The sequence below is a fragment of the Struthio camelus genome, chromosome 10 (assembly GCF_040807025.1).
Source record: "Struthio camelus isolate bStrCam1 chromosome 10, bStrCam1.hap1, whole genome shotgun sequence".
NCBI lineage: Eukaryota > Metazoa > Chordata > Aves > Struthioniformes > Struthionidae > Struthio > Struthio camelus.
In genome coordinates, this window is record NC_090951.1 from 18,581,107 (window position 1) to 18,703,002 (window position 121,896).

The 121,896-nt window shown below is 37.8% G+C and overlaps 1 protein-coding gene across 20 annotated transcripts; it reads left to right on the forward strand.

Annotated features, from left to right (window-relative positions):
* Positions 1-17,676: 17,676 nt before the first annotated feature.
* Positions 17,677-121,649, forward strand: CHD9 (chromodomain helicase DNA binding protein 9). Of its 20 annotated transcripts, none has more exons than XM_068956391.1 (44): positions 17,677-17,914; positions 25,801-25,855; positions 26,825-26,913; positions 33,663-33,779; positions 34,351-34,394; positions 34,547-34,649; positions 35,846-37,342; positions 61,835-62,172; positions 72,134-72,245; positions 75,832-75,978; positions 77,453-77,521; positions 77,610-77,665; positions 79,124-79,241; positions 79,869-79,955; positions 81,357-81,494; positions 83,138-83,259; positions 85,080-85,323; positions 86,497-86,673; positions 87,617-87,760; positions 88,386-88,641; positions 90,283-90,493; positions 92,718-92,913; positions 94,512-94,679; positions 95,286-95,465; positions 96,992-97,102; positions 97,849-98,045; positions 98,883-99,082; positions 99,570-99,729; positions 100,732-100,821; positions 101,459-101,562; positions 101,688-101,805; positions 102,500-102,557; positions 102,893-102,935; positions 103,075-103,294; positions 103,448-103,650; positions 103,899-104,807; positions 106,922-107,085; positions 108,691-108,963; positions 109,740-109,908; positions 110,983-111,122; positions 111,641-111,862; positions 113,270-113,398; positions 115,776-115,880; positions 118,192-121,649. In XM_068956391.1, exons 7-44 carry the CDS (start codon positions 35,903-35,905, stop codon positions 119,053-119,055), a joined length of 8,682 nt encoding a protein of 2,893 aa, XP_068812492.1. In that variant the 5' UTR covers positions 17,677-17,914; positions 25,801-25,855; positions 26,825-26,913; positions 33,663-33,779; positions 34,351-34,394; positions 34,547-34,649; positions 35,846-35,902; the 3' UTR covers positions 119,056-121,649. The 20 variants fall into 20 exon arrangements, 19 of the variants coding, with proteins under 19 accessions (XP_068812492.1, XP_068812485.1, XP_068812489.1 ...); XM_068956384.1 differs by having other exon boundaries at positions 34,598-34,649; positions 35,745-37,342; XM_068956388.1 differs by having other exon boundaries at positions 34,598-34,649.
* Positions 121,650-121,896: the final 247 nt, after the last annotated feature.

Sequence of the window (121,896 nt, forward strand, 5' to 3'; positions counted from 1 at the left end):
GATAGACAAGTTTCCTCAGAACAGCAAATCGCTCAGTCAAAGTACTAACTAATGCCCTGCTTGTATTAGTAGCCCGAGATTCAGACAGCAAGTGTAATACATAAGAACTGGACAATAAATACAGATACAATTTATATAAGTGTTCAAAAAAGGCTGAAATGAGTTATTGATTACACTTCTAACTCCATCTCAAAGCCTCAGGCCTCCCTCTCCAGTCTGGCTGCACATTATTTTAGCATCCGGGCAGCAATGTCAGTGTACTGATGTGCCACTTGAACAGCAACAAGTAGCTTGACTGCAGCAAATTCTTGTTCCTATAGCAACAGTGCTAGTTTTCCATCCCACATTTCCTTTTCAAAACTGGAAAGGCATAATAGCCAGACAAATGAGAATGTCTATTGCACAGCAGGTTTAGAATAACATTTCATCTTTATTTGAATAATGAACCAAAATAAATCTTTCTTCCCCTTGTCTACTTATTAGACATGTACTTACCAACTATACTTCACAAAAACACCCTGAAAGCAAAGAGCTTCACATTGCAACATGCTAATGTGCATACTTGCTGTTATAATCAGGAGCACATATTCGCACTGTGCTCTTCCCATGACACTAAAGGGAAATCTAGTAACTAAACCACCATCTCCAAGGTTTAGAGACAGCCTAGTAGAGCTTGTTTACAAAGCAGTCTTGGTTTCATGGTGCTTCTTTTAAGACTTGATTTCAGAGAAGTTTCCCTTTACCTCCCCTACAAACAGAAGGAAACCTTTCAGTTTTGTATGCAGCCACATCCCCAAGACGACTGTCAGCATCTAATTCCAAGCAATACAGGCCACAGGAATGCCAAACAGATCTGTTGGGGGAAGAAGGGGAAGGGAGGAGAGAACCACACACACCGCAAACAAGGCTAGGAAGCAGCTAACTGACTTTTAGAAGCAGAATGCTTCAAACCACTTGAAATGCAGATTTTTAGAGATACGCTCTTTAGTCAGTTTGAGCTTTTCTGAACTCCAGTGTTAGAACTGCAACATTTTCAGAAGTCTAGGAATAGTGAGCAGTAAGCTAGTTAACTATGAAGACCATCAGCTATGTGAGTTAGACATACAACCCAGTAATGGAAGAAACATTCTAAGCTCTTAAGGGGCAGTTTGAAAAAAATTTCACCAAAGCCTTTGAGACGTCTCCATCTGAACAAGTGACAATTTCACAACCAACGCCCTGAGTCTAGCCGAACAGCTATTACCAAGATAAAGACTAAAACAGATTTTTGGGTCCAAATTTAATTAGGATAAACTGAGAAAGTTACAAGAAATGAGAGCCCAAGCTAAGAGGCCTGCATCACATGGAAAGACATAAGAGAAACAAAGCACTGAACTGTTAAATCAACAATGGTAGCCACAAGGCAGTCAGTAACAGGTTAGTACACACCTGTACACTAGTATCAGGAGTACTGCTAGTTGCTTTCCTATGAAGTCTTCCATTCCAGTACTTACAAGAATCACCTATTAAAATGATAAAGTGAGAGAATCAAAATGCATCAAAACAGGGTGAGAGTTCTCTCTCGAGTATATATTCAGAGTTCATCACAATACAGTCATACTTCTAATGCAATTCAAACTCAGTGATGCAATAACAACTTTTTACTTAGGATGGCACCCTAAACTATGCTCTCTACCAAAAGGCCATGAGTACATTGTCATTAAAGTAGATATTTCTTATTCTTGCATCCCAGTCCTATCTATGCCCTGGCTTTCTCTACATGTAGCCCCCTTTTTAAGAGGGGAAGAGGGAGAGGAGAGGGGAGGGGAGAGAGAGGGAAGAAGTCAGGCAGGACACAGCAACAGTTTAGTTTATACATAGTTTAAAAAAAGCTTTATTGCCTCTGGTTAAAGACAAGAATGAAAAACAAGGAAAAAAGAACAAGCAGCCTTTAGGTGGACATAGTAAAGAGGACTGTAGCCTGCACAAGGTAGTTTTCTCCCTTCCCTTCTTCAAGTTCCTGACCCAGGATGCCCAGGGCTTACAACACAGTTATTACCTGCCTGCTTATGAGGCTTTCCCATTCATTTCACACCTCTTCTGCAGCTCCTAACAGCTTTAGCTGGATTCTATTTCTTAAAGACCCTGTTGCTGTTGCAGCCAACACATCTCCCCTGGCCTTCCTTCCATTGAGGGGAAGGAAAGAAAAAATCTGCTGTTATCTTCCTCCCAACTTTCTCCAAATAGAATTTGTCCCAGGTAGTCATTCCCCGGATCAGGGAATTTTCTATAAGCCTCTAACAGAAGGTGGGGGCAGGGGAGAAGGGGAAACCACAGACACTCAAGCCTGAAAACTTAAGGATTTACTCATTAAGTGCTTGTGGATTTCCTAGCAGCGTAACAGCATCCCCACAAAGTCTTTATTAAGAAGTAGGGAGTTTACTCACATGACAACACAGGATCATTAATCTAGTATCCAGTATTGTACCTATGCTCTGAGCTACTTCGGCAGCTACAGCGACCGTGAGGGGCCAAGCAATATTTGTTAAGAAACAAATTAACACAGAAGACAAATCAGATAAGTTGAGGTAAGTCACTATCCAATCAAGCAGGTAAACTGAGTCTTTGAACCTGTGCAGGTGTTCAAAGTTTAAGTTTTTTGCAGACCCAAAATACAGGTCTGCTGAAAAGCAACATCCGATATGAAAATATCGCAGGCTAGTGAAACTGATATACTACAGATTTTGCAGGGATGTGTTATGGACTTCAGCTACTATTTCATATTGCAACTACAGTAAGGTATTTGGCCTACACCTGGTTTTGGGCAGCAGATTCACAACTTCTTATGGGAAGTCAGCAGTCTTCAAAGGTACTTTGAATCCCTGTAAGCACAACTCAAGAATCTTAGGTAATTATTCTGCCTCAGAAACAGCTGCATCTTTCCAGGGCAAGCAGAATCATTACAGTATTTCCACAGCATGCTTGAAAAATGCTTCCATAACACGGAACGTAGCTGTACAGTGCTCCAGCAATAGTTTACTCAGCATCACACTGACAGAGTACAAGGCCCATTGACATGTTCAGGAGAATAGTCTTCTCATGCATTTAACTAGAACTGGTATGCTCCTCCTACTATTGACTAGCAATTATCACCAGCAGCCAAATCCACATGGTCTAGCACCTTCAAGCTAAAAGAATGAAATACAAGTACTTTGCAAACACAAATGTTTTAATTCTGTGGGTACTACAATACGACTTCCTTCCCTGCTACCGAGTTCTGCATTTCCTTCAAAAACTAAGCATTTGAACAGGCACGTGGAATACATACCATCATCCCCCACCCCTTGTTTACCAGGGCACCTGAACTTGAATGGCTAAGTTAGTACAGTGACATTCTATGTTTATATTAATCAAGGTTCTTTATGAAGTTTTCCGGGTACCTCAGGTAAGTAGCTTTGATGGGAGCTTAAACAAGATTGAGTTGAAAGACAAGAATTTTCATAGCAAAACCTAACAGCTATATGAAAAGAGACTTTCTCCTAATTAAAGTTGTGTACATATACACGCAGGATTAATTTAGCCATACACTCAAAGGAATGCCTACTTGCTATTTACTCATCTAAAAGAATACAGTGGTAAATATCTGAAAACAAAACATTCATCTGCCTACGCTTATCTTTGTCTCTCTATCCTAACGTGCTATTCTGTTGCTGTCAAATATGCCTGTGTTTCTGTACACTAAGGAAGAGGAACCATGACAATCTGTTCTCTTTAGAAACACAAGCTGTGTTTGGCTGGCTGAAAATAAAAAACTGTCAAATTAGTAAATATGTTATAGTAATTGAAAAATTTGCTGAACTGAGATATGTTTAAGAATTTCACTTTTAGATTTGCCAGTGATCTATGTAATTTTTAAGCTTTGTGCCTATGATTTTTCTTGAACACCAGTAAGAAAAATATCTATTTCAATGAACTGTTGAATGTCAAGTCTCCCCCATCGGTAAGGGGAGGGAGAAAGACATGGTAAAACAGTATGTCCACAATATCCCAGGATAAAGTTAAGAACCTTGAGATTCTAAGCTTTTGATGGCTTCTCCACAAGACAAGGTTAGATTTCTGCACAAAAACAAGCACTACAAATTTTTTCATAGTACCTTATCTAGCTAAGGTTATTTGCAGTTCCAATTGCTCCATTATCTGAAATTACTATATAGGTTATTGAACTTAAGTCATTACCATAAGCAGCTATATCAAGACCATGAATATTAATTATTTGTACTTACAGTTTAGAAGCAGCATTCCTGAACAGTCAGAAACTCACATTTGAAAAACTAAGTAATAACACAACTACAAATTAACACCATCTACTGCAAATTGAAGCCATAAAATTTAATATCAGCTGAGATGTTACACCTATTGCAAAACGGTGAACCAATGTTTGACATATGATTGACAGCTTTGCTGTTTCATACCACTAAATTACCCAGGGTATATAAATATAATTCTTCATGATCCATTGAGGATCAGAATTTAAGCTACTCCACATCAGCCACCCTTAACATCACATCTCTTCAGCTACCTGGACTCTTAACATTTTTCTCAGCCCATTTAGATTCTTTTATTTTGAGTCACTACAATCTACTACCTAAGTGCTCGTGCTTGCCTTGATGCAAAGGGTTTGTAGACATCTGTATTACAAGTCTCAGCTTAGAACCAGAATCATATTCATTCACTTAACTAAGGTGCTGAATTCCTGCATAACAGTTTAAATCCTAAGCAATTTTAGTGAGATCAGAAGACTTGCACTGACCTTGCTGGAGTCATGTTTTTACTACACTTCAACAACGAAACAGCAAAGCCAGATGTCTGGCATGTTTAAGGAGCTGGATGCTACTCTGCCTCATCTGGTGGAATCTTAATTCAGCTTCAACGGTCTTCCTGTTGACATGAGACAGACTAATTGAAGTTGCAGTTGTCAGCTGCTATTTTAAGCCAGTCAACAAGCAGCAGTCAACCTCTTGTAAAGCAGAACTTAAAGCTAGAAGATGAAGCATATGATTAGCCCCTTGCCCTTACCTCATGATGAGGGACATTAAAGATGAACATCAGGATGACAAATATTCACAAATTAGTTTTAAGATAAATGAACACCTTGAAATCCAGGAGATTTAGGTACATGATTTTGTTTTCACAGAAAAGCTAGAACAGTGGTATTCAATCCAGTTTATTCTAAGAGGAGCAGCTTTTGTATTACAAAACAATCTAGAAGGGGTCAGCATAGGCTGCTGAAAAAAATGCAAGTTCAAATTTGACACAGACCATTAAAAAAGGAAAGATACTTTGTGGCTCTGTCCCCAGAGTGACAGTTACTTCAGAGTTCATAGTCATAAAACAACAGATCATAAAACAATTTATGTGGAAAGAAACCTATAAACTTCAGAAACAGTAAATTCACAGAACTACCAGAGAGTTACAGGGAGTTTAGCTTTACCCAAAGTGGATGCACAGAATTGATTTTATCTTTATTATTCTGTCTCTCAAAGCAAGTCTATTAGAGTCCAATAGTCAGATCAGAGTGTTGATACTGTACTGACAATAGCTGTTTGAGGCTCGTGTACTGTTACATTAATGCTGTTAAAGCAAGACATTCTGATATTTAAGTAATTCTTGTAGTTTGATCTTCTGGGATATATGGTCTTACGGGAGAAGTGTTTTATGTTCCATTCATATCTTCCTAATATTCTGATTAACAAGAATATTGGATACATGAAATATTCAAAATTATGCTTTGAACTTTAAAGACTACTTCTCATACAAGTGTGGAAAGAGGATACACATCAGCTCCAGCTATGATATAAATACTTTAGCTAACAAGGTTCAGAGACTCTTGCTCTAAATTGAAGGGTTCAATAGCAAGAAGTACAAAGAAAAGGGCTTCTGAGTTTACTTGTTTAACTAAAGGTTCTTTTTAAGCTTCATTTTCAAGCACTCCATTTCAACGTAAACCTCAAACAATGGCAGAATAAGTTTAAAAGTACCATTGGATAAGTAGCTGAAGTCAAGCTTTTGGATTTAAAGCATGAGCCTCTATTCCCAAGTTTGTGTAGCAGGTCAATCAGATGAGATTAGGATTCAGGTCCTTACACAATCTACTTGTTAATCACAATTTAGTAGCTTTTCACGAGGAGTCCTCTATTCAGGCTAGCTGGCATTTTCAAATCAAATCATACCATATCACAGCATAGATTCACAGGTTTAATGTAATACACTGATGTAGTTTACTCCTCCCAACACATTACTAAGTTTAATGCGGTCCTACAGTAAGTGACATTTGTTTCCCCAGACAAGTTACACAACATTAAAAAAATGCCTCAACTCTGCATTCTTGTGAATCTTTCTTTGGAAAAGCACAGTCCAAATATCTGTTCTTGATGCCACACTTCTTAGACATTCTTGTTTAAGACAGACCACTCCCTGTCCTTCAAAACTGCACTGTAATAAGTCCATCCCCACAGCTCAGTCATCTTAGTTGTCAAAACTAAAAATAATTGCATCTGCTTTTCACTGATATCAAGTTCTTACTCTTAATGGAATACTGTATTCCTTTTTGACAGCTTACCTTCAGAGCACTAAATAAAACACACACTTGAAATTCTTCAGTTAACTCCTATTCTTGAGACATTAATTCCTTTTGCTACCTCAGTCAAAAGGCTTTCCTAAGTCTATTGGAAGACCTTCCACCACTACTTCTTCACTTCTTAAAGTGATCCTTTTCTCATATATGACATATGGATGTCTTGATTAGCTTACACTTCTATCTAGCCTGAGTCATAGTCTTTATTCCCTTTTGAATAGCATATATACTACAACAGAACATATTTAGTAGTTTTCCTCAGTAGCTTTTTATAACCACTTTAACTATTCTCATGGCTTGATTATGAATCAACCTTGTCTATTTAGTGATGCATGCTTTTCCATAACCTACCCCTAGTTCATGGGTTTCCACATCAATGAATGGGAAGTAATTTCAGAAGTGAAAGAATCTCCAAGAAAAATTGTAAAAGCACCTTGTTATAATGAATTGCTACAGCAGACACTGAAAGCCCAACTATTTCTATGTTGCCAGCCTTCCCTATTTCCATTGAGAAAAAGGATTATATATATATACAAAAGACATTTCAAACTCTTTAATGGATATATATGGATGTATAAATGGATAAAGGTAACAATACAGGAAAAAGCCTCTGCTTCAGAGTTCAGATGCCATTAAAAAAAGTTACTTACAACTTCAGTATCAGCTCCTGTGCTTGCATTTCTTTTAACACATAGGATCAAATACACCCCAAAAGACAGTTTGCAGAATTCAGAACAAGTCACCCACAACATTCAATTATTCCTTCTGAGTCAGACCTTGAGGCAAGAGAGTGCTACCAAGTGTAAAGACAAACACGTTCCTCATGTTCTTCCAGCTGTTTGCCATACTTATTGGACGTAATAAACTTGGTATGCTGGAGGCTATAATTAATCTTTACTAAGTGAACGCTCCTATGATGACTTGCCTACTGAGCTGTCTAATGACACTTAAGCCTTTGATGAGTAAATAAATTGGGTTTATGGTCAGTGTTTCAACTCTTTTTAAAGGAGATCCTACATTTCATTATATAGCTTCTCTTGCTCTCAGTCAGCATGAGCTACACTACTTTGACCTAAGTTGACTAAAAGACAAAGTTCTTCATTCCACTTCCTGTACTACTTCCAATAATTTATGCTTTAGTTTGTGTTTATTACAAAAAAAGAAGTTGGCAACCTTGACTAAGAGTTTGGTTTTAAAATGAATGCAGCTGGACAACATTATTTGCTTTTCTGTTGCTAGATCTCACTGCAAGGCTTATGTCTCAATTACATACATAAAAGCAAAATTGCAGTGCCCTCTTGCGAGCAGTGAAATCTTATTTTTGCAGAAGTAGTTTCAGGTGTAATGTTACAAGGGTGGGGCAGCATTTACTCTACAAACATCATTTTTCCTGTAAAAGCATGACAGCTTGTTAAAGGGTTACTCCCATGCACATACACCCTCTTCTATCCATTCTGAAGCTGATAAGGACGCTCATAAAAATGAAAGACTACTAAAAAGTCATAAAGCTTAGCAGAAAAGGAAATAAGTTCCTTTATTCCTCCATAACTTCTAAACAAGAGAAACCAACCTCCAGTTTCCTGGAACCATTATCATGGGCCACAACCTGTTTTAGTAAGTACAGAAAAACCCCTACCACACACAGCAAGAAGCCTGTCTTACAATTTACATATTAAATTATTCTACTGCTGAGAACTGGAGGAAAAGGCAAACAAATCAGTTACATACAGCATCAACTAGTATAGTGGCTCATGCATCAGAAGCTTCACTACCAGCAAGCTTCTCTGCAATACCTGCATAAAACTTTGAGGCTAGAGATTCAAATTTTTCAGGAAGCTCTACCTCAAACCTCTCAGGACCTTTATGTTCTTATTTAAGATAAGGGTAGAGGCTAGTGTCATGAATTAGTGGAAAATAGCATTCAACATTAACAGCAAGTGCTAAAGGATAAACAGTCAAAGGCCTTTAATATTTTATTCTGAGGTAACAGAGAACAAGCATAAAAACACCAAAAGAACCCATCATGACAGATATCACTTTCCATTTCAAAAAGAGTGAGGCAACTGGCTGAGATAACGGTGGGAAATATAAAGTTTTGGTGTTGGAGTCTAATAGAGAGGCTACTTAACACACAGGTCCACAATACCTAACAGCTCAACACTGCTGAGAAGGGGAGGTCATACTATCTCCATATCCTTCTGCTCAGCCACAAGTCCCTCAAATAAGAGGTAAGAAAGCATTCTCTGGACCCATCATAAACCAGTTCAGCAGCAAGTTAATATAGAGACCCTGTTTCCCCTCCCCACAAAAAAAGGAAAAAAGATAACTTCCCCCCCCCCCCCCGCCCATACACACACAAATACAAATCATTCCACTGGACTAGCAAATCAACTGACAGAAGAATCTAATAGGTATCAGATTGAAGAGGATGGGATTGCCCAGACTAAAATATGAAAGAGAAGAAAAAGTGAAAGCAAGCTGAGCCAACTATTTAAACTTTTTAAATAAAGACCCTTAGGTACACACTAGACGGACTTCTGTTTATGTCACTGCAAGTAGAATCAAGATCATAAACAACTGATAGGCACAACTGCAATGTTCTCATGATTGGAAGTTTAAAAAAAGGAAGGAAGAGTTTGTAGTAAGGAGAAAACAGAATAAAGTCATTGAGAATCAAGTCTAGTATAGCCAGAACAATTTTAACTACTAGATGTCTATTGAGGAAGCATTAGAAGACCGATAAAAGTCTGTGCAGCCAAGGTAGGCTTAGTCAGACAGAAAAAATATTTAAGATCTCATTTTCAGTGGACATCAGCAGTTTTTACTCCCCATCATCCCATGGGGAAATTTTTCTTCAGCATTACAAAGTACAAAAACAGTTACAAATATCTGAAAATTTAGTAAAGTTGTATGGCACTAATAACAAAAAACTAGACAACTGACACATAGTCAGAAACAGTACCATACAATTGATGCTGCTAACCTAGGAAGTACATTTTAAAAGCAATATACTGTTACTTTTCAGAAAAATATTTGCCAATATTTTGCTATCAGATTCAAACTTACTTCCTTTATGTAAGTTCGGTTTATCACATCCACAAGTTGTCATGTACTAAGCAAAGAATTTTCACTAGGTTAACCCACATACTGTTTCAGTACTGTTTCCACAACTAACATTCAAATTAAATATAAAAGACTCTTAGCTTATCTTCACAGTTTTTAAGTACAGGAATACGGCAAAGGAGTTTCGCAGAAATAAAGCTCAACATGACTAATGCAAGACAGGAGATGCATATTTTTAAAGTTCCTTACCACATTAACACCACACCTGTAAGCAGTTGTTAAATACTGGACATGGACTCTCCTGGCTGAGGTCAAAAGAAACTTCACTTGTTTAGGCACAGACCCAAAGAAGTATTTTAATCAATTTCAGGCACATGGGTTCAAATCACTTCAAAACTCCAACAAGAGAAAGTCACTTGAGAGCGGCTAAAACCACCAGCAGACAACCATATCTCTGCTCAGCCTTTAGCTACCTCTTGGACAATTTTAATGCTGCAGAGGGGCAGAACTGCTGCAGTCTGCATACACTGCTCTTGTTGGACGCTAGCTGCACAAGGAATTGTCTCACTCACTTTGGCTGAAGGACAGGATCCCACATAGTTCACCCTGAATCAGTCCTCAAGAGAAGATTTTTTTTAGGCACACAGATGTAAAAATTCGTCTCCCAAGCAATCATTCTAACCAGTCGGTATACACAGAACAGTCCTATCAGGGTCACCAATCTCTGTTAAAGGATAACAAGAATGGTTCACAGCTTTGGAAGATCAGTTTTAAGGGCCTCCCCCCAATTGCTAGGCTATGGACCAGGCTGCCACTGGCACCTGCCTGAAGGACTCCAAAGCCCTCATGAAGGGGGGCACATTTTTGTGCTATTCCAGTCAACCCCTTAATCATTTAATTGATTCTCCCCCCGCCACTAGCCATTCTTCAAGTGTATAGACTTCTTCCTTAAAAATAACGTTCATTGGCCCATGGGATTTTCAGCAGGGTACAAGTAACCGCCTGTGAAGATGTACCATACAGACCAATAGACAGATGACTGAGGCAATTATTGCAGTGCATATATTAAGTGTCCAGCTACACTTAACAGTTCAGTTAGCAGTTAATCCATGTTACCTTAAGAGTTGACAAGACAGTGATTTGCATCACTTGCATAATCTATATATATAGAGTACTGATGAAGCTTAAACAGTACCAAACTTATTTCTCAGATGTCTTAAGCTGTAGATCTTGCTTCCACATACAAAGGGTTGAGTTAAAAGCAAAAGGAAGATGGCTCAATTTAAAGATACAATGCATGACTTAGACACCAAAAAATAAGGTATTAGAAGATGGCTAAAACAAGTTTTAGCCTAATGTTAACAACGGAATTAAACAGAACACATACTCACCTTTAATCACCTGACTACTTAGCCATTACTTTAGCTGCCTCAGTGCAAGTTTGAAGTTGACCTACTGAAGTCACCACTGACAAGAGACTTCCTAATTTATAGGTTTACTGGTGAAATTCCTAATTAGGAATCCACATCTGCATGTTCAGACACCTCATTGAATAGTTGGTTTAACATGTTACATCACTTCAGTTTAGAAAGTAAGTTTCTGAACATACTGAGGACTAGCTTAGGAGACTTCCAAAGGGATTTGCTATTAAGGAGAAAGTTTCAGGAAAGCAAGTTCCCACCAGTCCTCCAGCCTATGATCCTGAATGGCAGCCCTGCAATTGTGTGCATCAGCTGGTCGCCCCCCAGTCTGCAGTCATCTGCAAAGTTCGCTGTACCGTCCTCCAAACAGCCAATAAAAACGTTAAAACAGGACTAGTTCCACTATAGATTCCTGTGGCATTGTCACCGCATCCATGTTCAGTATAACTCATTAACCACTCTGAGACCACTCATCCAACCAGTTTTTCACTTATCTAGTTCTCCATCCATCCAAACCATACCATCTAACATAAATACAGGACTATCAAAGGAGATGGTATCAAAAGCCTTACTGAAGTTAATGTAAATAACATTCACTGCTCTCCTGTCATTCATAGATCTAGTCATTTTATCATAGAAGAATAATTCACATACTGCAACATGAGATATTCTTGGCTACCAGAATAAGGACATCTTTAACCCTACTGGCAGCTGAAAACATAGCTTTAAAGGAAAGTTAATGTTAGAATAGCTTTAGAGCAAAGACTTATCTATTTAAACACCACGAGGGGGCAGCAGAAGCTTTCCACACTTGATAATGAAAGTTAAGTCTCACACAACTGAAGTTTTGAGCACCAATTTATACTGCTCAGACACACTCTACTATATCAGCTCACATTAGATAAATGATTTCATCTCACATAGGCACACGATATCGAGTCGAAACTCTCCAAACATCCTTCTTCGCCATCATCGTGAGGCAGCACTGAAGCACGCTGCATTGAAATATGGCACTGTAGACAAAAGTAATTTCCAGACGTATTATTTCACTCTTAGTATTACAGAAAGAAAGAGAATTAAGAGTAGTGTTGTATGCTGAGTACTAGTAGCTTGTTGCTTGTTTTGTGGCAGCACCCCTCCTATAAAGATAAGAAATAAAGTGTTTTAACCCAAGGACCACATTAAAATTTGACATTTTAGGATTTACTCAATATGATGCTTACAGTCGACGACAGTACACATTAATGTGAATGCCCATTTTTATGGGCAATATTCGAGGCCGAGTTTTCAGAGGTTCCTATGGGAACCCACTACCTAGATCCTACCAGTACTCATGAGTTACTACATTTCATGACAACTTTTTCTAGGAGCCATAAGAAAATCATTTGTTTTTACAACCACACCTGGACTGCAAGGAACAGTCCAGAAGGGCTAGAACCCTAACAAGCTTAGTGGAGCTGTACAAGTGATTAACTACAGACTTATGATTACCTTTTAGTACTATTTATAGGTTAACAAAGCTAGTTATAGTCAAGAGGAACAGGCTTCCCTCCCTACTACACTCCAAAAGATAGCAGCTGACAAGTCAGTAACATCAAGCAGAAGCCTGAATTACTCTTGCACCTTATTTTGTGCATTCAAACTGTCTAGAGAGTTTCTAACTTTCTTTTTAACTAGGCTGAACTGTTTCCCTTCTTAGTGCTAAGTCTTACTTAAAGCTGCACTTTAGTACTGCCCTTTCTTCCTCCTTCTTCCCAAGCTTTTACCAGAGGTTTGGGATCCTTAAGGTGTATCTGACCTCCCTATCTACAGTAAACACTTACCACTTTCACATGAGTAAGGCAGCCAAAGAACCTCACCAGGCACTAGAAGTTACTGTCACTTTATCCATTTTTAGAGATAAAAATCTTGTAGCTGTTACTACTCAAATCTCTCTTCTAGCAGGCTTTCTTTTCTAAGAGCACCCAAAAGCAGCTCTCTGCTAATTTTATCAAACTGAGAAGCACAGGAAAACAAAAGTAAATAACATAACATGGTTCTGTATGAAGCTTGTTGTCACCTTACAGTCAGGAGCTAGCCACCTGCAGGAAGAAAGAAAAAAAACACCTTAAGATGCCTCATATATCGTTCCCCTCCTTCCTCCTCCTAGGAAGGAAGGCTGAGGAGGCTTTAACCTTTGTTAAGAATACCCTGGAATTCACTCAAGGATGAGGAACAGTTATCAACTCCTTTCTCAACTCCAACTGCTTTTAAAACCAGCCTAGAGACAAGAACTATAAATACTTAGTCTTGTAAGTCAATTACAGGAAAAAGTTTTCAACAGCACAAGGCTTCCTTCCAGCAGCACACTGGATTTACTTTAAGTTCTCTATTCAAATTTAAATAATACCATAACCATCATTTTCTCTTGACAGAAAGATAAAAAAAAATTAAAACAGTAAAGAAAAATACTGTGAAAACCAGCTCTAATTACTCCATGCACTTTCAGCATCTAGTCTCATAACATGATGCAAAACACTCACCCTTACATTCAGACTATTTAAGACTGCTAATCTTTAAAAACAGCTCAAAACCTCTAACATTCTCCTACTTTAATAAGAAACCTCTTACCTGTTTTTTCTACAGTTCTTATCAGCTTTACTTCTGGCTCAAAAGCTCCTCCATGCTGAGCTGCTCAACCAAAAACCACAGCTCAGCTCCAGGACATTTTCTAACATGAGGGAGAGAGTCAGATGTCCTTTTAGGCCCAAAGAGAGGCACCTGACCTTCACACCTGTGCTCCACCTGACCATCAAAGCCTCCAACTCTGGGCCAGAGCCCAGGTTCACAAACTGGCTCCAGCCTACCAAGATATGAAAAATATCCTGCTCTCTCAAAAGACAACATAGCAACCCTTTATCAAAAACCACAGTCAGTTACTACCAGCAATCTCCCAAAATATAGGCTTTAAAAACTTCTTAATGAAAAATATGATTCAGTCAAAAATAATATTTAACTAAATTCAGATTTAAAACGTTTCATTTCATACACTTTCATGACAGACTTTCAATTTACTACTACCATTATGGCTTCATCAATTAACAGTGTACTTGTGGCTGTCAATGTGGCAAGCAGACAGTCAGACTACATGTGCAGGTGTTTGAGGAGATTGCAACAGAAGCAATTTTGGAAACCAGCATTTTGATACTCTAACTGCAGGTTTACTCAATTTACATCAGGAGTTTCCACCTGCCAGGTAAACTCTTAAGACACATTGCTCTGAGAGCATAATGTTCTAGCTGCCAAGAGAGTTCTGTCTTGCGCAATGGACTGCTTGCAAATATACTTAGCAATCAGACTTTTATTTGTGGCTATATATGACAATATAGGGTTATACTCCATTTTGCATCTTCTCTTTCCGATACAGAGCATTGGAGCCAGCCATTCCCACATACAGAGTCAAAGGAATTAAATTCCATCCTACTCTAAAACGATTTATGACCAGACCCTGGTTCACATCTGCCTCTGCAAGGCCATGAGAGAAACCATCTGCTTCCATGCACTTATTTCACATCTGCACTGTTTCACATTTGCAGGTGTACAGCATAGCTGCTCCTTGCAGGAGCTCCAGGGTACATTCCAGATCTAACAGACCTACAGACTGCTAGCCTGTTGCACAATGCAACAAAACAGAGCTCCCCAATTTGAACTGAGTAGGAACCAAGGACTGTAAATATGTTCAGAGAGAAAATGACGTGAGCTCACCCTCACCTAGCACATTTGTTAATGGCTCCCAAAATAACCTAGAGAAAGTGTTTTGTCCATGTTCGTCCAGCAGGTTGTAGAGGCAAGCAGCCAAAACTCTTAAACATCGGCAAACTGGGCCATCTTCGCCCGCACCACAGATCCCCATCAGGCTTCTAGAGAGTGTCTACAAAGAGTTGCTCTCATAGCAGCAACCTCTGCAGACAGCCGCTCTTTGCTTTGCTAAGTCACACAGAGTGGCAACTGAGAGGGATCAAAGCAGTCACTGTGGCAACAACAGAATCTCAGCAGCTGATTCAGTGCCTGCGAACTCCATTCCAGCCCTGACCTCCATACCCCTGCAGCAACTTCCATGGATAATCAAAGTACAGGAAACCAGGCAAGAGAAGCAACTGTTTTTCCTGGGGAAATTTTATCCTACACCCACAGCAGGATAAAGGATGAGCGTCCAGAATAAATTGTTAACAGTTCTGTGGGAGTCAAGAACATAAAAAACGCGTGTGTTCTAACTCTGTCCCCGACTAAGAGATCGAAAGGGAAACACTGATAGAAAAAAGGGGAGGGACACAGTATTCTTCCACCCTTACCAAACTTAACATTTTAGAAGTCATCTACATATGTTACGATAAATTAAAGCAGCATAGTTACATCGTGCAGGACTAGTGGTGCTGAGAAAAAAAAAAAAAGATCTCCAAATCTACAAAACCCACTAAGAGTATGACCGTTTGAAATACTAGTAGGATTTCTGGATGATGAGACAAAGCTGTTTAGACAGATAGAAGGAAAATTTAACATTGTATAAAAGCTTTACAAGTGTTCTCTGAAACTGATGAGATGTTGACATTTTTAAGAAGAGTAAACCCAAAACAAAAGTCCAGATTTAATTATGTATGCTTGAACAATTTGTTTTCTTCTAAATTCTGACAGCATCCATCCAGACACTAAGTGTTCATAAGAATCAGTGCTCCTTTGAGCAAGGAAATAAACGGTCCCATGATCCTGTTTTCGGTCATTCCAGTGATTTATCATTTTAAGGCTGTACTTTCAACCTATGACACTACCATTCACACTATCTACAGCTGAGAGCACTTCACAGCAATTATAATAGTGTTGATAGCTTTATTAAGGAAGAACCAGCATTGGCTGGCTAAGGCCAACATGAAATTGTAATAAAAGGATAAAGTCTGCCTTTCTCCTATGGAACTGCTTTCTTATTTTTGTATGTAGGTTAGCTCAGTAGAGATATAAACCTTTTGGTTTTAGAAACTTCTAAGAAGAAAACAACGGGTATGTTCATTTTCTGAAGCTGTTCTCCATCAGTAGTGGCAGAAAAGGCAATGGGGAGGAATCTAAAGGACTAGCTAAAAGAGAGTTTGTTAGTATAGGAACTTTAATGAAACCATTAATGGTAGTCTTTCTAGACTGTCAGTGAGATCAAGATTAAAGTTTTAGCTATGAAGTATTTGCATGTGTGTATAAAGTGAGAACATTGAAGTATCTCGTTTAAAGGCTTGTCTTTGCACTAATAGAGAACATAACACATTTTACACCTGCACAGGCAGAAGCTTAACTGACTACTTAGAAACCCTAAAGTCAATTAAATAACATATTGCAGTACTTAATCCAGCATATGAGATGGACCTGAAGTCTGATACTGGCTATAACAATAAATCCTCATCTTATAATACACGCTAAATAAAGAAGCAGGAGGCTGGAGAGAACCGAAGGTGTGACCCTCCTTCTCCTCCGGCTGACTACGCCAGAAGCCTTAGGCTACGATGTCTCACAGCTCTAGGGATATAATCATCCCAGGTGTGATATGCAGGTGCAGGTATGTCTGAGCAGGAATTACCTTGTGCTCTTACACTGCTGAACTTAGTCCTTAGGCCAGCTGGTCTTTCTTGTGGAGGTCTCCTCTGCAGAAATTACATAGCTGCTCACCTGAAAAGTGTTTTTCTATTTATATGCCTCTGTAGATAAAATAGCAAGCAAGCTTTCTTAGTTATTCCACCCCTGCCCCAAGCTTTTAGCTGTGCTAGAAGCTCACTTCTCCAGCTTTCCGCCGTAGCCTTCCGCTACAGGGAAGCGGCCTGAATTAGGAAAGGGTCCTGGGACAGAAACGTGTAGCTCAAGAATTAAAAAGTGTTTTTTTTTTTTCCGTAAAATGAACATAGCGGTTTTTTTTTTTTAATCAACTGCTACTTCTAAATTTCGGTCTTGGGCTCAATAGGCGGCATTGGAGACACTTTTGTGTCTGATCTTTTTTTAAAAAAAAGCGAGGTGAAAAACGTAAGGCGGCGCGGGGCGGGCTGTGTCAGCGCCCCGGCTGGGCCGTCCCCCCTCGTTCACCTGGGGCAGCCCGGCTTCCTGCCGGCCGCAAACGGCGGCTGCCATCAACAGGTCCGAGGCACCGCCGGCCTGGGGAGGGAGGGAGGGAGGGGAGGCGCCCTGAGGCGAGCGGCGCCCTGAGGCGAGCGCCCCCTCGCAGGGGGAACCCCGCTCCCCGCCGCCGCCCCGGCCCGGCCCCGGCCGCCGCCTGCAGAGTAAGCGCGCCCGGGATTGGTTTCTGCCAGCCGAGGGGCCATATTGGATCGCCTCGGCCCTCCCCTCGCGCACCATTTTATCCGCTCCGCGGCGGCCCGCCCAGGGCTGCCCCCTCCGCCGGGGGCTGCGGCGCCAGCTGAAGGCGGCTGGGGGAGGGCACTCGCACGCTCGCGCTCCGCCGCGCGCACCCCGCCCCCGCGCACGCCCCTGCCCCCGCTGGCGGGCTCTGTCCGCCCCGGCCCCGCCGCCGCCGCCGCCGCGCGCACGCCCCTGCCCCTGCCCCCCTCGCGCGCGCGCGCGCGCCCGCCCTCCAGAAGCGCCTTGTCAGCCAGCAGCGGCGGCGGCGGCCCCCGCGCCGGCGGCCAATCAGCGAGGGGGTGACAAATATGCAAATGCGCCCCCCGGCCCGTCCCCGCGGGCGCGCTGGGGTCGCGGCGCGGCGCGAGTGAAACTTCGCCCCGCAGCCCGGCCGCCTCCCGCTGCGGTGGGCGGCGGGGAGCAGCCATAGCCGGCCTGGCCCGCCCGCCCGGTAAGTGCCGCCCGCGGCCAGCGCCTGCCGGGGGGGCGGGGGAATCCCCGAGGGGGGAGGGGAAGCCGCTGCCGCCGCCGCCGCGCCTGCCCGAGGCCGCCGCGGCGCGGAGCTGTCAGGCGCGGGGGCATCGCCTGCCTCCTGCCGGGCAGCGTAATGGCGAAGCCGGCGGTGAGTACGCGCGAGGGGCCGGGCCGCAGCAGGCCGCGCTCCGGGTGCCGGCTGGCCCGCGGCCCTGCCGCCGCCCGGGCACGGCGCGGCCTGCTTCCGCCCGCCGCCGGCCGCGGGGGCTCCTCGGCGCTGCCTCGCACCTCGGCGGGGGCGGCGGGAGGAGGTGGGGCGGGGCGGGGTGGGCTGGAGGCGGCCGGGTTCCCCCCCCACCACACACCCCGTCCGGGGTGCGGGTGGTGGCGGCGAGGCCGGAGCTGCCCCTCGGCCGCCCGGCGCGGGGGCCGCGCTGCCCCGGGGATGGGGCGGGGGGGGTGGGGGAAGTTTGGAGAGGCAGCGATGGGGCCTCGGCTGGGTGGCGGCGGCGGGGAGGGGCTGCGCGTCGCGCCCCCGGCCTCCCCCGGCCGGGAAGATGGCAGGCGGAGGGCAGCCGGGCTGGCTGCGCCCTGGGGAGCAGGCCGGCCGTCCCTCTCGCCGCCGGGGGGAGGCGGCGGCGGGGGCCGGAGGGGCTGGGGGCCGGCTGGGACGTGCCAGGCTGCCCCCAGCCCTGTGGGAAGGGGGCGAGCGGCGCGGCGGGGACGTGGCACCCTCCCAGGCAGGCGGGCGGTGATGTTAGACCCGGTTTCTCCCCATGCGCGAAGATGGAGGTGGGCAGGCAGAGGAATTGAAATAATTCCCCAGGACGAGCGAAGCGGTGGAAAAAAAGAGGAGCCGAGGCTGGCAGGCGGCTGGCTTGGATCCCTGACAGCAGAGGATGTGGGCGCTGGGGAAAGGGACGGCGCTGGGCGAGGCGCGCTCGTGGAAGACGGCGACGGCCACGCGGTCTGCTGCTCCTCGGGGCTGGAAGACGCTGGGAGGCAGGAGAACCAGTAGCGCATGGCAGCAGGTTCCCGCTTGCACGAGCGGAGCCTTAGAAAGGGGCCTGGGTGTGAAAGTACAAGGCAGGGATTTGTCGACTGGCATGTTGCAGGTAGAGACCGCAAGCTGGCTGGCTTCTGGGATGACGAGGAGAGGGCTTTTTAAGGCTGGCTTAGCGCTCTGTGTATGCTGCATTGGGTGGGTAGATGGCATGCATCTTTATTCTGTTGAAGGGGAGAGATTATGCTATTTCCTACTGAGGCAGAATGACCTGCTTAAAACAGTGAGATGTGATAACCTCTTCATTCCCTTTGCACGCAGATTTTTACAGGCAGGGAGAAAAAGTACGTGAAGAGAGTCCAGAAGTCTCTCATTCAGTTGTATAGCTTGGACGCTGAGGCTGGTGTATGCACTTTCAGTTTTAAAGAAACTATTTGCAGCTTAAAAACTTTTTTTTGGTGTGTGAAAGTTATTTAACTTCAGCAGCACGAAGGAATACAGCTCTGATTGTCACTCTTACGTAGAAGAGATCTGAGCATGCTATCATGCATGTTCATAGGGGACAAAATAGAAATCCATGTAAAGAGACAAAGCTTCCAGTTCTCCTCTTAGGTCTGTTTTGGGGACTTTGCGAGAAGTAGTGGTAAATAATAATCGTTCTCTCTCAAGCGAAATAGGCTCATCAGTCGTAGGAGCTTTGTGCATCCCTTTTTAAAGGCGTCATTCAACGCGGTCAAGCTCGCATTTGGTGGGTGAGAGGCAAAATCATCATTTCACCTTAATTTACTTATTATCAGTTGTATGCAAATAGAAATATGTTAAGCATTCTAGGCAGAATATTAACATTCAGTCCTCTTTGAGCAATGTCTGGATTTTTGCCCGAGTCCTGACTTTTTTTTGTGCATAATGATCTTTTTGCCAGTTGCTTTCACGTGGTAAATATTTTAAATCTAATGATTTCTAACTTACCGTTTGTGAGCAGTTAAAGAATGAATAGTAATTGGTGTTTTTTGATCTTTAGATACTCACAAAATTTCTGTCAAGCACCAGGCACTAATATATTTCTTCTTTCAGGCATAATGATGACTTTTTGATTGTTCCTGCATCTAGCACATGGGGCTTGAAAAGCACCAAAGACTTAAATATCCAATTTTGGCCAAGCAAAGAGCAAAAATTAATATATATATTGTGAAAGTTAACTAATCCAGGGAGCTGTGTGCCCTGCCCTCTGTTTGAATCAAGGACACAAGCAGTGGGGGCTAAGGTAGGATGCCAACTTCGTATATCAGCAACTCCATGGTTCCTGCCCACTGTGAACTCTCTAACAAAGTAAACGTGAGGTAGTTTTCTCTTTTTTTCATTGACGGGCAGGCTGCATCAACTTACTTTGCATTTATTCTGTGATAAGGGCAGCACATAGGTAGTTACATTGTGTCAGCTATTCTACCTTGAGTTGCTAGCCTAGTTTACTTTGTGCTAACTTACTCACGTGGTCATCTTTAGTGTTTAAGCAAGGAGTTCAGTTTATAAGAATTTACGCTGCTCTTCATGGTGAATATGCGTTAACTTATCTCCCCCAGAAGAAAGCGGCCGCTTTTACTGGCAAAAGAAGTAGAATCTTAAAAGTCTTGTAATTTTTCAAGACTGGTGGAGAAATCCCAGCATCTATTCATTTCACAGGAGCCGCTAGTGCGGAGCGCTCCTGAAGATTAGTCCAAGAATTCAGTTGTGGAGAAATGTTGATGAAAGCACAGTGTGTTTTTCAAAACGTATTTTTAGCGATGCTATCCGAAAGATGTGCTATTTGCAAAACTACTATACTAAGTAGTTTTTCTAAGAGACTATAACTGCTAAGAGACTATAGAAGCCCTAAAACTGACATTGTTCGTTTGTTTCCTTTTATGAGAGACAAGTTAGTGATGGAGGGAGATTAAAACCAAAAGACTGACGTGATTGTTCAAAATTGCCTTCTTCGTGCAATAGAAGTAAATAGTTACACTGTTATTCTTACTTGCTTTATAGAGCCAGCTGTAAGGTTCTGCATACGTAACAGTTTTACAGAGCATGTTTTCACAAAAATTGTATTTGTCTTTTGCATACTTCAAAACTGAAGGTAATCTGGACAATTTTACATATATTTTGTTAGGATGCATAACAGTACATTTTTTCGTCCTGTATTTCAATCTTGTAGAAGTAAGTGTCTAAGCACTGGACTGTTATCTTACTTCGATATTGATTTGATGTCACACGGTTTGGGATAAGAAGTTGGTTCTGACACAGTTAGTCGAAAGATGTGGTCCTGCTCAGCTCTGGGTTGCGGTATTATACTTCTTCTCAGTACAGTATATAAACTAAATCCTCAGGAAATTTCACAACTAATGCTCATAAATCATCCAGTTCCAATATCTTTCTGAGTTTTACTGAAATTGGGTAACTGTTAACACTCAATTTCTTTTCTAACTGAATGAGTTTTTTGGATGCTTTCTGTTCTTCCACTGACCTGTCTTTATTTGTTCTTGTTAGGGTCTCCGTCCTAGCAAACTAAGGAGCCGTGTGCTTGATGGACACTTTAAAATCTCGCGTTCTGTCGGGCTCACACAGTGTGCTCTCGTTCCGTTTTCTACTGATCTTCCTCTAGTCAGAAGAAGCGCTTCAGGAACGCAGTGCATCTACATACGCATGAATGTGTGATGGAGAAACCGTCTGTTTGTTAAGCCAGATGTTTAAGAATTGATAGTTTACAACTCAGCATTATTGGGACTATTTTAGAGTATTGCTAAAATATTCTCCCTCGCCTTTAGCAAAAGAAAGCCTTGATGCCAAGATATAATTCTTTTGCAGATGCAGCTATCCCTTAAGGGTTTGTAGCTCTTTCTTCGGGTGTAGGAGTAGCAGGAGTCTCAGATTTTGTCTGGCTAGTCAATTCATAAATGCAAGAGAGCTGGCCAAAAGTCAAACAGGCTGAACATGGGACTGACTTATTCACAGTAGTGTGAGGAGGAGAGGTCGTTTTAAAGCAGTATTTCTTAAATATTGTATACACAGTATATGTTGTTTACAGTGTTTTGCAGGAACTGCAGGGTTGAAAACTTGCAGAAGACCAGCTGTAAATCACTTTCTAACTTTCTAACAATGATGTGACTAGTGAAGCTATAGTTTTACCTCACAAATGTTAACATCTTGGTGATAATACATACTACATGCGTGCGTGTGTGTGTATAAATATTTAGATGATTACACAGCTTTAGTAACCAAGTAAAACGTTACTTCTGGAAGGACCTTAGACTGAGTTCCCCTTTCAGTGCTGCCTTTTTATTGTGTTCATTATTAAACTGCAAGAAACAAATTTGAGCTTAGGAGGCAGGTTTTTTGTTTGCTTGCTTGCATTTTTTTTAACTCAGAATTTAGCCAAAATATATTGGCATGATGTAGCATCTGTCAGTGAGCAAATGCATTGAGATCTTAAGCTTTATTCACACAGATTACCAAAGAGATGTCAAGTATTAATGTCTATAGGCCACTAGTGTACACTCCTGTTTCTTTTTTTGAAGAACTATTTTGTTTTTTTAAAGATACGTATTTTTGTTTTAATCTTAAATCAGCAGTTAAAACTTGCCACAAGATGAAAAAACAATCCCTTCCTTTTTCTGAAGTAAAATAACAATTTTGACTTTGTTCTTTATCTGAGTCATATTAGAAAATTTAGTAACTCTGGTTACCAAATGATTTCCTTCTGCAATGTGTTCTTGGGCACTTTTCCTTGTGTTGCATGAGGAGTGTTTAAAAACTTCAGTCTTTTCCATTAGTCACTGAAATTCAGGAGTTCTCCCAAAATCTAGCCTGAAAATGGCTTTTGAGCAGTAAACAATGTTGTTGTTTTTATGTTGTTAACACCCTCATAAAGAAGACTGTAAGCTTCAGGAAGATTTCATCTGTGTAATAATGACGTAAAAATCTACACTTCTAGCGCTCCATATGTCAGGAGGAATCTGAGAACGACATCAGATATGTTTTTGTTTTCCGCTGTCTTGTAGTAAAGCCAATGTAGTTAATGGCTTCCATCAACGTTAAAAAGTGTTAGATAAGAGAATGGGCCTGAGTCCATAACGTACATGCGTTGATGATTTCAGCAAATATTTTTCCAAAGTATTTTTTGTTGTTTTTTAGATGCTAAACTAAAGCTTACGTTCAGAAGCTGAGGGAAGTTGAGGGAAGTTTTTAAGAATTAATTCTTAGGTACCCTTGAAAGATAGATGAGTATTGCCCCCCTGTAACTAGGGAAAGGTTTTTAAAAGTCTGCTGTGTCAGACTTGTGACAAGAGTATTGATGTTAAAGTGGAAGTCTGGAGTCTTTGACTCCCTGTTGCAGGTGAGCTCGGGAACGCATGCCCAGTTTGCTGAAGCAGTGAAGTAATATGATGAATTTTCTTTTCCTGGAGATCTGTCAGTTTTAAATGATTTCTTAATTTAGGCAAAGAAGAAGTATATTAAACAAGTCACACACTTGGAATGTCTTGCGTTCCCTGTGTTTGGGAGATGCTATTTTGAGAAACTTCATCTCAAATTTCCTTAGAAATGGTCCTTTACAAGTTAGAAAAGTTGTGTGTGGCCTTCTCTCCAGAAGGCGTAGACTTTTGTACATGAAACGCTTTATGCCAGCTAATGTAGCGTGGAACAGGAAGTCTGAACATGCTCTGTTCAGTAGAGTAGTATTGTGGTATCCTAATCTGGTTGTATTAAGGCTTGAAATTGTACCCCCCCCCCCCCAGATTTTCTCGGGAGAGAATTCTCTCCGAGTGTCCGCTCCTCTCCTCAGTGCTGTTGATCTGTACCCGTAGCCTGTGTGGTCCATAGCCGTCTGTAAAATGCAAATGATCCTTTGCGTTGTTCTAGTTGGTACTTCCAGGTCATAAAACTAAGGGTGCTCAGAACGCTATCGCGCCGCTTGCAGTAGTTTACCAAGTTGCTTGTCAGACTAGAACATGAGAATTGCTGGAAATTAGTGTATTATCAGATTGTGAGTTGAAAGAGGGCTAGGCTGTGTTTCCTCTCTGAAGGTTTATAATGAAATCTTGTTTTAGGCCACATGTGAAAATGAGAAGGCTTTTTTCTGGTTTTCAGAGTGAATGTTTGTCTACGTCTGAACTGCGTTGTAATTGCTCAGTAAAGGTATTGGATTTCAGGGCAGGTTTTGTAGGCCTAACATAAGGTGTATTGCTCAAGTTTATGACAGAACTAATGACCAAAAGTAAACTATAAATTATAAAACATACCTAAAACGCTAAATATGCTGTTTTCACTGTGAGAGAAGTAAAGAGCTATGCTAAGATTTGTGGGCAGATCTCTTAAAGAAAAAAGTAGTTCTTCACAGTGACTTTTAAACCTCCCTCAAAGATGAGGAAAACCTTCCTGTAAGATTTCACAGGTACACTTTGGAGGAGCAAAATGACAATCAAGTTGAAAAAGCAGAACCAGTTACTTGTATAGCTTCCTTCAGCAGTCTTGCAGCAAAATCTTTGGATTTACTTACGGTTTTTGAAAACTTAAATTAACACCTTACATATCTACTCTTGAATAAATTAGATTTATTTAACTCGTTTGTTAACTGGCCTTTTTACATGGAAATAAACATCTCTAGGAAGAGATTTAGTGGTTAAAAGGAAGTGTTCAATCTAACAAAATGCTTATGCGTACGTTGTTTTCACTGAAATTGAGTCAGGAATAAGCCTTGCGTTCTTTACAAGAAGATTGTCCAAACTTTGTCTTTCTAGTTCACAAACAGCTGTAGCGAATTAAGATGTTGTCATTGTCCCTAGCTGCTTTCTTATTATTATTCCCTTATTGGAATTTATCGCCAACAAAACAGAAATGAGAAAATGGAATGTGTGCATACACCTCAGCCATTCCAGTGTGAAGTCTGATGGGCTAGTTTAAACTCCCAAGGAGATGGGTTGAAACTAAAATCGAGAGACTACGCACTGAAGCAGCTGAGGCACATATACGTGGTGTGTTTTGCATACAGTGCTTTCGGGGCAGTAACCTTTGGCAGAAGTGAACAAGGTAGTTGAAAATAGTAGCTTCCTAACTGCTGCTAAATTTCCTGAGATGTATTTGCCTAAGACATAAATGCACACAAAAACCTTGTATAAAGCTAAATAAACTGTGTGGTTAAATTTAAGATCATATTTTAAGAAATACGAAGTGAGGTAGAGTGGTTGTCCCAGACTGGATGAAATGAATAGCATATTTCCTGTTACACTAATGTGAAGTAAAGTTTGCATTTCAATGTACAAAATGAGAAAAATTGTTTTTGTTCAAAACTAAGGGAATCAGTGTGCAGTTAAGGAAATGCATCTTTTTCTTTCAGTATTGTATGAGGAGACCACATTAGTTGGCCAGTGGAAGATTATTCTTAAAAAGGTTCGGAGATAGCTTAGTATGTATTTTTTCAGACATGTTTGCAACAAATTTAATTCTGCTTCCACCTGCTAAATACAAATGTTCTTGTTTATCAGTGAATTTTCCCAATTCTAAATTTAAAAGCAAACATTAAGGCGATGTGTCAACCAGAGAGGCTTTGCAGAATTTTATTCACCATACCACATTTAATGCATATGTGTATATGTAATTAAAAGGCAACCTATAATAAAACTTGTCTGAGAAGCTATGAATAAAGACTTGATTTTTCATCTTAAAAAGGTTTTAGTTGCTTTTGTGTGTATTTTTCTTTGGCACTTGATATAATCAGCAGTGGTGGTTCTGTGTATGAAATAGCTCCTATATTTTACTATTAAATATATATAGTAGAACTGGTCGATATGTTTTTAGTTACGTATGTTTTTTTCTTCTTTTCAACACAGGCTTTTTCAAACTTATAAGTTCTCCACAATTGTCTCCATATTGGAAGCTGTTCAAGTAAGTGGACTCTGTTGACCTGAAGAGTAGGAATCATGTTTTTCCTGATTCTTTTGATGTATTGACAGAATCCATTTCAGGAAGGACAGCTAAGTTTCGGAGAGCAAAGAGTGTAAGATAGTGTTTGTATTGTATGGTAGGCATAAGTGAATTGCATTTCTTTTTTTTTTTTTTTAATGCTGAAATATTGCATTTGGGGGGAGAATACTTGATTGCAAGTTGCAAGTTTTCCTCCCAAAAAATTTTAATTAAATTCTTGAATATGCCTATCCTGTTAATTGGTACACTGTAAAACCTTGATACCATAACTTTATTCAACAAATAGCTATGAATTAAAGAGAAGTTTAGGAATTATAAAATATATAGAAACGCTACATAATTCTTGACAGTTAAATAATTTAAAACTTGACCCTAACTTCTGGATGGGAAGAGGATGTAATGGGAGGGGAGCTCTGACCTCTTCCCCCTCCCCCCCCCCCCCAAAGGTCCTCAAAGGGTTTACTCCCCATCTCCCCTCTTCTCCATTTTCCCTTAAACTGTGTAAAGTTTTGGAGCTTCTTTTAGATTAAGAGAGTAGTTGAGCTCCTCTACCTACTGTGGCAAGGGGAAGAGTAGGGTAAAACTCTTTTTAAGTGCACTCGCCTAAAAAGAGTCTGCTAGAGCCTTAAAGTTGTCCTAAAACTTTAAGTACTCTGGCACAGATTCTGTCTTTCAATCTTGCAGAGGTTTGCAGAAGCTTTTTGTTTTGGTTTGTTTTTCTTGCTTGCTTCTTTTTTCAGTGGTCCTGCAAAACTTTAGTTGCTCCTTTATCTGCCATTTGTAAAATCATTGCTACTGGTGATAATGCATTCATTCTGTTGTTCTTTTTACGATATTTGCCAAATGCTTGAGTTTGAAGTAATCAAACATCTGAATGTACGATCTTGAAATTGGTTATTGTGTGACTTGTTTATCATATTTTATTTCCAGCTCTCTAATGATGAGGTATCCATGTGGAGATAAAGCACATCCCTGAACAACTTAATTCTTCATTAAAGAGATGTGTTCTATATTCATGGGTAAGGATGTTTTTGATCTTGACTTTTGCCTTTTCTTAAATATTATACTGGATATTTTACTTAAGAAGATTTCAGCAATCTATTTTTATTTCCTGTGGTTTAAATAGATACTTACAGCGGTATAGGGTTCTTCAAGTGCCTGTGAATTTTGACTCCAGCTAATCATGAAACTTTGACACACATATATCTAAGCATCAACGCTCTAACTAAATTGCCCTATAATTCTCAGTGTTACAGGTAGAGAAACAGAATGGTAATATGTATAGGTACAAATTTAAAATCTCGTCTGAGATTTGAGATTACTTTTCTGATATATACAATTTTACAGTCTTTATTAGATATATCACCATTCATCTTTTGAATTTTGACCTCTAGGAAGAAAGGAACTCTGTGCTGGAAAGCAACAAAAGGAAAGGATGTAAATTGTACGCAATTAAAAATTTTTTTCCCCAAAAATATAAATTTTATTTCTTCTGAAGGAATGCGTATTTTATTCACTAATAGTGTGGTATTACACCCCTACTTCCAAAAAGTGGAAACAAAACAACAACAAAAACCTCCCTAGAAAATGAGATTTTTTTTTTAATGCTGGTAGTATTTTAAGCGCTATAGACTTCTAAATAAAACAGCTAAGATTACTTCATACATTACAGAATTTGGCATTGTATTCTCTCCAGATGTAAAGTACTGCCTGATTAAATGTTATTTTGAGACTTTTTAAATTCATCCTGAGTTAAAGCTAAAAGGGATCTCTTAGAGAAGATAATAAATGGCCCAAACATTTTGCTCTGTGACTTTCTGATATGGAATTTCCATATAGAAAATTGCTGATGTGCTTTCTGTTTTGTATGCTTTTGCTCTGTTGAGCTTAAGCGTAGCTATTTTCAATGAAGAAGCTGTCCCATACTCTGAAGGCCGCTGTCTTTGTTAATGGTAGAAATTTGTCTTTACTTGCCTGGAAAGATGGATTTCCTTTTCAAGTGAAATATCATTTGTCATGTTGGCTGACTTAAACTTTATGAATGACCGTAACAATTGACAGTTACTGATTTATTATTATATTTTCCTCTAAACATTTAATATTTATTTCCCAGAGAATACCCGCTTGAAGAGAAAGGAGGATAGGGGTTAGAAGGGAGTTTATAAGTATGTGAAGAATAGAAGGGTGAACTGTGACATGAGGTGTTTGGTTCAAGAATAACATAGATATGTGGTCAGACCGCTGTGTATTGTGATGACAAGTGCCAAACCACTGTGCTCCAGTTTTGTGCTCCTTCTCAGAGATATGAAACAGTAGCCACAATTTGAATCTAGTCCTGAGAATGCGGAATAATCGATTCTGAATCTTCCTCTTGCTGATCTTCAGATTAAAATACCAGATGTTTGTGTTATCTTTTAGATGGTTAGGATAGCGTTTGTGGACTCTTTAGTAAAGAGAAATTCTGAACAAAACTGTTAAATTGTGGGTATGAGTATACTACACGGATGGCCTATTACTCTAAAGTAGTTATAAATGCATACAAATGCGCAGCATTTTTAAAATAAAAAATGCCTATTTAAATAGGTAATTGCATATATACTTTTTAAAAAAGCAATGCACCTAAACTTTCTCTTAATTTTAAGTGGTACCAGTAAGAGAAAATGAATCTTTTCAATCCATATTTAGCAGTAGATACTAAGGCGATCTTGTACAAAGATTTACTTATTTCTTTATGTTAGAGAATCAAAGAGATTTCTTCTGTTAAATTTTTTTTTATCTTCTGAATTTCTTGGACTTTGAGGAAATTGTACTGTCCCTTTAATGTACATTTTAAATTAAAATATACATTGATCTTTAAATCTGTGTTAGAATATCGTTTAGGCTGGAGCATTTGTGGGAAATAATTTCTGCATTATCTAATTTACCACGGCTTTTTACACTCAGCACAAGCTTTAGTAATAATTAAATGTGACAAAATAATATAATATAATTGTCTTTTGTTTTTAAAATTGAGGAGGTAATAGTTACATCATTTCTGAATATTATGCAGAAGTTACCAGTTTCTCCAGTATCTGTTCTTTCAACGTGGTATACCGTATGCCTCTCGTAGCACTGTGTGGTCCATTTACCAGTAGATGGATGAGTGATACAAAGCCACAAACCTGTAATGGTCTTGTATACTCTATAGAATTTGGCAAATAAAACTATTTTTGGGGTCTCTTTGGTAGATGTCTTATTTGGAAGCGAGTCTGTTAAGCCTTGTTACGTTGCTTTCCAGAAAAAAAACAAATTACTTACATGCATATAAAATAAAGCTCTTCCCTTGTTAGGACTGTGTTTCTCTCTTCTATTTCCTTTACCTGTAGTCTGAATTTCTGTCATGCCATCCTTTTATGACTTTCATCTCATCTCTACTAAACTGTCTATAATTTCTTTCTTGGATAACTTCTGTCAAGTGTCTGGATAGTCATTGCTTCAACTTTTCTTGTGAAAAATGGCCATCAAGGTCATTCATTTCCTCATCTGTGGTTCTCTCGCACATCATTCATGTGAAGCAATGATACCTAGTCAATCAGACATAAAAGGGAGGATGTCATGATAATGTGCTGAATCTTTACCTGATTTACTTGCTCATAACTAAACCAGCTGGTTCTCATGAAAAATCTTCCTGTTGTCATTTCATCAAAAGTAGTCAGCAATGCAGTTAATGAAATAAAACACATCAGTAGTTTTTATTATCCTGTATTTTACTGCTACTTCCACTTCCTTTTGTAAGGAAAATTTGGTGTCATTGTTACTGTACCCTTTTCCACTCTGTTTTTGTATGTGTTCTTTCTTTTTTGGTGTATTCATTAACATAAATCTTTCTTCTTTTGTTTTTTTTTAATCCTTGTACTTCTCCTATCATTCCTTCTCTCACTTATTTCTGTAACTGTGGTGTATCATTTTGCTGCTGAGATCTTTTGAAGGCTGATTACTATAAAGAGATCATGTCTTCAAAACTTTCAGCCTCTCCTTATTTCTTGATCTTTCTGACTAGTATGAAGGGTTATTAACTTGAAACCTCGTATTTCTAACCTAGCTCTGGTACTGATTCCCTCCTGCAGACAGACTTTTACGGAAATAAATGAAACTGGACGTGAATGTAAATGAAACTGGACGTGAATGTAGCCAGTTTCATTTCATCCAAGTGATTTTGAATATAATAGGTAACTTAGACCTTGAAGTTTAAGAAAGTTAGAGTTACAGAAGAAGTACGAGAGAGTTACCTGGACACATTAAGAGGAGCAATAAGGCATTGATTTATATTCTGCTTGTAATTGAAAAGAGCGTTTTACAACCATACAGGGTATAGAAGTGTTCATTTTTTAATGAAATGCATGGGCTTTGCAGAAATTAGTAGTATTATCTTAGAGAATTTTTTTTAGTCACTTAGATTTAAACCATCTATTTGGAAAGCTTTTCTCCTGTTCTCAAACTGTGGATTAAATCTTTACATTAAAATAGATCTTTCATGATGAGAACTAGCGGAATTAAAGTATAGGTGTTCTGTTGAATGAACAATGCCGAGACTAAAGAGAGAAACTGGGAGAAGTTTCTGTTTTGATTCAGGTATGTTTGCAGAATAACTTGATACTTCCCAGAGACATAATATGTATGTTTTGTGCGAGGCAGCGAATGAAATAGTTTGCAGTCTTAAAAAAGTACTGTTTAAATTCTACATGTTTTAGTACGACTGAAGATGACAAACATTGAAATGTGTTTCAGCTTAAGTCTGGGGAATAATGTTGATGTTTCCCGGTAATTAATTTTAGACAATGTAGTGTTATTTTTTTGAGGAAAAAGATCATTTATTTCAGAATAGCACGTCCAACTGAAGGTTTGTTTTCTACAGCCATTCGTAGCACTCTACCTTGAATAGTTCTGTTGATCAGTTTTCTTGTGTAAATCAGCTAGTTTGATACAGAATTAAGAGGTTAAAATACCAAGGGAGAAATTAAATGCTAGTAAGAAACATTGCGGAATGTCTTTGGATTATATTTTATTTGTAATGTTAAGGATGCTGTATGTAATTGAAATCGAATATTTAGTAAAAAGAGTGCAACAGGGGAAAATCATAAATTAACCTAATGTCCCATTGCTGGTAAATATTGTTGAAGCAATTCTAGTGGGTAGGGGGCAGTAAGCTCTTAAACTCCAATGAAAAAAACATAGTCTTCTGATTGTTTCATCAGCTTGTACTTGTGGTTTGTTGTTTGTTTCCTAGAATTGGTCCAAGCAGTTCTTAGACGTCTGCATTTGTAGAAGGATCTCAACAACTTTAAGCTGGATAAAGGTTAATATTAAATCAAAATACAATATTCGTAGGGAATTTAGACCTACAAAATGTTAAATTCTCTTACTTTTTTTTACAGTAACCTGTATTCTCTATGTAAGAGTACACAAAGATGTCAAGATATTTGCTATGAGAAATCAAACTTTATACTGCCTTTAAATGCAGTTATCTACCGTAGCAGTGATTATTTGCAGTGAAACAAACATTTATCTTTGACGAAACGAAGGTTTTCCTTTTTAAGGAAGAAGGAAGACCTCATTTTCCTCTCCTATGTTTTTTTACGTTCTGCCCCTTTTACTGTAGTTTACATCATTGAGTAGGGATTCAAAACCAGTTCCCTCATTCGGTTAAAATGGGGGTACAATAGGAGATCATCTTCAGTGAGTATTTTGGAACAGGTACTGTAAGTCATTAGCTACAGTTGCTTAGTTAAACTTGCAGTTGTCAAGTCCAATGGATAAGTCTTTAAAATTTTTTTTTTCCTGAATTGTTTTCTGATTTTTGAATGTAAAAGCATGTCCAAATTAGATTTGGTGCCCCCTATGTGTTTAGGAAAGGAGAGGGCTGCATGAAAGTATGCTAAAACACAAATGTAGCTGCTATCATTTGCTATACATATAAGAAAGAGGGAGCAAGGACACGGAGAAAAGAAGCACTTAAAGCAAGCATTTAGAAGGAGTTTTCCTGTCAGAACATTTTTATTTCATTAGCTTGGATCTGAGAATGTAGGAGTTGGAGGGGACAGAAAAATAGCACTTACATACCAGTTATAATCAGAAATGCACCATTGTGCCTTCACAGTTTGCAGGCTGAGACTTTGCAGGCTGAGACTTTAATGTTTTCATATTCAAGTGTAGCAAAGAAACAAAAAAGTTAATTGCCAAAAAAAAAAGAATTTGGAAGATAACTTAGCAAAAAAGGCCAATTTCCCCAAATCAAATATCTTTCAACTTCCTGATTATGCTTTTTTGGGGTTGAAGAAACATGGGGATGCTGTAGATGCAGAAAAAGCTAAGTATAAAAATACTACTCTGGTCAAAAAATATTAAAAAAAATAGGATGTCTTTGCAACACAATTGTTTTTTTGACTGTTTACAGTGGCATTCTGTCAAAAGCAAAGTTTTTTTTTTTTTTCTCCACTTGACAATCTCCTTATTACACAAACATTTTCTTCATAAGAAATCTACATGGGACTAATTCTTGTGTCTAGTGTTTAGATAGCTGAGATTGCAAGTTCATCTGTGATATCCATTTTGCTTGGATCCATGAAGCTGACATCTTCAAGTTACTTTTTCTTTTCAGTCCTCTTTTATAGGACTGTTATATAGTTAGTCTTTTATAAAACCATTGCTTCTTAAAGGAGAGTTTGTAGTAGAGAAGTTTTGTAGGTTTTTTTCTTTCTTTTTTTTTTCCTTATACCAGAAGAAAGTAGGAAAAACTGAGATGGAAACTGTTCTGTGGGTTTTGAGCAAGGAAACAAATTGCTGTGAGACAAGCTTGGAGTTAGTGTTGCGACTGTGCTGAGCTGCTATTTTGCATGCTTTTTATCTTTTTTTTTTTTTTCCTGCAAAGTTATGTAGCCATCAGTAAACTAGAAGGATAACTGGTGCGTGCTTTTATGTATTTTTGTTTTAATACAAGATAGTTTTACTCATATTTGATAGTTCTAAACTACTATGTATTTAACTCGAGAGTAGGTATAACAGTTAACTGCTATGGAATAGCTGGTCTGTATATTTCTAGTCAATTACTGTATGTAAATTATTCTGCATCCCATTGTACCTATATCATTAAAGAGGGAAAAAAATCTCTCCCTCTCCCCCCAACACACACACACACATTAGCGCAAACTGGGTAGCCTTGCTTACAAAGCATAATGAGGTGCAGTTTGTCGTGCCATAACCAAGGAGCTGTATGTTGTCTTTGCTTCTGGGCTGTGTAGCGGTCAACTCTTCAGCCTATTAAGCTGTTGTGTGTAGTCAGCCTGTTGATAACAGTGGAGGATTGCAGAAGTTGCTCGGGTTGCAGGTGACTTTCTGTGGAGTTCCGTTATGTGAACTTACACTGATGCAGACTTTAAATCTCAGTTTTTAACAGTGGAGCCCTTGATAACCTGAAACATGACATCTTATGCGTGTCTACCATAATTTCAATCTTTCTGTTCCCAGATGGGGATCTCTTAGGTCATTTGTACTGTGACAACAATACTGGTTCCTTCTGCTTGATCTGACTTAGTTGTCTTTTCTTTTTTTAAAATAGCGCTCTCGCCACTGACCTTTTGGGTTAGAATATCTTAAGATGAGTGCTGATTATATTATTAGAAGTGTTATAAAAACTGAAAACCACGCTGATCTTTTGAGGCTTTGATTTAGAGGAATCAGGATGCATTTATTTCATCTTAGTTCTTCTCTGAAAAATATCTGCCTTTTGTAGGCCCGTTTTCTTGCATATCTCTTACTGACTGGGAAATGCAGAACTCATTTGATTCATGTTGGCCTAGCCTAAAGGAGTTGCCCAGCTGGAATAGTAAAATAATTCAGACATGTAAGGGTAAGTAACTGAAGACAGGTCTCTTTTGTTAAAAGTACTGAAAAGTATGTGAAGTTAAAATAACAAGAGGACACATTCAAGTTCCATTAAATATAAATAGCTACCTTTCTCGATTGCTTTCTATTGTGCAAAATTACTGACTTGCTTAAAACAAAAGTATTATAAAATACGTCTTTTACCTGGGTAATGATGTTGGTTTATCGTCTGTTAGAAGGTGGTATTTGATACTGGGAAAGTATAATTTTCTTGCTTTTAGTCATAAGTAAACAGCTTAATCAGCATTAGAATACAGTAGAGTCTAATTTATGGCAATACTGCTTTCAACTTGAGACTTTAGGAAGCACTAACTTTAAGTAGTAAGCTGTACATGTATAATTTGGAATGGATGGCTACATTACTAAGCTAAACTGTCAGCTTAGCCTATGTGGCTTTTTTATAGCAAACTTTTTTTAATTCCTCATAGTGTATTCCTCATAGTACTTAATACTCATAACGGTTCATCCTTTGTTAGATATGCCTACTGTGTACCTTTCAGTATGATACAAGATCTATCTGTCCTTTTTGTTTGTAGACCGGAAGTTTTATATACCCTATCCCTCAGCAAGGCTTATTAATGTAAGTTGGGCTTTATTCTAACTATGGTCACAATACTTGAGTGGGCTGGGAGTTCTGCTATGAGCAGAGCAGATTTTCATCTCCCTGTCAAAAGCTGGGTGGATGTACTTAATAGGTTCAACAGGAACCTTGTCCGTAAGAGAATATTTCAGATTTCCAGGGTGTCCATTTCTGGAAGGCTTCTATACTGACTATCTTTCTAGGAGAATCCATTAATGAAGGATTGCAGTAGAAGTGGAGGAGGAAAACATCGAGGTGAGTTCTAGGAATTAAAGGTGTGGCTCTTTTCTTCTTTGTGAAGATTAGATATATGCATGGACAGGAGAAAGGAATGACTATTCCATGAGGGTGCTCATTTAAATGACTGCTCGTCTATTCTAGAGGTTTTCTAGTATGAAGGTAAATTATCAAAGATGCATTTTCATTCAGACCTTTCCTGTTCTGTTTGACCACGATACAAATGTGCTAGATGTCGGATTAAAGTTAAATCATCCTCCTCGGCTCCCCTTGGCCGAAATCTTTGATTGCAAACTGATTCATTGGTGATCACTCAGTGATGTTATAGTAAATGAATAAATAAAAAAGCAAAATGACTTGTGTTGCGAAACTAGGTAATGACACGTGGATAAACTCTATTGCTGAGCCAAAGGTATTTAATTCTTTTCTTGTGTTTATTTTTTATTTTTTTAACTATGACACTGCATTCATCCTTGCCCCTTTCCTTTGAACAGGAGTTTTACTATCGCTTAGTTGTGTGGGATTAAATGAATTTTTTTGAAACTTTGTTTAATGCAGCTTAACTGGAAGAAACAGTATCTCAGCTTTTCCTGCTGAAGTCTTGTTGTTGTTGTCAAATGTAGTTTATATCCTCTCGAGTTTCTTCCTTAAGTATACAAAATTATTGTGTACGTTATATGTATTATATTTGATTTTTTTTTACAGCTGTTTAAGAATGATATATTGTAAAAGGAATGCCTTTTACTTCTGGAGCACAAGTCTGTTACAGTTTGGGTAGTTTTAATGAAAATGGCAAAGGAGAATCTGAAATTGTGCTTAGATAATTGAGTGAACTGAATGAAATAATTGAAACCGTTTCATTTAAAACATCAAATATTTAATTACATAGTGTACAAAAATTACAAAGGCTACACAGGACATCGAATATAAGCAGAAATAACTCTTAAGTGGTTTGCGGTTTAGCTGAACTGCATCATTATGAAAAAAGAATTAAAAAGCCATAAAAGTATTGGGGAGAGGAAGGAGGTTGTGAGGGAAAGTTTTAAAAAAAAAAAAAAAAAAAAAAAAAAAAGAATTAAGTGTAATCATTCTGTTTTTCTTTTTCTCCCATAGAATGCTTTAAGATTTGCATTTCATCGGAAGCGCTAGTGGATGTTGGCATGCCTTGGATAAGGTGGTAACTACTGGATGTAATCTGTTTTTGTTCACTGCAGAGGGCCAAAATTGACTCCGTTTGGAGTTGAAAGAGAAAGTAGTACAGACGTATCAAGATGACTGATCCTATGATGGATTTTTTTGATGATGCCAATCTGTTTAGTGAGACCTTAGAAGGTTTGTCAGATGATGCCTTTGTTCAACCTGGACCTGTTTCACTTGTTGATGAATTGAATTTGGGTGCAGAATTTGAACCTTTGCACATAGACTCATTGAACCATGTGCAAGATGCTCAAAGTCAACAAAAGATGAGTGAGTTTGAGCAGCTGAACCAGTATGATTCACTGAAACTTCACCAAGTAAATCAGTCTTTTAATAGCTCAGCTGACAGTGTCTTATCACCACACTCTCAATTTAATTGTTCACCAATTCATCCGCAGAACCAGTCTAATGGGATGTTTCCAGATGTGGCTGATGGTAGCCCTATGTGGGGTCATCAAACTGCCACAACTGTTTCAAATCAAAATGGGTCCCCCTTTCACCAAGGACATTCTCAGTCTATGCAGCAAAACAAAAGCTTTGTAGCACACCATGACTTTGCCTTATTTCAGGCTAACGAACCGCAGCATCAGTGTGCCTCACTACGGTCACAACAAAGCAGAAACAACATTAACACAGGGCAAGATGCTCTGAGTCCGCCAAAAGACTTCATGGAAGTTAATGTATCTACTTCTCACAGAGTCAGTGTTAACCACCCACCTCCGGTTTCCAATCCATCAGCTTCACAGCAGCCTCTGTCCGTACAACAGTTTTCTCAAACTGCAAGTGCTTCAATACATTTTTGTGGGAATCAAGAGGGAAATTTTGATGGACAGTCCTCAACCATTACTCCGTGCTCTGTCAATAATACCCAACAATTTTCTTCTCCTTATTCTTACTCTAATAACCACATTTCTCCTACGAGCCTTCTTCAGTCTACAACGGCTCTTTCTAGCCAGCAGACACACGCTATCTCTGACTTCACTGGAAGTGATGCCTTTACATCTCAAACAGGGACCAAGCAAGAAACAACTGAGCACATGTTGAATCCTAACACACCTTTGAATTCAAATAGTTTTCAAATGTTGCATTCTGCACATCCTCAGGGCAACTTTAGTAGTTCAAAACTCTCTCCTGTGAATATTAATTTTCCAGCTTCTGCTGGTTCTGCTTCTCAGATAAGCCATTTCAGTGACCCAATTGAAAGCAATGGTTTTACGTCTTTGGATGAGAACTTACTTCATCAAGTTGAGACTCAAAGTGAACCATTTACAGGACTTGACCCAGATGACCTCCTTCAGGAAGACCTTCTTCCACAGTTTGATGATTCTGCGTTTGTTCAGGATAGCACAAGCCATGTTTTAGAGCATGACCTAGAACAGCATATAACGTCACCACAAGTAACACGGTCATCTGAAATTGCTCGGGCGCAGTCGCAAAGTCAGATCCATCCCTGGCATTCTTCAATTTCCAGTCAGCATCTGCAAGACAGAAGTCGTGTAACCTTACCAGGACAGGTATGTAGTGGTTTGTCTTATTTTTGAGCTGTCTGATTTGGCTGTTCTGGTGAAATGAGTAACAGTGGCTGGTACCTTTGCCAAACCACGGTAACTTAACTCGTAGCTTTTGCTGGTATTTGGCACGGAAGTGTGCACACAGTAACTGCTGATTTAGGAGAAAACTGCTGATGCAAACCTTGCTTTCTCTCTCCTGTTGATTTTTACCTTGTAGAAAACAAGATTTATGTGACCTGAAATATTTATTTAGGCAAAAGGGTGCCTGCCCTTCCACTGCTTATGTTTTCTAAATGTAACAGAGAAAACTGGTTCTTTTATGCTTTAAGTGCAAATATAATGGATAATTGTCTTTTGAAGTACTGATAACTGTGTATTTTTGAGAGTTGTAATAAGACTTATTTGCATATTTCTAAGAGGTATAGTATGACTGACTTGTATGGCTCATTTCCTGCAAGAATAGCACTGGTTTTGTTGTTACGTTGGTCACTTGCTTGGTAACATGATGCTCATGCTCATCGACCAGAAATACACGGGTTTTTTTGTTTGTTTTTAATGTGGTATTAATAATATGAAATGTATAAAAAGCTGTGCCGAACTTTCTTCTTTCTATGTTTGACTTTGTTACTTCTGGCTAAAACTATCCTGTACGTTTTCAGTGGTATACAAGGGAAACAAACCAAAACTTTGCAGACAAAACATTACCTAGTTTGAAGATTCTAGTGAATTTTCAAAGAGCTTTGTTTGAGAACTTAAGTCCCTGTCATGAGGTGTTTTTTTATTTGGTTTTTGGTTTTTTAATACAGACCTTTATCTTCATCTGTATCGCATTCTAGTATTTTTATAGTGACGTCTACGAGTAGCAATAAATTGAGATATCAACCGATGATTGCTTTGATCTTGTATGAAAGTAGGTAAGCTTCTCAAAAACAAAACAAAAAAGAAAAGGGTAAGGAAAGCTCTCTTTTTCACAACACTGTAACTAGCAAATTCGTTTGGTTTTATTACAGCCATTGGAAACTTCAGCGTATGTGAGATTCTTGAGAATTTTTTTGGCTTAAAAGATTCTAAATCAAAAGAAAATACTTCCTGAACGTAGGAGGAGTGACTTACTAACCAGAGGCACAAATAATTGTTCTGTCAGCTTCTAGAATTCATAAATCTTTCAAGCCGATGCTATAGTTTTGGAGAATAGATTAGCTGCTTTCCTTGTCAACACTTTAAGCATGGCTCCAGTGACTGCATGACCTGTAAATTAATACCTAATAGTACCATGTTTTGGCACTGCTTGGTAGCTTCAAGCCCAGATTTGATTTAACAGGAGCGACTGAAACCCCTTCTTCATTTAGAGGGTTTGGCAGAAGGAGCTGTAGCTGCTCTGTAATAAATGCACATACTCAGCTGCCGTTGCTGGTTATATAGGTCTTCCAAAATTGTGAGGACATTTGTTTAATGCATATACATGTGAATAGTAAAAATAGGAATTTTTATTTTATCTTCTGTTTTAAATTCAGGTAGGAATTCTGCTGTATATATATATGGCCATATATATATATATATGGCTGTATATAAGTTAATAACTATATATCTGAGGATATAGAACCATGTCCTATCAAAAAAATTGTGGAAGGGGAGGAGCTCGATACTGCCTCCTGCTTTAAATACTTTGCAAGACAGACATAATGCCTGTGGAGAAGGCAGTATAATACCTGTTTTCCCCTATTCTCAGAATAATAAGCCCTCTAATTTTATGTTATCAGAGAAAGATAAATCAAAAATTAAATGTTAGACCCTTGGGTTCAGTGGATTGCTTCTCCGTTTCAGCTACTGCTTATGTTCATGGCAGTGTGGAATTTTCAATTCCTACTAGTGAAACTTTTATCTTTTGGCAAAGCTGTGGTGTGTTATTAATAGAATGCGCACACAGTTGTGAATCTAAGATGAGCTTGATTATTAGCTGAAATAATGCAGTAGATGCGTTCTGTTGGTGTTCACATGCATTATTTTTTAGGTCAGGGACAGGAGAGAAGAGGGGAGAGCCCAAGTAGCTAGGCTGGTCAGTTCTCTCTAGCAGAAAGCCCTCCGTAACCTAAAGATGGGCAGTATAGCAGCCAGCAGTGCAATACGATCCTATTTATTACTGTGTGTCCAGTGCTGCAGAAGGAGCAGAGCCGGAGTTCCCCGCCGGGCAGCGGAGCAGCAGAAAGCAGAGTGGCTGCCAGCAGCTTTGAGGCTATTGGTGTCCCCTGAGCATACTTGGGGTGAAGGGTGAACAGGAAGCGGAGTCCAGGAAAAGCAGGGTGGTGAGAAATTCATGCGTTACTGTAGCATGTGAGGAGCATGTGGGATACCAGCCACGCTGCAAAGTAGGTCTAATTAAAAACTCTTTCTGGTGCCATGACTTATTTACTGCTGTATACTTGAGCATGCTTTCAGACTACTTCCGTCTTTCACTGACAGACGTTTTAGTGCCTTATTTTCTCACTAGGTATAGAGTAAAAGTTCAGAGGCCTATAGGGAGTGTTTAAATGGGGGGGGGGGCGGCAGTTGTTTTGTTTTGTTATTGTGGTGCAAGAACAGAGCAACTTTACAGAGTTTAAACTTAGTTTTACTTTTTTCTCCTAGAACTTTGAAATGAAACTGATAGGAAACAGTTATAAAACTGCATGATTTGTTTTTTAATAATATTCAGGGTGTGCAATAAAGTGTATGAATTGGATTCTGACCTTTAGTTTGTCTAATAGGGCAGATTTTTATATTTGTTTCAAAAAGTAACTGGTCGTGCAGTGGCAGCTGTCGAACAATTGCAAGAAGTGAATTAACGGGGGAATGACAGAGGTGAACAATATAAAAGCCTCTTTAAAGCAGCAGTGTGTGTAATTCGAATTAGTAATAAAAAAGTCTGGCAATTACTGAAGTTGTATAAGTATTTTAGAACTGTCTTTTATCTAATTGCAATTCCAAGAGGGATTTTAGTTCAACTTCTTGTTTTTATTTATTGTTTGATCACTTCATAGTATTTAAAGTTCAAAATCAGTTTTTATTTGAGCTTTTTACAAATTGACATAATTTAACTGGGGATGGGGGATTGGGGGAAGATATTGCTCTTACTGAGGCTGATTACCTTTAGGATAGGAGGTAGGTAGGAGGGGGTTTTTATTTCATAACTTTCGTATGTATTAGTTTACTCATGTGCATTGTTTAATGAGAAAATATTTCGTTGTACTGAGTTTTGTATATGTTGAGGAAACAATTATTAGTGGATTTGATTATTTTCCCCACTTTGAGTTTGATAATTGCAGTTTTCAGACAAGAATTTTTTTTTTACTTTATGAAATAATTAATTAATTGCAGCTATTGCAAAAGGACCCAACAATAGAGAATCAAAGATCTTTAACTTCAGCTAAACTGAAGTTGTTTAAGAAAGATAATAAAGTGCCTTGTATTTCATCATTTGAAATGAAGCATACTCATGACAGTTTTATTTGTACAGCTATTTTTTCAATACAAATTTGTTTAAAAATTAATATGGTCACTTCAGTGTAATACTACACAATTTTAAAAAATGTAGAATGTCTTATGCTGCTATTATACTTTCTATGCCTGCTGTAATTAGATTATAATTATAACTGTATCACACCTCTTAATTCTGCATCATGCATTTTTCTTCTAAGTTATTTTGATAATGAGAGCGCAAAGTGGAAAAACACACTGGAGTTTGATGTAGCCTTACTCTTAACTGATGCAACACCTCTGATCTTTTTAATACCACTTAACTTTCATTACAGCCAAATAATCTATTTGTAATTCATGACTAAAAAAGAGATGACAAAAATACAGAACTGAACATTCAAGCCTGTATGTTTAGAAGAAAAATAAAGTTGGAAAGTTATTCTGAAGTGTAAACTACCCTGAGAGAAACTTAGGACCACCTTACTGTTTATGTTATGTTATAATAAGCATTTTAATCTGTTTTGGCTAGGTATGTGAAAGCAGGATAACTGAGATGAAACAGGAAAATAAAATTCCTTTGTTCTTCTGAAGTGTTATAGGAGAAGGTGGTAGTCTTGCCTCTTAGATCAGGAGGATCTTTTTTTCCCTCTTCTGTGGCTAAAAGTTTGGCCCCTAACCTTATAGTTCAGTATATTCATGCATTCCAGTGTCTTACATCGGGCTTAATGTTTTTTTAGATGGGCTTGAAACCTAAATGTGCTTTTACATGTGCAAGCACAAGCTTTCATGCCACTTGTGTCAGAGCAACAGATGATACTGCGTTTGTGGATAGAATTTTTCTTGCTCTTTTTGAAAATTTAGCGGAGTCTGAAAACTGTACGTGATTCCTTGGAGGGATTATGCTCTGGGACGTCTGTGTTTATCAGAATGGTATAGCTTCATATATGAGATTATCATCAGAGATGGAAGTAGGTTTCGCTTGATAGAAGTTTGGGAAACTGATTTTTGTGCCGCTGAGATGCGTGCCCTGAATTAGGCCGCAGGCCTTTAACCTCTCACTCCGTTAGCAGATGCCTCCCTTTTGTAAGCAGCCCTGAATTCATGGTCGACAGGTATCCCTTGGATTATTCCACTCGTGAATATCTTCCTCTGCAACTGGTTACTGTTCTACTTCTATGTGAAATCCTGCACTGTGAAGTTTTTGAGAGAAACAAGCGTCATGTAGTCGTGTGGTTTCTCAAGTAATCGTGGTAAGCCCAATAAGCCAATTAGCTGATAGTTATAGAAAGCATATAAAAATCAAGGATATATAGTATATGTCAGAGTGTATTTCTTGCATCCTATACAGTTTATTTTTAAGTGAGCCCATAATAAGAAATATTTTTCAATTACAGGCTGATCAGACTATATGTAAATTTTTTGGTGGAAGAGACTGGCTCTTTTGCGTAATAAGTTTAAAGGCTATGGCTCTTAAGGATTCTTACAATACAAATATTAGATTATGATGCTTTTATTTATGTTGCTTGTGTAGTAGTGAATGACAATTATTATGAGTGGTACTGAGCATAATAAAATACATGTCTCCAAATTTATCCCACTTTACATAATTTGAAAATCAAAATCTAGACATCTGATCCAGTCAAAGCAAAAATATTTGAATATGAGATGCATTCAAAATCATATTTAAGCTTCTGTACTATAAAAAAGAAAAAAACCCCCAACAAACAACCCTCAAATCTCAATTTTTTTCTTAAATGCTGAAGCTCCAGTTAAGCATAATCTGAATAGATATCCACTGTATTTCTGTTGTTCTTGTTCCCTTAAGTATGGTTAATTTTATGGATGACATTGTGTTAGCAATGTAAATCTTGGTCTGAGCTTTCCTTTTAGACATGATTATTTCTAGGAGTTGTCTGCTCTGGATTTAGTTCTCGGTGCTTAAGGAACCTTTTTTGCCTACCTTTTAGCTGTACTGGCTTAATAATTTTTCCTCTGCCACAGTGAGGCAGCAGAAATCAGTTGTCATCTCCCAGCACCTAATAAGTTTTTTAGCCCAGGACTTGTACAGTTCTAGGCAAGGATAGACGCACAGAATGTAGAGCTGCTTGCTTTTTCTTTCTTTCTTTTTTTTTTTCCCTCTCTCCTCTTAACCTCAGTAATAAGCAGTTCCTCCACTGATTTTAAAAAGTAAACGTTCCCCTGTGGATTTTTTTTGGTAGTTTTACCATATTTCCTGATTTTTTCACTTTATTGGTATTATTTTGAAAAACATCCACAGAAATAGAAAGAAGTGAAAGTGAGCAAGCAGTGTCAAGCGCACAGAGTTCATGAGCAGAGCAGGGCATGGTCTCTGCTGAGCAGTGCAGCTCCCTGAATGAGCAACATCTCTGAAACTACAGCTGTATGTCACATATTTTCGTTACAAAAACATGAGCGTTTTTGCCAGTGATGTATTCATGAAAACAGCGATATTTTGTTAGTTTAGTAGTTGAATGTGTAAGAAGCACTTTGTTTTTTTTTACATATTTTGATTTTGTATCTATTTTTAGCTGTCACTAATGTTTTTCTTAAGTATCTCTGAACCTTCCTCAGATGACAAATAATTAGGCTGTCCATTTCTGACTTGTGCATCTGTCCTCTTCAAATAGAAATACTTGCTATATTTCTGTAATGATTATTATAATTTAAGAATATCACTTTTCCTGAGATAATTACGCACTCATTAAATGACTGTAATAATTGTCTTTAATGTGCCAAAACACAAACATTTTTGTAAAAAGTTGTTAACAGATGGCAGGCATAGGAAGGCAGCCTCTAGCTAGTTCAATTTAACAGTGATCCTACAAATATCATTAAGGCAAGATTGGTTGACAAAAATAAGTAAAATAAATAGTTTTTACAAACTGATACTGCAGAAAAGGTACGAGTGGGTATCTAAATATTTATTATCTATGAACAGATGTCTGGTTAACACTGAAGAACTGTAAAACAAATCAGTAGTGTGAGCATGCCAATATAAAGATGTAACCATGTAGAGAAAAGAGAATTAGTTTAGGGGAAAAAAAGCTATATTCTTCCATCTTCTATTGTGCTAACGCAACAGTTGGTGCTAGGAACTGACCTCTGGGGAACTTTTTTTTTTTTTTTTTGGCTGGGGTAGTTTTCAGACATACAAGTTCCTGATTTAGTTTGCTTCTTGGTTGTACAAAATTGCGAACTGTGGAAACAGTGGTAGGGAGGGACGAAGGAGCAATGAGGAGGGAAGCAGAGAGGGCTCAGGGCGATTCTCCATGGGTATCGGTGCCCGCTAATGCGTTCTGTGTAGCGCAGTTATCCAAAGTCTGAATTTCTGAGTCACTTCTAACATACCATTGCCTCCAGAATAGCGTTTCATCTTTGGACATTTTGTAGGAAATGAACATTTTATCAAATGTTCCTGAAACATTGTTACTGAAAGAGAAATAGAACTTTTAACGATGTGAACCAGCTGTAACTTTTTGAAGGCAGTCTAAGTACCTCTAGAACTAATATTGCTTTTGTCCAAATACCAGTATCAGTGTTGTGTACACTCAGGTTTTATGATTTCTTTTAGCTGTTACGCTAATTCTAAATATGTATATATAGAAATAATAATTCCTAGCACAAATAGACTTGTACGGCTGGAGAGGTATTGTTTGCTTTGCTTTGTTGACTAATAAGTTACAAAATTTGCACAAGCTTGTAGCTGCATGGGTTTCCAGGAACAGTGTCTTGTCTTCAGGTGTGTATTCAATTAGAGTGGATTGATTTGGTAACTCTTCAGGCTAATAAACATGAGCGGATGGATTTCTAGGATGCTGTGATTGAAAATTCTTCCATTGGTTTGAGTAAGTGTGATAAATGAATATAGGGATAGGCTAGAAACAGTTGACAAGTCTTATTTTTTGGAAGCTGTGCAATTTTTGGTAGGTTTTTTTTCCTCTCAGAGATGATGTATCAGGCTTTCTTTTGTGTGGGCTCTTTGGTTATGTTTGCACTTACTCAAGTTTTTTGCTCCCTTAGTGTCTTACTGTGAAGACTAACAGTTTGATATATATCCTGGGATGCAATTTTTTTTTCCCCATACAGCCTCTGCAGCAGTTAGTCTGTAGTTAAAATTTCCATGTTTCCAGCATACAGTATATGTGTGCATAATGCTATTCGATAGCATAGGTAGCTATTGAAACAACAAACAAGAACTAATTTTATCAATTCATAGAAAGGGTTCTTTTAGGAGATGCTTATAACTTGACAATTTAGTTTCAGATTATAAAGTTGTAAAGAAAACAGAAGTTGGTCTTAGTTACAGGTATCAGTATTTTGGTTCTGAGCATTTTGGTTTTCTCTTGTGATAGTTTGAAACAGTTTTAAAACAAAGTTTCTAAAATTTTGTTTTCAAAAGAGAATTCTGACTGACCTTTTTTTGTTTGTTTGTTTGTTTTTAAGATCTTAAGAGTCATCCTAAAAGCAATTGCTGCGTTGTATCATACTTTTACTGAATGCCACTCATGTAGCAAGAGAGTTCCTGAACAGTATTTTGAACAACCTTTCTAGGGAAACATAGCTCAGGCTTTTCATGACTTGCAGCACACTGTGGCTCGTGGTATCTGTTTTTATACTTCGAAAGGTTAAAAAATATTTCTAGAAGATTTGGTAAATTTAGTTTTTCTTTCTTCGTTGAATCTTGGTAGAAGCTACTAGTGAGGCACAGACGTTGCTCAGCTTTCTGTAAAAAATTTTGTTGAAACATTGAAGTAGCAGGAACTTTGGTTCTGGCAAATCTTAAAAGCAGCAGACATTACAGATGCTGAACACAAGCCGTCAAAGAGAAGGCAAGGAAATTAATTTAAACATAGGAGTGATGGTGGAAAATAAGGTGAAGGTAAAGGCAACAGATGGGGTCGTCATTCGGGGGAGATTTGGCCAAGCCACTTAAGAGAATAGTTATGCTGCCGATTAAATTTGAACTACTGTGGTGAATTTATGCCCTCATTTTTGGAAAAATACTGTCCTGCTTTCAAAACAGCAAGTGTTAATTCTTTGAGTTAGGTATGTGCAATCACAAAAAGGATCCAGTACAGCATGCATGTGCAACTCATGAAAAGGGCTTTTTAGAGGACTGTATGCACAATCTCAGGGAAGACCTCCAAAATTTATTAAATTTGTTTTGGAGTTGTGAGGTACTACAGTACTGGATGCTTTAATAATACTCAAGACTGAGCTGTTGAAATTGAAGCATAATTTTAACATCTGTTCTGCCATAATTTATTATGAGTGAAAAATACACGGTGAGAAGGGCCAGCTTTTTGGTGGTATATATTTACTATGAGCTTGTTCTGAAAGTTTTAGAATTCCAGACCACTGACTTTAACTCATGTTCTTTTGGTTCTAGTACCATATTTCCAATGCAGGATTTCTAATAATAAATTCTATATATTCAGACTAAAGAAATAAGGATCCTTTTCAAATTATCATTTAGCTTTTGCTTGAGCAAGGGATTGTTGTTATGCTGGAGCACCCTGTTCGTACTCAATAGGGCAAGTATTGCTTTATCTCTTTCAGGCCTGTCTGGAGTTCTCATCATAATTGTTAGGTATTACTCAAGATATATCTGAATATGCTCTCCCTCCCCCTCCAAATATTGCATATGGATTTTGATGTGTTTTTAAAGTCTTGTCTATGACAGCTATGTTAAATAAAATCTGTCCATGAACCTAAACGGAGGAGATCTAAATGAAGTGTCAGTGCCTTGCGTGACTAAAACGGCCTCATAAGACATAAATATGTGTTATTACATGGACGGAGAAAGGTATCTTTGCATTTTCTAGTTGCAGGTAGGATCCAGTGAAGTGTTTACATGTACAAGCTTTTAAAAAAAAAAGTTTCATAAAGTTACTTTTACAGTTACAAAGTCAGAAATGTCTTGCTGTCTTTCAGTCTAGTTAAAGAACAGCTTTTAAAAAGATTAGACAAACGTGTCTTAATGTTTCTGTGTTGCAGCTTCTCTTATTTATATCCTCCTATGGAGAGGGGGTAACCTAATGTACACTTCCTTCCCGTTGGTAGAAATAAATGAACTATTCCCTCGTTTACCTGCAAACATTTGGTATTATGAAATCTGATCAGCTGCAGATCCTCTGCAAGAGACACGCTTTCTCATACCAGTCTGTTGTGCTTTTGGGCAAGCGTGAGCGGGCTTTGACCAACTTCACAGGTTTTTCAGGAACGATGCCTGAACCTTGCTTGTTTTGGGCAGAGGGACAGAGGTGCCCATGCTTCTGACTCTGTGCCTGTGGACTTCCTTGGCAGCGCACTGCTCTTTTCTAACCGGTCTGTCATTCTGCTGCATGCTGATAGCAGTTTGACTTCCGTGCCATTAAAGATGATGTGTGTTTCTCCTGAGGTTTACACTGGGTCTGATCCTCTCATGCTAAATGCCTGACTCAGCTGAGATAGGAAATGATTGCTATGCTTGTGTTTTCTGGAGACTTGTCTTAAGCCTTTTTTTGTTTGATCCCTACCAGTAAGTCCTTACTCCATGCTTCTGCAATGAAGCTCTTGGATGCTGTGTTCTTTCTCTAGAAAGTTTTTAGGAGGCTTCTAGGGAAAAACATTTTTTCTCCCTCGTGGGCTTTTCCTTAAAACAAATTCTGTTGGTCCCCTGTGCCCTCTGGCCGTGATCTTCATTTTCAGACCAGTGCCCTTTTATGAATTCCTTTCTTGTAGGCATCCAGTTTCCCTTCTCCATTTGGAGGGGTAGGAGAGCATGTCTTTCAGGAATATTTAATTGAGAAATCTAGATTCAGCAGGAGAAGCCTTTATAGGCTTACAGAAATGCTAAAGCACTCTTTCATGTTGGACATTCTAGCAGTCTGGTATAGAAAGCCATCAAAGCATTTCAGTGAAGCTGGCGCAAAAAATACGCAAGTTTGCTTGTATCGAAGTGGAAGAACTATTTCTCCTTCAATGTAAACAGAAATACCGTGTGCAGTCAGCACTGATTTAAATGGTAATGATAATGTGTGATTCGCTGGCTGTTGAGGATTAAAAAAAAAAAGTAAATTGCTTTCCCCAATTTATGTCAGTATCTTTTAAAACACACCAAGTGGTGGTTTTTTTGTTTTTCTGAAGTTATGAATGTTGAAGAAGTTTTGGTTACTTTGTTAGATGTTAAGTAATACTACAAAAAGAAAAAATGCCATGTTCAAAGGTTCCATAAATTTTTCAACTTAACTATTTTAAGTGAATAAAATTATTCTAAATAGTGATGTCTCACATGAAGTCTTTCCGAATATGTTCTTGTTTAGATGTAAAGATAGTTCATGATTGGTCTTTCCCTATTAAAAAGGAATCAAATCAAGTCTTCCGTCTTTCACGTCCATCTTGTTCTTTCATGCTACTTAATGGTTCCGCTATTAAGAAGCAGCGCAAATATATACTGTTTAAAAAAGGTGCTGGTATTAACGTTATCACCATTCCTGGATTTTGACCAGGACAACTGTCAGTTGCAGCATGTTATCTCAAGAACCTTCGTATTCCGAATGAGGTGATTCACTTACAACTTCTAAGTGAACTTTACCCAATATATTTGAGTAGAATCTGGTAAATCATGCTGCCAAAACGTTTTGTGGAGTAGACTCTACCTTGTGTTCTTTCATCTGCGGTTGTTTCCCTGACCTAGCCCAACTTTCCTTTCTGTAGGTAACTGCAGGTGTGAGGTGTTGAGACAAAAAGGTGGGCAGGTTCCTGCTAGTTCTGCATAGTTCTTGTCTGCTTGCCCTTGCCTTTCTTCGCTGCAGCAGCCTAGGGGACTCCATTTCAGTAGCAGCAGAGTACGAAACACAGACCACGGACAGTTCTGCAGTTTGCAGCCCTTCACACCTGTAATGGCTCTGTGTCTTGGGGACTTGCAGTCTTCTGACTCTAGAAGTTGTTTAAGGCAAAAGACTGAATTGAGAGGTTTTGGAGGGGTAAGAAAATAGGGATTTCATAATAAACTTCATAAGGATGAAAGGGTTTTTGTTTTTAATTATAAAAAATATTTAGGAGCATTTTTGACAATAAGTGAAACAAAGTTATGTCAAGAACCCGCTACCATTAAGTTTCTGTTCCTTTCTCTTGCTGAGTAAGCGGTTTGTGCCTTGCTGGTTTCTGAGCCTGTCTACAACAGGCGTACTGAAGCTGATTTAGGTGTTTGTATTAAGGTTAAGAAAAAAAAAAAAAAAAAGCTTCTTGTGTTTCATGTTCTTTTTTGGTGCTTTTTTTTTGGGGGGGGGGGAGGGGAGGGGGTTGCCTCCTGACTCTCCCTCTGCTTGGTGGTGAAAAACGTGAGAAAATTATTCTCTCCATGGTAGAAAAGCGGTGGCCATTTAGAGCGTGACTGGACAGGTAGAGACTTGGGAAAATGGAACGAGGAAGGATATTTTCTGCTTTAATTTAGAGTTGTTTGCAGTTTTGTTTTATCTGTTCTGCTAGCTCTTGCAGCCTAAGTGCCTGTGCTATTTAAATTGTTGGGTACGTAGCAGAGGTTTGGAAAAAAGCTGTTTCAGCATATTCAACTTCATGCTCTTTGCTTTGCGTGGAACGTATAAAAGTCATTGAAGTGTTCTTTTTGTCTTTAGAAAAAAGCTATTTTAAAAGTCAAATTTTCAGCTGTTTTTTTTACAATCTAAAGCTTTGTGCAACTTCTGAAATAAGACCTTTATTCAGAACCTTCTAACTGTATCTACCATATTGAAAAGAATTTCCTGAATTCTGATATGTCCCACTGAGGTCAAACATGAATTTACAGTTGCAGGTGTAAAAGCTGAACACTTTCAACAGCTTTTTTGTTTTCCTGAGTGAAAGACTTTCTTGTAATGTTTAAAAAAAAAAAAAAAAGAAAAGAAAAAAAGAAAAATTTTAAGTTTTTTTAATACTAACTCAAACATGTATTTGGTTTAGGACTTTGAACCTTGTTTGATATTTTATTTTTAGTAAAAGCATGTATTTCTTTCCCCCGCCCCTCTTTCCAATTTGTAATGTAAGGCAGATTTACATGTGTGAGTGGTAGTTATTGTACGTTTTCAAGTGCATGTAGCTGAAATGATCCTTAGTGTATTTGTTTCACGTATGTGGTAGTTTGTGTTTGTTTTTGTATCAGTATTTGACTATCTGAATGTCGATAGCGCTTGGACACTGCTGGTCAGCATTGCCGCTGTTGTGTGTACTGGCTGGGAACGCTGCCTCCGGAACTCGTGTGCACCGAAGTCAGGATGGTGAGTTCCTAGCCTGCATCTGCGCATACGGATTCACTCGAGATATTTTTGTACTGAGCTAGTAAGAGATATCCATTGTTTTAATTTCAGTTTATTTGAGCTGTTACAAAAATTACTATATATTTCAAAAATACAGCAGTGGAAGTGGCTGGTGAGAAGGGAAACTTTAAATGGTCAGTATGTTCTGTGTGCAGCTCTTATTCTATGAACAGAGCGTACTTCATTTACCAGCATTACTCTTTCACCTTTTTGGGTGTGGGGGAATGTTATAGTCGAGTTTATAATTCGTGGTACTCTGATTACAGAATGCTACTGGTGTGGTGGTTTTCCAAGCAAACAGAAGCTTGAATTTTATTTGGCTCTTTGTTTTGCTTTTTGATCGTTCTTGCGGTTCTGGAAGAAAGTGCTAAGGCTTGCTTCTTTTTGACTCATAAGGCCTTAAAGGAAGCTGTTGTGTTATTACAGATCTTATTCCTTTCCACACTGGCAGTTTCTGAAAGAATCTCTCCCATTAGAGATTCACTTCTTTGTTTCAGTTAAAACAACAGCAAAAAAAAACTTTTCAGAATTTTTACCTAGACCATCATATTGGAAGATTTGTTCCTGCACTTAAACCCGAGCCTGTAAATTGTCTTACTGACTTCAGACAATTAAAACGTACAAATCTATTTTCTCTTCAGGATGGGAGCTTCAGACTATTTCAAAAGAAAGAATTTTAATAGTGAACGTTAGTTTCTGAAATTAATCATTAGGAACGTATGCTATTGCAACAGTCTTTTGGGGCTTTTTGTTTTTTAATTATGGATAGAGATTTGAATCATAATACAATACTGCACTGTTAAATTATGCTTAGATAAATTAGTACTTCAATAGAGGGACTATAGTTTAAATACTGTTATAAATGAACAAAGTACAATCCACATCATCTACCTTTTCTTTTTCTTTTCCTTAAAGTACTTACCCAGCCATTTGCTAAATCTGTAAAATGTGGTCATTTGCCATGGGAGTCTTGTCAGTAGTGGAAATTGAAGAGGCTCAACTGTGCTAGCAGGAGAGAAAGAAAATAAAAGGCCAAGTTAGGCTCTACTAAGAATGATTTTAAAACAAGAATAACAAAATAAGCGGTGTAAATTATGCTGGGGCCAAAATATCTTTTGAGGACATATGGGCCCTATAGCACTTTCTCTGTTCTTTGGCTTTGATACGTTTGAGTACTGTCGGGGATGAGGTAGTAGATAACTGTAAGGTCCATTTGGAGACTTACAAAGGCAGCGCCTGCTTTAGCAGAAGAACCTTCAGGATTGGTTTTGTGAGATGAGAGAATCTATATGGGAAGTAGGGAGGAAAGCAAGAGTAGATTGTGAGTAGATCATGTGGTCTCTTAAGAGTTGGATTTCGCAGCTCATGCCTATGGTGATAGTAACCTCTCGTGTGGATTCTCCAAGCTCTAAGAAGGGCTGAGCTCTCGTTGCTTCATTTCACTCAATAAAGTATCTCTTGTCCGCCTATGTGTCTGCATCGTGTAAGCAGTAGGGACATCTCTTGAGATTTCTGTCCTCCTAGTTTGACTGAAATGGATCGGTGGGTTAGAAACTACTAGGGGCTATGAAGCATAAAGGCACAAACTTGAACTGCATGATTGCATAGCCTTGTTTTTAAAGCAAACTGACTAAAAATTCAACTGCTGTCACTTGTAGTTTAATGTACATACATAACTGTAACCTGAGAGCTGAAAAGCAGCCTAACTGAATATTTTAAAGCTAAGTCTTTCTTGCAGGTCTTTATGATTGTCAAAGGCTGGCTTGATAGAGCAAGGCACAGTTCTGTCCCATGCTATGAGACAGAACTGCTGTCAGCTGTGATGATGAGACGTTTGGGGTCTCTCTTTCTTTTGTTCTAGATCAAGCAACTTGGGAAAGAGGGCCTTCAGATGAAGGTATTAATAATATGTTTCCTTGGGATAGCCATTGAGTTTTGAAAAAGTTGCAGTGAACAAACTGTCACCTCCATAAGCTGAGTTAATCTTGAATGATAGCTGCATGAAGATGTGTTGGGTGGTGTCCAGTGACGGTGCATCCAGTTTTGGGGTGGGGGGAAGAACTTCTACTTTGCCCTGTTATTTTAAACTTCAAAACATTGTGTGGCATTTCCTATACTGTCATGGGTTTTGGTTAGTGTAAGGAAGTTTTATATTGAGGAGTATTAAGAAAAAAATCAACATAGGCCCAGCAATGGTCTTGTTTATCGTGCTGAAGTACCTTCTGGTAATTTTTTGGTTTCCTTAACACTGAGTTTGTTCACTTTGTCACAAAGTAACCAATTTCAGGTTAGCATTACTTGCAGACATGCATTCGTCTGTAATAACAGGTCATATGTCACCTGTTAATTTATGCATTTTGAAATTAGGTGTGTTTCACTGCAGACGCATTTCTTAAACAGGGAGCTTCATGGTGTAAAACATCCCAGATACTTAGATTATAAAACTAAATACATTACTGCATTCCTTTTCCTACTGAAGCATCTAGCAAGTATCCAAAAGATATTTTTGGATACCGATACAAAGGGATTATTATAAACTCCTTATCAAAGTCTTAATTTTACAATATTTTTATGTTGCTGGCGATGCTAGTGTAAAGAAGTCCACTCCCGCTTCTGTCAGCTCATTTCAGTGCTGTGATGTGTCATACCTTCAGTTGTGTTGGTACTTCTGTTAAGGAGGCTACGCTGCATTGCTGGACTGCTGAACTTCAGCTGATTTGGGCAAAAAGTAATTCCCCTTTCTGTATTTGCAGGGAGGGCTACAAGCATTTGTAGCGGACCAGGTGACAAGGCTAAGAATGGGACTCTAAGTTAGAATTGCCCCTGAAGCTGACCTGTAATAAACGTGTATATGTGAGCACTGCGGTACACAGAGATTTTAACTATCTGGGATGTGGTGACTGTTTTAAGTCCTCAGAAAAGGCTGTGTAATAGTTTAAAAGTTCTCTTTCAGAGGAGTGTTTGTCATCTTCTGCAAATGTGCTACTTTGCTTCTCTGTTAGAAGCTGTATAACACGGTATGCTGTAGATCAAAATCAAAAAACAGGGTTAAAGAATTGAACAGTATTGCACTGATCTATAAATATGTCCTGTTTTTAGCATCAAAATTACAGGCAAAAACTAAAATAGTACTTTTCAAACAGTGATTTAAACACAAAAAGACTCTGCTGTGGGAAACTGCAGACGTTGTATTGTATTTAAAAATCAGCCATGGCCTCTTTCAGTGAACGTAAAAAGCATATGCATTTTAATGCAGATTTCTATGAATACAAAACACTAATCTTGTGGCTATAACATCAGGAGTGGAGAACAGGTGATGATTCTTTTGGGAGCGTGATGTCTGCAGAACTGTTTTTAGTTCTTTACCATTCAGAAAAGAAAAAGAGCTCTCTAGAAAGACAGATGGAGAGCAATGAAGTGGCTCACAATACTGGTATAGACATTTTCTGCTTTCCTTATCCAGATCACTTACTACCAAGGCTGCTTGCTTTTTAAATTTGGCAGATAGCATGCAGGAGGACTAGAATAATCTTGCTCGCATTTAACCTTATTTTTGCTACGTTTTGTTGGTATGGCTTATGTTTTCTTGATACCTGATGTTGATGAACTGGAAAGATGGAACACAATCATTTTTTGTTGATGAGCTGGAAAGATAGAACATAATCATTCTTTTTATAACAGAATTTTTTTTAAATAGGTATGAATTTCTGTTGGTGGTGGTTGTTCTTGTAAATTTACAATGTATATTTTTTAAATCTGCTTTCCAAAGTCTTCAAAATAACCCCAGGAAAATGCCTTAAAACCTGACCTACCTTGTAGAAAAACAACAAAACACAAACTCACTCCAGCCAGACCCGTTTAGGGATTTCTTGTTGTTTGCTTCCATTTTGTGAGGTAGTTTTGATTTTTCTTTATCAAAGTTGCAGGAGTTAGGAAATGAAGCATCTTTATTATCAGATTACTTGAAGGTAGAACAAGAGTTTGCAAAATTTTCCTCCTTTCTGAAATTGGAGAGGCACTCATAAAAAGGTAGGCTTTAGTAGTTCTCTCTAAATAAAAGTTTACATCATTAAATACAGTAAGAATTATTTTAGTTCCCTTAACTGCACTTTAAATACATACTATTTACCTTTAATAACTGTTCAGGCTGTCGCCTTACTCTGGGTTTTAAATATAAGACAAAAATGTACTCAATTTACATCTTGTGAGGGAATGCCAGGTTTCCTATAGAACAGAGAAGTTAACAGCTTATTCTGCTTTTTCCCACTAGCGTTATTCAGCAGGTTGTTGAAGCAGCACTTACTGGGGTGAGGGATTACGTTAATTGATATTTGTTCAGTGAAGACTTAAAAATTAGAGCCAACTTTGGTTTTTGCTTTTGGTTATCTACTACTGATGCAGTTATAACAACGAAGATGCTTCATACTGATGCAAGGTATTTCTTTCTCCTTTGGAGCTGTGCCCCATGCTGGCAGAATTTTGTCCCTTCCCAGGGCCAGAAGGGTGCTTGTGGTGTTTCAGCTAGTGATGCGTTTTGCTGGTGTGTAACAGGCTATTAACAAGTTGGGCAGATCTGTTGTCTTTTGCTGCTTTGCAACAGTCTTTTCCCTACAGTTACAGAAGTTATCTGAGTTTCTTTACCTGCTAAATAGAAGTTTTTCTATTGTAAAAATTGGGATGTGTTCCAGAAGAAGCTAACTCTTACCTGTGCCTTCTGAGAATGTATTTGATGTGGTGAGATTTCAGGGGGGGAAGGCATTCTTAGAGCTTTGTCTGTGGTTTTCAAACTCTAATGACCAGTCCCTTTAAATTAAGGAAAGACCTGTGTTGTTTTGTTGCCTGTAGGTATTTAACTAAGTATCCTATTGATACATTCCTTTCCAGATGCCTGCACAGAGCTTGTCTCAAACAATAAAGTGAAACCTGAGGTTCCTTTTATGGGGTTAAACTTTCTTTTTCTAAGCAGTCAAATAATTGAGAGGATTAGCAGGTAAGATCAACTAAGAGTGCAAGAAAGAAACAGAGTAGTGGTGCTCGCTTCCTGGACACGTTTATGTATTCTTGGCAATAAAGCTAAACCATTTTGATCCTTAGGTTAGGCGTCAAAGGTTTTTAGGGAACTGTAGAATAATAACACGCCTCTGAAATTGGTCTGAACCATAGTAATTCGGATCCATTGTGCATCCACAACTCCAATTGACTTCAATATGATCATTAGATCTTATTACATTTTTATATGTAGGTGCCTACAGTTTTCTTTCATGTTAAGATTAACTGTACTTCTGATCGGTGCCCACCCTATGGGTAGAACAAAAGAGATGCAACACATCAGGCTTAGATCAGTATAAATAGTCACTGTTACTTGTTCTGCATGTGAAAAACAGCACCTGAGGAATTTCACTGAGGCAGGAGGTTTCTTTGGTATTGTATGCCAGTTTCCAGCTAGCTGTGCTCATTACAGACTACCGCCAAAGAGAAGTGGGTGCGTGGGCAGAGAACACCAAGCCACTGAAGACTGGCATGCATCCAAGGTGGTAGCTTGGTAAAGCAAGCAGGATGAAGCTTTCAGTTTCTTTCATTTTCTGGCAATTTAATATGCTCCATTACATAGTACTTCCGTTAAGGAGTACTTTTAAGATTTACAGTGAAAGATGCCCACAGTTCTTGTGCACCTCTCAAATACTCAGAAAAAGAATTGACCTATATTTGGCAGTGAACCACAAAAAAGCTCTTTTCAACCAAAAGCTTCCAAATGGAAACTCCACTGTGCTATAGACTCATTCTCTAACATCAGATGCTGACTTTGCAGCATGCCCAGGTTAGCAGGATCTGATTGCATTGGTTTGATTTCCTCTCCGCGAATGATATGGTAAATCAGAACTTCACTGGTTAAGACACGGCTATTAATAACTGTAATATATTAGCTATAGAAGTAGTGAAAGCACTGTCCATGTATGTAATATGCATTATTGTGTTTGGTAGCTTTTAGAAGAGAAACAACATCCTACTAGACAGCGTGTGGCATGAAAAGCAGGTACTTGTTTCCTCTTAGAAACGTGACTGGTTTAAGGTTGTTGTCCTCTGCATTAATGTTTATTTCCAATTAGTCTTAAAATTCAGTCATAAACTTAGTGTTAAATGTGTTGTAAAGTTTGGATCACAGTAACCAAATTTACATTGTGAAGTAACTATTGTGCAGGTAATAGAATGCTGCCGTGTCACATTGCAGTAGCAATCGGCTATTCATTTGTCAACATTACAGGTAACAAACACGGGAGGTGGAAAAACCAGATTTTTGTCCCTGTATCTTCTTTTTCCTTTCTTTAATGTAGCAGTAAGACTTTTGGGTTAGGTCTCAGGTATACGTATGTCTTGAGATTCTGTATCCCTGAAACATTGAGACAGTTATTCGTTAGCAGTGATAACAGGAAGCAAGGAAAAGAGTGAGGAGTATTATCAGCATAATGAAAGAATCATAATTTGAAATGCTTCACTGCCTCCCTTAATAGTTCCATATATGCACCAAACAAGAAAGGAAAAATGATAGAACCCTGTGGATCTTCATTTGACAGTGTGCTTGGCTTTGAAGAGCAATCCCAGCAGATGATGTGGGGCAACTGTTGAACAAGAAAAAAACAGTTCGGAAGAAACCCTGGAAAAATAAATAAATCAGTGCAGTTGATGTCAAGTCGTCTTGATTTGTCCATGGACCTGGTGGACCGAAAAGAATTTATTATGCTTTCTAGGCATACTGTGCTTAGTAGTTGCCTCTTCCCACAGATATCTGTAATCTACCACAAGAAGTAAAGGAATCTTTCAAGTCATTGACAATGAAACCTTAGCTTTCTACTTTTAGAAAAGGTAGGATCATAATTAAGTTCTTAGTGGTAACTAGTCTTTGGGTGAGTAGATCCACAAGTGAAAATCAATCTTTTTGTTAAAGATAAGGATGCTTTATATAATTAAATCAGGAATGTGTAACTCATTAAAATAGCAGAGAAAGGCATTACCAGTCCTTTGAGTATATCTAGAATGGATGTAGCTCAGGAGAGAGATTTAGTCTTAAAATTCTGTGCATGCACAGAGTTGAAAGTAATACAACATTGGAATGAATGGCTATGCTGTAAGAAATGTGTTCTTACAGTAGAAGCAATCTTTTGTTCATGGAAGAGATAGGGCAGGATTTTCTGGAAGATAAATTTTTTGCTCTATATATTCAGCTTGTTTTCTTGGGGCTTCCTGGGTAGTGATATGCAATGGATATGAAGGAACTATTAGAGGTTATAGAACAAACTGAAAGTGGCTTTATGTCTTCAAGGGGGGAAAACAGTGTCTGTATGAGTTGATGACAATGATTTATCCTCGTCTTAGGAAGAATTGTTGAGCCAGTGAAGGCCTTCAAGTGCATAGCCTGAACTTCCCACTAACAAAGTGTTGGAGAAATGCCATTTTATGAAAAACCTGCTCACTAGAGTACTCCTAGCTACTGGGAAGACTTCTGTCATGATTCTTTCTGGATATTGCCTGGTAACTCGGTTGCTTTTTATGTTAGCTTAACAAGATGTCGTTCGGAGATGTATAGTGTACCTCCTGCTCCTGCAAGACAGCGTGTCAAAGTCTCTTGACTGCTGCTGAAGAGAAGATGCGATCCTTGCTGCTGTGAATCAGGGCATAAGTGGGGAAGTCTACAGCTATTGTCTTACTCTCTTCCATCCGTAGTATTTTTTAGGGATAACTCTTCCATGTGAACAGCCCAGTTGCCTATACCTGCTGCTATTAATGGCTTCTCCAGGCAGCAGCAGCATGAAATTGACGTGCTTCTTGACAATTTCATTGCTGCCCACAGGATTTTGAATAGCAGCAGGGGAACTGACTGGAGTCTTGTTAATTTCACTCTGCCGCTGCTTGGCAAAGCTATTACAGCAGCAGATACCCTGGAGCTCTCTGTGCGGGCTCAAGAGGACGACGTTGCACTGGTTTACATTCAGTTACATTTGGATGATTATCTTTGCAACCATGAAAACTACAAACATATTTTTCCAAATAAAATTTTCAGTTTTTAAGTACATGTCTGCCTTCAGGTTTTCCTTTCTACCTTCTCCTATGTATTTGTCAGTTAAGAATTTCTTTTAGTGCTGGTAGATGGAATAGCTTTGTATGCCATTGGCAAAAGGATATCCTCCTTTAGGATGTTTGATGCACGTTATCTCTCAATGGGGGGGGTGGGGGGGGCGATTTTGGCTTTGCAAAGGCTTTGTCTTTTCTGTTGTAGATGCGATATACATGCAGATGTTGTCCTTTGCAGTGTAAGGGTATTTCTGGTTCTTCTAATCTCAGAACACTTATGTTTCTTTTCAGGTTTTGGTTTTTGTAACGGTGGTGACTTTCTTGATGCAGGTTTCATTAAAGCTTTAGTTTAGGATGACTGACTGGTGCCTTCCTGCATTTTCATGAATGTCATTCCCATCTGATTAGGAATATTGCAGCAAAATTAAAAAAACAAAAAGCGTCTTCTGTTTTCTAACAAATATTTTACTGTTTGTGGAGGGCAGGAGACATAACCTATAAACAGAAACGATAGTATAGAGCAAGAAGCAAAGGGTCAGCCTCAGGAATGAAAACATACAGTAGCCTAGTCCAGTGAACTCACGGTTCTATAGTAATGAAGTAGTAAAAGTTATCTGAGGAAATATATAGGAAAAAAATTTTATTTTAAAGTAACAGTCTCTAGAAAGGTTATTGCAAAAGATTTAGCAGAGAAGCTGCCACTTCTACTATTGCAAGCAAAGTGATTAGGCATAACTTTCTGTTGGTTTGTTTCCTATGCCTGGAATGTTCAGGGATCGTTCAGTCTTTCAAAAATTCTCTGACATGACCAGCTTTGTAGCTTTTGGTTTAGAGCTAAAATTATACTGAGAATGAAGTAGGAAACTTTTTTTGTTTATCTCAAAATATTAAAATAATGCTTTTTTTTTTTTTTAGCATTTTTCATTAACTTACAAAGTAATGCCTGTAAAAGATAAATCACTGCAATTTCTGTTATGGTTGCATAAGTATAATTTAGAAGCTTCTTGGCTAGAGTTCAAAAAAATAAAATTAAAATTTAATAATTGTCCTTGTGTATTAAGCTGCGTGTTTACAGAAATAGCTTTGAATTTAAGTGAGATTGTTTACAAAAGAATCCATTTCGTGTACGAGTACCACTAATATTTTAAATGAACAAGGAAGTTCATTGTGAAGCGAGTCTGAAAAGAAGTGAAAGCATGATTAAGTGTAAGAGCTAACTTTCAAAATCTCAAAATCACTGCAATATTTTAAATTGTCAATGGGATATCATACAGTACATATTTTTACTTATTTCATGATTCATAGTAAGAAAAAAAGCGACCGTATTCTGGTCTGCCTTCGTTCTTCTTGAATGGGCTTTGGTAAACGATGCTACTGCCAGGATATAGTTTTTATGTGAAAAGTTTTTTTGTTAAAGGGGAAAAAGAAAACAAACAACTTTTCAAAACCCTGATCGTACCTTCTTTTAGGTTTGCTTTGACATGTTAAAAATGCTTTTTAAAAATTTTATCAGACATTTTAAAATAACATTTCAAAGTAATCTTTGAATGAACAGGAGTTTACTACAGAGTCATGTTCCATTTAATTGAGAAGGTCTGTAGGTCTTGGCCGGGGGCAGAGGGAAGGAATACAATGAAGAGAAGGGCATTCTTCCGTTATCCGTAAGAAATGGAGACGCCTATGATGGAACGCTGCTGAAAACTGTTACTGGCTTGCAGTCGTCAGTTCAGTGTGAAAAAGTAAAAGGTGTCTCGGAGAGCAAAATACGTTTGAGGCCGCAGACCAAGGGGAGGGTGGGTGAGTGGGTGCCTCTCCCTCCGTTTAGATGAAAGAGCTATAAAGTTGCAGTGAAGTGGAATACGCAAAAATGGTTAGTTCCCGTGATTTTCAACCGAAACGGATCGAAGCGGCATTTGTGGTGTTACTGCAGGAGGTGGAGAAGTAAGAGTTAATCCCTGTACCACATGCAGGGAAGAGCAGCCCGTTGGGGGTTAAATTGCAGAGTCTAATGGAATAATAACTGGTAGCACCATCTGCTGGCCTACTTCCGCAGAAGGAGTCAGTATTTTTAACGACATCTCTAATATTCATGCTGATGCATTTTGATGCTTTGTGCATTCATTTCTTTCTGTGCTTTGTTGGAATCTGGCTATCTGCTTACAGCTATTGTTGAAATTCAGCTCTTTGCGGGAGGTAGACAGTCTTTGTCGTACCTGAGCTGGACGATCAGTGGATGTATACTTGTCAAGGGAGAAAGATGTGGATAAATCACAATGTGTGTTTGTGGAGGGTTGTGCATATCTTGGCTGCAGCTTGCTAAATAGGCCATTTAGCAATCTTCTTTCAATGCTTTTCTCCTGAGCACTGCCTGGGGTGCTGAAAAAGCAGAGGGCAAGCCTTTGTCTGACGCCAAAAATGTCTTCAGTGAAGAGGCCAAGAGGAAGGGTAAGTGAAAGCCTGAATGAGTGGGAGGAGGAGGGGTTCTTTGGGCTAAAAGGCTAATGGGATTGAATAACCTTCCTTATTACTGGCTGCTGCTGCGGGAGTCGTGCTGCATCGCCATCTTGAGCTTGTTGCTGTTTTCTCGAGTCTTGGTTATTTGTTATAGCCTGTAGGCCTTAAGGTGGCATTTTAGAGAGTGATCCTAAACCCTGCCTCCTTCCCAGTGCTGCAGCACTGCTATTAAGCCTTTGAGGCACGTATAGAAAATGTATCCAGTGAAGTGCACTGGATTTGGCCAGAAAATGTGTTTGGATGTTCCGGGTGGCTTTTCTTCATGCAGTAGTCAGAGGCGCGTTTACGGGTGAGAACGTAACATAACTGTTATCTGCTGGGCTTTTTTTCTCTGTTTGAATAGGAAATTCTTTCCATTCCTCCAAGGGGAAGGGGGGAGGGGAAGAAAGCAAAAACATGTCTTCTAGTCTGCTTAAAGAGAGACTGATAATTTGGATATCGAGTTCTCAGTGTAAACAATTCTGCATAGATGAAGTCGTGATTAAAAACCCTGAAATAAAAGCGAGAATTACGTCCTCTAACTAACGTATTGAACTTCATGTTGCTCTACGTAAAACAAAGATTACTTTCTGATCTGTCTACCAATATAACGCTCTATAGTTTAGTTTTGGTTTTGTCTTTTTCTTCATCTTGATTTTGTTCAAGCGTCTGTTCTGTTTAGCACTGAGTTAGTCTTGCAACTCTTAAGTCTTTAAGGTATATCTTTAAGATATCTGTGGCCCTGGTGTCGTATCAAAAGTGGAATACTTGTGCTGTTACCTCCGGTGGTTCTCTGCGTTCAAACGTTTTGAGAATAATTTTTTGGAGATGTGTGTCAAAGGTATGAGAACGTTTAAGAATTGATGACTGTTAACTACAGAGGTGGAAAGAAGGGTGAGAAAATTTGAGAAAAGTACTTTATAATGATTTTTCAGTATGTAGACGGGTTGTTTAAAACACAACAATTGATGTACTTATTCTGAAACCAACACCGTTCTGTGGTAAAACAGAATCATTTTCCTTCTTTGTTGTGTCCTTGCATGAGTCTCTGCCAGTTTGATTTTTTTTTTAATGCAATTCCAGATTAAAAACACTTGCATGTTTTTTAAAAGAATGTTAGTATTGTTAAAATAAAGGGATTTTGTTTACTTTTTGTTTCATACTGCAGCCTCCTTCCTCCAAAAAGACTGATGGTTCAGGATCGTATACTAAGTTACAGAATACCCAGGTGAGGGTAGTGTCTGAAAAGAAGCAGAAGAAAAAAGCAGACTCTGAAAGTAAACAAGAGAAGGCAAATCGCATAATATCCGAAGCAATTGCAAAAGCAAAAGAGAGAGGAGAGAGAAACATTCCGCGAGTAATGAGTCCTGAAAACTTCCCCAGTGTTTCAGCTGAAGGAAAAGAGGAAAAGAAAGGAAGAAAAGTGAAATCTAAACCGAAGGACAAGGAAGGCAAAAAGGCAAAAACTGGTTCTTCATCCAAAATTAAAGAGAAAACAAAAATTGGGTAAGTAGATTTAAATGTCCTCTTATTTCTCTTCAGTTTGCAAGCATTCTATGAAAATGAAAGCTGCTTACTGATAACAAAATAGTGTGCTTCACTGCCTACAGAAAATTCTTTCCAGTTCAGTCCGTGTGTGGACTTTCTTATTCAGGAACAAGAATGCTTTGTTTTCTCTTTAGACTGAATCATTTTAGAACTATCCTTTGAAGAGAATAGCTTTCATATTTTAAATTCATAGCCTACATTACCCTGTACTTTGAAGCATAGACAAGACTGAAGTATCTTTCATCTACCAGTGTAATTTGTTTTGAATTTGAATTAAGTTTATCTGATATTATAAATGCTGTCTCTATCAATTCTGGCATATATCATCAATGTAGTATATGTGATAAACTGCATAGGAGGAAACTGCAAGTGTAATGAACTTTTTGGGAAGTGAGTATTCACACAGGTATTGCATGTTATATCAAAGGTAAAGTGTCTTTTAGAAAATTTTTATTCAAAGCGCTTTGTAGTCTTCAGTCCTGTCAATTTAATCTGCCAACCTAAAAACTTTGCAGACTCAACTGGCTCAAACTGGGTTGGTACCTTGGTATGGCACCTACAAAGAGACTTGTAAAATGTTAGATCGCTGCTAGGGATTCAGTAGGTGGCACTCCTTCTGACTTTGCTGCTAAGCCGGTTCTCCAGTATAGCTTTAAAGGAAAGCATGTGATTGCCAATGCTAAGTCTGTCAAGTAGGACTCGAAACAGAAATCTTAGTTATGATGTGATTTTTATTTTTGGAATGCTGCGCCCTTTTTGCAGTAACAGAAATATTAGCTGGCACATCTGTCCAGATTTAAATGTCTCACATACATATTTATATTCTTACATTTATGGAGCACAAATGAATGTGCTTTTAATCAGCTCATTTCTCTGCAATCTGATTTGCAATTTTTGTAGAGATTTGTGGTTTTCTTACTTATTCCAAGTGAACCTCTTCCTTGAGAAGTTATCCTATAGTACAAAGGTTATTACTGCAACTTCTCATTGATTCTTAACCTGAACCTTCCTGGTCTTTATTTCCTTCCTTTCTAGTTATGGATTGACATATGAATAATATGTTAACACTGTATAGTGCTTTCTGGTTGTTTTTTTTTTTTTTTTTTGTCGTTCCCCCCCCCCCCCCCCCATCTGCTTGTCAGAAGTGGGGTTTGGGAGATTTACTTCCAGAGTTAATTTCCCTTTCATGTTCCTAAATTGAATCATGTTCTATAACAGATGGACATTTTGTGTGTCTTTCTAGTCTGGAAACTTATATGCTATTGTTTAGTATGAGTTTCTTGAAGTTTTATATGAATTGTCCATAGTGTGCTTTTTATTCATTCTCCCGGATAATTAACCAGACCTACTGAATGATAATCCTTGTGATATATTACATTGTTTCCACAACTTTTTTCTGTTTCAAAATAGTGAAATAAACTGTTCCCTTTGATTTATGCTTCTCCAGACAGTTTTCTGTCTTCATGAAACACGTAACTCTCCACATTCATTTGGATTTATTTTCAAGATATCACAAGGCAGTGTGAAATGACAAGCAGATAAGACGCTTCCCAAACTATATTTTTAAACGTGATCCCAAGCATGCTGAAGCTGGTGAGGAGACTCCCATTTAGTTGACTGTGGTCAACTTCTTTAGGAATTTGGCATCGATCTGTCAAGGTTTGCCTCCCCGTTATTTACCTGTTTAACCAGCTAATGCCCCAAGAGCGCTCTGTTAACTTCATCCTGCTGCCAGATAGCGCTGACGGTGCGTGGGACACATACCTAAGGTTGACTCGTCAGACCCTGTTAATGAGCAGTGGTGGGAGGCTTCTAGGACCACGTATTACAGATTCTGCAGTATCTATAGATTTCGGTGGTTGGTTGTAAATCTGAGGCTTCCTGGCTCCCAGTTACTTCACTTTTTTGTTTCTGAGTAGCTTCATGTGTTATTATAATTGCACTGTTTTATGTGTTTTTTTTCTATAAATAAAATATAAAATGTTTAGCAAGGATATAATACATCTGTTTTGAAGAGCAGTGAATTAAAAAAAAAAGACCCTGATATTTTTTTTTTTACAAATAATCCTGCCAGACTTTACTTGAAGTGCTCCTATGTACAAGTAATAATTACTATAAACAGTTTAGAGCTGGTTTTCAAAGGTGGTTAAAAGATTGTGTGTTTACCAAAGTTTGTTATTAAAATCTGGGTTTTTTTGGAAGAGAAAGCTTTGAAAAGGCTCAGAAACTCTTTTAAAGCTTTCTATATTACAATCTTATGAAAATATTCTTTAATGAATCTAAGCATGTTCTGGAAATTACTGACGTCTCAAAATATGATTCAGGTTTTGATTGGGTGAGTTGTCAGTTTACGTTATTTTAAGATAATCGAGAAAACCAAAACAAACTCTGATTAAATAATCATTTGGTTTAGTTGGTCAGATCTTGGGAGAAAGTTTTACCATGATAAAATAATATCTTGAAGACATAAGTGCTTAGGGGAGGAAGGGGAAGGAATGCCTTGTTTCACAAAAAGCTTTTATTTTTCTCTTGGAAACAAAGATTTTTGAGATCTTTCTAAAGTTGGAAGAGAAAACTCACTTTTTAATTACGGGGGAAAAAAGCAGTAAAGAAAAAGAAAAGAAAAAGCGGCAATATATATGACAGGGTATTTTCTTTCCTGCTTAAATAGAAGCATTGTGAAAGCTGAAGACACTGAAAAATCCCATTATAAAAATAAAACAAATTACCAATTGTTACTGTTATCAACTGCATTTCTTTTACAGACATTGACATCCCCAGTGACACCTTACAGTTACAGGTGTACCGTCATAACATTAAGTATACGTTCTAAGAAGTAGGGAGAACTTGTTTGGGTGTGTCTGGCTTTCCTTTTTAAAAGGACATCCGCTTTCATTTGTCCATCCCAAATGACTTATTTTTGGTGATTTCTATAGCAAGCAGGTTTGATTTGCAGTAACTCTTAGGTATGCAGATTCAGCTTGCATTCTGAGGAGGAGGATTTGCTGAGTGCCAGTTTCCCGGCTGTGCCTGGTAGCAGGCTGATAACCTGGGCCTGGCTGAGCTGGCACAGCTGGAACCAGCACACTGCTTGCTGAACATACCTTGATTAAAAATTGCCCGGTAGCCATCGGTAAAAATGCGTCCATAAAAATATAATAAAAAGCCATAAAAGCATGGCTTTTACTGAAATTGAGTAGCCCTCCTCTAGGATCCAAATAAGTTTAACTACTGTGTGTCGTAATTTAGGGGACAGGATGATTTTAAACAATCTTTTTTTTTTTTTTTTTTTTTCCCCTTACTAATTATACATAGATTGGTATGTCTTTTCAGGCTTTATGTTAACTGTTTATACTTTCCTTAGTGTTTCCTATGAGATCTGCAAGTATGGTAAAAACATGATTGTTCTCAATTTATTGTTGTTAGATATAAATCACTAGCAACTACTTGCTAGGCAGGCTACAGTTTTGTTCTAAAGGCAGGGATTAAGATTTTTAATCCTCTGACCTATTGAAGTCAAAGAAATAACACCTATTAATTTCAGTCAGATGATTTAGAACTGAATTCAATAATTAAAGTTGATGTGCCACAAGCGTTGATGAAGATAAATGGCAGAATTCTTATTACTAAGAATGTTTTAAGTGTATGACAAATTAATCATAGTAAAATAATGTATGTATAATGTATTTAGCATTATCAAATTATGTAACCTGTTTGTTTTATGTCCTGGTTACTTTTCAGGTTAATTCTTTACAACTCACTAACTATACAATTTTTCTGAGGATTGCAGACCCACTTTTATTCTGGATAGCCAGCATAGTGCATTGATGTTTAGGAGTCTATTTAAATACTTAACATTTTTGCATAGAATTTGTATCTATTTATGGGCTTTTCTAATTGATTATAACTCCATTTCTTCCATTTAAGGTGATGCATGTTTAAACTGAAAAGTGAGTGAACTTTAATACCACTTGATGTGTAAAGGATAGAAGAGTTTTGAATTCATGAACGTTCTGTTGTCCAGAAAACTAGATTGGCATTTAGATTTTACAGCTCACTGTATTCCCACCTATGCAAACATAAAATTAAATATCGTGGCCCTAGTGAAAACCAGCAGCTCCACATTACTGATGTAAAGGACAATATCAGTAGACTACATTTAGGCTTTTTTTTCCGCCTCACTGCATGATTTAAAAAAAAAAAAAAAAGCTGAGTAGAAGTAGACTTGCATAAGTTTCTTTCAGGGTGGTAGCCCTTTAAGTTCAAAACTATTTCCTGTTACCAGAAACACGCTGATTGTTGTATGTACTAAAAAGAACAATGGTACATCATCTTTTAATTATTAACCCTTAAATTATGTAGTGCATGAATCCAACAAGTCCTTTGTGATCCAGTGCCCTACTCAAATGAATAAATGTCTCTGTAGCCTTGAAGTAGATATCAGATACACCCTTTACAATACCGAGTGTTTTAGGGACTTAAGACCCTGACAGAAAATCTTTATATCATCGCTCTTTGATATGATACTGTTAAGATAGTTTGAATCCTGTCTAAACTCAGTTAGCAACAGGAGACCTGTAAAAAAGCAAATGATTCATGTGTTATGCCGGTCTTATATCATTTAAGGTTAAATGCAAAGTCTTCAAGTGAATTTCATGGATAGCAGACATTGTGAAGTTGCTTCTTGTACTATATTTCATGTACGTCGTAGCCAAATGTTGGGTAGTAAACCTGTGATCCAAGGCAAGAGCTCTCACTGAATCTCTGGGTTAGATCACAACCGCTGTTTTGTCGGGATTGGAAACGGGGCACGCGTTCCAAATCAGACCACCCTGCTGGGATGCGTTTACACGCAGCGAGCGATGACTCCTTGGCGTAGCTTTTGCTGCGCTCAGATTCTAAGTTTTGATGTGGAAGTTGGGTTTAAGTCACATAATCTTAACTTTCTTTTGCAGGATGCATGAATGCAGAACAGTACGGTTTTGTCAACCAAATACCTAAACACTGATTTGTTCTCTTGCGTTGTTGTTCTAATTTGGTACGAACCTGAAAGGGTTATTTGTTTGAGACTAGACTAGACTGTTTTAAAAGTCAGCGTACAATCCAGGTATTAATGTCAGATATAACTGGAGATGGAGGCAGCGGCTAATTTTAGTATGCTATCGTTTATTAAGCTTATGCTAAAATGATAGGAGTAACTTTTTTTTTTTTATGTTACCAGTATCTCTGATTTCAAGAGGATACTGTATCTTGTTGAGAGAAAAATCTGCTTTGGATTTTGCTAATAGATAGAATTGGTTAGGTTTTGTTTTGTTTTTACTGAGTTATTAAAGAAAGACGAACGTAGCTGGTGATAACAGGTGTTTTGTTGTTTATTTGGAAGGCTTTGAAAATTGTTCTTCACAATTTTAAAGCTGTTTAAGGCACTGACAACTCTTCCATCGCGTTCTCTGCTTTCAAACAGAAGGGGGAACGCAACAGATTGCTACAAGTTTTTCATGTATAAGGAAGAAACTGCACAGTTTACAGATGTGCTCCTCCAATTATGGTTCATGGTGGTCTTGCTGATCCTTAGGCTTCTAGGTTTGTGGTCCTAAAACACTGGGTCATGTCCTAAAGATTAGAAATAATAAGTTTCTCAACATTTTAATTTTAATTTGTGGTTACAGAAGAAGGCAATATGTTTTCTAATTAAAATAATATTTCTAGATGTTATGTAAGAAGGGGTTTTAGGTTTTAAAAAGCAAGAAAAAGTGAGATTGGTGTGGAGTCCAGTGATATTATTTATACTACGTCTGCAGTGTGCTGTTTCCTTTCTAGAGAAACAGAATAGTTTCTCTTCTGAACAGTTTGTTTCAGTTTGGAAAAGGGATTTCAGCCGAGGATCTCTATGCTTTCATGCAGAAATTTACAAACTGGCAAGAAAGAACTTGCTTTTTCAGTGAAAAACTTTACAGAATTGATCCAGTTTACAAGCGTCTGAAAATCATTGTTTTCACACAGCAGATTTTTTTAGAAGTTTCTGGCCAAAATGGGAGCAGATTGCATTTTTACTAATAGAAACTGATGACTTCAGCGCCATACTGTAGTTCAGCAACTTCTGATAACAGGGAGCGCTGTGGTGCTGGGCGCTGGCTCAGAAGGGAGTGAAGCAGTACATTGACTGCTTTCCTTGGCAGGGTATCCGTGTAGAGGAGGAGGCAATCAGATCTGCAGCGGGTGGAGAAGATGGTCAGAAAACATCAGGGAGATGCTTGGGAAGAGGAGTGCCGGGGGTGGGGATTGCAAGAACAAAGTAAGACGGAGCAGCCTGTAGAGGAATGGAATAATTTATGGGTAAGACTGGAGGGACAGAGTAAGAGGTGAACACAAGGGGGTACTACTAAAGAAAAGGAGAGAGAAAACATGCAAGGAAAGGTGGAGTGGAGAGCAGTCTGTCACTGCCAAATACTGGCACCAATGTGCCGTAATTGAAGGTCCTTACATTGCTCTGCTATTCAAAGGCTGCTACTGCAACCCATAGGAAAACTGTCATGGCCTTTCTTATTACTGTTTTGAATTCAGAAGCAGTCTGAGTCTAAGGTGTTAATTATGTATGAAATGAAGATGAAGCTAAGGTTGCATGGATACAGATGCTTAACATAGCAACATGCATTTAGGAAGCACTTTAAATCTACTGTTACATAGAGGATGGACAAAATTAGGACCAAGTTGCCCACAGAGGTATCAGCCTTGGACATATTCAGGACTTGACTGGACGAGGCTCTGCATAATGTAAAACATTAATATATTAAAATATATTTAGTTATCCCTTTTTTTTGTTGTTACTAAAGTAGTCTTGTTTTCATCCAAAAAACCAAAATATGTCTGAAAATGACAATTATGTCTTTGTTGTCATATGTCAGGCTGTGTTGCCTTTTTTTTGCCGATCGGAAGAGAAGACTTGTGATCTTATTTACTGGAGAAATATTAATTTACAGATTATGAGTTCGTTGGATTGAATATGCTTTGTCCAGTTCTTTCAGTGAAGAGATCAACAGGGGACAGTTACAAATCAGCACAACTTATTGCACTTGCTGATAACATATGGGCAAACTTTAGAGAAGTGTGTAAATTATTTGTAACGTGCAATAGAGAGCGCTTCATTATGTGAAGGAAAACACTGATCTTGTCAGTTTTTGTGAATTCATAAAATATTTCTTAATTCTTCATTCACTGGGTAGAATTTGTAATGTAAGTTCTGAATTCCAATATATCCCTTTTAATAAAGACTTAATTTTTGTAGAGTTCTTGGTGGTGGCTCCTGTTCCATCAGACGTGGAGTTGTTTCTTCCCAGTCCTTTTCCCTCAAGATCTGGGCACAAAGAAGTTGTTCCTGTTTGTTTCGCTTTCTCTCTCCGTGCAATCTGCTTTTCCATGTGCAACAACTTTTCCTGTTCTTTTTGTTGGATGCTCCCCTCCCCGCTCTTGGGGTAACGGTTTGGATGCTTTGTACGTTCTTTACCGTCATATACGTATTCTTTACGTATTTGGCTTGCCTGCTATTATTGCATCCCAGCTTTAGTTTTTGTCTGAAACTAAAGCAAGCCCTATTGCGTATGCATCCGCTGATAGTAATCAGCACACCACCAGAGTCTAGCAGAGTTGAGCTGGGCTCTCTTCCACTGTGCCCTACCAGAAACTTTCAGTTTGCAGGGCTCTTTACTCACTGCTCCAGCGTGTCCCCCGTTAAACTCTCGTGCATTTATGCTTTAGTGTAACGCTCGTCCCGCGGGGGCTTGTAGGAGTGTGCAGGAGTGTCTGTACTAGATGAGAACAGAGATTGATCTGTCTTGGTATCCCGTCTCCAGCAGTGGCCACAAGTGGGTGCACCGAAAGGATTATAAGAACAGGGCAAAAATGGTACTTCTGCATGACTTCCCAGCCTCCAAACATGCAGTTCAGGAGCTTCCCGAGATAGGTGTCTTCAGTAGCTTCTTGCCCATGAATTTGAGGTGTCCCTTGTAATCTCTGTTAAATTTTAGCATGCACAACTCCCTTTAACAAGAAGTTCAGAAGCTCAATCGCAGCGTCTGCCCTTAGATTTGAAAAAATTAGCTAAACGGTTGTATTAGCTGACACGTGCTAATGACGCACCTTTAAATTCTACGAAGCCAAGTGGGGGGAAAAATGATGCAAGTGGACAGTCTGAGTCTATTATCAGAAAGAAACGTGTTTTACAAATAACTGAAATCCCACAGTATTAAAAAAAGCCCTCATCAGAAATTGAAAAGCAAGAGGAAAAGAAACTACGTTTGAAGACGATAGGAAAACCATTCTGTTCATTTTTGAAATTTTATTTCCTGTGATTATGAAAAATGATTTGTAATCAATAATTAAACCGAGAACATCTAACAAAAAGCAGGGACTTGAGGACCAGAATTCACTTTTGAACAAGCTGTTCTGCTTAAACACAGAATTGTGATCCTGTGCTTACTGCGAGTTAACGTCCATGTGCATTTGCCAGCACCTTCCAGTTCATACTGTGAAACCGAAAAGATGCGAGTGGAAGTGATTTTTTCCTTTAACCTTTCCACAGAACATACTATGGCTAAATATTGAAAACATGTAGAAATGTTAATTGCTTTTTAAAATATGGCTACGATCTTTTTACCTGTGTCGTCTTAACCATCTGTAGTGTGTTAGTAATTTAAGATTTGTGTTTTCTGTGCGGACTGTTAGTCTGGGTGTAGTAAATATGCGATAGTCTCCTATTTGGACGTTTTCCAAAGAGAAGCAAAAGACACGGAAATGTTTCAGCGACCTTCTCAGTGGTTTTTTTTGGGTGGCCAATATATTTTGAACCTACTTGGACATGAAATAACGTGTATTGTCTTCATAAAGACTAGAGTCTTGTGTTCATTTTCTTCTGGCAGAAGATACTTGTGAGCCAGAACAGTTAACCTCATTTTTTGGTTACACGGATCTGATGATTAGATACTACGTAAAATATATGTTTTAGGACAGCTCTTTATCTGTGTTTTTGTTGGGTAGCTAGTAATCATTCTGTGATTATTCCACTAAAAACATATTTGAAGGGTAATATTTATTACATTTCCAAAATGAAAACAAATATTTTGACATATATTTTGACATTTTAGTATAGTTGACATGAATGTTTTCACATTTGTTAAAAACAAATTAAATGCTATTGATATGATTTGCAGCATAACCTTTAAATTTGAGCTAAGAAATAATTGCTACTTTTTCATTTTAATTTACCTAATTTGTTCAGCACAAGATTGGCTCTTGGAGTATTCTGAGAGATTCTAAGAGTTCTTAGTGATAAAACTGTGTATTGAATATAGTGTCTGTATTTATTTGTTACGTTTTAAAAACAGGGATTCTTGCAATTCCCTCAATCTAGCTTATTTGAACTTACAAATTCCGTATGTCAGACATAGTTTTGAACAATTTCAGGTTGTTGTCCATAGCTAAATTTATTTTTATGAGTAAAAATGAGAACGGTTTTAAAAAGATAAAATTATTTGCCTTATGTCTTACTGTTCATCATCTGTGGATATCAGTCATGCTATTTTTTGTCCGCATAGTTATATGTCTCTTATTGTTTGTTTTAAATGTTGCATTTCATATCTCATGTATTTATAGATTTGAAAAAATTATGATACAAAGAAGTTTGAAAGAGTGAGATACCTACTTACCTGTAGAGAATTTCCTTAGCAGTAGCAAAAAATACCAACTACTGTAAAGTTGTGATTTCTCTTTTGTGAAATGTTTTTCCTTTTTTGGATGGTGGCACTTCCTGATTTTATAGTAAAAAGAATAAGGAAATCACTAGTAGGTATGTTATTTTTAATCTTGAAATTAAGTAAACTTTAATATATAATGTTCACTTGGAGTGTGTTTTTATTTTTAACAGAAAGCTTATCATCACGCTTGGTAAAAAGCAGAAAAGAAAAAATGAGTCTTCGGATGAATTGTCTGATGCTAAGCAGACTCCACAACGGTCTTTGAAAGATGAAGACGCGCAGGTAAGTAACCAGAATTTTCCTCTTTTACATTTGTATGTGTTGTGATTTTTACAGCTCTTTTGTCCACGCTCCGGAATGTTACATTGCTTTTGACACAGTGACAGTTACTTTTTCTGTATGGTTTTGCAGCTCCTGATTTTAAGTGTCAGTAAAGTAATTGTGTGCTGTCTACCTGTAGCAAGAGAAGTCAGTGTGACACTAGAAGCTGACCTGTGTTCAAGTGTTGCTAGTATTTATTTGTTCATTACATTTCAACAATTTGGGGGACTGGAGAGTTTGTGGGTTTGGGGGTTTCCTGTTGAAAATTATAAAACCCTACAGGTTAGAGTCCCCTTTTTGTAGCATCTTGGCGATAGCATGGATGTTGTACCCGACCCAGTAAGCTGCAGTTCTGACTGGCTGCTGAAGCTCTGAGGGTTGGTTATCTCTGGAAGACAGTTTTGCTGCTGAGAGACACACAGATAATTACTGGTTGGAAGCCTCAAGATTCTCCAAGGGAGCAGGCTGTAACAAGTAAAATAGATGCTGGTTCTAGTAAATGACAAAGTTTTTTTAGTCACCAAATAATATTAACCTGCCTACAAGTTGTTTATATCTCTTGTATTTTATCATTGTTATTTGAAGTAAAAAAACAAAAAACACAAAAAACTATTCACATAATGAAAATATGGAATCGAGGCTCAGACAGCTATAGCTGATTTCCCCAGTAGTGTGTTTTTATTTCTATTAAATTTCATTTTTCACTCAAATTAATAATAGCATAGCTAATTACTTAAAACATTATATGTGGGGAAAATCTGAACTGTCTGTAAGAGATTAAATGCTGTTTACGTGTAGAAAAGTAACAGATTTATAACTTTCCTACTTCAGGGCAAACTCATATAAAAATAAAATTTCTTCCAGAAAATGTGCAGATTTTTATTCTCAGGCCATTTGATCTGTAGAGATGAAATCAATATTCAAAATACAGTGTTGTAGAATAAAAGTTAGTTGCGTAATTTGATGGCGATGTCAGAAAATATAATTAAGAAGTACAGAGCTGACCTTTAATGTTTTGCAGATAATAAGGCTGAGGGGGGAAAAAAAAGATCAGAAACCGTTTTCCAGAATAGCTTTTAATGAACATAGGCAATAGTGTATCTTAGGTAAAAGTTACCAGTAAGGGAGCATGGAATGAATTATTCGCCAGGGAATTTGTCTTAATGTGGAAAGTGGATTTAGTACTATTTGAAGAAGCTGGAAAGGTTTGGTGGTTCTGAAGTACTGCAATTTAGCAATAGTTTTCTGTAACAGCAGACCATAAACTTAATGGCCAGCAGACTGAGTACAGAAGTCTTAATTAAGATCGTTTTGTTTGTTTTAGTTTTTTGCTAGTCCTGTTGCAAGGGTCGTCTTCAGCTCTGGCATGGGTGGGCAGAGAGGGAGGACTGTCTGATCGCGTGGTGGCCCTAGCCTGAAGGGGCAACAGGGGCTGGGGATAATGGCGGGGCATGGGCCAGACCGACAAACGTGCTAACCCACACATTTAACACAGCGTTGCACTTTATCTTTGCAAGAGTTTGGGAGCAGCAGAACAGGAAAGGTATCAGGTACTTTAGTTCTTTAACTCATTTTCTCTGTTTATTTTTCAACATTTTCATGTGTTTTTATTCTATTGTGAGTAGCTTTCTCTTTCTAAGCTCTGGTGGGCGATTTTAGGTCTGTTTTTCATAATTAGTTTGGTATGCCTAGTTTCTCAGTGTCTTTATAAAACATGTTGATTTATTTGTTGGGAAAATGGGTGGTACTACTTAATTTCATGCTTTCGAGCAGTTTTGTATGCCTGTACTTCTCAGTTCAGGGAAACGCACAGGTTTTTCAAACAGATCAGGTAATATATTAATATCTTAGAAAACGTATGTCTATTGACATTTTCTTCATTGCTTAATGTATTAGGAAAAAGACAAGTGAGAAGGATTGAAAGTGCTTCTTAATGTCTCAGTAGGTTTTGTAAATTTGAACAAATACTTAAGTAAAAACTTGAACCTGGTTCTTAATCCTTCTTTTCCTAACTCATGCGTCACTGTACGTTGTTCCTACCAGCTGGCGTTCTTTTGGGGAGCTTCTACTTTCTTCGGCAAACTACTGTTGATTTAACTGTAGTGTGATATTTTAGTGTTTGTGTAAACTTAAAGTTTCTTTTTGCACTAAGAAAAAACACTTTTTATTAAAGAATAGCTAATCTGGCAGCATTATTGTAGAGAGCTGATTGAAGAAGTATTTTCATTTCTGCAGTCCCCGCTTCTCTAGAAGAATGGTAATACTCATTCTTTGATTTTTGCTGTAGCGTGTGCTGTGCTATTTGTCTGTCATACTAAAACACTTCCAATGTGTTTGTTAATTTTACCAGATCTCAGCCAGACTAAAGGTTGAATTAGTCAGGAAGAAAGTTCCTGTGCTACAATCTTATTTTTACTGTAAAATCTGCCGTAGAGGCCAGTGGCCCTATCTGTGTACGACCGCAGAGCGTTTTGTGTTCTATTCTCAGTTGGTTCCTCTCCGACTGATCAGTGTAGTATATTGCAACCAGCAGTGGCTGAATAAAAAAGCCACTTTGCCGTGGAGCTCAGTGTAACGTATTTTGCTAGCACAGACCGTTTTATTTTGATGGTTTTATTTTTGCAGTGATCACTTGTCTTAAGGAAGTTGCACTGTTTTCAGATGTTAGCAGGTTTTAGGTTTGCTGACTTGTTTGACTCTGTTATTGTTGTTTGTCTGGTGGATGGGTTTAGAAATCAGTCCTAAAATGGTTAAATATGCGATGCTAAACATCCGTGTGCTCAATGGTGAGAGGATATGTGAAAGCGGTGTAAGCATTTGAAGTTTAAAGAGTGAGCGGGAGAAGAAATTACTGTATTAGAGAGGCAGAATATTATTTCTCCAAACTAGAGCTGCTTGTCCTCAGACTCTTGCAGAAACAACGCGGGAAGATCCAGAGAAATAAAAACAAAGCAAGCAAAATGTGACTTTTAAACAAGCTCGAGTAAGGTGGAGAACGTGTTGAACAGGAAACATTGAAAAAGCAACAAAATGTATTAGCAGTTGAAACAGCTTTATCGTGAGCTAATAATCTCTCTCTACAATTTCTGAAGATCTTCGTAATTGGTCAATGTGTTGTTTAATAGAGACACTTCAGCATGTTTTGTCTCTTTCGCTCATAGATTATTGAATTGGACAATAAGACGCTGTTCTACTATTTTCTACTGCATTATGAAATTATTTTGAAACAGTGATGCTTTCTTACAAGAGACCTGTTATGTTTCGGCTTTGTTCCTCTACCTTGAAATATTCCATGTTTGCCTCTGAACTCTAAGAACAAGTGTCAAATGTTTATATGTAAAACGAGAAAAACGAGTAGCTTCATAGGTTGAAACATTGTATTTGGCTTCTTCTATCCCTCTGTGGTTCACCTGCTTCATGTTCTCCATCAAATGTTAGCCTTTGGTTTTAGATCTAGCTAAAGTATTGCTTAAAGAACCCCAAAACCTGCAATTCATATTAGGGGAGGTTTTTAGTAAAAATTCTGTTTTTACTCTACTGCACGCAGAAGAGAAGATCAAATCGTCAAGTTAAAAGGAAAAAGTATGCTGAAGAAGGAGAAGGAAAGCAATCGGAAGAGGAGGCTAAAGTTTCTGTGAAAATCAAAAAGAGTTCTGCTCCTTTACCTGCTGAGCAGCCTTTACAATTATTTGTTGTAAGTAAAATCTGGCTTGTTCTGTAGTGGCAACGTTCTAGTTGTGTCCATGAGTTTAATGAATAAAGCTCAAAATTTGGAAGGAAAACCCTATCAATACTAATCTATAGCTTATTTAATGTGACATCTTGCCTAGGATCTTAAGAACTGGAAGTAATGACTAATTACGTTTTTTTCTTCTTCTTCTTTGGTTGAAAATGTTCATCAATTTAACTGAAGTAACAATTAAGGATAAGTATGTCTTGAAGAATGCGTCGTGCTGTGTAGGCATATGAAAAGGCCATGTGTTAATATGTATTATTGTGACTTCTAGAACTATAAAAGCAACCAAGCCTCTGCTTACTGAGTTTGAAAAAGGATGCTCCTGCCTTTTTTCCCCTCAGGTCTGCACTTCACTGTTTAACTTGGTTTGGCTCTGGTACTTAAACTTCTTGTTGAGCTGTTCTAGGTAAATAAAAGTAACAGGAAAAAAAAAACCAGCAAAAAAGTGCTCGTGAGACAATTGAAAGAGTGCCAGAGCTGTAAGGGAGGGAGAAGGACAGCATGGTTGGGAACAAGTTGGGCAGGAGGGAAGGTGCCTTTTTACTGTAAGCAACCTTTAAAGATTGGCTCGTTAGCTCTGGGACCACAGTGCCAGTCCTGGCAGAGCTGAGTAATTCAGTATCCGTTTCACACCTAAGCTCTGCAGGAATTCACAAGCACGACCCTGGTCTGCCTGATTCCCCGGCGTGTTTCTGGTTTCTGGGCCCAGAGGAGATCTATTAAATGGAGTGTGATGCACAGTGCGTTGTTTTTCTTTTATTAATTTGTTTAACCTGTCTGCCAGAGTCCTTATCCTTCCATCTCTGTATAAAGAAATCCTGGGTACATCAACTGCATCAGGTCATCTTTTTAGGGCATACAGAGTGAGTCTGTTTCTGGAAAGCATCAAGATCACTGCTGCTTGCACTATAAATGTGTTTGGCAGGTGAGCCTTGGGTCTGATGCTTTGGGGAAGTGCGAGACTGCTGTATTTTTACATATATTTCTCTCTGGATATAAATCTGAAAAATCTTCCTTTTAAGCGGGGCATATGAAAGTGCCTAGCTTTAAAAACAAACAAACAGAAAAAACCTATTTCTCCAGAGCAAATACTTTGTTTTCGTATGGGATTGTAATTTTTTTAGACTAAGCAGTATTAATCAAATATCAGTTGAATGAAATAGGCAGTAATAGTTGTTTGCTTTTTCTTGTTTTTCTTTTTTTTTTTAAATTAAATAAAACTGGTAAGCCTATGTCCAAGGTGGAATAGCTATAATATATTTTAATTTTGGTACTTCCAGGCTCATAAAGAGAATGTTATTGGAGAATGTTATTGTCTTTATTGTTGATCTTTTGGCAAACCACTTGTGCTGTGAAGGCTTTGAGCCTGATCAGTTTGCAGGGGGTATTTACTGCTGTTAATGAAGATGTCATTGTTTTCCTTCATTTATAGGAGAATCCAAGTGAAGAAGATGCAGCAATTGTAGACAAAATCTTATCTTCTAGGATAATAAAGAAAGAAGTAAGTGAAGGTCAAAGGATAAAATTGTTTATTTGAAAATGTGTTCCGTGTCCATCGTTTTACGTGTCCCCTGAATTTCCTTTCTTAGATGTCTGCTGGAATGACAGTGGAAACGGAAGAGTTTTTTGTGAAATACAAGAACTAGTAAGTATTGAGGAGCTGTTTCATTGAAGATGATCATTTAAATGACAAGTGCCATATTCAAGTTTTGTATTATTTGAACATTACTTATGATCAGATTTTGTTGTCTTTGAGTTTTACAAATTTAATTTTGAATTTATTAAGAATCTGCATCATCTTGTTAACAATTTACAAATTATCAGTATGCTGAAGCAGACACTGACTAATAAACTGACAGTTGTTGCCAAAGGAGCACGCTTTTTGGGGAATGTATATTTGTTAAATTCAACAGAGGATATATGCTTGAGATTAAGTTCTGTTTCACGAATTTAAATCAAAGGTATTTCGTGAACATAGATTTAGTGTCCTACATTTAGGAGAGGTTGATGTGGGAGTCAGTCTTACTGTTTTAAAAAGAAACGCAACTTTTTTCCATATTTTCTTATTCTCCATTTCATACCCATCCTCCTGTTATTAGTCAGCTCTTGAGGTTGCAAAGGCAAGCACATTTAATTTTATATACATGAGCAATTTCATTAGTTTTTTGCTGAGGAATGTAATTATTTTGGAGACTCTGGGCCCACGTTCTTCCAGAGCGTGAAAGAAAAAATTTTCTTTTAGCTCTCCTTTCCTGAAAGGATTGAGTGTTCTTCTGAGAGTCACTTTTAGCCAGCAGTAGCAGTAGTGGTTCTCTCTTTCTAGAGAAGAGCCCCATATCTTTTGAGAGCTTGTGAACTGATGAAAATAAGACTTCTGTTCATCCAGTTTAACTTCAGAAAGGCTCACTTGGGGTACAGCGAGATGGTACAACTACCACCGAAACGCATGCTCATGCTTCCTTCTTCTGCCTTTGGCTTTGCTCTTTCTTGCCTCCCTTCAACCCAGTCTCACTGCATGATCCTTCCTGATGTGGGCTCTAGTGCTCATCAAGATCCTTTGGTTTGGCTCAGCTGTATAGCTGAGTAGGACCCATGAAGACATGAGTTCATGTGTAGTACATGAAAAAGTTCAGTCCATTCAGTACTTTGTACCTCTGGAAGATGTTCTTAAGTGATTTGGGGGTGGGGGGTTTTTTGTTTGTTTTGGGGTTTTTTTTTTTTTTAAACCTGTGGGTTTCTGTTTTTTTCTGATAGAGGTAAGGTAGCAGAATTAAAATTTGGTTCATAAAAGTTCACTTTAAATGCGCTTGCTTTTCTTCTTGGGTTGTTTGAAAGTAATTTGTGAATCCTTAGAGTTCTGTGGATCCTAGGCCAAAAAAAAAGGTACCTTAACTAGATATAGCATGATTATTTGAAGGAGTAAATAGGCTTAATAATGTAGTCATTTTAACATTTACAGCAAATTTTGTCCTAAATGATAAAAGTATTCTCTTGTTTGAGTGAAATTCAGGTTTATAAACTATACTGTTATAATTGTATGCTAAAAATACATACTAAGCGTTTGCTTTCACTAATATATTAACCTTAATCTCTGTAATTTTAGCTCTTATCTCCACTGTGAATGGGCCACAGAACAACAGCTTTTAAAGGATAAAAGAATCCAGCAGAAAATAAAGCGGTTCAAACTGAGGCAGGCACAAAGAGCTCACTTCTTTGCAGATGTGAGTATGAAACATGCAATTAAAACACGCCTTTTTCCCCTTTGAAAATATGATTAATATTTCATTTTTAAATTGAATACCTGAATGTTGAGAAGTAAAATTTAGCTATCAGGACTGGGTTTTGGCTTGTGGCAGGTGGGGGAGGTGTTTTTTAAGTCCTGAAGATAGAATTGTAATTTTAAGAGCAAATCTTCTGGAGTCACTAAGTTAACCTCACTGGCATAGTTTAAAATTAGAATTCTTTGGTAACTACTTGCTAGTGACCATGGAAAGACCTGGGAAAGCCTTTTCTTTCCCAAGACAGGGGAAAGATAAGGGAAAAGATTATCTTAGTACGTGTGGTTTCTATAGCGTACAAACTGCTAGACACAGCTGAATTTGCACTTCATCCCTGAATGACTCTGCATTTTCTGTTCTAATGTTGGATCCCTCTTTGATCCCAGTTATCTCCATAAATATGGTGGTTTCATGGTGTGTGCAAAAGCCTCAATAGTTTCCAACTGTCATATTCATTTAAACCTAATCAGATTTTTCTGTACAGCCAAACACGAGTATAGTAAGTCTCAGCATATACCGACTTTTTTTGGTTCCCTGCTCAGAACTGGTTTTATTAATTTTGCATTGCAGATGGAAGAAGAACCTTTTAATCCTGACTATGTTGAAGTAGACCGGGTGTTGGAAGTCTCTCTATGTGAAGATAAGGACACTGGTGAGGTAAATATATCTTAAAGCAAATCAAGAAGATACACCCCTATGTAGGGCTAGGTAGTGGTATTTTAGCAGATTTCAAAGTAAACCTTAATGATTTTTGAGCTTCAAAAATTAATTGTAATGAGACATTTTAATCTTGTCATTTCCTATGCTTGTCATCTATTTTGAAATAGAAGTCAACGTGCAGTGGCTTCCATTTTTATTAGTATGTAATACTAGCCAAAGATTTGGTTTAATAATTGCCACGTGAGCTCCGACAAAAGGCTAATACCATGTGCTGTCCTGTTTTTCTGATGGTGACAAGCAGTCGCTCGCTAAAGAATGCACAAGAAGGCAGAGTATAAATGATATCTCCAGTGGCAGTTCCTTCCTCCTCCTCCTCTCTCTCCCCAGGCTTTTGGCAATCCGTGATTCAGGGCCATTTTGCTAGCTACCAGTGGACCTTTCCCTCTGTTAATCAAAACTTTTTTGGACTTTATGTGTTTCTTCTGGAAGACTATTACAAAACAAAAGTATGAGATGAGAAAATTAAAAAACGTTATATATAAAACAAAGTTGTGTAATTCAGAAAGAGTCTGAGAAGCAAAGAACAAAGACTAACAGGTTTGTTATTAAGTCTGCTGGAATAGCTGTGATAACTTATTGTGTTCTCTTACGTAGCAAAATTAGCAGACTCTTACCCACTGATTTCTGCATTAATCTTCAAAAAGAAGGGATGAGGGTTAGAATTATTTCTCAGTGTATGCAACAGGCTTGTCATTATTACGCTTTCAGAAAAAAGGGTTATTGACGCAAGCCGCCTTCCTACTTCTTCATGAAGTATCACTTTTTAATTTAACTTCTAAATCTTTATTTGCTCAATTGAGATAAAATCATCCATTTCAGCTCCGTTTTCTTAGACTTTTTCTAGATTTTCATATAGGTATCCCAGCAGACCTATAAAGCTTTCTGTTGTGTGCGATCTCTGTTTTAGGTTCATACACAGCTGGATTTTGAGAATGCAGGAAACATTCTAGGTAGCAGCTCTGTGGTTAGATTTTTCTGTTTTCATGGACTGTAGTGACTGTAGTAATTTAACTTTCCCAAGACCAAGATTTAGTCTGGGGTAAGTGGAATCAAAACATGCTCTAGAGATTTCTGTTTGTCCCCAGGGGTCTACAACAAAGTAGCAGAATATGAGAAGGCAAGGACAAGTAGGTAGAAAACACTCTGCTCATTCCACCGAGGAATCTAGGAACTGATAACCTACTCAGATTACCACAGATTGCCTTTAAAAAATATCAGAAAGGTGGTTTTGTTTCCAGCTGTCTTAGGTAAATTAACTACTCAAATAGAATTCATATTAACAGTCTGTATACTAAATTAAACATAAGCTGATAACATTTCAAAATTTTTTTTCTGCAGCCTGTTATTTACTATTTAGTAAAATGGTGTTCATTGCCATATGAAGACAGTACGTGGGAGCTGAAAGAAGATGTAGATCAAGCAAAAATAGAAGAATTTGAACAATTGCAAGCTTCCAGGCCTGACTCGAGAAGATTGGTAAAATTATATCTAATTTACTTGTCTGTCTTGGCAAATTGGATTTGCTTTTACTAACTTTAAATTTTTGTATTGAAACATAAGGTTTATTGACAGTCTGCGTAAAGGATCTGTAAACCTCGTTACCTAGAGGAAGAAGAATTCAAGTAGGCATAGATAAACGTTTTCATCTGATTTGTAACTTGTTAATTAAAAAGTGATTTTCCTTAGGGAAAAGTATGAAGTATTATGACTTTCTGAGCTGTTAAGTGGGTGATGAGCAACACGTTCTAACTGGCTCTCACAAAACATAAACATCATCATGATGAGTAGAAAACAGAAGAAAATATAAACATCCTTTCTTCTGTAGAGACCAGAGTTGTCTTGTGCTTCAACGCTGAAGGAAATTGGCAGAGATCTGTCAAATAGATTCCATAATTACTTCCTGCTTTTGTTTTTCTTCTTTTCATAGATGTCTAACTAAAAGGAAGAAGTATGTATAATGAGGAAATTTGTTTTACCTGTAAAATGTGATTCTCCTGTCTCAGAGTAGGAGAAAAGAAAATAGTTCTTCTATTTAAAGTTATCTTGTCGCAGAGTAAGGCACATGTCCTGCATGGTGTAGTGCGACGCTTGTTCCAATTTATTTACCTTACATAACAGAATATGCACAGTATTTTAATTTATAGGCTTTGGATTTTATTTTAATGCTTTCTCATCCCTGGATAATTACGGAAGTCGTGATTAGCCTCTTCAGATTATGTCTACTGAATTTTTCTAGCATTTATTTAAAATGCTGCCATTTTGGCACTTGGGAAGAAAAGGTTTATACATCTGTGTTGCGCTATTTGACTTTGAAAGAAAAAGATGATTAAAGTAGAGCTGCAAGACTGCCGGTCATCTCAGCATCAGCAACAGGCTTGTTTGTCTGTTTGTTTGTGTGTGTGTGTGTGTGTGTTTGTTCCCAAGCTCCAGAAAGCACAAGAAGGTGCGCGCGCTGCCTGCAGCCCTGAGAGCTGGAGGGTGGCTGTTAGTGGTGTGGGAGAGTGGCCAGATGGTTGGTTGCTCGTGGCTGAGGGAGAGGAGCTGCAGCTGTTGGGGAAGGCCGGTTACTGCGGCAGGCAGGGTCGTGTCGGCTGATGCTGACGTTGGCAATAAAGAGGTACAGAGTCAGAGCGCAGTACCTTAGTGCAGATTGGCTTAAACCGTTTCGGAAGGACAGCCTTAGATTTGAGAGGCGCTTAAACTTCTGGGATCTCGATAGTCGCGAATGTTCGGGTGGCTGTGGCTGTAGGGCAGGTGTTGCCAGAGCTTCCTCAGGGAAACGTTCAGGATTCTCGACAGGTTCTCTGAAGGCTCCTTGTTGCATAAATGAGTTAGTGTTTCAAATTAAACACTAATGTGTCAAGCTATTTGCACTTTTAGTTCTAGAAATCAGTTATATTATCGCTTTAAATTAATTTTTAAAGTATTCATTTCTATAGACGATAAACCGGATTTATTAATCATTATCATTAGTAAGCAGTGATAACAAGGACTCCTTTCCATCATTAAGACTGAATAATTACAACAGAAATTGTTACACTCGGGAACTAGTAGGTAAAAATGTTCTGAAAAAAGGAGATGTGTGCCAACTTGCATATCCATTCACTTTTCTCTTAAAGGACCGACCACCTCCAAACTCCTGGAAGAAGATAGAGCAGTCCAGAGAATATAAAAATGGCAATCAGCTCAGGGAGTATCAACTGGAAGGACTGAACTGGCTCCTATTCAACTGGTACAATAGGTATATGCATGGAATATTTTTAATATAAACTTTGAAAATATGAAATGAATAAATGTGTCACAGTAGATGAATACTGTTTTAAATGAACTTTTCCTACCTTCTCTGCACTTAGCCAAAAAGTTATAATTGAAAAAAATTTGAAGTTTCTCTTCATTTGGGTGTACAGCTGTATCTTACCAACAAGACTAACGAAAAATTAAGCTGATGAAGAATAAATCTGACCTAACTGAAAACAATTTAATGGCTGAGAGGAAATTAAGCCAAGAAACAACTTGCACAAAAAATGCAAGCTTTTAGGAAGCAATGGGTTTTTTTCTTCCCCTTAAGAAAATGCAGGAATTCTTCAAACAGCTAAGAAATAATTGTTGTTTGTGTTGTTTGTTATCAGAATAGTCCATGAAAATAATGTTTTAAACGTGTTTAAAATGATACTTTCACTGCTGCACTTGTATCTTTCAAAATGATTTATAGAATTAATATATATTTCAAATAAAATTACTGGTTACTTATATTTCCTATATTGTAATCTAATTAAACTTTTGGTCATTCATGCTATGATATATTAACTAGAATGTAATCATTGTTTGAAGGGTATCATGTCCATTTTTCAAGATTTTGTTTGTTTGTTTTTTCTCTCCGGAAGTATGAATTTTCTCTGTATCTAGTTTAGGTATCTATCCGTTAATCTTCCTGCTTGTTTTATTTCCAAAGTATCAGTTACCTCCACTTGAGAGTTTATGTCAGCAAGCATCCTGTTTAGGTGTATAATTTCACGATCTGGAGGAAGAAAAAGATCTCAGTTTGAGTCAGGGCCGCAAAGATGACTCGGGGACTGCAGCATCTCATAGAAGGAGAGGCTGAGGGAGCTGGGACTGTTCAGTCTGGAGAAGAGAAGGCTCTCGGGGGACCTTACCAATGCATATAAATAGCTGATGGGAGGGTGACAACAATGGAGGCAGGCTCTTCCCAGCGGGGCCCAGTGACAGGATGAGACGCAATGGGCGCAAGTGGAAGCACAGGAAATTCCATCTGAAAATAAGAAAATACTTCTTCACTCTGGTGACGGTCAAACACTAGCATGGGTTGCCCAAAGAGACTGTGGAGCCTCCATTCTTGGAGATATTCAAAAGCCGACTGGACGTGGTCCTGAGCAACCTGCTCCAGATGATTGCCAGAGGCCCCTTCCAACCCCAACTATTCTGTCATTCACCTCGCTGCATAGCTGTTAGAGCACCTAGGTGAACATATGTGGTTGAGGGTGAGCACCTAGTGATACTTTGTGTAATAATTCAGTTATATATCTCTGTCTCCGTTTGGAAATAGAGTGGGTGAAATTTGGCAGCGGTGCTACGGTATACTTTGTTTGTATGAGCGTAGGTGGGACACTTTTTGCATTTCTTATACTGTGACTTTTATGGAATCATCTTTAGTTTCTAGCAGGTTTGTCAAGGTGAATGTACATATAGGAAATCTGTTTGATTAATTTAATTTCCTTTAATTAGGGCAGACGTAATCCCAAAAGAATAGCCTTAGTGGTTTGTGAGGTGTTTTTTTTTTTTTAGGAGAAATCTGTGGAACTGTCCTTTCTCAGATTTTGCAAGTGCTGAATATGATTGAGAAACCAATGTTTTTATGTACCAAATACATTTATCCCATAAACGGGCAACACTTAGGAGCATCTTCTCCAGTTCCACGATTTTGACTATTGTTTTAAACTGGCGTCTTTGAGCTCTGTTTTTCTAAGTACTCCATTTGAGTCACAGCTCTAATGACTGTACGTTCTTTGACCCTAATAACAAATAAATATGTCTTTCTTTCAGACGGAATTGCATTTTAGCGGACGAAATGGGTCTTGGCAAAACCATTCAGTCGATTACATTCCTCTATGAAATCCTCCTGTCTGGTATAAGAGGGCCTTTTCTGATCATAGCTCCGCTTTCCACTATAACAAACTGGGAAAGAGAATTTCGTACGTGGACTGACCTTAATGTTGTAGTGTATCATGGAAGTATGATCAGCAGACAGATGATTCAGCAGTATGAAATGTACTTCAGGGACTCCCAGGTATTACAATGTCACTTGCATCCGCTAATTTACCCCATACCTGTCTCAGGTAGTAGTAATTAAAAGTACACTTTATGTTATCTGCATACACATCTTAGTGAAAGTCATTTTCCATACCGTCATGTATTTTTTTTTAGGGTTTTTACATGTCAATCTTTAACATATGTTTACTAAGTGAGTTTTGTGAAATTGGTTGCAGCAAGATACATGTTGTTACAGTGTGCTGAGCAATTTTGCAATGTAATAGCATCGATGCCAACATTTGTGTGGAGATTAGTGTATGCAGATAGTTGCATTTGGGCCCTGAATGTGGAGAACAGTAAGAAAGAAAGTGTAGCTCATTAAGCTTAATATTGCCTTCAGGTAGCTATTAACTTCCTTTCCCTGGAGTAAACTAACCTTGCTAGCGTACAATTTGCTTTTCTATCTTAATTACTTTACGTTGATTGAAATGTAAAAAACTTGAAATCTGACCATCTTTTTAACAGTTGGGTTTTTTTTTTCGTTTTTCTGTGTTTTCTGGATAAGCAAGTATTAAACCGTCATGCTGTTTTACAAAATTGATAAGGCTATTTTTCTTTAAAAACGAAACAGCTTTCTCTTTTGAACCATGTCTTAAATATTAAAATGATGTCTTATTTCTCTAGTGATTTATTACATGCTAACTGTCTTATTGAAGACGTGACATAGTCTCTTTGTCAGACCAATCAAGTAAAGTAAGTTAGATAAGATAAAAGGTGTTCACTTGATTGTTACTGGCTCAAGTGCTGTTTTTTACTTGCTGTATGAATGCTAAAAGTGTTACTGTTGTATATTTTGATTGATTGACTGTACGTTTCTTCTGTCAATCATTCTTTCAGACTTTCATGGGATTAGAAATGTAGTATTGCCTACAAACTCCTGTTGCAGCAGTTTTATTAGATGACGATATCTGTAATTAAGAAGTAGTTAGAATGTTACTGTTGGTTAGACAATATTGGATTTTTGATGATGGACAATTATTCATTAGTATTAATTACAGAATTATATAGACCTACTAAATGTGTATGGGAAGATAAAACAATTTGTAACGTAAAATCTCATGTCTGATTTTGGATAAAACTTCAGCAATGAAATCTTTAAATTGAGTAGGTTTGAGGTGTAATATGACAAGGTGTGTTTGTAAATCTCTAGGGACGCATCGTTCGAGGTACATACAGATTCCAAGCCATTATCACTACTTTTGAAATGATTCTTGGTGGCTGTCCAGAACTCAATGCAATTGAGTGGCGGTGTGTTATTATTGATGAAGCGCACAGACTAAAGAACAAAAATTGCAAACTCTTGGAAGGACTAAAGCTAATGAACCTTGTGAGTGGCTGTATTTCACTTATGTGGTTTTACTGTGTTTTTTTTCTGTAAAAGCACTTAAGTACAGTAGTATAATAAATCGCCAGCTTGTTTACCTGTCAAAAAAGACTGACTGTGGAGATACCCATTCTTGATACTCTCCTGAAATATATTCTTATTTTGAGACCTGGTCCTGGTGTGTTTTTTGAGGGACTAAACTGGGGTACCCACTAAATGCGAGCAGAATGTGTTTCTGCTAATGCTCTTTTATAGTCTGTTTTGATTATGATTTTGATTAAAGAGAGTTTTGAGTAATAAATTTGTTTCTGCGTGAGTATTTGTGCAATGATCAGTACATTTAAAAGAAGCTAGAAAATATGTTAAACAAGTTATTTGTTAAAAGCCAGTTATCATAATACTGCTAAACAAGTAGTGGAATTTGTTAAGATAGGATGATTATTTGATCTTATACTTTAGGTATTATGTGATATAGTGGCAAGATTTTGAAAGATAATACTAAAATGCGTCTTGAGTTTTTGGTGCATCTACTGCAAGGTGTGCCATGGCTACTTTCGGGTTTTCTTCTCCCACCTGACTTTTACTTTAGTTTGTTAGGTGGTGCAAATCCTCCGAAGAGGATATGTAAGTTGTTTGATTTGATTTCTGTTATATACTCAGTGTATTTTTTCCACACTGTTGGGAGAGGGGATTGTATATGTGTAAATATAACTGGTAACAGTTGTTCAGTCATTTCTTTATTACTTGGCTATAACTAGGTGAACTGGCTCACAGATGCCAGAAGAGAAAGTGGTCTTTTGTAAATCAGTTTGTGTGTATTGCATATGTACCTACTGACACTGAGAATTGGTACTTTCAGGTTATGACACTCAGGTTTAACAAAAATGTTTTACTAAATGTTTGCATATAAGCTCATGCAAGACTTCTTTTTCCCCTCTTTTTATAGGAGCATAAAGTGCTGCTAACAGGTACACCACTGCAGAACACAGTAGAGGAATTGTTTAGCCTCCTTCATTTTCTTGAACCGTTGCGTTTTCCTGCTGAATCTACATTTATGCAAGAATTTGGAGATCTTAAAACAGAGGAACAGGTACTACGTGTAGAAAAAGTTCCTTTTGTGTGCCAGTATTTAGAAGTGACTTACTGGAGGAGTAATTTTTGTTTTGAATAGCTTAGGCAACTAAACGCTAGTGCCCTTTTTTCCCCCTCATCTGTCACTTACAAGTTCTTTTGTCATGCATTTAATTTCTCTAATCCATGCAGATGGTAGGAAACAGTTTAAAACGTGATAACATTTTTCAGATTATTAAACAAGTCAAGTCATTTGTGCTGTCATCTTTGGGATGTTGTGAAGAAAAACTGCAATGCTCAAGTATTTCTCAAATTTCTTCTTTTTGGATTAGAAATATATTTAGAGCTTGATTTTTACTTGGAAAAATACTCTGATAAATTTAAAATCAGAGTATAAATTACAGAATCTTAGTCCATGTTGAAAAACTATTTTTACTTTTTTGGGTCTGTGTTGCGAATATGTCAAGTAAGAGCGAGAATAATAATAATTGAAGGTGGTCTGATTTTGTGGCCAGGGTCTTTGCTGACAAATGCCCAAAAGATGTTCCTTTTTTGTTTTTGGAGTATGTGGATTTAAAAACTTTTGAGTTACATCATGCTATTACTTTTACGTATATTCCAGCTAATTGTTGTGGTTTGTTCAGGTTCAGAAGCTGCAAGCCATCCTGAAACCCATGATGCTCCGACGACTAAAGGAAGATGTAGAAAAAAAGCTGGCTCCTAAGGAGGAAACTATAATTGAAGTAGAACTAACTAATATTCAGAAGAAATATTATCGCGCAATTTTGGAGAAGAATTTTGCTTTCTTATCCAAAGGAGCAGGGCAAGCAAATGTACCCAATCTAGTTAATACTATGATGGAACTCAGAAAGTGTTGTAATCACCCTTATCTCATCAAAGGTAAATGCATGATAAATAAAGACTAACCTCTTCTTTAATGTACTTTTGTACTTCTTTTTAAAGTATGTAAGAACTTCTGTTTGAAATATATTGCATTGTGATCAGACTTTCCAAGTATTGAATTAGGCTGAAACGTTTTTTGACAGATGTAAAACAAACTTGTGAGGCCGTTGCATGTTATATAAGGCTTGAAGTGTGAACTTCTTATTTCATATAGTTTCACAGAACATTTAGAAAAGCAAAAACTTCCATGAGATGATTGCTCTTTGGAAAAGTTATATCTCTTTAAAAATGGTATGAAAAATATCTTCTAAAATTAACTTCTAGAATTAATGCTTCTTGCAGACAGTAATATGATCTATGTCAATGTTCATTGCTTTTCCTTTATATATAACTTACTTGAATATTTTTTCCTACTTGCAAGAGAATAAATTCTTAAATCTTAAATTGCTTACAATTTTGCTATCGTTTCAATCATAGCATGACTTAAGAAAAGGTTTTGAAAATACTGCTTCTCGAAAATACTGCTTCTTGCTATTAAGACTCATATCCTATTTCAACTCTCACAGCAGTAAAAGGGCTTGCAGTATTTTTCTTTGTTTTTTAAACAACATTTTTAAAAATAAGTTACATTCTTGGTTTTGTAATTTTTGGGAGATTTAACTAATTGTAGATATTTTTCTGTGTTCTTCTGCTTAAAATCATAAATCTTCCCTGTTGACCCCAATTGCATATCTGTCTTGTTTTCGAAGAGCATAGAAATAGCTGTTCTTGTTAGAACAAAGTTCTGGGTGCATTTAAAGTCTATCTCCAACGATGGCTAATGGGGGATATGTAGAGTATAAGCACTGACTCTTACTAAATTAGTACTTCTTTCTCCCTCCACCTCAAATAAGCAACCGAAAGCTAGATCTGAGTTGAAAGCAATATTATTTCAGCGTTATTTGTGACACGTGTTAAATGGCTATACTCACACTTCCTTTAGCTTGAGTACAATGGCCTTATCTTCCTGACAATTCTGTTGTCTCAAAACAGTGTGCACGCCTACTATCCATGCCTCAGGGGTTGTTTTTCAATTTTAGTTAAATCATTTTCTTGTTCATAATAATATTTGACAATAATAGGGATTAATATAACTACTTCTTGAACACGGAGTCCTGCTCTTGAATGCTAAGTCAAAAAAAGCCACGGTACATGATTAAATCTGTTAAATTTGCATTGCAGAGCTGGAGTATTTCTAAATGCATTGTGGACTTTGATAAAAACCAAACCTGACCCTGACCAAGTCATCAATGTCGCAGAATTTTGGGGGTGCGCCTGTGCTTGTCACCATCACCCAATTCCGTCACAATCAGACACAGTCACAAGTCATTAAGTGCATCTCCCATGGCCTTTATTTTAGCTACTTATGCTTTTATTTATCTGTGGAACCCATTTAGTAAGTACAGCGGAAGAGGGCAAAGTTTGGATTTACGTAGACAGTCAAACAATTGAATAATAAACAATTTATGGATGAAAGACATATGCTTGCCCACATTTAAAAAGTTGCAAACAAACTATTTATTTTGAGACTTATTTTGTGTATATATGAAGATATTTGTGTGCGTATGTCTACAGATACAGATATGTATTCTTTGGTAGGTGCTGAAGAGAAAATCCTTGGAGAGTTTAAAGAAACTTACAGCCCAAGTGCTCCTGACTTCCATCTACAAGCAATGATCCAGTCTGCTGGCAAACTGGTTCTTATTGATAAGCTTCTCCCAAAAATGAAAGCAGGGGGCCACAAGGTGCTTATCTTCTCTCAAATGGTGCGCTGTCTTGATATTTTGGAGGATTACCTTATACATAAAAGGTAAGGTATTGTATATTTTATCTTCATAGTATATTAGTCTCAATGGGCATATTTTCAGATGTTTAGTGCAAGATTAAAGATTACAGCATACCAGAGATAAGATAACGTTTTGTTGTTGTTCCAATTACTTTGTAACTTCTTATGCTCTGTGATACGTTATCAATTATCCAGCAACAAAAGGAAAACTTTAGAGAGCAGCTGAAGAAACGTTGCTGAGTAAACCATGTGCCTTCAGTTTATTCTTTCTTCCCTTAAACATTCTTGTGCATATGTACTGTTTACACATTGCCTATCAGAAATCATGCAAGTTCAAGCGGAGCATGGTTTGTCTAAACTCCAAGAAGCAAATAACCTATGCTTTATATACATCCCATTGAACTTGGACCAGATACTTCTATGGGATATATAGCTCCTTACTCCCAACAAAATATAGGTACATAGTGTTTATTAACTGGAGCTTTATTTTCTATATTAATGTAAAAATAAACATGTGGCTACAGTAAGGTAATTTAGGCCACTCTTAAAAGCAAAATTTCGCTTCCTGTCTTGCCTAAATTACTACTGCTTTGAATTTTACAGGAAAACTGAAACAAGATTTATTTATTGCCAGCCATAAAACAGTTCCTTAGACTGGCTTTTGCTGTAGCATGTAATAGCACCATTTGGTTATACTGCTGACACTGAGTGCTTATTTAAGCATGTGACTAGATACTATGCTTAAAGCCTTAGCATATAAAGTCTAACATTAGACTCAGTTAAGATCGGTAGTTGCTATGTTAGCCTGTAAAGAAATAAGAAGTTTTGGTTCTGATTGTTTTAGTATTTCAATTGTCGTCTTGTAGATACTGTTTTAAAGCGTATGCTTGTCAATGAACTGTCCCGTAATACAGAGTTAACGTAAAAAACACTCACTAATAACTGTAGTGCCTTCATGCAATAGATACTGGAATGTATACTGTAAGTCATTTTTAGACTATATTAATACCTCATTTTTATGATCACTGTATATAACTTTTATACTGTTTTTTCTTTGTTACATGAAGTTATGAATTTGAACTGGGAGCTCAACATTTTGTATTTTGTATGTGTGGATGTTAATGCACTGACTGATTCTAACTTCATAGTAGTATATGTAATGCAATATGAAAATATTCCTCCGTCTATATAAGGTTGTGACGTCTAGACTGGTACGTCACTGCTACAGGAAGAATCTCTTGAAATCCCCAGAAGTTAAAACTTGCTTTATGCTACCCTCTGATTAGAAATGTTGGAGTGCACACATGATTAGAGTTAGTACCCAAGAGCACTCGCAACTCTGGGAGACGGCTGCCTGCCAAAATGCCTGGGGTCCTGTGGATTATCTGCTGTGCCGTTTTATGGCTGACTAGAAGAAAAATGTTTGTGAAGCGTTTTGCCTAGTAAATATACCTTCAGCATCTTACTCCCTTTAGAGCGTGGAAAAGTATTTCGCTCCTTTTTTTAAGCAGGACAGATGCATTTATTTTGATTTCAGAAGTTTCACAGGAGTCTCTGTAATTATCCAAGGTAACAAAGAAGTGATAGTTGAACTTCACTCTTCTAATTTTGCCAGATTTGCTTTAGGATAGCATAGGTTCATTGAGCCTTGATTAAAGACAGTGTTAGAGGTACTGTGAAGTCATTTTTGTTCTATTTCTCTTGATCTTGACAGAAAGAATATGGAGTTTGTCCAGCAACAGCTCACTAAATAATGCTCTGTAGTGGTTGCTCAGTTTGCCGGTAGGAGGTTCAGGCAGGCTGGTGTGCAACGTGGAAGTACGCTGCCAGGCTGCCGCGAGCCTAGGCCGTGATCCGAGACTAGCACAGGAAAAGCTTGTAAATGTCCGCATTGCACTTCAGTTTGTGGTGTATAGATAAATGCCATGGTAATGCGTCTTTCCTGGTATGTATAATCAGGCTGATCAAGCAGAATAATAATTCTGCTTTTCAGAAGAATTTGCCTTAAAATTTCAGCGTTAGGACTTGCTGGCATTACTGTATTTTAGTACTCCCAGAATGAGAGTTCTGTCTTGGTTTCGGGTTATGTTCCTCACTGATGAGCAGAAATCAGAGTTTATGTCATTTTTACCGATTGTAAAGAATAACTATGCAGGCAGGAGACCTACTGTAATTTCTCTTTAAATTATAAATAATTATGTAATGATTTGTGTGTGTGTGTGCTGTGTGTATACGTGACAATTTGCAGATACTTATACGAACGAATTGATGGACGAGTAAGAGGGAATCTGAGACAAGCTGCCATTGACCGGTTTAGCAAACCCGATTCGGATCGGTTTGTCTTCCTTCTCTGCACCAGAGCTGGTGGCTTGGGCATTAATCTGACAGCAGCAGATACATGTATAATTTTTGATTCTGACTGGAATCCTCAAAACGATCTGCAGGTAAACTTGTTTTTTGAGTAATATTGAGGCCTAAGCAGGCAGGCAAACCTAGTCGGTACAAATTTGGTCACTTTGAATATTGTCTCTGTTCTAAACATGCATCGTTTTGACATGTTCAGGGCTTTTTTTAAGGTGCATGTTTAATGTTTATTGATGGATACTTTCTAGGTAGAAGTCATCTAGATTCCATCTTTTTTCAACTTTGTCTTTCAAATTGATTTCTCTTTAAATGCAACAATCTACTGCAACTAAACGCAACTAAGTCAGTGAGTTTATAAAATTCTTAAGATTTTGATGACCTCAAGAAGCGTGAAACACTGGGATCAGATTTTACATATATCGACTCGCTTAGTTTAAGAAGTAGGGCTGTTCAATTAAACTATTTAACTAGAGAAGAATTTGGTCCCTTGTTAAGCTACAGTTACTCCATAGTTATAGATAGGAGTGACTTCAGAAACTGTCCCAAGTGAATAAGGGCCATTAACTAGTAAATCTTATTAGTTATGTGTGTTAGTTATTTCTGCAGTGAAATAGCTAGGTGTAAGTGCTTGAGAAAAGGTAACGGGGGGCAGAGAGGAGATGGGCTACAGATTAATCATGTAAGCCTGAAGTAAACACAAAGCTATATAATTAGAGCTGCTTTGTGTAAGAAATGCAGAGGGGAAAGCCTCCCCTTAGTTTTAGGAAATTTCGACTTTGAGATGTGGTTTAGTTAGGTGTTGGTACTGTGAAAACTGACCAGAAAATTGGAAGGTCTAGTTAGCATATAAAATAGGTTGGACAAAACAGACTGAAGTAAAAATTGAAACTCAGCCGTTCTTGGACAAATCATCTGGTTCAGAGGTAACTACATCGCAGCAAAAAGCCCAAAATAATGTATTTTTGTTTATAGTCTCCTGTTATATCTTAATTTTTTTTTGGAGAAATAGTTATACTGAATGCAGTAGGTTCTTAGCCTAGTTTACATAAACTTTATATTACCTGTATTTTTACTTTATACCGGTTATATGCTCCTACTACCATCCTTGACCACTAAGACTCAACTACAATACAAATCTAGAAAACGTAAAAGAAAAATGTTACCATATAGATTTATGTAAGAAAATGATTATTCTTGTATGCAAATAGATGAGAGAGTAATATATAAATGAAGATATTTCTAATTGCTTGTTAAAACCAAAAATAAGAGATTGAGGTTGAAATTAGTACATTTTTTAATGATACATAAATAATATATAGAAAAGGATTCATTTGTAGACTGATTTGTAGAATTTGATTAATTCAGACAATGAATTAATCAAATTTAGGCATGAGACACGAGAGTAGGATCCGTTCTGAAGTCACGACTTCTTCAGCATTTATGTCTGGAGATGTGACAAATTGTGGGATGGCGTATCTTTTCTCTACAGTGTTTTTGTCAGAGAAATACCATTCAGCAGCAATTCAACACGGATCATCCCACGTGTGAATCGACTTCCTTTCAAGTTTATGCTATTGCTTAAGATTACGCTACAGTAGAGCAAATTTCTTAGAAAAGTCGTATCTTGTTCCTAGGCAAAAATCTAAATTTGAATCTCTATTCTCCCTTCTTTCCAAAGGCTCAAGCCCGTTGTCACAGGATTGGTCAGAACAAAGCAGTGAAGGTCTACAGACTGATAACTCGTAACTCGTATGAGCGAGAGATGTTTGACAGAGCAAGTCTGAAACTGGGCCTGGATAAGGCTGTCTTACAGAGCATGAGTGGAAGAGAAAACAGCGTTGGTGGCGTATGTATTTCTTGTTTACAAAAGCAAAAGGGTAACTGTTCCATGTGGAAATTATTTTAACGTACAGAAGTTACCATTTTTTCTGTTGCTTGCTTCTCTGTTATGTCTTCTGACATGGATTAATATTAGTTGGCGTAATTGTCAAAATATGGACACGTTTTCTGATAAGTTTTTGATAAAACTTTCATTATTTCTTACCTTATAAGGTCCAAGATAGATAATTTCCAAGTTACACAGGGAGAAAAGTTTTTCTTTGCCTTATTGTATCTTCCTGAATCAATATAATGTATTACTTTAATACAAGATCAGATGTATTTGTAGTATTAAAAGGTAATTTTTTTTACACTTATGTTCATCATTGTATTGATAATAGCCATGACTAAGACAGGTACTTGCAAAAAATACCATAGTATTGGTATGGTTACCACAGTAACCATATAACATTATTTCAGTAGTCAACTAGACTTTTCTCTTCGTGTTTTTAATAACCTGGATTTTAAGTTTATAAACTAAAAGTGATAGTTAGGTTGCAGAAAGGAAAAAAGAATGAAAAAGGCTTTCAAGGATTTTTTTCCTAAAGTGTTTTTTTAAATCTGTTTTGCTTAGATCCAACAACTCTCTAAGAAAGAAATAGAAGATTTACTTCGAAGAGGGGCATATGGTGCCATTATGGATGAAGAAGATGAAGGCTCTAAATTCTGTGAGGAAGACATTGACCAAATTTTGCAGCGTCGTACTAAAACGATCACAATTGAATCAGAAGGAAGGGGCTCCACATTTGCCAAGGTGCAGAAGCTGCAAGTTGTTCTTTGACAGTATAGAGCTTTAAATTTAGTTGAAGAATGTTACAACGCTTACTTCTTGTTTAACAAGAAACAAAACAGTAGTTATGTCTGTTAGGTGTATTTTTGTAGTCTTGTATATAAAATCTTACATAGACATGTGTGCCTGGCGAAGTCTGTGATTTGCACATTCACGTTGAGTAAATGCCAGACCCCAAGGGACATGCTTGAGCAAAAGCAAGTGAGAGGTGTGTGCTGCTCTTGGAAAGGCTAGGATTGATGTGTTTGTGGTACAGTGGACTGCAGTAACCAAGAATATTAAAACATTATTTTGTTTATATGTCTAGTCAGGTATATTAAGCACAGGGGAAAAATATAAGTTAATAATTATTTAATAAGATTAAAAATTGTCAGATTTATTCTAAAAAAACCTATATTTAGGATATGAGTTGAACCTTGTACTTTTTTGGTAAGAACTGGAAAAGCAAAATTAGAATGCTCCTAAAATATAGGAGGAGAAATAAAGAAATTGCAAGGATGAAAGGTCTTCAGAATAATTGATCATGTGCCGAATAAAACTGGCCAAAATCTGTTTTTAATTTGTGATGAGTAAGAGATAATAATAATATCACAGCATCCAAAAACCTGTGATGGGAGTTTGGAAAAACACAGGAAAAGACAGATTTGAACCCCTTTATTTCCAAAATGTCTGTAAAAATGAGTATGAGCAAATACAAATTATGGGAAACTTAAACCCAAAAGAAAAGAAAAAAAAACACATGAAAAAACATCTAATTTCTCAAGTAATATAATCAAGCCTGCAACATGGATCTTTCACTAATGCACTTGTGACAATTTGAAAAAAACAGGCAAAGCGCAAGGAAAACTTTTAAGAATATAAGTGAATATTTATAAATAAGACACACATTTATTTAGGATTTTTTATAGCTTGCTGATTTTTGTTAAGTAGAAAATGGACTGCTTATGAAGAAATAGGAAGCATCATCTTTTTTTTTTTTTTTTAACAAAAGAGCTAGAATTTTGTTTATTTACTTTTTTCACAAAAGCAATGCATCATGTTTTTTTTAAAATGTTTTCTGAAATTAAGCTTATTCCATACTCCCAAGCTTTGATTGGTAGTTTAAACACTCCTTTGAAATTTCGCTCAAGTGAGTACTTTTGCATGTGATGAAACCCCCGTATGCTGATAAGCCTCTTCAGAGGATTCTGTTTTCTTCCATTCAGGTAGCATAGATTGAGACCTAAAGGCAGAAGAATCTTACAGCTTCATATTCTTCCCTCCTGACGGTGCAAAGAAGTTCGTTAGATTTTTCTGATACATAATTTAAGGGGGAGGAGAACTTCTGGGTTACTTTGCATTATACAAAGGCTTCGAAAGGCTTAACAGCTGCTTGGGAGATTATGATGGGATAAAACTATGCAGTCTTAGCTAGCAGCACGCGTTCAGACTGTGCTAACTTTTCATGTATGATGTTGGTAAGATTTAATTTTTTTTTTTTTGTAATGCAGGCTAGTTTTGTTGCATCTGGAAACAGGACTGACATTTCGTTAGATGATCCCAACTTCTGGCAGAAATGGGCCAAAAAAGCAGAAATAGATATCGAAGCCATCAGTGGTAGAGTAAGTATCTCTCTTTTATGATGCATGTTGTTTTAAGTATGTGTCTATTGTTGAATTCTGGGATAACAGTGAAGGATTTTTGGTGCTTTTTTTGATTAACATCTAAACGAATCACACTAGGATTTTTTTATTTTATTCCTTTATGTTTAATTGTGCTGGTTAGTCCGTGCATGGGTAGTCAACCACAGACTGCTTTAGTATTTTTTAGCTCCCTAATATCCCAGAAGTGTTTGGGGTTTTTTTTATTTGTTTGCTTGTGGGGGTTTTTTCATTTTTGTTTTGTTTGGTCTAAGACCTAGAAACGATTGGAATTGTATAATTGTTCGGATTGCTTTGTTTCTCTGGCTGTAAATCCTATGCTAGAATCTGCAAAACAGCTGACTGAGAGTTATAATGGCAGTTTTACCTTACTGAAAGATATATCCTGTACTTTAAGAAATTCCCGTACAGTCAGTTCTGAACAGCTTTCATAGCCCCTCTTTACTGACGGACGTCATGGAGGAGTCTGTGCAAGTTTTCAGTGCAAATAAATGAGATATACAGTATTGATTATATTGGCATTACATTATAACATATTGGCATCATGGTATGAAACTCAGTTTTTGTTGCCTTAAACTCAGCAAAATATTACGCTTGCTTTACATGTGTTTTCTGTGGTAAGAACACTTTCTATCTAAACTGAAGCCACCTATTTAAGAAAAACTTACCAGCTATCTTTGATCAAAGTTTTATTTGAAATTTTGCAGAACAGCCTGGTTATAGATACCCCAAGAATTAGGAAACAAACACGGCCATTCAGTGCTACAAAAGATGAGCTGGCTGAATTGTCTGAAGTGGAGAGCGAGGGCGATGATAAACCAAAACTCCGCAGGCCTTGTGACCGCTCCAATGGATATGGAAGAACAGAGTGCTTTCGGGTGGAAAAAAACTTACTGGTCTATGGGTATGGTATACGTCCTACTTTGTTCTTGGAAGCTTACGATGTTTTAAATCCATGTAATGCTTTTATCCTTCTAAATTCCCAACCTTTTTGTCTTTTAAGAGGAATATGTTCACATGGACTGCATGTATAGTATGGTCAGTCAGCATACTAGGTTTTAGACTAAACTTGAAATAACCTGGTATATATCTATAAAATTTATTTAACATATGAATTTATTGTGCACCCTATATAAGTCTTTCAGACAATTTGCAATTGAAAAAATGCTCAGGAAGAGAGGAGAAAATCTTTCTTCAAAGGAGATTGTGCACATTTAACGCTGGCACTACAGTAGTCTCTGTAAATTCTTTACAGAAGAGAACAACGTTTGCAGTAAGTGCTGCAGGCAGGCTCAACAATCCGGAAGTAAATAAGGCTCAGTGAGGGGTCTGGTGTTCATAATTGCAGAACTTTTGCACTTCCATGAGGTTTAAATAGGAATTGAAAGTCTAACCGGTTAATTTAAGCATGTTAAAATCAAATAGGGTGATTTGTGAATATAATCTTAGATCTTCTTTCTCTCTCCCCTTAAAAGGTAAATGACTGAGTTGGTACATCAGCATGAGTACCTGTCAGTACTGTGTTTTAAAAGCTTAAAACAATCATCAGTGTTTTTTAAACAGGCAGCCGACAGAGTTTTGTTTGAAAGCTTACTTTCACGTTTCCACTGAGTTACTTAAATAGAAGGAAAAAAGTAGAAAACTGAAAATCTTGCAGAGAACCTCCTTTATGTAAAATAAATCCACAGGCTGCCTGAGCGTTTCACCTTCAAGTGCTGATGTGTGTTTCACTTTGGACCAGGTGGGGTCGATGGAGAGAGATTTTGTCGCACGGTCGCTTCAAGAGACAACTGAACGAACAGGATGTGGAGATAATTTGCCGAGCTCTGTTAGCATATTGTCTTGTTCACTACAGAGGGGATGAGAAGATAAAAAGTTTTATATGGGATCTCATTACCCCAACAGAAGATGGGCAAACACGAGAGTTGCAGAATCACCTTGGTAAGTTCTTATTTGTTTCTGCAGCTAAATAGCTTCACATGCGTATGCTTGTGATACTGAGATAAAAACAGCTGAAAATTCTCTCTGAAAGTGTCCTAGTTAGAGCAAATGGAATTTACCCCAGAAAGCTGATTTGGGGGGGGGGGGGGGGGCGAAGTGCCCTTTCTGCTTTGCTTTGTTTTTTGATGGCTTACCCTAAAGGATTGGTATACTGTATGTGAGCTTTCTTTTGGTTCAGTTCGAACCTGTTCTGTTTCATGGTAAGTGGCAACACTCTCCCTTCTTTGCCCCTCTCCTGCTTTGCCCTTAGCTGGTGAAACATACTCCAGAGGTGCTCTAAGAGACAAAGGAGAGAAAAAGGATGTGAGACTAGAATTTTTTCTGCAGTGCAAGTCACAGTGCTGATATAGGATATCATAACTATAAATATCACAGAGGATCTATACCTACCTGTTGCTGTCACTGTATTGTATTTTAAATTACATAGGCTTATCAGCCCCTGTGCCTAGGGGAAGAAAAGGAAAGAAAGTGAAGACCCAGGCTAGCACTTTTGATATACACAAAGCAGAATGGCTTCGAAAATATAATCCTGAGCATCTATTGCAAGATGAAGGATATAAAAAGCACATAAAACATCACTGTAACAAGTAAGCAGTAGTTGAAATGCGAATATTTTCCAGTTTTTGTTTAAAGATGCTTTTTTTTCTTCTAATTCCTCATTGTCTTAAATGACTTTAAAATACTTGTATGTGTTTGATTAGGACAAATGAATTGCAGTACCTGAAGGTGAAACAACTCTCTCAGAATTTAAATAATTCTATGATCGTTTCTAATTAAATATTATGTTTATGTTGTGTGCCTACATAGAGAGACGTCCTCCTAATGTATTTTGGGAGCCTGGTAGCGCCCCAAGCACTGAAGAGTTGACGAAGTTTGGTTAGATAAAGCTCAGAGTTTATGGTTAGTTTGCAAAGAGAACACTTAGCAAAGAAAGTGAAAGCACTGAAGTCATTGTCTCCGTCTTCTGCGTTTTACCTGGCAGGGTTTCTAGGCTTCTGAGAAGTTGAGCTTCCTTGCTTGCTTGTTGAAACTCACTCATGGGCATAAATGAACTTGTTTTAGATTAAGTCGGTTTTTAAATCAGGTTTCTGTAGCAGAACTTTCTGCTAAATTCTGCCTGCAAATTTCATACAACTGTAGTAGCTGGACTCGAGATAAAGCATAGAGAAGCTGCTGGTGTCATGTGCTAAATTCAAGAGGGAGGAGGAACGAAAAGGCGGTGTGGAGGATGCTCTTTCCTCAGCCTGCTGCGGTCGTTCTAAGGGAATCTTCTAAATTGAAAAAGGGAAATGGCAGTTTGTTGTTAATAGGATTTTATGAAGAAAGATAGGAGTATTCTGCTGGCCCTGATCTTTTTCTAGGATTTGAGAGAATTTTTACAAAGAAATGATTTGTAAAAGTGGTTGCAATAAAGAAGTTGTTTAAATTCCTCCTGAATTGGAGGTTATCTTCTCTTACAACTGAAGACAAGTTATTCTTGGAAATAATTGGTTCTAGGAAAACCAGTGGAAAGCTTTGCAATGTCACAAAAATTGATGGAAGATTTTAGAGTACTAATATCTGTTGTTTTATTTGTTTGTTTGTTTTAGGGTCTTGCTTCGAGTAAGAATGCTGTATTATTTAAAACAAGAAGTCATTGGTAATGAATTCCAAAAGGTGTTTGATGGAATTGATGCCAGGTGAACTATACAGAGGTTTTTTGCTTGTTTATTTTAAATGTAAACTATCAAATGAACATTCAGAATTCCTTCAAGACCTAAATAAGAATTAGAACGACCAAATACTTATATCCTTAAACTGTGAGAAAATCTTCTGTTTGCTCTTTGTTTACTAAGCAGTTTGCATCTACTGTACATGAGGAAACTTTAGTTGCTATTTATTAGTCTAGCTATGTAAAATAAAACTATTAAAACTAAATAGACTAAAAAAGTGAGTAAAAGACAGATTATTCTAGTTTATATGCTAATTGGCGGGTATTCCCTGGTGTGCACACTTCTGGTTAAGTGCTTCGTCTTCCATTGATTTTTATTTTATTATTATTTAATGGCAACCTTTCCATTTGAAAGTTCTCGATCTCGCTGCTGCAGTAACTTGTGGTAGATAGAAAGTTTAAATTGGTTGAGAAAGCTTTTTATAGAAGCTTATGGAAGAACAGTCCATCTAATACTGTTAAACACAAAAGCAGATAGTCTGTGGTTTGCAAAACTTCCTAAGCACAGACTGCCAGAAGTTAGCAAAGTTTAAGCGTGCAAAGACAGAAATGTACGTCTCCTTCTGAGCATTATTGACCTTTGTGCTGTTGGTGACTCTCCTTAGTGAAATTGATGTCTGGGTCCCTGAGCCAGATCACTCTGAAGTTCCTGCTGAGTGGTGGGATGCAGATGCAGATAAATCCCTTTTAATTGGAGTTTTTAAACATGGTGAGTAATACAGATGGCTGTTTATATACTTCTCTGCTACTCGATATAAACCCTTTATTCTCCTGCGTTTTTTAGTAGCTTCCTGGGAAAGTTGAATTTGTGCCTTTTCCCCCCCCCCCTTTTAGGTTATGAAAAGTACAACACTATCAGAGCAGACCCAGCGCTGTGCTTCTTGGAAAGGGTTGGCAAACCAGATGAAAAAGCAGTTGCTGCTGAACAGAGAGCAAACGATTATATGGATGGGTAGGAGTGCTTCAAACTAGTCATGAATGTTTTGAGGCCTTAAAATAAACTGGACTGAATTTACATGCTGTACTTCTATTTTCCTCTTAAATTTTTTTTTTTTACATATACTAGTTTGATGGCACTGATGTGAACAACACTACTTTGAATTAACTCCTACAGAGTGGGAAGCAGAATTAGGAGTAGTCTAACAAAACCAAAGAGTTTGAGATTTCACCTTTAAGGGGAAAAAAAGTAGCAACTTGTTACAGTGATTGTACCGTGTGTTGTTGTTATAACAGTGCTGGGTCAGAAATGCTACCTAGATGCTGAAGTGTGGAAGCCTCTTGAGGCTGAGTACTGCAGACCTATTTTAACTTGTTTTCAGATCTGTCAGCTTGATACTAGCCTTGTGTAGCTAACCAGTGACCCCAGTAGATCAATTTGAGTATCACTGCTGAAAGGGAGAACTGCTTTTACGTATCAGTGAGAAGGCTGGCAACTCAAAAAGGACCTCACTGAATGAGATTGTGACTTTCAAGTGAGGAGGAGGGGAGAAAGGACAGGGTTAAAGCCAAAGCTGCCATGAAATATTTTCTGTCTTTCAAATAAAAAACTAAGCAGAATAAATCTAATTAAATGTTCTGTGTAATTGAAAAAAGAGTAAGGATTTCTTATAATATTGCTGAAACTTTATGTCTTGAAATTTCAACAGGGATGTAGAAGATCCAGAATATAAACCAGCCCCAGCAATGTTTAAAGATGACATAGAGGTATAGTGGGCATCTATTTTTTATCTTCTTTTAACACACTTAGAATATTTCAAAATTTTTTTGAGCAAATTATTTAATATTTTCAATATTCCTCTAAACTGATAGGCTTATATAAGTTTTCCCCAAATCTTCATAGTGGGGGAAGGGAAAAGGGAACAAAATTGGTGTACAATTCTGTTTTATGCCTTATTTGACAATTTGCCCAAAATATAAAATATATTACCGTTGTTCTTTGTCATAATCTTAAATTGTCTGCAAGATGCTCATTTTAACTAAATCTCTGGAGGAGCTACATTTTTATTTTGCTTACTTTGTTGTTTTTTTTTTTTTTACAGGATGATGTTTCATCCCCAGGTGATCTGGTAATAGCAGATGGAGGTAAATATATAAAACTTTAAATCTTGGCCTTAGGGGAATTTAAAAATTTCAGACTGACTGTTGGCTATTAGTCATATTTAGATTGCTTGTTGTTAGTGTAGGCACCAGCAATAATTTGTTTGTGTAACTTTGTTTTAAGATGGGCAAATGATGGAGGGAGACAAAATTTATTGGCCCACTCAGTCTGCCTTAACAACGCGTCTTCGCCGCCTAATAACAGCTTACCAACGAACAAGTAAAAATAGGCAAACGCAGCAGATCCAGCCAGCATTCCCAATACAGGCTAGTATGATGCAGCCTCCATATGAAGAAGCTGCTCTGAATCCAAAGATGGCTGCTAAGATTGAAAGACAGCAAAGGTATGTGCAGAGCACAAATATTCATTGTTTTCATACATAATTATAACAAAAATTCAAAGGGGTTTTATATATTCTTGAAGAAGTAATAATTGCTACTTGCATGAAATAGTGAAGAAAGTTACTAAGTTTCTGATTTTTTTCTTGCTGATCAAGATGGACCAGAAGAGAAGAGGCTGACTTTTACCGAGTTGTGTCCACATTTGGAGTGGTGTTTGATCCTGAAAGGGGCCGGTTTGATTGGACCAAATTTAGAGCGATGGCTAGGTTACATAAGAAAACTGATGAGAGCTTAGAGAAATACTTATATGCGTTTATGTCAATGTGCAGGAGAGTCTGTCGTCTTCCCTCGAAAGAAGGTGAGTGTACGTGTTTTAAAGTTTTATCTTTACCTTCTGCTCTCAATATGTATCTTGAAGTTTCTTTCATGTGTGCCAAATTAGAAATGAGGGAGAAGAGGGAAAGGATAGATCTGAAATGAAATATAAATTGGAAGTTTGTAGCGGGGACAGAGATATTAAGTGGTCAAAGCCATCTACTTCTGGTATTGATTTGTAGTAGTTTGGGTTTTTTGCTGAATTCTCATCTTTGTTTTGTTTTGATACAGAGCTCGTAGACCCAAACATTTTTATCCAACCAATTACAGAGGAGCGTGCTTCTCGGACTTTGTATCGCATTGAGCTCCTAAGGAAGGTGCGAGAACAGGCTCTTCGACACCCACAGTTGTTTGATCGACTAAAGCTATGCCAGCCGAACCCAGACTTACCTGTCTGGTGGGAGTGTGGGACTCACGACAGGGATTTACTTATTGGAGCTGCTAAACATGGGGTTAGCAGGACAGACTATCATATTCTTCGTGATCCTGAACTATCATTTATGTCTGCCCAGAGGACCTATAGTCAGAACAAAGTGGCGCTCTCAAGGACTTCTACTCCACTCCTGCATCAATATCAGATGGCATTATCTGCTTCTCCTCTTACACCTCAGTCAAGATTGCCGGATGCTAAAGTGAATGCTCTGGAGGATACAAAAGTTAAAAGTGAAAATCTGAAAGAGGACCCTCCGTCTTCTGAAGAGGAATCTATGTCTACAGAGGAGACCCAGACAATAATGAAATCTGAACCTTTGAGTCCAAAAAATGGCACATCAATACAAAATACAGACCACAAACCTAGTGTGAAGGCAGAAACAGACAGGCGCATGGTTGCAGCAAGGACAGAGCCTCTAACTCCAAACCCAGCCTCCAAAAAACAGAGAGTCAGCAAAAGAGGATCCGATTCTAGCTCTGACTCGGACTCTGACTCAGATAGATCATCCTGTTCTTCCAGGTCATCGTCTTCATCCTCTTCATCATCCTCATCGTGTTCACACTCTCGATCAGGCTCTAGCTCTTCATCATCTTCATCTTGTTCTTCAGCATCCTCCTCCTCCTCATCTTCATCCTCCTCTTCCTCCTCTTCCTCCTCCTCCTCGTCTGAGGAAAGTGATAGCGATGAAGAGGAGGCGCAAAAACGTGGTATGTACATAGTCTTATTTCTGTGGTATGACTTTTAAAGTGAAAAAGCTTTTTCTTAGTGGGAAAATTTCTAAAAGAAATAAGTAAATTAAATCCCACAAAAGTCAACTTTAGTGAAAGTTTTTGCTTGATTCTTCAAGTGAGTTGGAAGAATTTCAGATACGTAGCGTTTTCTTTGCATCTTACCAGTGCCTTGGATGAAGCAGTTAGTTAGGTGTCATTGACTGATTCCCTCAGCAAGCTTAGCATGCGTTTGGCTCACTTTTGGGAGAAGACTTGAACGGCTAACCTTTTCTGCAAGTGTTCAGTGTGAGCGTATCTTCCCTACTGCTGTTTCTTTTTTTTTCCCCCACTCTTGCTCACCTGTCTTTGTAGCTTCCTCATTGCCCTTTCAAGAAATCTGGAAACTTCCTCTAAACCAAGCTAGAGAGTTGTAGAAGCTGCTTTTTCTCCTTATAAGTTGGAGATGACCAAGCAGTATACTTGTACTAAAACTTTTCAAGCATTTAAAATGTTTGCTTCAAAACTGCTTAGAAAAGACTGAGGAGATTATATAGCATAGGACCAAAGATCTCATAGAGCCTTTTGAAAGTTTTAAAGTAGAAGCAAAAACCGCTGATTAGTGAAGGGGCTTAAAGTTTAATAAACTGATCAATCATTCCTTATTTTTTTTTAGATATTGACTATGAACTGTACTCTACCCTTGTCACATTCAAGCTGAGTTACAATATGAAAAGATATTTCTCTACCCTGTGATAAGAAATGGTAATAGTAAGGGGAAGAGAATGAAGTTGGGCAATGGGATTACTGCATGAGTGAATAAGCTAATTTTTTTTTCTGATTAGTGAGGCAAAAGGCATTATGTTAATCAGATGGATCCTTTTGTCTGGGGAAATGACAGGTGGAATCCATAGGGTTAATTTTCTGGGGGAATGATCACTAGGAAGTCAAATGCTGCTTAGACCAAACACTTAGTGCCGCTGTCTGCAGCGGTAGAAGGCCATCTTCAGAGGAAACAGTTGTATGAAAATTTCAAAACAATGTGAGAAAAAGAAGGCCTGTATGGCGTAATATTTAGCACTAGATGGAAGATACCATAACATTTGCTTTGCCTACAGATATTGGACTTATTTTCTGCCAACTCAGTCTGTTTAAGCATGTAATTGTGCTATCCTCAGATTGCAAAATCTCGTAAATCCATCAGCCTTTCTTTTTGTGGCTGTTGGTAAAGACTGGTAAATGTTGGAAAGTCCTCTTAATTTCATCTGCGCTTCTACTTCTAAATCCAGGTTGTGTTTCGTATGTTGTACAACAGTTGTGGAACTGTTGGCCTACTTCTCACGTTTGAAATGTCTTAAGCTACATAATGTTAATACTAGGTGACTCAATATAGAGTCATTGTTAAGAACAAGTTTGACTTCGATAGAATTGTCCCTCAATACCTTATTCTTTGTGCTGATGTGGTACTTGCCTTACTTTTCAGATGCTGTTGTTTTTCGGTTTCAAACAGTTTCCTCTAGTCATAGTGAAATTTATATTATTGCCTGGATAGAAGCAAAAGTAAAAAAGAATGTGGAGAGAAGTATAAGGAAGTCAGAAGACATTAGAACGTTATTAGCAAAAAACCTCTGTGCTTAAACAGTTAAAATGATGCCAACACACATTTTAAAAACAGTGGAAAGAAAGTGGTGCATCCAGCACACCATCCAGAAAATGAAATGGGGCTTTTTTAAAAGTTGTGTCATCAGTAGACTTGCCACATTCTGGTGAGAGACAACCTCTCTAGTAGGTCTAAAATTATGCTTTGGAGCATGTTGGTTTGCAGATGAAATACTAGTGTTAAAAATATGTAAGGGCTGCCTATCAGATTACTCTGAAGCACATCTGTTTTCAAGTAGCTGAATGTTTGACATGTTAAGCTCTTGAAAAAGTCTTGGAAGATCAGTAGCCTTGCTGAAAAATATGGCAAATAAATTCTTCTGTTCAACTTGGTGTTTGGACTTCCCTGAACATTGCTTTGTGTGTTTTGTTTACCTGAGCCTCTTACAAGATTACAATGAGTATTTTCATACAGTTCTTTTGCAATGTGAAATTATATTGGTGGTTTTATTTAGCAGAAGGAACCCCTCATATAAAAGCATACGATGAAGAGAGTGTCGCTTCTCTGAGTACAACACAGGATGAAACCCAAGACAGTTTCCAGATGAACAATGGGACACCAAACTCCAGTTATCTCTTACAGGGTGGATACATGTTGGCTGCATCCTACTGGCCAAAGGCAAGTTTATAATGTTTCTTGGAAAACTAAAGGTGTAGGGGAAGGTGGGCTGTGGCATTAGTATTCGATTAAATATGTTAAAACTAAAAATTACTTGAGCTGAAGTTGTCGGTATAGCTATATCTATAAATGACAGAATGTTTGCATTGACAAAAGCAATTTAGAGGAAGCATAAATAAGATGGAGATGAGATGAATTATCAAGTATTTGGATGATCTAAGTCAGTAAGGAGAATAGTTAAGAGCAGTCCAAAATACTTTACAGTGAAAGAGAGCAAAAAATTACTTAAAATTGGAAAAGCTTTCTTAGTAGTAGTAGTAGTAGGGCTCCTTCAACCACACAGTAAAGTCTTCATGAATTTCTTGAGTCATGTTAAAGTTTAGGCTGGGTGAAGCATGGATTTAATGTGCCTTTCATGGTAAAAATTTTAGCATGTGCTTTCTTATGTTGAAGTTCTAATGTACACTTTGAAAAGAGAAATCCTAAGTGACAGGGAATTCACCTTCTTTGAAATAATGAATATTTTTAAGTTTGTTAGTCTTATCTGAATTTATATGGCAGACATAGCTCTAGGGTAATTTTTTTCATTTCAGAGTTATACTCTTTTTTTAGCTGCTTTTGAGTAGTCAAAGAGAAAAATTTGTGGAAGTTTGGAAGGCCACAGACTGATTTCTTATGCTTTCAGTCATTATCTCACTAAGATGATGAAGCGGAAATTGTGAATTGCTGAAATGCCTGTTCAGTACGTGTAGCAGTACACAGGCACCACGTAACGCTTACGGGTTTCAGTGGTATGACTCTTTTTAATTATAGGAAAGCCTATATAATGTTAACTTTGCGACAGATTTTTTTGAAGTTTAGATTTCTAAAGAGTTTTAAAGCAATTTTAGGATGTTCATTGCATTGTCAGACGTATGCTGTATCACAAAAAAAAACCCCATGTACTGATGTTTTACTATAAAACAGAATTTCAAAATCTCGCTCCGTGGAAAAGGCACGAGTGATTGTCTCTTAGAGTCTGCATGCGATGTGTGTACTTAACTGAGTTTCTTGGGACTCAAAATCCAGGTATTGTGCAGGTGTGTGAAGTCAAATTTGTGCTGGGTGTCTGAAGAATGTGAAGGAGGAATAATATGAGTTCACAAGCTAAAATGAGATATGTGAACAAAAGTCTCTAGCTTAGTTTTATAGATGCTGTTTGCCAGATAGAGCATGACGCTGCTCACGGGTTCTGTCCGTGTGAAGCTAACTAGCAGTCCCTGCCTCGAGTGATTCAAAGCCAGACCTACAAACACTTCTTTGGTAGTTACTCTATCTTGCCTTTAAAAATTGGTGCGATAACGTGCTTGAGCGTTTGCAGGACCCCGACCCTTGGAGATGAGAGAGACTGCATGCTTGTTTGCAGGTGGTGAAATGAAGTACAGAGGTGGCTTGCACAGACTTCCTCGGGGAACGTGTACAAAGCCAGGAACTTACAAAATTTTCCATCCATGTCCAATGATTAACGTTTCCCTTGTTTCTAAAATGGAAGATTATACATGCGTGTAACGTGTACAGCGTTGTTGAGCATTACTGTTCTAAAAATACTTTCTCTCTGTTTTTTAGGATCGAGTTATGATTAACCGGCTTGATAGTATTTGTCAAACAGTGTTGAAAGGTAAATGGCCTTCGGCAAGAAGGAGCTATGACAGCAATACAGTGGCATCTTTCTATACAACCAAACTCCTGGATAGCCCGGGTGCAGCTGCAGACTACAGCGAACCCACTGCACCAACACCCCCTAGCGCAGGTGTTAAAGAAGAGTATGATCAGTCACCACAGATGTCAAAGGTGAAGAAGCATGTACGAGAAAAGGAGTTTACAGTGAAAATCAATGACGTATGTTTATTTTTTATTGCCCTAGGACCTGATTGCGATTGCGGTGTGCGGCATGCTTTACCTGCAAGTGGCTGCCTGCTCTCACTCTTACTTCCTTCGCACACTTGTTTGTGGGTATTTGGGTCTGCTTCTTTTGGGCATTCAGTGTTTTTTCTTTTTTTTAAACTTGCGTAAACCACTGGAGGGAATCATCATTATTTCCCTCTTCAGACAAAGTCTGCCGTTACATGGCTTCCTCAGGCAGCTTGTTTTTTGCAGTTTCTAAGAATCTGGTTAATAATAAAAGGTATTTCTGTTGTGTTTGGCTTTTTGAACGTTTGAGCAGCAAGCTAAAATGCAAGCAAGCACTTCATCATTTCATGGCCCTTTAAAAGGGTTGCAGGTAAATTTCCCAGTTTTACGTGTAGGCTAGAGGCTTGCTTTTTTCATATGTGCAACGTAAAACTTTTTGGTAGCACGTGAAAACATGACACTTTTCTCCTGTAATTGGATATGGCGTTTGTGTAGGGCTAGATTAGGGTGGTACGCAGCTGTTCAGCGGCTCGATATTTCAGTTAAGATATTAATAATTTAAAATCTATAATCACAGAAGTAGTTCCATGAAATTTCCACATTTTTTACGTGGAAGAGAAGCAGGACTCAATTTAAGATCTAATGTGATGTTTTCATTCTTCCTCAACTCTTCTGGAGTAACTATTTGATGTGAGAATCCTGATTATGAAGTAGTCATTTCTGCTTCAGAAGAGACTCTTCTAACCCTGGGATTTATTTAACAGGAAGGTGGTTTGAAATTGACTTTTCAGAAGCAGGGACTGTCTCAGAAAAGGCCATTTGAAAGCGAGGAAGGTGCACTGGGACAGCAGCAATACCTGGCTCGGCTTCGTGAACTGCAGAACGCTTCAGAGACCAGTCTTGTCAACTTCCCAAAATCACTTCCAGAATCAGGTATATTCTGTGACTTCGTAAAATAGCAGGGGCTGTGGGGATTAGTAGTAAAATCTTAAATTTGGGGAGGTGCTGTCGGTCTCCGTATATGGTAAGTGGAGAGAGATGTTTAAAATGTTGTTTGCTCCAAACTGCTTTCTAGAGGAACTTTCTCCAATGTGTAGGGAATTTAAGTTGAAGCATGAAATTTAGACCATGTGAATTCGTTCAGTGTCAGTTAGTGTAATGTTCATTTATTAAAATATGCTATTATCCATTATAAACACCCCCACTAGGAGATTTTAATCATTTTAATATGTATCAGTCTACATTGACAGTAATAAGTTTAAATCAAAACTCGTGGCTAGTCTCTAAGTGAAGAGCTTCAGTTTTATGCCCGTGTTAATTGTCTTTGTGCTCTTCACCTTCTTTCCTGCCTCCTGTAATGAAATAGTGGAGAACAACAGTCTAGAACCAACGTTTTGTTTTCATAGCTTACTTTCATAATAGGTAACAGGAGGTGTAGATTGACAGAGGAGGACGGTGAGCCTACAGTAAGCAGTTAAAATTTGGTTTAAAATATTTGTAACGGTTAGAATTGGGTGCTTGTTTTAGGCCAGCTTCTGCTTAAATGACTGTGAATCATTGAGACACACGTGTATAAAAAATATTTCCTTTAAAAAAATACTGACCTTCACTTCCATTTTGCGGTTGCTTGTTGTTCTTTTGCAACATATCTTTAAGGTCTTAATGTTGTTATAAACGTTTATGTAGGGGTGTCTGCCGGTGTGTTTGTGATGACAGTGGTCTTTAACAGCTCTTCTACTTGCACAGATTTATTTGAGGGAGGTTTTTAAATGGGAAACCTCTGTAGTAGAGTAGCTTTTCAGAGCCTGATATTAATAATGCATTCTAAATGGTCATAAAGCAATAGACAATTTCTGTTAGATGTTATATATAGAAAATATCTGTAGAAATTTTCTGTTCCAGCACTATTTCAAGTAATTTTATTTCTCTCCTTTTTTTTCCCTAACATGTTTCTTGCTATAAACAGCTCAAGCTTCATTAATTTTATTGCTTCATTCATTTGACTAGGTACTTCCAGTCAGTTAACAGCTAGTGCCAATGGAGTGATAATTGACAGTCAGCCTGTAGTCAAAAAGAGAAGAGGAAGAAGGAAGAACGTGGAGGGAGTTGATGTCCTCTTTATAAATAGAAATAAACAGCCTAATCACGTAAGTAAATTTGATTTTTATCAAAAGTAAGGTCCAATTTACTGTTAATCTCTTAACAGAGCATTAACCTGTCAACATACAACAAAAGGATTATTACTCAAAACATTTTTTTCTGAAGTTGTTCATTATAAGTTTAAGACTATGAAATGAGAACTATCTTATTTAATATTACCCAAATACAACATTGGTAACTATTTTAAAAAGAAATATATATAGTTCTTGTTTTTGATAAAATGTTTTTTATAAAACATTGCTAATTACATGACTTTTGACCTAGCAACACTTTCAAATATCTTTTCTTCCTAGTTCCTTTTCTGCCAACACATGCTAGAGGGCCTGATCTTACACTGACTTAACTGGAGCTTATCTTTATGCCCCTGAGTAGTCTCTCTGAGTTCCTGGATGTGTGCATAATGATTCGCAGGACTGTGGCCTCATTGTGTCACACATGAAATAATTAGGATAGTTTCTGGTTTCCGCAGAGAACTTAAGATTTTAAGTGTTTCAAATTTTTCCAGGTTAATCCAGGTATTAACTCCTGTCAAGTTGCTGCAGGAATAAACCCAGCGCTCACTTATGCTCAGTCCCAAGGCGTGCTTGATGCAGAGAGTCCAGTTCCTGTTATTAACCTAAAAGATGGAACAAGGCTTGCAGGTGATGATGCCCCAAAAAGAAAAGATTTAGAAAAGTGGCTTAAGGAACATCCTGGCTATGTTGAAGATTTAGGAGCTTGTATTCCTGTGAGTATTCTTTTCAGCTCTGCTTTAGCTAAATAGCAAAACATCTTTCATAATGTACTTGAATGTGTTTTGTGTTTTATGTGGAATTCTCTTTTGTTTGTTTGTTCTTCTGTATTGTTTAGGAAGGAAAATATCTGTCTCCTGAAGTTGTTTCTTATGTAATTTGAGAGCTCCACTAGCCTTCCATTTCCATTGCGAATAAAATTGCTTGGAAAAATAACATTTAACATAGCTATTTGATCTTTGTCTAGTTTTATATAGGTTTTAAAAATCATCTACAATAAGAAAATATGTTTTACCATGATGTTCATTAGCTAGTTAGAAATGATCAGAGGTGAAAATACATAAAGGGGATTTTAGTGATGTGCAAGAGGATTGAAGACTTTATTGTGGCATATATCTCATCTACGTTTTAGTGGTATGGTAGTATCACATCGTGTGGGTATGATGAAAAGCTGCTTTCTGTCCTGTCGCCATGCAGCCTGTACTGTTGCACAAGGTTTTTTTGGCCCATGTACAAGACATTGTATTTTTCTGTGTTGAACTGCGTGAGGTTACTGTCAGCCTGTTTCTCCAGCCTGTGGAGGTCTTCCTAATGGCAGCCTACCCCTGTGGTGCGTCAGCCACTTTCCCCAGTTTGGCATCACCTGTAAATTTCTTGAGGGTGTATTCATCGTGTCCCACTGTCCAGGTTGTTAACGAAGACACAGGATAAAAAGTGCATTTCCTGAGGGTCCCGTTTTTCCAACAGTAAATAAGTCAAACTTGACAAAATTTAAGAACAGCCTTTGTAGATCCTAAGGTTATTAACTTTTTTAAGAACCCGGAAAAAAATGGAGGGGGAAAAAGGCAGGTTCCTCTTTTTGTTAAGAATGTCTCAGTGTAGTAACATGGTTTCACTCCAACATGTTTTTTTCAACAGTTGCATGCAGGTATTGAAGTATTAGTTAGCAGGCGTGTGTCTCTGTTTCTTGCTTCTCCTGTTCCTCCTTTCTTCTCTCTGAAGCAGTCTGGCAATTAGAAATGAGAATTTAGGTGAAATTTTGAAACTTCCATTTAGGCATTTTTATCTCTGAATTAAGGATTGTGTTTAGAACACCGAAGTATGTACTAAGAAACAAATTAAATATGCAAAGAACATAGCATAAAATTCTGAAGATAGAAGTCTGTGTTTAGTATTTTTGAAGCAGTATAGGCAGTATAGAGATAAACTAGGTTGTCACACAATCTACACTTCCATTTTTTTAAGTCGTAAGAACAACTATCCAAATAAGTTTGCTTATGATACTGAATAAAAGAAGGTGACTTCAAATGAAAGCCTGCCTAACAAGAATATGTAAGAATCTTAACATATTTTAAAACAGTTATATCAGAAAAATAATTGGCTCTTTAATTCCTTTATAACAGAGAATGCAGCTGCATGATGGGAGGCCCAAACAAAAAAGACACCGTTGTCGAAACCCTAATAAACTGGACGTTAATAGTCTGACTGGTGAGGAACGTGTTCAGCTCATAAATAGAAGAAACGCACGAAAGGTATTCATGTTGCTCTTTTCATTCATAGCTTCCCAAAATCAAGTTACCTGAAATGAAGAACTCTTAATAATTAGCCAATTAAATTTTCTGCACAAAGTAAAGGTTTTTGTGTTACATTTTTGGCACAAAACGGGCAAGTCAATGGCAAGGTTCTAGTAAACATTTTGAAACTATGGAAATATGTAAGACACTGCTAGAAACTTATTCTGTGGTGTCTGTTCAGAATTGAATAGTCAATTGCTGCCAAATTGGTGCCACTGACTGAAAGTGAATTCCAATACAGAGGCTATCCAGTGAAATACTTTGTTCCATAATAAAACTACTCTAGAGAGATTATTTGATATTTTTATGACAGTAAAACTAAGATTGTTGTCTTTTGTACTTTATTGATTTAATTTAGCTGTCCGACTTGTTACAGTAACTTTTTCAGAGGAAGTTCTTATTTTCCATTGAATCTTTTTTTTCTTACTTGAAGCCTGGCAGCAAAGAACACTCTAAAAGCCCCTGTTTCTAAATTTGAATTTATCTTAACATACAGTTCTCTCTATATGTTGTTCTGATCAAATTGCAGCAATCTGAGAAGTTTTAAACTTCACGCACATCTTCTGACTGGCCATTGCTACTTTTGACATTGTTAAAAATATAGTGTATTCCATGTAGAAACTTGTTTACTGGAATTTGTTAAATCCTGTGTGCTGGAATTTGGGGTTTTTTTTTTCCTTCTTTCTTCTTCCTTTTCTTATCTCTGTTGTTCTGCATTTATGATTCACCAATATACAGTCCTTGTAAATCAGATTGCTAGGTTAAACAGCAGTGCAATAGGGGAGTAAAAGAAGAAAGGGAATTCTCGGGTAAAATCCCAGTAGGGGAAGGTGGGAGGCTTAGGTGGTATTTACAGGTTTTTTTCAGTCAGGTGATCACAGTTTGGGAAGGGTATAATGAATTCAGGAGGGCTTTAGGGGAAGGCTTAAAAAGCAGTATTCAGGAAAAGCACCGCAGAAGGTCGTTTGTGGGAAGAATTCAGACAGATGTGTGCGATGGTGTTTTTGAATGCCACTGTCGTCCCAGAACAGCAGCCCGGTGAGGGAGCCTTTTTGGTACTGCATCAATGCGCAGACCATTTTCTCTAGTGATACTGCTAGCTTGACTTTCGGTTAGAGAGCAGTTGCAAGGAAAGCAGATATTTTTTCACACTGCTATTTTAAGGTCAGAAGCTTTATGTGTCTGTAGAGGAGGATGAGACAGAATTTGAGAGCCCTTAATCTCTTCAGTGCATTGAGACAGCAGCTCTAAAGCAGAGCCTGCGTAGCGCTAGTCTCTCGACAGACAGGCACGCTCAGCTTCTCGGTGGTAAAGCTTGCTCCAGAGAACCTTTTCAGAGTTGTTCAAAGAATGAGAGGTTTGATCTCTGCTTGCTAAAGAGCCTGTGTTTTCACGATGGCTTTTTTTCCTCCAAAGAAGTTTCCCCACGGTAGCTGGAAGGCTCTTCTCTGTTACCTTATTATCATCCTCAGTGTTCTCACTTACAACCTGCCCCAGCTTCTCTGGGTCACCAGACTCTCCAAAACTTCTGCTCATTTTTTTTTTTTTTTCAATTGAGATCTACATTTGGTAGCATTGAGGGGGAACTGAAAGTAGCGCAGATATACGAGTTGATGTTGAAATTTATCTTGGAGATAAAAAAAACTGGAATTTTTTTTGAGCAAAAACTGGAATTTTTTTCCTTCTCTTTTTTCTACTAGAGATGGTCTTGATCAGGCTATACTTCTGGTTAATCTGAAATCTTACTCCCCGGCTTGTATGATTTTATCGGTGAGATTGCTCATCAAGCAATTTTGATTGCTCTCTAGCAATCTCAGAATTAGTCTTTGCATGGAAAAAAAAAATACAAGACAGAATTTTACAAGAGAAGCAGAACCACTTGATAGAAGTATTTTTAGAAATCGACTGACATGATAGGGTAGGACTGATTTACCAGACAGAGGAAAGTTGTAGCAAAAATGATTGGAGTTTCAACTTTCCCAAAAATCCTTGCACCTCTGTTGTTCCCTGTTCACTGTTGTGCCTGCTGTTCCATTCATTGCATGGCTAAAATGAGCTCTGACACTAATACTTAATCTAATATTCATAGGAATGTCAGTTATTGAAGTTTCAAAGTATGAGTTTAGTAGATGCTGATGTTTAGAACAAATCAAGAATATCTCGCCTATTCCAACAGAAAGTCTCAAAACTATCAACAAATAAGATAACACAAATAGCAATCAAATGCTATTGTTTTAGATAAAAGGCAAAAATGAAACAGTGCGTCAGTCATAAATATTGCCTTTTTTCATATCAGATGAGAAGTATTTCTTGACTTCTATCTTTTACTTCTCAGGTGGGGGGTGCATTTGCTCCCCCTCTAAAGGATTTGTGCCGGTTCCTGAAAGAAAATCCAGAGTATGGAGTGGCTCCTGAATGGGGAGAAGTTGTAAAACAGTCTGTGAGTATTTGCATAGTACGATATCTATGACATGAAATGTATCTTAAAACATAAACAAAAGCAAACAAAAAAGGCATGTTTTATATTTCTGCTATTATCGTAAACATATGGTATGAGTCCATATAAGGTTTTCTGGACAGCTCAGTTCCCTAAACTGGCACAGCTGTGAGTAGGAGGGAGGAGAAGGGGACAGTAGCAATCCCAAATTAGAGATGTGGTTTAAGGTGCTACAGTGCTGTGACTTTTGCATCTAGTAAATGTAGCCTTGAAGGTTTTTAGGCAAGGTATTAGCCCACAGAATATTTTTTTCATCCTTAAAATTATAGTTACAAAGATAAATACTATTTTAAATATTTACTTTTACTTTTTCAACAATTTACTTGCAATGTACACTTTTTTAACTTTTAAAGAAGAAGAATGGTATCACCTATTAAATTGTAAGTCAAGTAATAAACACCTATTTTCTACACTTAGAGATTTTGTTTTGTTTTTAGCTAAAAACTAGTGTTGAGATTCCAGTGGAGGGAGCAAGGTTAATATACTATAAGAGCTTAATGTCTTGATGTGTAAATGTTTTTCTGCTCAGGTAAAAATACGTGTAGCATCTGTAGCTCATTAGTGACGTGACTAAACTATAGACTTGCATCAGAGCTTTCAAGCCCTATTTTTCACAGCCATCATTTCTTTTGTGCCCACTGATTCCCATTTTTAGGAGTATGTTTGCCCTGCAGTTTCACCATTGCCCAGCCCTATCCCTTCTGTAGGGATTATCAACAAAATTAGTGGTAAAGAAGTACGTTCCCCTGTAGTCTTGAGCTGCTTGCTAGTAGCAAGATCCATTCAGTGAATAGCTTTTCCCAGACTGGAACTTATGAATGTAGCTTTAAAGGGGTGCATGTAAGGGTATGTGTCCCTGTATTTGTATGCATGTCTGTGTGTTCCCATGTGTGCCTGTACACATGCACATAATGTTGCATTTAGACCACAGTTAACATGGAGTTTACAGAACTAGAGACATTTATGGACACAGTTTCTACATATTTGTATCGATCAAATAACTGGGCACCTGACTAGTTAAATTTTGTTCTGCATGGGTAGATGCATATACAAACCTGTGAGAATGATTTCAAAGGTTACTTTAAGCAATTCTGTCTTTTTCTGATCAATTGTTAGAGACCAATCTGAAAAACTGATGCAGAAAAAAGGATCCGGAAATGTGTTTAGTTTATGCAACAATAACAAAACTCTGACTTATTAAAAATAATCATATCAGAACTACAATGGTTATTTTGTTTGAGGTTTGTACTAGGTTAAATTTAAAAGAAGAAAACAAAGTCTCTTTCCTCATCTAACAAAACTTGTCAGGCGTATATTATATTAACGCTGTACCTTTAGCCTCGGGCAAAAAAAATAGCTAAGTTAAATTCTGTTCTAGTTCATATCAATTAAATTCTTAAATCTTTCTGTAAAGTTCTAAATTCACTCTCTCTGGTACCCTTGTGGGATATTACGGTAGGAAAAAAAGTAACTAGGAACAGGATTAGACCCTAAGTGAATAGAGGTGTAAATAACAAGAGAATTCCTTTTAGAATTTAGTGTTGTATTGTGTTGTGGGGGGGGGGGTCACTAATAGTTTATCTTCTGATTGCCATTTTTAAAAGGAATTCTCAAGACAATGCATTTTAAAGAGTGTATTAGTGCATAATTATAATTCTTTCTTCATCATTAGATGACGGACTTAACAGCGGTAAGCCCCTAAACGACGTGCTCTGGATTCATTTTAATTGAGCTTGAATCTCTGTTACTTATTCTTCAGTATATGGATGATGTGAAATATGAAGGCATTAAACAGACACTAGCAATGGTGAAAAGGGCTCAGACTGTTGATCTGTGTGAAATCGCACATTTATGTTTCACCTTAAATTGAGTAACTAAAGTCTCTCTTTAATTAGACCGTTACTGCATTCCATTCATTTAATTTGTAATATCCCAAAACAGTGCTATGTTTTAGAACTTAAGGTCAGATTGCTCCTCTAACTAGCTATATTTAGCCTGAGCTGCAAAGAACCCTCCAAGGATGAGTTAGCAGCGGGTCTTGAGAAGAGACCTCACAGTAGACCTCACTGTGGGTTTAAATGTTTGAGATGCGATAGTGCAAATGCACCACAAATTGCAGAGCGGTGTTTGAATATCAACTTGCTGTGCTAACATAACAGAACAATCTTTGACACGTTTATTGTACGCTTGGGGCTTTTGCTTCTTCGTTTTCACGCTTTCAAAATACTGAAAATGCACGATGCTTCTTTTGCAGGGATTTCTTCCAGAAGGTATGTTTGACCGTATTCTCACAGGGCCTGTTGTGCGGGAAGAAGTAAGCCGGAGAGGAAGGCGGCCGAAGAGTGAGATTGCCAAGGCAACAGCAGCTGCAGCTGCAGCAACAGCGGCCAGCGTATCGGTTAACCCTCTGCTAGCCAACGGGTTGCTGCCGGGTGTGGATCTGCCCAGACTGCAGGCCCTGCAGCAAAACCTGCAAAATCTGCAATCGCTGCAAGTAACCGCAGGATTAATGGGCATGCCAGCGAGCTTAACCACTGGAGGGGAAGCGAAGAGCGTGGCTACCATGTTCCCCATGCTGCTGTCGGGGATGGCTGGATTACCAAACTTGCTGGGCATGGGTGGACTTCTCACAAAGTCTACAGAATCTGTTTCAGAGGAGAAAAAGGGAAGCGATTCAAAGGAGGCAGAGATAAAGAAAGAAAGGACAGAAGACCAAAATATAGATATTGGTGGTGAAAACTCTGTTTCAAATTCTCCTTCAACATCCTCAGCCGCTGCAGCTGCCAACCCTCTGTCTCTTAACCCGTTACTTTTGTCCAACATACTTTATCCAGGGATGCTTCTCACTCCAGGCCTTAATCTTCATATCCCAGCTTTGTCTCAGTCCAATATTTTTGATGTACAGAACAGTGAAAACAATGACACGGGTTCAGCCAAGCCCACAGAAGAGAAGGAGGAAAATTCTAGGGTTAGAGATCAGGAAGACAAAGGGGGAACAGAGCCAAGCTCTCACAATGAAAACAGCACAGATGAGGGTTCAGAGAAAGCAGATGCTTCATCTGGATCTGATAGTACATCGTCTTCATCTGAGGATTCAGATTCTAGTGATGAAGACTGACCCCAGACTCTGCACTTAAATTATAAACTGATTTTGAATATATTCTTTAATTATTTCAGTGTAAATAACGCAGTGTTGAGTGCATCAATGATTTACTGACCGAACATTTCAGTATTTGTTTAGAAGTGCAAACTGCTTTCAAAGACGTTTTGCATGTAAGATTTCTTGAAGTTCATAAGTTTCTGAACTTGTATGTACTATCAAATACACAATGGTGTAAAATTACAACAAAAGGCATTATAATTTTGTTGGGGGGTTAATTTTATGAAAATAATGCTCAAGAAAGAGCTGTATATTTAATATATTTGCAGTGAACACAGAATACTTTATGCATATTATTGATTTAATTTGAATATAGTTTTACAGCCTCCTTGACACTTATAATTTACAGATCAAAACTCAGCAATAATTTGGGCAGCTAATGAATGTCATGAAAGCTGTAGAATCTACATCACCATCCATTGCTTTAATTACATGAAAATGCTCTAGTGTTGTGATGCACTGCTGTTTCCAATTCAGGTACAAGTGTGTTTAAAAGAAGATAAATTTTTCCCAATCAGCCAATTAAACTGGCTACCTGTTACCTCAGCTGAGTTAGTTTAGGAAGTTTACATTGGTTTCTATTAACTTGTTTTCAGGTTTTGTTTTGTTTTCTAAAGACATCCTGTATGATATCATGTTAAAATCTGAATTATCTGAGATAATGACAGGTGGGCGGTTTGTTCTCATCACAAGAATTCTCCTTGATAGTAGTAAAGGGAAATTAAAACAACCTGTCTTATCTCATGCTACTTGGCACCATATAGACCTAGTTTAGTTTACACCTTGCAAAGTTTTGGGCTCCCTCTGCAGAATTAAAAGTCCCAAAATAAGGAGTAGTTTTCCCAAGACTCAGAAGAGGCAAACTGTCATAAAGTGCCACTGAAAAGACCTTTCAACACTGCATACTTCATGTAAAAATTGTTTGTTTGCTTTGTTTGTGTAGATTTCTATTTGTGTTTTATGTCATAAAACCTCCTGGAATTACCAGTTAATAATGGTAAATAAAGTATAGATAGTTTTGAACTCTTTTTGAGTTTAAACTTCTCTACAGATTTAAATCTGACTGAATATTAAATATTACCCCAAGTCGTTATTGGGATGTCAGTTCATATATTATGCTGAGTTGCCCACTAAAGAAAAAGCACTTTGACTAGTAAGGAAGACAAATTATTCCTGGAAACCACAAGAACAGGGCATAAAGCATCTGTTTAAGTCCAAATCCTTAGAACCCTTTACTATATAAAATCTGTCTAATATTTGATGTGTGGTATGATTCCTCCTTCTTCTTAAGCTGCTATTACTCTGACACAGTAGAGGCCCAGATTCATTTACATAAGTTCTGAACTGACTGAGATTTCAATTGACCTTTGTTATATCATTTGTGGTCCAAGAATAGACAAGTGTTGAGAGAAAATAGATACAGGTACTAGTAGAAGTCATTGAAAAAGCTTTACAAAGGGATAAATTTAAAAATAAAAAACAAAAAAAACTGTATATTTTGATATAGTTCTGTTGCTTGCTTGTACAGTAAAACAACTGTGTTGTTTTTTTTTACCAAGAACTTTACCAATGAAATATAAGTTTCTATGTGCAAAATAATTAACCCCATGATTAGAAGCAGTATTACATGTAATTACACAATTATACAAATACCATTTGGATTGTGCTGGTTACGTATTTTCCCAAATAGTATTCTGGTTTTTGGCCCTTCATGCAGTGTCTTAGCAATAGTCAAAATTTAAAACTGCCAAGAGAAGGGGGTAGCAATTCTTCATCATGAGAAAAATGTATTGCATATTTAATATTTTGCCCTTTGTAATATAGCACTTTTATTTAACTAGGATGCATCTATGAAATAGCCAAAGTTTTACAAACAGTTATTAACTTAGTTTGCTGATGGAGTATGTCAACAATACCATCACTTTCCACCCTTACCCCACAGAAGAAATCCTAAATCTTGTGGCTAATACTAATTTATATCAGATTTATGAAATAAAGTATTTTCCTAATTATGCTCAAGTGAGTTTGGTTACCATTCTAGTAATTCTTTCTATGTAATAAGGCAATTACAGTTTCAAGTAATGAAGGCTGGTGTAGACTTGAACATAATATATCGGGTTTATTTTTAATCAGGATGAATCAGAAGGGGAAAAAATGTCCCACTGTCAGCTATAAACTGTATGCAAATATGGTTGTATAAAGTTAAGGGTTATAAGGAAACCTCAGTAGAACTACACTAATACTGAAGTTAAAATTAAAAGGATATCCAAGGTGATGATAAAGTGTGTGTTGGTAGTTACTAAAAGAACCTTAGCTGTTATTGCCTTGTATTTCTATCCCTTGTTTCAGGCTTCATGATCCAAGTCTTAGTCCAGTTTTTCTTTTGGACATTTGCAATATTTGCCAGTTGTGTTCTGTGTAGTCTGAATTTGCTTTCTGTAGTTGAACAAGCGTCTTAAAAAGTCATTTGTAATTTATTGAATTACTTTCTATGATGTTCTATAGAGCAAATGGAAGTTTAATTATTTTTTATTAAACATATTCTTTGACTACCTATGATGTCAGCCTCAATATGTGAAAATACTGTTGTCTGTGTAAGGATTAAACATGTATCTTTGAGTGGCAAAAGTGAAGACTGAGTGTTACAGTCTAAAAATGAAGTTGTTCATAAGACCTTAGAAAGTTAAGCCAGAGACGAAACTTCCCCCCCCCCCCCCCCCCCCGCTAACTCAGGTCAATGTTTTACTACTGTTGTATAGTTTGTTTTTTTTTTTTTTTTCCCTGAGAATCAGTTTCAAT

Excerpts from the sequence above, each read along its gene's own strand:
- CHD9 (XM_068956391.1), top strand. The coding sequence starts at position 35,903 with ATGACTGATCCTATGATGGATTTTTTTGATGATGCCAATCTGTTTAGT. Across the intron at positions 92,914-94,511 it reads ATCCTCAAAACGATCTGCAG|GCTCAAGCCCGTTGTCACAG; the intron begins GTAAACTTGTTT and ends TTCTTTCCAAAG. Across the intron at positions 109,909-110,982 it reads AAAATCACTTCCAGAATCAG|GTACTTCCAGTCAGTTAACA; the intron begins GTATATTCTGTG and ends TCATTTGACTAG.